At 47.6% G+C, this 144,179-nt stretch overlaps 1 long non-coding RNA gene across 1 annotated transcript; it reads right to left on the bottom strand.

Moving 5' to 3' along the window:
• Nucleotides 1-42,287: 42,287 nt before the first annotated feature.
• On the bottom strand, nt 42,288-135,266 carry LOC140393500 (uncharacterized). Its single transcript, XR_011935627.1, has 3 exons — nt 135,146-135,266; nt 75,325-75,373; nt 42,288-43,076 (listed from the first exon to the last, which is right to left on the bottom strand). It is a non-coding gene; the product is annotated as an uncharacterized lncRNA (long non-coding RNA).
• Nucleotides 135,267-144,179: the final 8,913 nt, after the last annotated feature.

The raw sequence follows: 144,179 nt of genomic DNA, 5'->3' as shown, positions 1-144,179 counted from the left end.
TGAAACGTGACGTGGCGATGAACTCGTAGGAGGCAGTGTTTCCATGCATCTGATGTCTAATTGTCTTTCAGGAAGTCGTTGTGGGCGGAGGCTTGGCGGGTTACAGCAGTGCATGTTGTAGCTGGTATTCACCGCTGCCACTGTGCATCTTTGGTGGAGAGAGTGAATGTTTAAGATGGTGAATAGGGGTGCCGATGAGGAGGGCTGCTTTGGTCTTCAGAATCTATGGGCGCGAGTCAGCGGACATAAACCAAATTCCGCTTTCGGGTGGGAATGGCGGGGTGATTCTCAGAGTCTGGAGCACTGGGATTCACCCCGCTATTCACCGGCACTTTGCCGGAAGCTTTGGGCCTCAGGGGGTTTCTCCGTGTCGAGGCCACACTTTGCTCTCTTTCTGCACTATTAAACTGAGTCCCCCCTCTTACAACCCCTCCTCCCCCCCCTCCCCCCATCCTGGCCCCTGCCAGACCTAACCTGGCATCCGGGCATCTTGGCACTGCCTTCCTGGCAACATGGCAGTGCCCCAGGCAGTGCCACCTGGGAAAGCTGGCAGTCCCTGGGTGGCGCTACCAGGGTGCCAGGCCGGCAATGCCAAGATGCCCGGGTGCTGGGGGAGTGCGAAGGCACCACCCTGCCGTATCCCTGGCCACCTGAGGGTCTCTAATGGCTCACGGGACCGGTGCCATCAAGCCAAGTTTGTGGAAAGCAATGTTAAATGGTGCCTGGTTGAGGCCTCGCCATCATGGCCATTGACTTCCGGGTGAAAACGATGCCCGAGTACTTAAATGCTGGGCATGATCCAGATCGCGCCACCCAGAGGGAGTCCGGTGACTCGTGATTGCCCAGGCATCTGGCATGGAGCCCGGTTTCACTGGATTCATCTGTTGCGCCCAACTTTGTGCCCGGATTGTGCCCGATATGTTGCCTATGTAAAAAACAAAATCTTTTACAAAATCTTGAGTTAGTCGGCTGATTTCTTGGAAGCTGCGCTATCCCTGAAATTAACAATTCCATTACCTTCCACGTTACCCAGTTGTTGTCAGTTGTGAAGAGGAAAGGGGCACGTACCACCCTCTGGTTTCAGTTCATTCCTTGCTTTCTGTATCACTCCAGAGATGGAGCGGGGAGCCAACGCACACACCATTAACAATGACAGCCGCTACTTACCAGCAGGCTTTGTCCTTGCATGCTAGGAACCTACGATATTTGTCAGTGTGCGTGAGAAATGAGTGCAGTTTAACAGTCCAGAGGGTCTGTCACATTTGCCAGCTCATTCTGACTGATGACACTAACTTGGTTTTGAAATGAAATGAAATGAAATGAAAATGGCTTATTGTCACAAGTAGGCTTCAAATGATGTTACTGTGAAAAGCCCCTAGTCGCCACATTCCGGCACCTGTTCGGGGAGGCTGGTACAGGAATTGAACCATGCTGCTGGCCTGCCTTGGTCTGCTTTCAAAGCCAGCGATTTAGCCCTGTGCTAAAGTTCTGTAAAAGGAACACCGCAAGATCATTTGATTGTGGTTGAATCTATTCCAATAACACACATGGCAAACAGTTGTTTTCGAACAACATTTTACAGACAAACTGAAAAGGCACACAGCAACAATATAAATTACTTTTCGGCCCACTGCTGTTTTCAAGCTTGATGAACCGTAATTTTACACAGGTTGAGATAAGTCACACTTTCTGACAAGGAGAAGGTATCCTAATGAGTTTCTTTCACATCCTTTTAATACATCTTTAAAAATACAACCTGTGTTGACTGATTCATTAAAAAAAAGGTGAGGTGTCGTTCAAACAGATTTTCAAATGTGGATCGGAAATGTTTTCTTTTGCTCGCCGCAGAAAAATGCCTCGAGGATGTACGTAAAACCCCGAAGGTAATCACCTTCCTGGTAAATGGAGTCGCAGAACAGCTGCTTCAGCCCACGGAACTCCACTTGATTTGAGAGAATCTGTTATTTTTCTGGTAGGGCTGTCAAACTGATCCGACACCAAGCTTGCCACTTGGCAGAGGGCGGATTTGACAAAAGCTAATTGGAGCCGATGGCTGGGTGTTCCACCGCTAAGTGCGGGAATCCCAGCCGGGTGGGGAATCCCGTGGGATTCGCGCCGGTCGGCAAACCGGTCGTGGGTCACCCTGTTCGACCCGCCGGCCCAGCCGGGCTTCCCCCTACCACTGATTCAGAGGGACCATACAAATACCTCATTGGAGCTATTTTACATGTCAATGGCAGTCAGGTCGTGCCATTCACCAGCCAGGTGGGATGCTCAACGCTGCCCCCGCCCGCCCCTCAGCTGAGAGTCCATCTGCCGTGAATTGGTGCAAGTATTGAGGAACGTGGACCAGACGACTTGCAGTCACATCTTTATTGTCACAAGTAGGCTTACATTAACACTGCAATGAAGTTACTGTGAAAGTACCCTCGTCGCCACATTTCGGCGCCTGTTCGGGTACACTGAGGGAGAATTCAGAATGTCCAATTCATCTAACAGCACGTCTTTCGAGATTTGTGGGAGGAAACCGGAGCACCCGGAGGAAACCCACGCAGACACGAGGAGAACGTGCAGACTCCGCACAGACAGTGACCCAAGCCGGGAATCGAACCTGGGACCCTGGCGCTGTGAAGCAACAGAGTTAACCACTGTGCTACCGTGCTGCCCATTGGCGGTGGTAAGGTGGTAAGTACCCTCCTAAAATTTGTCGCCAGTGTGCCAATGGGCTTCTTTACGGAAAGTGGGGGTCGGGGCAGTTTGTGCTGAGCGGGTGGGGCTCAGGCCAGGGACCTTCCCTGGGAAGGGGCTTCTTTAGCTTCTTTCCCCATCTGCAGCATTTAAACCCATTAAACAGTTAAGCGGTGTGTAAAAGGTAAAATTTTCCCATAATGAAGTACAAATCTACTCACCTGTATCCCTAAACCAGTCAAACAGTCACTCATCATCTCATAAATATACATCCCTAATAATAAAATGAAAGCGTTTGTATCTACATCCCTAAATTCTTTAAGAAGTCTGTCAGTATGCCAAGTTTAAAGGTCTGTGAGATGGACTGGGGAGGGCCGGACCTAGGAGAGACACCGCTCCCCGGGCAGAGGATAAATGCAGTGCAAGGCTCAGGGCCTTTACTCATCTTCCGGGAGTGGAGACAGCTGGTCATGCGAGGGACACCTCTACTGGACCAGAGGGCTGAGTTTGATAAACAATCAAGGAGTGACCCTTGATTCCCTTACTGATGGAATATATTGAATATATTCAAGAGGCGGCTAGAAATAGCACTTGTGGACAATGGGATCAAAGGTTATGGGGAGAAAGCAGGATTAGGCTATTGAGTTGGGTGATCAGCCATGATCGTGATGAAGCGCCTCTTATCCCAACTCTCTGTCTTCTATCAATTAGCCAATTCTCTATCCATGCCCATATACTACCCCCAACACCATGGGCTCTTATCCTATTAAGTAGCTTTTTGTATGGCACTTTATCGAATGCTTTTTGGAAATCCAAGTATATGACATCTACTGGCTCCCCTTCATCTATCCTGCTCATTATCACTTCAACAACTTCTAATAAATTTGTCAGGCATGATATCCCCTTCATGAAAACTTGATTATATTATGCATTTCCAAATGATCTGTTATTACAACCTTTATTATGGATTCTAACATTTTCCCCTGTGATAGGTGGGCAAATGGCCAATAGTTACTTGTTTTCTTGTCTCCCTCCTTTTTGAAAAAAGGTGTTACACTGGCAGTTTTCCAATCCACTGAGTCATTTCTAGAATTTAAGGATTTTTGGAAGATTACTACCAGGGCATCCACTATCTCTGTAGCTACTTCCTTTAATATCCTGGGATGCACCCCATCAGGTTCAGGGGTCTTTAGCCCCATGAGTTTCCCTAATACTTTTTCACTCTCGATTGTTATTGTAGGTATTCCTCCCCCAACTCCCCTCGCCACTGCAGAGAGTGATGGCATTATCTGAGGAGGTGCAGGAGAGGGCTATCTCCGAGGCATTGGTCGGCCTCATTCCCTGCTGCCTCTGACGGTGGTGCTAGGTGAAGCATTCAACTGTCCTGCGCCACACACACCCCATACCATAATGCTCAGGGAGTCAGGGTTTCAATGTCACCACAACAGATGGTGCAATTTGAATCCAATAAAAATCTGGAATTAAGAGTCTGATGATGAACATGAAATTATCAATTGTTGGAAAACCCCATCTGGCTCACCAATGTCCTTCAGGGAAGAAAATCTACTGTCCTTACCTGGCCTGACCTACAAGCGACTCCAGTCCCACCACAACGTGGCTGATTCTTACATTTCTTTTTCTTCATTCATTTATGAGACATGGGGCTGGGCCACCATTTATTGCCCATCCCTAATTTCCCTTGAGTGGGCATTTAAGAGTCAGCCACATTGCTGTGGGTTAGGGGTCACATGTACACCAGATTCCGTCAAGGGCATCAGTGAACCAGATGGGTTTTGACGACAATCGACATTGGTTTCATGGTCATCATTTGACTTTTAATTCCAAATTTTTATTGAATTCAAATTTCACCATCTGCAGTGGCGGGATCTGAACCTAGGTCCCCAGAACATTGATCGGGGTCTCTGGTTTACTAGCCCAGTGACAATACGACAATGCCACCGCTTCCCCCCTGGCAAGCCATTCAGTTCAGGGGCAATTCGGGGTGGGCAATAAATGCTGACCAACCAGTGACGCCCCATGTCTCACAAGTAGTGCTCTGGGAGTGAGGGTTTGAATTACAACAGATGTTGGAATTTGGGTTCAATAAAAATCTGGAATTAAGAGTCTGATGATCATGAAACTAAAGAAAATTGAAAATAGCAAATGAAAAACCTGTAGGAATGTGCTTCTCTCGCAAAACATAATTTACATAAATTTGAAGAGGGTTATGTTTAATTGCAAGTCCATTAAAGTTTTAAGCGAAATCAAGCTTCTTCACCACATTCTCAATTACTTGCCCTCTGCACAGAAATAACAACACTTTACCATTGTCTGTCAGCTGGAGTCATGAGAATAGTCTGATTCTGAGAGTTTAGCTGGTCTCACGCTCGAGTTGACAGTGACTACAAAAGCGGAATAAAACCAGCCTCTCTCAATGACGTCTAGTCCTTCAGACCTAACAACCAATAAATCTACGAGCACAGGACTTTCCAGTCAGTAGTTGTGCATCAGATAAATGTTGTGAAGAAGGTGGTGTCGGAACCACAAATCAATAACCTCAGAATTAAATATTGATTCTTCTGGAAGCCACTTTGCAGTGATTGGCTTCTTTTCACCCTTAAAACATGATCACTCGACAAGATTAATGCAACCCAGACAACTGTTTTCCCTTGTCTTACTCACAATTAAGGATAAAACAGGTCATTAACAAAAAGAGGCCTGTTTCAGTCATTAAAGTAATATATAGTGTGGTGTTGCAGGTCTGTTGGAATATATGTCGGGAGCTAGGATTCATTCCATGAACCACACTCATAAAGAGCAACAAATACAGTCAAACCCACCAAGGTGCAATTTTGACTGAATCAGTTTGGGGAAATTATTAAAATAATCTTTACCAAGCTTTTGCTTTCACAGTTTGGGCCTGATCTTCATTAACACTTGGTTTTACTGAGTGCTGGAACGTGGTAAGCCATTGTACTTACTATTGAACACCTTGACTCCTTGCTCCAACCTGTAATTGAAACCATTGCTTGGACTATCTGGAGGGATGTGTCACAGTTTAGCATCATAGAATTTACAGTGCAGAAGGAGGCCATTCGGCCCATCGAGTCGGCACCGGCTCTTGGAAAGAGCACCCTACCCAAGCCCACACCCCCACCCTATCCCCATAACCCAGTAAACCCACCCAACACTAAGGGCAATTTTGGACACTAAGGGCAATTTTTTGCGGCCAATCCACCTAACCTGCACATCTTTTGACTGTGGGAGGAAACCGGAACACCCGGAGGAAACCCACGCAGACACGGGGAGAACGTGCAGACTCCGCACAGACAGTGACCCAAGCCGGGAATCAAACCTGGGACCCTGGAGCTGTGAAGCAATTGTGCTAACCACTATGCTACCGTGCTGCCCTCACAGGTCAGGACGACATTGCTGAGATCGGGATTGAATTGATATTGACCTAATATCGTCACCTTTTCTATATCTGAACTGACCCAGATATGAAAATAAACTTGCGTGCATAATGATAAAGCTTACCCAAGGGAATTCAACTGTTGGAGTGGGCGGAGCTACAGAGTCGAGCGGTGAGTATTTAAACTAGCTGCTTCGCGGATTCGAGTCTTTGCGGCGGCAATTCAGCTGTTGAAGTGGGCGGGGCTACAGAGTCGAGCGGTGAGTATTTAAACTAGCTGCTTCGCGGATTTGAGTCTTTGCGGCGGCAATTCAGCTGTTGAAGTGGGCGGAGCTGCTTCGCTACTTAAGCAGCGGCCACAGGATCTTTGGGGATAAATTTGAAGAGTGACATCACAGCAAAGCAGTGACCTGATTGGCTGGTAAAGAAAGTGCTCCAATTAGCAGTAGGTGGGAGAAATTTAACTCTTTGTGTGTTGGTAAGTATTGTGATTGGTAAGTAAAATCTTTATTCCTTTCACTTATTCATTATTTGATATTATATTTGTAATCAGTTAAGGTAAAGTGTAAAAATGGCAGGAGATCCCAGAACCGTGTTATGCTCCTCGTGCTCAATGTGGGAGATCAGGGACGCGGCCGATGCCCCTGACTCCTTCATGTGCGGGAAGTGTGTCCAGCTGCAGCTCCTGTTAGACCGCATGACGGCTCTGGAGCTGCGGATGGACTCACTTTGGAGCATCCGCGATGCTGAGGAGGTCGTGGATAGCACGTTCAGTGAGTTGGTCACACCGCAGATTAGGATTGGTGAGGGAGACAGGGAATGGGTGACCAAAAGGCATAGAAAGAGCAGGAAGGCAGTGCAGGTGTCCCCTGCGGTCATCTCCCTCCAAAGCAGGTATACCGTTTTGGATACTGTTGGGGGAGATGACTCATCAGGGGAAGGCAGTAGTAACCAGGCTCATGGCACCGTGTCTGGCTCTGCTGCACAAGGGCGGGAAAAAGACTGGCAGGGCTATAGTCAAAGGGGATTCAATCGTAGGGGAATAGACAGGCGTTTCTGTGGTCAAAAACGAGACTCCCGGGTGCACGGGTCAGGGATGTCTCAGATCGGCTGCAGGATATCCTGAAGGGGGAGGGTGAACAGCCAGTTGTTGTGATGCATATAGGCACCAACGATATAGGTAAAAAACGGGATGAAGTCCCACAATCAGAATTTAGGGAGTTAGGAGATAAGTTAAAAAGTAGGACCTCAAAGGTAGTAATCTCAGGATTGCAACCAGTGCCACGAGACAGTCAGAGTAGAAATTCAAGAATAGTCAGAATGAATACGTGGCTTGAGAGATGGTGCAGGAGGGAGGGTTTCAGATTTTTGGGACATTAGAACCGGTTCTGGGGGCAGTGGGACCATTACAAATCAGGTGGTCTACACCTGGGCAGGACTGGAACCAATGTCCTAGGGGGTGCTTTTGCTAACACTGCTGGGGAGGTTTTCAACTAAAGTGGCAGGGGGGTAGGAACCAGATTAGGAAGTTAGAGGTCAGTAAAGAGGCAGCAACTAAAGCCAGTAAGGTACTAGATAATAAACCCATTGTGACTAAGGGGAAGAGTAGACAGGGAAGAAGGGAAGAGATGATGAAAGCAAAGGGACAGGTGGTCTGAGGTGCATTTGTTTTAATGCAAGAAGTGTAGTAGGTAAGGCAGATGAACTTACGGCTTGGATTAGTCCCTGGGAATATGATGTTATTGGTATTACTGAGACTTGGTTGAGGGAAGGGCAAGATTGGCAACTAAATATCCCAGGGTATAGATGCTTCAGGAGGGATAGAGAGGAAGGTAAAAGGGGTGGAGGAGTTGCATTACTGGTCAGAGATGATATCACAGCTGTGATTAAGGAGGGCACTATGGAGGATTCGAGCACTGAGGCAATATGGGGAGAGCTAAGAAATAGGAAGGTTGCCCTAACATTGTTGGGACTTTACTACAGGCCTCCCAAAAGCGAGCATGAAGTAGAGGTACAAATATGTAGATAGATTATAGAAAAATGTAGGAGCAATAGGGTGGACGTGATGGGAGATTTTAACTTCCCCAACATTGAATGGGACTCATGTAGTGTTGGAGGCGTAGATGGAGCAGAATTTGTAAGGAGCATCCAGGAGAGTTTTTTTTAGAGCAGCATGTAAATAGTCCAACTCGGGAAGGGGCCATAATGGATCTGGTATTGGGGAATGATCCCAGCCAAGTGGTTGGAGTTTCAGTCGGTGATTACTTTGGGAATAGCGATCACAATTCCGTAAGTTTTAGAATACTCATGGACAAAGACGAGAGTGGTGCTAAAGGAAGAGTGCTAAATTGGGGAAAGACCAAGTATAACAAAATTCGGCAGGAGCTAGGGAATGTGGATTGGGAGCAGCTGTTTAAAGGTAAATCCACATTTGAAATGCGGGAGTCTTATAAGGAAAGGTTGATTAGAGTGCAGGACAGACATGTCCCGGTGAAAATGAGTGATGGAAATGGATTAGGGAACCAGGGATGACGGGTGGAATTGTGAGACTAGCTAAGATGAAAAAGGAAGCATACATAAGATCAAGGCGACTTATTACTGATGAAGCTTTGGAGGAATATCGGGAAAGTAGGACAAATCTCAAACGCGCAATAAAGAGGGCTAAAAGGGGTCATGAAATATCTTTGGCTAACAGGGTTAAGGAAAATCCCAAAGCCTTTTATTCGTATATAAGAAGCAAGAGGGTAACTAGAGAAAGGATTGGCCCACTCAAAGACAAAAGAGGGAATTTATGCATGGAGTCAGAGGAAATGGGTGAGATTCTTAATGAGTACTTTGCATCGGTATTCACCAAGGAGAACATAGAACATAGAACAATACAGCGCAGTACAGGCCCTTCGGCCCACGATGTTGCACCAAAACAAAAGCCATCTAACCTACACTATGCCATTATCATCCATATGTTTATCCAATAAACTTTTAAATGCCCTCAATGTTGGCGAGTTCACTACTGTAGCAGTTAGGGCATTCCACGGCCTCACTACTCTTTGCGTAAAGAACCTACCTCTGACCTCTGTCCTATATCTATTACCCCTCAGTTTAAAGTTACGTCCCCTCGTGCCAGCCATTTCCATCCGCGGGAGAAGGCTCTCACTGTCCACCCTATCCAACCCCCTGATCATTTTGTATGCCTCTATTAAGTCTCCTCTTAACCTTCTTCTCTCCAACGAAAACAACCTCAAGTCCATCAGCCTTTCCTCATAAGATTTTCCCTCCATACCAGGCAACATCCTGGTAAATCTCCTCTGCACCCGCTCCAAAGCCTCCACGTCCTTCCTATAATGCGGTGACCAGAACTGTACGCAATACTCCAAATGCGGCCGTACCAGAGTTCTGTACAGCTGCAACATGACCTCCCGACTCCGGAACTCAATCCCTCTACCAATAAAGGCCAACACTCCATAGGCCTTCTTCACAACCCTATCAACCTGGGTGGCAACTTTCAGGGATCTATGTACATGGACACCTAGATCCCTCTGCTCATCCACACTTTCAAGAACTTTACCTTTAGCCAAATATTCCGCATTCCTGTTATTCCTTCCAAAGTGAATCACCTCACACTTCTCTACATTAAACTCCATTTGCCACCTCTCAGCCCAGCTCTGCAGCTTATCTATATCCCTCTGTAACCTGCTACATCCTTCCACACTATCGACAACACCACCGACTTTAGTATCGTCTGCAAATTTACTCACCCACCCTTCTGCGCCTTCCTCTAGGTCATTGATAAAAATGACAAACAGCAACAGCCCCAGAACAGATCCTTGTGGTACTCCACTTGTGACTGTACTCCATTCTGAACATTTCCCATCAACCACCACCCTCTGTCTTCTTTCAGCTAGCCAATTTCTGATCCACATCTCTAAATCACCCTCAATCCCCAGCCTCCGTATTTTCTGCAATAGCCTACCGTGGGGAACCTTATCAAACGCTTTGCTGAAATCCATATACACCACATCAACTGCTCTACCCTCATCTACCTGTTCAGTCACCTTCTCAAAGAACTCAATAAGGTTTGTGAGGCATGACCTACCCTTCACAAAGCCATGCTGACTATCCCTGATCATATTATTCCTATCTAGATGATTATAAATCTTGTCTCTTATAATCCCCTCCAAGACTTTACCCACTACAGACGTGAGGCTCACCGGTCTATAGTTGCAGGGGTTGTCTCTGCTCCCCTTTTTGAACAAAGGGACCACATTTGCTGTCCTCCAGTCCTCTGGCACTATTCCTGTAGCCAATGATGACATAAAAATCAAAGCCAAAGGTCCATCAATCTCTTCCCTGGCCTCCCAGAGAATCCTAGGATAAATCCCATCAGGTCCCGGGGACTTATCTATTTTCAGCCTGTCCAGAATTGCCAACACCTCTTCCCTACGTACCTCAATGCCATCTATTCTATTAGCCTGGGGCTCAGCATTCTCCTCCACAACATTATCTTTTTCCTGAGTGAATACTGACGAAAAATATTCATTTAGTATCTCGCCTATCTCTTCAGACTCCACACACAATTTCCCATCCCTGTCCTTGACTGGTCCTACTCTTTCCCCAGTCATTCGCTTATTCCTGACATACCTATAGAAAGCTTTTGGGTTTTCCTTGATCCTTCCTGCCAAATACTTCTCATGTCCCCTCCTTGCTCGTCTTAGCTCTCTCTTTAGATCCTTCCTCGCTACCTTGTAACTATCCATCGCCCCAACTGAAACTTCACACCTCATCTTCACATAGGCCTCCTTCTTCCTCTTAACAAGAGATTCCACTTCCTTGGTAAACCACGGTTCCCTCGCTCGACGCCTTCCTCCCTGCCTGACCGGTACATACTTATCAAGAACACGCAGTAGCTGATCCTTGAACAAGCCCCACTTATCCAGTGTGCCCAACACTTGCAGCCTACTTCTCCACCTTATCCCCCCCAAGTCACGTCTAATGGCATCATAATTGCCCTTCCCCCAGCTATAACTCTTGCCCTGCGGTGTATACTTATCCCTTTCCATCATTAACGTAAACGTCACCGAATTGTGGTCACTGTCCCCAAAGTGCTCTCCTACCTCCAAATCCAACACCTGGCCTGGTTCATTACCCAAAACCAAATCCAACGTGGCCTCGCCTCTTGTTGGCCTGTCAACATATTGTTTCAGGAAACTCTCCTGCGCACACTGTACAAAAACGACCCATCTATTGTACTCGAACTATATCTTTTCCAGTCAATATTTGGAAAGTTAAAGTCTCCCATAATAACTATCCTGTTACTTTCGCTCTTATCCAGAATCATCTTCGCCATCCTTTCCTCTACATCCCTAGAACTATTAGGAGGCCTATAAAAAACTCCCAACAGGGTGACCTCTCCTTTCCTGTTTCTAACTTCAGCCCACACTACCTCGGAAGAAGAGTCCCCATCTAGCATCCTCTCCGCCACCGTAATACTGCTCTTGACTAGCAGCGCCACACCTCCCCCTCTTTTGCCTCCTTCTCTGAGCTTACTAAAACACCTAAACCCCGGAACCTGCAACATCCATTCCTGTCCCTGCTCTATCCATGTCTCCGAAATGGCCACAACATCGAAGTCCCAGGTACCAACCCATGCTGCCAGTTCCCCTACCTTGTTTCGTATACTCCTGGCATTGAAGTAGATACACTTCAAACCACCTACCTGAACACTGGCCCCCTCCTGCGACGTCAAATCTGTGCTCCTGACCTCTATACTCTCATTCTCCCTTACCCTAAAACTACAATCCAGGTTCCCATGCCCCTGCTACATTAGTTTAAACCCCCCCCAAAGAGCACTAACAAATCTCCCCCCCCAGGATATTTGTGGAGAGGGACATGACGGATGTTGAGGTTAGGGATGGATGTTTAAATACCCTAGGTCAAGTCGGCATAAGGAAGGGGGAAGTTTTGGGTATTCTAAAAGGCATTAAGGTGGACAAGTCCCCAGGTCCGGATGGGATCTATCCCAGGTTACTGAGGGAAGCGAGGGCCGAAATAGCTGGGGCCTTAACAGATATCTTTGCAGCATCCTTGAGCACGGATGAGGTCCCGGAGGACTGGATAATTGCTAATGTTGTCCTTTTGTTTAAGAAGGGTAGCAGGGATAATCCAGGGATTTATAGACCTGTGAGCTTGACGTCAGTGGTCGGCAAACTGTTGGAGAAGATACTGAGGGATAGGATCTATTCACATTTAGAAGAAAATAGACTTTTCAGTGATAGGCAGCATGGTTTTGTGCAGGGTAGGTCATGTCTTACAAATCTAATAGAATTCTTTGAGGAAGTGACAAAGTTAATTGATGAGGGAAGGGCTGTAGATGTCATATATATGGACTTCAGTAAGGTGTTTGATAAAGTTTCCCATGGCAGGTTGATGGAAAAAGTGAAGTCGCATGGCGTTTAGGGTGTACTAGCTAGATGGATAAAGAACTGGCTGGGCAACAGGAGACAGAGAGTAGTGGTGGAAGGGAGTGTCTCAAAATGGAGAAGGGTGACTAGTGGTGTTCCACAGGGATCCGTGCTCGGACCACTGTTGTTTGTGATATACATAAATGATCTGGACAAAGGTATAGGTGGTCTGATTAGCAAGTTTTCAAATGATGTGTTCAATTCTGGTCGCCACACTACCAGAAGGATGTGGAGGCTTTAGAGAGGGTGCAGAAGAGATTTACCAGAATGTTGCCTGGTATGGAGGGCATTAGCTATGAGGAGCGGTGGAATAAACTCGGTTTGTTCTCACTGGAACGAAGGAGGTTGAGGGGTGACCTGATAGAGGTCTACAAAATTATGAGGGGCATAGACAGAGTGGATAGTCAGAGGTTTTTCCCCGGGGTAGAGGGGTCAATTACTAGGGGGCATAGGTTTAAGGTGCGAAGGACAATGTTTAGAGTAGATGTCCGAGGCAAGTTCTTTACGCAGAGGGTAGTGGGTGCCTGGAACTCGCTACCGGAGGAGGTGGTGGAAGCAGGGACGATAGTGCCATTTAAGGGGCATCTTGACAAATACATGAATAGGATGGGAATAGAGGGATACGGACCCAGGAAGTGTAGAAGATTGTAGTTTAGTCGGGCAGCATGGTCGGCACGGGCTTGGAGGGCCGAAGGGCCTGTTCCTGTGCTGTACATTTCTTTGTTTGTTCGTTGTTTGTTGATACTAAGATTGGTGGAGTTGCAGATAGCGAGTGGGACTGTCAGAGAATACAACAAAATATAGATAGATTGGAGAGTTGGGCAGAGAAATGGCAGATGGAGTTCAATCCAGACAAATGTGAGGTGATGCATTTTGGTCAATGGAAGAGTCCTGGGGAAAATTGATGTACAGAGAGATCTGGGAGATCAGGTCCTTTGTACCCTGAAGGTGGCAACGCAGGTCGATAGAGTGGTCAAGAAGGCATACAGCATGCTTGCCTTCATCGGACAGGGTATTGAGTACAAGAGTCGGCAGGTCATGTTACAGTTGTACAGGACTTTGGTTAGGCCACATCTGGAATACTGCGTGCAGTTCTGGTCGCCACATTACCAGAAGGATGTGGATGCTTTAGAGAGGGTGCAGAGGAAGTTCACCAGGATGTTGCCTGGTATGGAGGGTGCTAGCTATGAAGAAATGTTGTGTAGATTAGGATTGTTTTCGTTGGAAAGACAGAGGTTGAGGGGGGGACCTGATTGAAAATTATGAGAGGTATGGACAGGGTGGATAGCAACAAGCTTTTTCCAAGAGTGGGGTTGTCAATTACAAGGGGTCACGATTTCAAGGTGAGAGGGGGAAAGTTTAAGGGAGATGTGCGTGGAAAGTTTTTTACGCAGAGGGTGGTGGGTGCCTGGAACGCTTTGCCAGCGGAGGTGGTAGAGGCGGGCACGATAGCATCATTTAAGATGCATCTAGACAGACATATGAACGGGCGGGGAACAGAGGGAAGTAGATCCTTGGAAAATAGGCGACAGGTTTAGATAAAGGATCTGGATCGGCGCAGGCTGGGAGGGCCGAAGGGCCTGTTCCTGTGCTGTAGTTTTCTTTGTTCTTTGTTCTTGACAATTATTTTTTTCTGCTGGCGTCTGTCTGCCATTTTTCCTCAAATAAAGATTGCAAACAGGATGATATTCAGTCACCGAGAAGTCAGGAGTTTTCATCCACGAACCTTGCCGTCTCCAATTTACAGTCTGTATAAGGCTGTTCTCTTACTGCATTAACTGTGGCTCATTTTGACCAGAGGAGGATTAACAGCACGATGACCTATGGAAAGGTCTGTTACTATGGATTATATTTTTAGAAAAATAGCCATGGTTCTAACAGAAGGCAAATTGCGATCTCTGTTTGGAATAGGCTGAATACGCTGAAGATTGATATTCTGACAAGGTACCATTTTTAGCTCATTACTTGGGGGAAATTCTCACTGTACAGTCATGAACCCATTGCCTTTCCTTTCACACATGGTGCCGAGTACCAGTGGTGATCTAATCAGGCTTCAACTATGAATCACAGGCTTAAATATAATTGGTTCTATGATTCAGGCAAGGTTGCAGTTTTAAAATTATTTTTGGGATATGTGCATTGCTACCAAGACCCACATTTTTTTAATCATCCCTAATTTCCCTAGAGAACAGTACGAAGTCTTACAACACCAGGTTAAAGTCCAACAGGTTTGTTTCGAATCATTAGCTTTCGGAGTGCAGTGATTCGAAACAAACCTGTTGGACTTTGACCTGGTGTTGTAAGACTTCGTACTGTGCTCACCCCAGTCCAACGCCGGCACCTCCACATCTTCCCCAGAGAAGGTTGTGGTGAACAGTCTTCTTGAACTGCTGCATTCTATCTGGTGGACGTAGACCCATGGAGCCCGTAGAAAGGGGGTTCCAGGATTTTGACCTGAAGGAATAATGATATACTTCCAATCATGATGCTGTGTGGGGTTTGGAGTGGAATCTGAAGGTGGCAATGTTCCCATGCACCTGCCTCCCTTGACCTTCTGGGTGGTCAAGGTCGTGGGTTTGGAAGATGCATTCGAAGTCGGCTTGGTGAGTTTCGACAGTGCATGGTGTAGTTGGTATTCACTGTTACCACAATGCGCTGATGGTGGAGAGAGTGAATGCTTAAGGTGATACATAATGTGCCAATCAAGCACACTGCCTTTTCCGGGATTGTGTTGAGCTACTTGAATGTTACTGGAGACGCACTCATCTGGGCAAGTGGGGAGTACAGTATTTCATCACACTCCTGACTTGTGCCAAGTGGTGGACAGGCTTTGGGAAATGCTGGAAATCACGGTAGCACAGTGGTTAGCACTGTTGCTTCACGGCGCCGGATACCCGTGTTCGATTTCTGGCTTGGGTCACTGTCTGTACGGAGTCTATCCATGCCTGTGTGGGTTTCCTCTGGGTGCTCCGGTTTCCTCCCACAAATCCCCAAAGACGTGCTCATTAGGTGAATTGGACACTCTGAATTCTCCCTCTGTGTACTCGAACAGGCACCGAAATGTGGCGACAAGGGGATTTTCACAGTAACTTCATTGCAGCGTTAATGTAAGCCTATTCGTGACACTAATAAAGATGTTTATTCGTTGCATTGTGGCCATTGACTTTTGATGTGCCCAAGTAGCATTGAGCTACTTTATATGCAGGCATGCAACTCTCTTGCGACACTTGGGCACTGCTGGATCCACCAGGCACATGTTAGGCCTGACGACTATGCAGCTGGCTGAATCCTGCGGTAATCGGATGAGGGACTGAAGACCGGATCGGACTCTGCTGTAATGTTTCCCATGATGGCAATACTTTGCCAACACACAGGCTCACACATGATGAGTGGTTGCTCAATGTCCCAAAGGGCTTACCCAAGCTGGAATCAATGCTTCCTGCAGAGGTGGAACGGGATGGGAAAAGTGAAAAATGTAACTTTTAAACCAGGCTTGTTGATTTTCCTCTTACCCCGTTTCATTTTGCAGCTCCATGAAACCTTGTGAGCATTAATTTGTAAGATCACTGAACACAGCAGACGCCGGCTGGTGATGGGGCTGTATACCCTTTGTCAGAACTGAAGGGAGGGAGAATGTAAAGGCTACTCAGGGCAAAGACTTGTTGTAACCTCAGCTTTCACCTTCGTCTGCTAAGTTATATTTTATACTGTAAGGAAGAACTGTTTTCGCTGGGAGACTGAGGTCAGGAACCGATGGATGTAGATTTAAGACAAGGGGAATTTATTTTAACGCAGCAATTTATTATGATCTGCAATGCACTGTCTGAAAGGGTAATTGACGCAGCTTCAATAATATCTTTCAAAAGGAAATTAGGTAATTACATGAATGAAAGAAAATTGCAGGGTTGTGGGGAAAGAGGAGTCGGAGAAATTGGGTAGCTCGCTCAAAGCGCTGGCAAGTCCATAATGTGCCAAATGACCTCCTCCTGTGCCTAGAAGATTCTATGATTATATTTTGATGATATGTTCGATAGGGTGGGGTAACATTAATGACTGTAGTTCTCGAAACATCATGCTGAACATTTCAGAAATATGAGATTGCTCCGGAGGGACAGACTACCAATGAGCTTCTTGCGTGTAGCGGGAATCATCGAAAAACCTCATCACGGCAATTGTATCGAATTCCCCACAATCACCAATAGCTGCCCTTCAAAAATATAAAGGGACTGGGTTTTCATTTTGGGAATAGGCTGAGGAGTTCAGTAATGCACAGGAAAGCTGGGAGCTGGGAACAACTTGTCTGTAGATGGTTTTTTAAACACTGCCAACGTATGAGCATATTCAGGATTCGTGACCACTTCGTGGGAGCTGACACGGCGACATCTCGCAGGAGGGGATTGTTGTTAAAGGGACACGCCACACTTTTTCAGTTTGACGGTGTCAGGAGCTGGGGGCATAACAGAACGAATTGGCAGAATGGAGTTCAGACTGTGCCTTGTTGTGGCAATGCCCCTCTGGATGCGTTGCTGCTGGAGGGTTAAGGACCCACAGGGTTTCTCTACCTGACTCTCAGGAGAAGTGAAAACAAGGCTTGGCTGGAGGTTGCCCATGGATACAGCAGCAGGAGCGTGACACCACACTTGTGGATTAGTGACCGAAAAAGGGCTACAGAGGGGAGTACAGTGGCACTCTCAGATAGCTCCTGATCCCTGCGACCTGGGGCACATTCACTATGAGGTCAACAATTCATTCTATCTTGTTGCACAAAACCTGAACAGTTTTAATTCATGTCTTTGATCCTCCGCAGCGTCTTCAACTGTCCCACTGGAGGTCGTCCAGGAGGCCGACAAGATGGTTCAGAAGAGGTCACGCACTTTGAAGCTGTTCAGTCATAGGACTCGTGTGGATCAACAGTAATTCAGATATTCACACTTCAGGGGTCTATTAAGATGGGTGACTCACATAAAGTAAGTGAGCAGATGTGGATAGTGGTGGAGGGAGGAGAATGGAGAGTTTGCATTGGAGATTCTTATGAGCTCTGCCCAACAGATGCTGTACCTCAAGGGCTGTTGCCAGACTGGTACGTGTGGAGCAATGCACTGTCAGGCTATCCACCAAAATATACATGCTCACAGAGAGAGTGGAAGAGTCTGTCAGGCACAAGTAACACAATGGCACAGGTCTTTGTCCATGGAAAGAGAGCCACCTGAATGAAGCATCAAATGCAGCAGTGAGCATCCACCAGCAGAAAATCGGCAAACGCTTTGCAATTCAGGCAGCATCTGTGGTGAGAGAAACAGAGTTAGGTTTTCAAGTCAGAAACCTTTTGTCAGAATTCTATGCAAAAGTGTCTGCAGTCTCTCACCAAAGGCTTGCACACTCTGTATGCAACCGGTAATAGGACAAATGATATCCCAGTGTTTCCCACATGTGTTCTGCTCATTGGGATGTGTGGATGGACCATGAGATGGTGAAAGTAGGACATGGTGACTTGGCCCAAAGTGCTTCCACTTCTCACTGGCTGCCCCCTGTAATTCAGAGCTCCACATGCTTCCTTGTGTCCCCGTGGTTTAGCCTGCTCCTCCATGGGTGCAGGTGGAACGGTCTTTTCCCAGTCCCTCCTGAACACCAAATACCCAGAGGGTGTCAGTCAAAAGCAGTTCAGCAGCCAGAGCAGGCAAATGAGCTACCTTCCTCTACCTGGATTGGATTGGATTGGATTTGTTTATTGTCACGTGTACCGAGGTACAGTGAAAAGTATTTTTCTGCGAGCAGCTCAACAGATCATTAAGTACAGGGGAAGAAAAGGGAATAAAAGAAAATACATAATAGGGCAACACAAAATATACAATGTAACTACATAAGCACCGGCATCGGGTGAAGCAGACAGGGTGTAGTGTTAATGAGGTCAGTCCATAAGAGGGTCATTTAGGAGTCTGGTGACAGTGGGGACTTCGACCTCTGTCGAAGCCAAAGCGATGGAGCACAGACAAATGTTGCAAAGAAAGTGTAAAGGAGTAGATTGTTAAGTTTCTGGTTCATCTTGCAGTCATATAAATATTCTTTTTTTTGCCCATTTTGATTGCTGACTGACTGAATAGCCTTCTCACTTGTGATCAATGGTAATTCATGCTGAGCGAGACAGACCTGTGAAAGGGATGCTTCATTGTTTGCAGGACTTCATCATTGTGTTGGTCTCATAGCCGGGGGTTTGCGAAGACGACTGGAAGGCGGTTACCGGTTGGGTACACTGCTAAAACCTGAGCAAACCTTGCTGCAATGATCAGAGCAGGAAACAACTAGAGTGCGTCCTCGATGGGGTGTTCTTCGCTGAGACAAACAAAACGGCCAAGTCCATTGAATATTGGAGTCTGCACTGCAGGCACCAAGAATCACCCCACTAAACACGCCCGAAATTACCAAAGCCAATGGAAACTGTCCAGCAATAAAGCACCAACCTCTTCCGATGGGAAATTCTTGAGGATATCTGGGAAGGAACCCTCGGAAAGCCTCAGAGGGATGGAACAGATGAAGGCTGAGAGGACTATGTAATCATTAAACACTGAAGCTGTACCACCCCAGAACTGATTACAGTTCTGCTAGAGCAATGTGATTGCTCTTTACCTCCTGATGGCTTGTTTGACACATTGGGGGTGAAATTACACACGGGATTGAACAAAGATCTGATGGTGAGAGCTACCTTTGCCTTGCTGCCCTGATATGGACTTCCCCCTAGCTGTCCCTACTGGGACTACTGCTGACTGATGTCCAAAGATGTGCAGGTTCGGTGGATTGGCCCTGCTAAATTTCCCTTAGTGTCCAAAACGGGTTGGGTGGGGTTATGGGGATAGGGTGGGGGGGGTGAGCTTGAGTGGGGTGCTCTTTCCAAGGGCCGTTTTTGGACTCGATGGGCCTAATGGCCTCCTTCTGCACTGTAAATTCTGTAAATTCTATGACTGACTCTTTTCTGCTTATTTCACCACTGGAATGATGTCCTGCTCTCAGAGGTGGGCAGTCAACTAAGCTAATTATGGATCCAATTAGTTCTGATTTTGTGAGCATGCCGGTACTGTGCTGCCGGAGGAGCGGCCCTGCCATACGTGGAGGCCGCCAGATCCACTGAGTGGCCTACTTCAGGCTAGAGGGCTAACAGAGACGGGGACTCCATGCTTCAAAGAAGGGGCTGCTGCCATGAAAGGCCTAACTTGCAGCCCAACCATGTAACCAGAGTGGGTTTCCCCTCCAATTTGAGAAGTCTAACGACACCTGATGCCCCCGAGAGCTCCCCCATTTTGAGGCTGCCTCATTGTCTCTGGTCTGCCTCAGCAGTGCCTACCTCACTCAGCCGGGCTGCCGAGGCTTCAGAGCTGCTGGCCCTGTGATTGGTCTAGTAGAATTGAGAGCGAGCTCGCCTGCCCATTCTTAAAAGACAGCAAGTGCCGAGGCAGCCAATTAGGAGGATTGTGTCAACATTGCTGCTCAGTGCAGGGTCCGGGCCCTATTTCCGTGCCAACGTGAAGCCTGTGGTACAACCCAGTCCGCTGCACTTTGATAATGGTCATTTTATACTGCATGAGGTTTAAGGTGCGAGGGGCAAGGTTTAGAGTAGATGTACGAGGCAAGTTTTTTACGCAGATGGTAGTGGGTGCCTGGAACTCGCTACCGGAGGAGGTGGTGGAAGCAGGGACGATAGTGACATTTAAGGGGCATCTTGACAAATACATGAATAGGATGGGAATAGAGGGATACGGACCCAGGAAGTGTAGAAGATTGTAGTTTAGTCGGGCAGCATGGTCGGCACGGGCTTGGAGGGCCGAAGGGCCTGTTCCTGTGCAGTACATTTCTTTGTTCTTTTTGTTTGTTATGACTTTTCTCAAAAAATAAATAAATATCAAGTTCAAAAAATTAGAAACAGACAAATCCTAGTTTTGAATAAACCATCTGCACCACACAAACGAAGCCAAAGGAATGCCCGATCCCAGTAAATGCGGGGCATCAACAACCTTGGATACACAAAGCCGCATCTCCGCTGTGTTCTTGTTGTCACTTTGAGCTGTTACCATTGCATAACAAACTCTCCCTAACTCGAACAGAACAATTAGCGAAGATCAGCTTGGAGGCCTGGATTGTTCCTGTGTCATTAGGTGTCAATCACCACGAGGAGAACTGAGAGCCTCAAGTGTTGTTAATGAGGGTGGTTTTCCTCCAATTATTTCCACTTCCTACCCGTGTGAATGTGACTGCCATTCATCCTTTCGTCCAGCTTTGACACCCTCCTCGCCTGAGTTATTATCGCTGTCCATTCTTCCTTTCCTCCAACGTATCAAAATCATAGCTTATTGTGCAACATGTTTCCTTCCCTCTCAGTTCTTGCGATTTGCTTCTGTATTTACCAGTCTCAATCTTCCCCGGTCTTCATCTCAATTCTGCCGTCTCGACAACATATGCTCAGCACATGCTTCCGTTAACAAAATTGCACAGGCTTAATCAGCTCAGCAACAGTGCAGTTTAATTCATGCGGATACCTGGAAACAAGAATAATGTGATTAAAATTAACAGATCTTCACACTTCCACAGTCAACAATGCAATTACAGCTACTGGGTGCGTGACAATCCCTGAGGACTTTTCATTAAAATCTTCAGCTCTTGAGAAGGGATCCATTTGGAATATTTTGCTGGGAGTTGCGACAGAACAGTAAACAAAATAAGATCATATTTTCATATTTCTAAATTTTGTTTCTTCGAAATGGAACTTAAATTATTTACTTTTTATCGTATCAATATTTGAATCTGAGTATTGTGGCTAAAGTTTTGTCAAATCATTGGATCAATAAAGAGGCTGCAACAACTTTCATTCTTACTGGACCCTTTAACATGGAAATGTTACCGATAAATTCTTTATTTGGGTTTCAGAAGGAAAAACTTCCAATGTCAATAATGAAATATTTAATGTTTCAACAAACAATGAAAATGTAGACAGTGACAGTGAAAATGTCTCCATTACGCGGGTGGTGAAATATTCAGAGTATTAACAAACATTGAGGAAATGGATGCACATGTCGAATTTGATCCTGGGAATTTTGAAAGTGAGCCTGAGGGTCAGATTTTCCTGGAAATCGGTGAAGGCCGATGGCAGGTACAAAACCGGCATTAAAGCGGCCAACAGCAAGGGTGTCTTTCCCGCCATAACAGGCAGCACATTGAGAAATAAACTTCAAGGGTTGGGTCATGCGACATTTTGCTGGTGGGGCAGCAACTTAGAACTGTAGGGTGCCATTTATAAAGGCTGCTCCAGTGCACGCGATCAAACCAGTTAACCCCCACAGCACCCTACACGGGCATGCCCTTGGCACTGTCTGGGCACTAACCAAGCACCCGTATGGCACTGCCTGGACACCCCCAATGGCGCTGCCTGGGAACCCACCCTATTCTGCCAGGGCATCCACCCCGGCACGTTCCAGGCATTCCCTGGGCACCCCTTGGAGGTGCCCAGGAAGTGCTCACAAGGTGCCTGGACAGTGCCAGTGTGAGTGCCCTGGCAGAACCAGGGTGGGTTCTCCAGGAAGTGCCAGTAGGGATGCCCAGGCAGTGACATTGGGAGTTCTGGGCAGTGTTAATAAGGGGCATGAGCAATGCCTGGGCAGTGCTGGGGGTGCCTGGGCAGTATTAGACAGTAGCAAAGCATGAGCCTCTTCCCCCTGCGCACTGCGCTCACCTGTGCTCCCATGGGATGTGCTCGTAAGGCCCATGCCTTCAGAAATCAGTCGTGTTTCAGGCTGTTCTGCCGCCACACCATTTGTGGATAGATTTTGATGGGTTGACGATTCCGGTGTCTGGGCCTGATGATTATATGTCAAATTGTTATAATGATATTCCCGATGTTGAACATCTGGAAACGAACCCAGGAAGGGAGGGAAGGGGACAATTGTGCTTTTATGATGACGTAAGACACAACTTTGCACTTCTCAGGATACTTTCCACTCCCGTTGCCAAACCTGCCCAACACGAACAGGATTGGAAAATCCCTGTCTAAGGAGGTAATGAATAATCAGTAGAATTTGTTACAATTATGAAGATTGTTCTGTTTTGGAACTTTGTCTTTAATTTAAGGTAAAATGAAAAGGCTGATGTGTGCTGTTCTCAAGTCTGCCTGACAGCAAGGCTGGGTGGTTTAATTGTTAGAGATTAAAGACAGACCAGATTATTTTACTTGGTAGAAGAAGAAGAAAGTGCAAATTGTGTTAATATCGGATAGAATAAGGTCCTAAAAAGGTATTGAAAATATCAGGTTTTAAACAGCTGTGCATTAAATTGTTCATTTACCTCCAAAGTAAAAGAGTTGGGTTCTCGAGGATAGCTAATCTGCATCTCTACCAGGATACAATGCCCATGTGATTCACATTGCCAGGATACTGAGCTTTGAGATGGAAAGGGGACAGAGAAAGCCATTATAATATCAAGTTGCAGCCTTTCTTACAATATGACTGAATATCACAGACAGGTTTGTTTGGCAGGTTCTGAGAGAGCGAGAACTGCAAGAGGCCAAAGTCTTTGGGTTGGCAGATTGTACTCAGATTGGGAAGACTAAATTCGTGGGTAGGTAAAACAAAATTGGAAGGCCAGCTTGCATTGGAGGGTGGATCCCCAGCAATACTTTCCTCGTGAAAGACAGCTCTGGGTATAGAAGTTAGCAAGCTGACAAAGGAAAACAACGGAAGTAAACCCTCAGGGCCTACAAATAATTTTGGACAGATTTCGGGAGGATTGAACGTCTCTGTATGCCCGTGAAGCAATTTTTTTTTTTTGCGATGCCAAAAATGTCTGTTCTGTGGTTTAAAGTATAAGTTGCTTGTGTTTCGTTTAGGTGGCCTTAGTTATGTATTACAGTAAATGTATTAAAACACAAAATCTTATCATGCCATCTTTTAGTTATTAACTGCAAGTTAAATGTCTTTATTAGATTTATCATTTTCTATATTGAAAATTAAAGTTGAGCCAAGTAAAGTAAAGCAAATGAAAATAAATTCATTGTAAAAATAAATATTTTTTGTCAAACAATGTTTTTGAGTGTAATTAGGTAATATGAATTTAGCTACATGTTTCATATTTAGAATAAAGAAAATCCAAGCCTGCACCGACCATGCTGACCGTCTGAACTAAAAAACTCCACCCTTCTGGGGACCATGGGCGAGATTCTCCACTCCCGCGCCGGTTGGGAAAATCGCCTGGACCGCCATAATTTTCCGGGGACGCTGGTCCGACACCCTCCCGCGATTCTCCCAAGCGGCGGGAACGGCCCCGTCGAGTTCCACGGGCTGCAGGCCGGAGAATCGCCGGAGACGCCCAAAATGGCGATTCTCCGACACCCCCGCTATTCTCAGGCCCGGATGGGCCGAGCGGCCAGGCCAAAACGGCGGGTTCCCCCCCGGCGCCGTCCACACCTGGTCGCTGCCGTCGGGAACAGCGCGGGAATGCTGGGGGGGGCGGCCTGCGGGGGGGGGGGATCCTGCACCGGGGGGTACCTCAAATGTGGCATGGCCCGCGATCGGTGCCCACCGATCGTCGGGCCGTCCTCTCTGAAGGAGGACCTCCTTCCTTCCGCGGCCCCGCAAGATCCGTCCGCCACCTTCTTGCGGGGCGGACTCAGAGAGGACGGCAACCACGCATGCGTGGGTGATGCCGGTTATGCGGCGCCGGCCGCGTCATCTATGCGGCGCTGCCTTTACGCGGTGACAAGGCCTGGCGCGTGTTGATGACGCGGCCCCAGTCCTAGCCCATTGTCGGGGCCTGAATCGGTCGGGATCGGGGCCATTTCGCGCCGTCGTGAACCTCGACGCCGTTCACGACGGCGTGGGCACTTTGGCGCGGGAGTGGAGAATCCCGCCCCATATCCCTCTATTCCCATCCTATTCATATATTTGTCAAGACGCCCTTCAAAACTCACCATCATATCTACTTCCACCACCTCCCCCGGCAGCGAGTTCCAGGCTCCCACCACCGTCTGTGTAAAAGAAACTTGCCTCGTACATCTCCCTTAAACCTATGCCCATTAGCAATTCACTCCTCTACCCTGGGAAAAAGTTTCTGACTGTGGGAATTTAAAATGTATTCTTCCACGGGACTTAGCCGTTGTTGGAAAGCCCCAGCGTTCATTGCTCATCACTAATTTCCCTTAAGCTGCGTGGCTTGTTCGGCCATTTCCGAGGCCATTTAACAGACAACTGCACGAAGGCCAGACCAGCTCAGGATGGCAGATTTCCTTCTCTAAAGGACATTAGTCAACTTGATGGGTTTGTGTGACAATTGATAGTTTCGTCATCACCTTTACTGAGACTTGCTTTCAATTCCAGGTTTTATTAATTGAATTTAAATTCCACCGGCTGCCATGGTGGGGTTTGGAACTGTGCCCCAGAGCATGACACTGGGTCCCTGGATTGCTAGTCCAGTGACATTGCCAGGGCATCACCATCTCTCCCTAAAATAATTAAGGTTGTTACTTTCATTGTGTGAAAGGAAGTACCAAACTGTAAGAAGGTAACAGTTGAATGAAATCTGTTGGGTTTACGAGATGCTGTACAGCAACAAATTAAGCGGCACCGCGGCACAGTGGTTAGCACTGCTGCCTCACAGCTCCAGGGCGCCGAGTTCAATTCCGGCCTCGATGTCTTCGACGACTACCCCAGGATGCTAGGGTGGCTCTTGGTGGATAACAGGGTACCCGCTGAGGTCTGGCTGATGACACCAGTGCGGAGACTGGAGACTGAGGCACAAGCCCAATACAATGAGGCCCATGTTGCCACCTGTGCTGTCCCTGAGCGGTGCATGGGACTGCTCGAAATGCGGTTCCAATCCCTGAACCGCTCTGGTGGTGTACTGCAATATACTCCCCAGAGGGTCTTTTGCTTTGTGGTGGTCTGCTGTGCCCTCCACAACCTGACACAGCAGCGGGGTGAAATGCTGGTGGGGGAGGAGGGACTGCAGCCTTGTCTGAGGATGAGGAGCAGGAGCTGGAGCAGGCAGGGCCGGCTGGAACAGCTGGAGGATGGGGAAAGGTGGCAGCGAGTGTCCGGCATGCCCTGAGGGTGAGGGGGGCCCCTCTTCCTCCCTCTTCCCCCACCCATTCTCCGACACCCCCACCCCCCACTACCCTGCTCTACCCTCCCAGGGGGGCTGGGGGGGTGGGGGGGGGCTGTGGGGGGGGGGGTCGACCCCGGATCGCCTGGCCCCATACGATGGAGATCCTGTAGGAGAAGGGACATGTGGCCAGTGGGAGGACGTAATCCACGCGAAGGAGCAGTGGATCCTCACCTCTGTGGTGGAGACCAACCTCGCTGTCTCTCTCCTCGGCCAAACCACCGATCTCCAGGCTCCGCTCCTCAAAGGGGGTGAGGACTGATATCTGGCACTCTGCCCACCTGAGCCCTTTCACGCCTATTTTCGTCTATATTCTCCTGTGGGGACAGAGAGAGGGACAGGGAGAGGGCATAATGAGCTGTGTGCTTTGAGCATTGGGGGGGGGGGGGGGGGGCGGGGAGGTGGATATGGCAGAATGCAGGTGTGGGCACTACACCTGGACATGGAGGGGTTGTGCTGGTGGATGCCAGGGTATGCTGGGGCGTAAGCCTGGTAATCTGGTGTGGGGAGGGCGTGAGGTGCCACACGCTGACTTGCTGGTGAGAGCAGAGATCGGTGGGAGTGGGGGCAGGTGGGACGGAGGCCTGGGGGAGGCCGGTGTTCACTTACACTTGTGGCTCAGTGGAGGTTGTTGGTCTTCCTGCACTGTACAGCGGTCCTCCTGGTCACGCTACCCAAACTGACGGCTGCTGACACTGCCTCCCAAGCAGCTTTGGCAGCTCTGCAGCTGGTCCTCCGACCCCCTCGGGGGAACAGGATGTCCCATCTTGCCTCTATGGTATGCAGAGACCTGGCCAGATTGACATCTCCAAAGCGTGGTGCCGTGCTCATGTATTGGGAGGAGAGTTTAAAAGCAGCTCTCCCTTGTTAGCGGGGAGCTCCCAGGTGTGAGTCTCCTGAATCAGCTGACGTGATGGATAGTACGGTGTGTGAAGCTTGTAGGGGATCATTTTTGGCATTAAGTGCAATTAGATACGGGCTATAATATCATCGGCCTGGCCATCGGGGAAGACTCAGGAAGTCGTACCCGAAATGATATTTAGGACTTTCCCCATTAGATTGCGCCTGTAGTAAATAAATCTGAAGAGAAAATTTAGGCTTTCCCACATTATATTGAAACACATGGAATATCTTCAACATATGTTAATACAATTATTATTGGAACAGATGAACACTTCCAGCTATTCCAATGACTTTGAAGTTTTTCCAAACATCGAGTTAATTCCAGTTATTGTTTTTTACCCAAGTTACTCAAGTCAGTTAGCTTCCGAGGAGTTTGAAAGAGGCGTAACCATTCGTAACCTTAGAAAATCCATCTAACATATTGCAGCTTAAAGAAAAGCTTTAAATAGCTTTGTTCTGTTGTTGAAGATGGAGCAATACTTAGCAGTAGTGGCGCAAATTGCATTTTTAAAATTCTTATTCAATAAACTCCAGATTTACAAGTTATATCGTAAAACAAACAAAAAGAATCTGCATGTAATTCATCCAGATTTTATTCGCTAAGATGCTTGTACAGTTATTTTGGTAATAAATCTCTCCAGCGCCTGTGGCAATTTCTCTTCAACATAAACAAAATAGTTACTCAATGAGGCCGCTCGACACCACGCACATCTGCATTATATTACTGCACACTTCATTGAATCTCTATACAAAGCCATAAAACAAAATCTCATCCTAGTTAAATGACTTATTGCTATTGTACATTTTGTTTCGGGCCTAATTGATTTCTGATAATCAAATCACTGCATAATTAATTTGCAAATTACTGACCAAGGTCTCGAGCTGAATGGTACGTTTTCAGTAATAATAGCGATGGTTCACTCGATAATTATGTAAATAATGATTTAACAGAACATGGCAAAATGGTCCAGATTTCTGAACAACCTCCCTGCGGAATTTGGGGCGGGATTCTCTAATCTTGCCCCGTCGTGTTTGACTAATTCTGGCCCCTGCAGGGGGCCAGCACGGCACTGGAGCGGTTCACGCCACTCCAGCTGCTGATCCCAGCACGAACTGGGCGCCGCGGGATCCGCGCATGCGGAGTGGCCCCGGCGCCAACGCGCACATGCGCTGTGGCTTCCTGCAACGCACCGGCCCTGACGCCACATGGCGCAGGACTACAGGGGCCGGCACGGAGGAAATGAGGCCCCCAACCAGAGAGGCCGGCCTGCCGATTGGTGGGCCCCGATCACGGACCAGGCCACATCGGAGGACCCCACAGGGTCGGACCCCCCCCCCCCATCGGAGGACCCCACAGGGTCGGACCCGCCCCCCCTCCCCCCACAGGCCGCCCCCGACCCTTCCACGTCAGGTTCCAGCCGGATGAGAGCAGGTGTGAACGGCGGGGCTCGGCTTTTTCATGGCGGCCGCTCGGCCCATCTCGGGCCGAGAATTGGCGGGGGGGGGGCACGCAGAACGGCCTCCGACCGCCGCCGGGCCAACCACGCCTGCGCCAATGCCGCCGATTGTCCGCTCGGCGGAGAATCGTGTGCCAGCGCGGGGTGTCGTGGCGCGATTCGCGCTGGTCGGGGGGATTTTCCTGCCCGGCCCTGGGCTGAGAGTATCCTGCCCGAGATTCCCTCTCTCGTGGCGGTTTGGGGGTGGAGAAGGAATTTTGAGTGTGGAGAGGGTATTTATCAGCGGGAGGGTGACCTGGGTCACTGCTCAATCTTGGGCATTCGATATCTGTCATTCCAGCAGCAACCACCACCTTCCTCACGATGGTGCTGCACAAAAGCACTGACAGTCTCTGGTTGGCCGTCGGCTCTTGGTGGGTGGGATTTCCACCTCGGGGGTTCCTGATCCCAGAGATGGGCCGCCACTGGCCCTTTGAGTGCTGAGAAATGGTTGGTTTCAATGGGCCTTCCCGGAGGAGGCAACGTAGGCCTATCACTGACCCGCCAGCTAGCAGGCATGACCCACAATGCTCCGTGAAATCTCTCTCACGCCTGTGTGGGATGAGTTAGGTGGTGGATGATTAAGAAAATCAGAAAAAGGAGCAGGAGTAGTCATTTGGCCCTTCTGACCTATTCTGTCATTCAACTCAATCACGGCTGATCTTCTATCTTAATTTCACCGATACGCACTACCCAGACCTGTTGATTCCCTTACCAGCCAGGAATCTATCAATCTATATTGAGTATACAAGAATGACTGTGAATCTTCAGCACCTTGAGGCAGTGAATTCTAAGGTTCACAGCCATTTGAATGAAGAAATTTCTCTGCATTGCAGTCCTTAAAGAACAACACCTTAGTCTGAAGCCATGACCCCTACTTCTCGATTCCTCAGCCAGAAATGCTTCCACTAAAGATTCCCGGCGACAACCTAGCAAGCAAGCGATGGGCCAAGCTCCTGGTACAAAGAGCACCAGTCTATGGAAGGTTACCCTTTTGGGAGTGCGGAATTTCATTCTTAAAGCATTTTAAAGGAGCCTATCTATTTTGTCAGCAAATTATAATCGTATGTCTCTGATTTACTGATGGGACAGTGGAAGTAATGTACTGGAGGAAAATGTCCCACTTTCCTCCAGATAGATGTCAGGTGACTGGAATACTCTGCTATTTCTACTCCATTGGCACGTTTAGGCTAATGCTCTGCTAGCCAGCCCTCCATCTTGCCCTCTCTACCATCCAAATATTTGCTGTCTACATCCGAACTCACCACAAATCCCGTTCACTCACTATCTTTGCCGACCTACATTGACTCCTAGTTGAGCAACGTCCCGATTTTAAAATTCTCATCCTTGTTTTCGAAGGTCTCCATGGCGTCATCCTTCTGACCTTCCCCAGCCCAACAACCCTCTGTGATCCCTGCGCCTCTCCAATTCTGACCTTTCACACAGCTGTGATTTGCTTTACTCGACCATCGGCAGCTGTGGCCTGACTGGCTTAGGTGCCGAGCTCCGGAATTCCATCCCTAAACTGCTCTGCCTCTCTTCCACTTTCCCTTTCTTTGAAAATATTTCTCCCTATTTCACTCAACTTCAGGCCGCCTAGCTTGATATCTCCTTTTGTGGCGTGATGTCAAATTTTGTTTAGTAAAGCTCCTGTGAAGTATTTTGGAACATTGTGGTCGAAGTACTACTTAGATGCATATTGTCATTGCTGGATGCACTAACTATAGGAAAACAGCCTCAATGAAAATCGGCAGGATGGCTCTTACCCACCAAATGTTTTTCATCAGATATATTCTGGCACAATTTTCCTGACATGATTTTCTTGATGGTGTTTATTGCCATCTTCCCCTGTCCTTGTCGACTGAAGAAGTTGAATGCCAGAGGTGAGTGAGAGTGACTGCCTTTGACATCAAAGCAGCATTTGACTGAGTTTGGCATCAAGGAGCCCGAGCTAAACTGGAGTCAATGGGAATCAGGGAGAAAACTCTCCGCTGGTTGGAGTCGTACCCGGCACAAAGGAAGGTGGTTGTGGTGGATTGGAGGTCAATCATCTCAGCTCCAGGACATCACTGCCGGCGTTCCTCAGGGCAGTGTCCTCGGCCCAACCATCTTCAGCTGCTTCATCGATGACCTTCCTTCCATCATAAGATCAGAAGTGGGGTTGTTCGCTGATGTTCATCACCATTCACACATCACACAAAGATGGTGCATGGAGCTTTGGCTGAGTTGTATTCTAAGATGCTCTTTTTGTTTCACCATGTCTATAGTGTGCTCACTCATTGTTTAGCAGAGGTATCATGAACCAGCGCTAGTGTTTTCAAAGGCACCTTGCATTTTTCTTCCTGCGTCCAAAATGGGGGTGAGCTGGATTATGTTAAAATAAAGATGTTGTGCCTTTTGCATTTACCTATACCTATGATGATAATAAACAAGGTGTACATTGATGCTGTGACAGTCTAGTGATCAATAAATGCATCAATCAACCGCACCAATCAACCATGTGCAAGAGCAAGTGTACAGTTTGCATGCTCTGGAGATTGGGCTACATTCGGGAACAGTCAGAGGTCTGGGAGAGCAAAGGGGAGGGGGTGTTGCAGGGGCGCTCGGTGATTGGGGAGAGCTTGGGGCTGGGGTGACCCAAGGACTCTGTGCAAAGTTTTATGGGACAACTCTCGCTCATCGTGACCCTCAACGAATTTTATTACCTCGGTTTTTCTAAGCAGGTGTGCATGAAAGGATGGATTCTTCATAGCCCCGCGCTGGTAGCGGGTTTCCTGATCGGGCAGAGAGTGGAATGTCGGGCAATAAATGGGATTGGTGCTGGCGTTCCGATGCTCCAGTCTCCCGTTGCCAGTGAGCTATACGTCCCACACTGGCAAGAGGATGCAAATCACTGACTGCATCCATTTCCATCTGATTGACGGGCTGGAAGCCGTGTCTCCAAACCCCGTTATACACCGCCCCCCGCAGCGGGAAATTGTCCCGGTGGGATTTGGTACAGGTTTTCCCAAGTGTGGCCTGATGTGGTTGGCCCCACGGTGAGTCAAGAGGATCAAGTGTGTCAGTGAATAACTGAGATGCTCCCCAAAGTAATCGGAAGGCCAACCGACCCCTCACCCCCCCACTAACCAGACCCCTGTTGCTCTCTTTGGTTGGCTCTGAATATGGCGTCAATATGGTCGCTTTCCTTAATTATAATTATGTTTGCTCTAGAGTCGCCAGGTATCTCTCGATACCGCCACAAGGTTCAAACCGAATACTGATCAAAGACTCGATACACCAGTTAGTTAGTTCAAAGTCAATGCTTATTTATTTACACACACAGTTAAATATACTCATGCACGAAACTCTACAGACTAAACTAGCACTACTGCTAAAGCCTATACTTAGCTGCGGGCGCCCACTCAGTCAGAGGAACAATGGCCGCTGTTCGGTTCTGAGGCTGCTGGGGTCGAAGTGGTGAAGGGGAAACAGCTAAGGTCGTCCGTCTGGTAGCGAGCGTTGACCTTGGACTTGCTTGCTTCTGGCGCAGCTGGTGGACGGGTCTCTCCTCGGTGAGAGTCCGGGTCCAAGAGAGCGATTCTCTCTTGGGGGATCCTTCTTATACCCAAAGGGACTTCGCGCTCTTTTGGGCGGGCCTTGAACTTGGCCCCAATCAATTGGGCCGTTTCTTGATCATTCATATTGATCTCGTCCAATAAAGGGGTGGGTGCCCTGATGGCTGGGCGTGTCCTAGGTGACCGTTGGCCTGGTTTGTTCCGGTCTCCTCTGGCGCCAGGGTGTCTGCCTTAGTATTGGTTACTCAAATGTTATTCTTTTGTTCCCGGAGATGGGCCATTAGTATGCTAGTAGGCCTACAATTTTGGTCTTGTCTGGGAGCTGCGGCTCCAATATACAGACAAGCTCTGAACCTGCTTGTTTTCTCAGTATTGTCCATTTTCCCTGCAATCTTTGCAAAGTGTCCATTTTGTAATGGGAAAGTGCCCATCCCAGATGGCTACACCCCCCACCAGAGACAACCCTCAGAGACGCCTATCAAAGGCCCCAAAAGAGACCCCCAACAGTAACCTGATGAGGGTATCTGATGGGGGGATGGTCTAATGGGGGGGTGCTGGGGGGTCTGATTTGGAGGGTCTGATGGGAGGGTCTTGGGATTCTGGACACCCTCTTGCATGCATGCTGTGGGCGGGGGTGGGGGGGGGGGAAAGACCCATTATTCCCGTGGTGTGGGGAGGGAGGAGTTTCAGATATGATTTGTGGTGGAGAGGGGGGCCTGCCGCCCGATCTGGCACCGCGCCCATTAAATAGATTCCCTCCCGTCCCGGTCATCCGCAATATGCCAGGAGTGAATGGGCCAACTCCAGGCCATTCTTATTAGACACGTGAGGGAGGTTAAGATCAGGGCCTTCATGACATGTAAGAAGAATGGCAATTTGACTGAAGTTCAGTGGCGGAGGCCTTGAAGTTATCGTGCAGTGAGAGTCATTGGCTGCTTGAAAAATTTGGAGGAAATTACTGGCAGCTTGGGAGAGGTGTTGGAGGAAAGTTGGAAAGGAAAGATTACCAATTTAGGTAATGTATATAAATAGGATTCCCTATAAAGTTCATGAGTCACAGATTAATATAAAGGAAACCACCCCACCGTGCGTCTATTTGGAATGCTCCAATTGAAAACCAGTGGTTTAAAATAAAACTGTTGTGTGTGACGATAATGGAAGAACGATCCTGCAGGACGCTGATTCAATACATTCCCAACCCACAGATTCATTCTTATGTCTCATTTTTGAAGTCTTGTTATCGTTAGGTGACATGCTCACATTATTGCTGTGCTGCAGATAATGATACATATATAGCGACATTTTCCATCCATTGACTCTGATGATTCAGCCTAGGTAGTTGCTATCAGTAACTCATATCCTCATTACAATGAAGCAGTTAGCTAGCTCTCTCTGTTTACCATCACTCACCAGTTAACGTGCAAACGCACTGCTCGCACAACTTGCTGTAGAAGAGGAAAAATAATTGCCGTGTGTTTCTTGTGCAGAGGAATTGATAATTTTAATGTATTTGTAGTTAAAGGCCGACTTCCAGTACTTATTGTAAGGCTCATTAAACATGTTACTTGCAGCTAGAAATGCCTCCTTTAATTGAAACATTGGAATAACACTTTAAAAAAGTAATAATTTACCACCCACGGAGGACTTGCACTTTTGGGGGTCTCTCTTTGCAGAGGTCCCGCGTCACGCCCTGCCCCCTGGTGACATTGCAGGTCGCTCCCAATGACATTGAGCCCCACCCAGTGGCATCACGCCCCGCCCACAATGATGTCGGGCCCCACTCTGAATGGCGTCAATGCCATCCTCACCCCGCTCACACAGTGCAAGGCACAGAAACCCCAAATCGCGCCCTTGCTGCCCAGTCCAGTCCTCTCACTCTCAGCCCTGCTGCCTGGCTAGCCTCTGGCACTGGTCACATTGCGCTACTCCCGCTGGCCCCTGAACCCCCATGACACAAGGCTGGTGCTTGCCTGGCCTTCTTCGTACGTCCCGACTGCTGCCCTGCTCACCTCTCCGTTCTTGCTTGGGTGGCTGGGCCTCGAGCCTTGACCCGCGATGATGTAGCCATCTGGGATTCCAACTAGGTACAGAGAAACTCGCAAAACCTGGCGGGTAAAATGGATAAGCCAAGACTCAGAGCCTGAAATGCATATTCGTAAGCAAGAAGTCCAGACGGTATCGAAACTCCGTCCAATTAGCATTGTAATGGGGCCGATTAGCATTTGATGGCCCATCTTCACCAAAACAAAGGACTGGTACTCACGCAACCGGGACAGTCCCAGACATTTCGGCGCCACTCCCTGTCCAAGGGAAATGCAAACACAGGGTCAATGACCGCTTGGGACACGCCCAGCCATCCAGATCCCTGCCCACTTATTGGTTAAGGAATCAAACGGAGTGATCAGGAATCACCCAATTAGTAGGGCCCAAATCGAAGGACCGCCCAAAAGAGCGCGAAAACCTCCCGAGGATAAGAAGAAGAGTTCGCAATATGTTCGCTCTCTCTTGGTCCTGGTACCCCGGTCACGGCCATCACCAGTCGCAGCAACACCAGAAGCAAGAACAAGTTCAACGCTCGCTACCAGACGGATGAGCCCAGCTGAGCGGCAGTTACTCCTTCGGACTCGATAGATCCAGAATCGAACAGCTGCCACTGTTCTCTGACCTAAGCCGGGTGCCCGAAGTTAAATACAGGTTGCCTTAGTTGATAGGTGTAGTTAACTAGTAGTGTTTATGTTGCATGACAAATTGTGTGTAAATAAAGTACCCTTGACCTTGAACTAACTAACTGGTGTTTGGCTCTTTGATCGATAGCCGGTTGAAACTTGTGGTGGTATCATTCGATACCTGGCGACTCTAAGCATTCGGACATAGACAATATAGAAAGAAGGGCAAATTCACTGATTGCCCTAATTGGAACAGAGCCACAGAAAAGACAAAGTAAAAGAAAGCACAACAATGACCAAGTGTGCTCCTGCCTGGCTGGCTGCCTGGTTACTGCTGCTGGCTATCTGGCCTGGTGACCTCTGTCCTTTTGGATTGGTTGCCCACCCGCCCTCCTCAGCCCTTACCTGGAGGCCGAGCGTCGCCCCGCTGCTCCCCTCAATGGCATCGACAAGCATCTCCTCCTAACCTCGCTGAAGGATTCGCAGCAGCGGTGGACTTATACTTTTGGGGCACACAGAGTCACCACTCATTATGGGCCCCCCCCCAATGACTGGGGTCTCGCATTGCATGCTGTATGTTTCACTGTGAGTCACCTCTCAGCCACCAACAAAGCCATGAGACACCCAATTTTGAAAGCTATTTGCATTGAAAAGCTAGCTGCAAATCACACTACATCGAGAATACTATTCCTTATTTCTTGTTTTTTGAGCAATGAATGGACTAAATATTAAGCAGAAATAGTAAAATGTTAATTGGTTCAGTCATGGAGCTTTTAAAAAATTCATTCACGGGATGTGGCCATCCCTGGGTACACCAGCATTTATTGCCCATCCCTAATTGCCCTTGAGAAAGTGAGCCGCCTGGAGTTTTCAATGCAGTGTTGGGGTGCTCCCGAATCTGCTGCCTTTGAAACTGATGTCACCTTGGTGAGAGAGAGAGACAGGATAGGTGGGATGATGTGTGCGTACCACGCTGCCACCTTTACCCTGATGTTACGCACGGCTGCATGAAGCTGGTGTGGGCCCCATGCAGCTCTGTGAGGCCCATTCTCTCGCCGCGGCATCAATATCACCTTGTATTTTTTCTTTTAAACACCCCAAAGTGCTTCATAACAACGTAATCAGAAAAATATTGACCAAACCACAGAAAGAAATGTTTTTAAAATTGATTTACGGGATTTGGGCATCAGTGGTTAGGCCAGCATTTGTTGCCCATCCCTAGTTGCCCTTGAGAAGGTGGTGGTGAGCTACCTCCTTGAACCGCTGCGATCCATGAGGTGTAGGTATACCCGCTGTGCTGTTAGAGAGGGAATTCCAGGATTTGCCCCAGCGACAGTGAAGGAACGGAGATATATTTCCAAGTCAGGCTGGTGAGTGACTGAGAGGGGAACCTCCAGGCGGTGGTGTTACCATGGGCCTGCTGCCCTTGTCCTCTAGATGGTAGTGATCGTGGGTTTGGAAGGTGCTTCCTGAGGAGCCTCGGTGAGCTCCTGCAGTGCATCTTGCAGATAGTACACACGGCTGCCACTGTACGGTGGTGGAGGGATTGAATGCTTGTGGAAGGGGTGCCAATTAAGTGGGCTGCTTTGTCCTGGATGGTGTCAAGTTTCTTGAGTGTGTTGGCACTGCATTAACCCAGGTAAGTGGAGAGTATTCCATCACACTCCTGACTTGTGCCTTGCAGACAGGGGATAGGCTTTGGAGAGTCAGGAGGTGAGTTATTCACCACAGGCTCCCTAGCCTCTGACCTGCACTTGCAGCCACAGCATTTATATGGCTAGCCCAGTTCAGTTTCTGCTCCTTTATAAGCCCCAGGATGTTGATAGTGGCGGATTCAGCGTGAAAATGCCAATGAATGTCAAGGGCTGATTGTTAGATTCTCTCTTGTTGGAGATGGTCATTGTCTGGCACTTGTGTGGCACAGAGGTTACGTGCCAATTTTCAGCCGAAGTCAAGATATTGTCCAGGTCATGCTGCATTTGGGCATGGAGTGCTTTAGCATCTCGGGAGTCATGAACAGGGCTGAACATTGTGTAGTGATCTCTGTCGGTGCATGCACACAAGGGGTTAATGGGTAAATAGCAGCACCACATGATCACTTGAGGGCCGGACCAACAGGGGTATAAAACGCAGCCACACGGGGTCTCTCTCTCTCTCTCTCTCGTGGGTGCACTGTGAACAGGGTAACATCAGAATCACATAGATAGTTAGTGGAGTTACGTTTAGTTATTATTGTTAAATCTTGTTAACCAATTCCTAGTTCCCATGTTAAGGTAAAGAACTCACGCATTAATAGTTACAGTTACTCAATAAATCTTTGTTGTGACTGGACGAGTTTGTGTCTTCTTCAACAAGATTCAGAGGACCTCACCATCAACCAAGGATTGAGTAACACGTGTTATCGACCACGCAGGTAACACAACACATTGTGCAATAATCCCCACTTCTAACCATATGATGTAAGGAAGGTCACTAGTGAAGCAGCTGAAGATGGTTGGGCCCAGGACACTATCCTGAGGAAATCCTGCAATGATGTCCTGGAACTGAGATAATTGACCCCCAACAACCACAACCACCTTCCTTTTGCTAGTCAGGCTTTTCCCCTAATTCCCATTGCTTTATGGTGGCCAGGAAGGACAAGGGGAATAATGGATCGATCTCCCTTGGGCTTTGTGGAACATGAACTCTCCTATTAAGTGGGTGGGAGCTCACCCAAGGGGGAAATGGCATTGCTTTAACCCGGGCCAGTACGCCCACATTTGGGCTTGTGTGCTGAAAGCTGCAGCAATGGCCTTTTTCATTGCTTCAATAAAAGGGTATGGGACTGGAACAATAGCCTTGATGAGGCTGTTACACATTCACTGCAGTTTTGCTGGAGCTTCTTGATGCCATACTCGGAGCAGGGTTTTCTGTGCAACCTGTCGGGTGTTTCGCGCGAAGGATCGGAGCGCGAATGGGGAGAGGGTCAGGCTGTGAATGAGGGATTCCCCGCTGAGTGCAGCCCTCGCCACCAGGAAACCGGCAGCTGGGGTGCACCGTCGGCGAGACCAGAAGCTCCCGCCAGTGTGAACAGCCAGAAAATTCCGGCCTTGGCCAAATGCTGCCTTGATGACAAGGACAGGCACTCTCACCTCACCGCCGGCATTCAGCTCTTTTGTCCATGTTTGAACCAAGGCTGTAATGAGGTCAGGAGCTGAGTGACCCTGGCAAAACCCAAATTGAGCGTCCGTGAGCAGGTTATTGCTGAGTAAGTGCCGCTTGATAGCTCTGTTGATGACTCCTTCCATCACTTTGCTGATGACGGAGAGTAGACTGATGGGGCAGTAATTGGCCTGGTTGAATTTGTCCTGTTTCTTGTGTACAGGGCATACCTGAGTAATTGTCCACATTGCCGGTGTTGTAGCTGTACTGGAACAGCACAAGTCTTGACTACTATTTGCGGAATATTGTCAGGTCTCATAGCCTTTGCAGCATCCAGTGCCTTCAGCTGTTTCTTGACACAAATTACAGTGAATCGAAGTGGCTGAAGACTGGCAGGAGATTAGATCTGATCCGTTGGTTGTGGAATCACTTAGCTCTGTCTATTACTTGCTGCTTTTGCTGTTTGACACAGAAGTAATCCTGTGTTGAGCTTCACCGGGCTGTCACCTCATTTTATTTTATTCATTGGATGTAGGCGTCCCTGGCTGGGTCAGTATTTATTGTCCACCCTTAATTACCCTTCATCTGAATGGCTTGCCAGGCCAGAGTCTACAGTGAACCTGGAGTCACATATAGGCCAGGTAAGGATAACAGATTTCCTTCCCTAAAGGGCATTAATGAACCAGATGCATTTTTATAACGATGGTTTCATGGTCATCATTATCTGCCCTGGTGGGATTTGAACCCGGGCCGCCTAAGCATTACTCTGGGTCTCTGGATTACTCGCCCAGTGACAATCCCACAATGCCACCACCTCCCCCCAGACTTTAGGTTTGCCTGGTGTTACAATTTTTGTATTGCTTGCAATTTTTGATGAAATTAGTTGAATACCAAAGGTTGATAGTGGACATTTCTCCCTCTAACCCCCATTCTCCCTGTAACCCCCAAAATATCAAACCCAAAATGTAAGGAAATGAATAATTCAATGATTCAGCTGTCAGACAATCTTTAGTTGTAAAGTACTTTGAAATGAGTTACAATATATGTAGTAGGTTGACGGCCAATGCACGGTTTTTGGTCAGGAAGGGTGCTCGATGACTGCATATAAACTGGTAGTTATGTCGATTGTATTTTTTTCCAGCGCCCATTTTGGTATTTCAAATATGAAAGAAAGCAGATTAAAATATCAGCAAGGATTTGTTAATTAGGAAATATGGTGCAGTCAACATCAACACTTGAGTTAGTGAAAACAGAGGACGCCCCTGGCGACTTCTAAACCCTTTCTTCTTCCAAGTCATTCTCTTCTTTCCCTTAATTGGCCTCAGACCCAGTTGCTTACTCTCAAAGTCCACACGAAAACACTGGTCCCCAGTGACAGTGACACAAAATGTACAAAGCAGTGCTCGTCCGCTCTAACGCACAGCTTGACCTGAAACGTATGTACGTTGTGGTTGACCTCAGTAAAACATAGTGAGCTCGAGTGGTGCTGATCGGTTGTCCTTCTCCCAGTGAAGAGGTTGTTTGCAATTTGGAAGCCTAGCCCTCATTTAAATTTGTCCAAACAAGTATCCCCATATGCACTGAGTCTTCAAAATTGGTCTGAGATGTCCACCAGCAAGTTGAAATGCTGGGGAGGGGGTTATAATCATGGAGAATGGGAGTCCCAAGGTGGGGCAACCCAGATTTTCTTTGTATGCATGCCTCAGAGAAGCAGTCCAACACCTCCTGGTTCCATGGGAATAATTGGACATTTATCACTGGTGACCCTCTACATCTCCTCAATACATTGCAGTAACACTCCAATTTACAGTCCAACTGAGATGAACTAATTCAGGGATTGAAGCTGAGACTTTCTGGTTGACATGGCGCGGATCTAGAGGAGAGAATAAGAGAATGCTGCGTCATAGGAATAACCCAGTCCTATGCCAGTATTCCACACACTAGTTTAATCTCATTGTCAAGATGTTGCCATATCAACCAGTGGCAACTTCACTAAAAAGACTAAACTCCATTCCCCTGAAATATGTCGACACAATTTGAAGCAATCGGAGAGGACATTGTTAATCAGCAACCATCTGAAATAATGGCAAACATTCTTCAAGGTAAAGTAACTCGATAAATAGCGTTTACAAAGAAAGCACCAATAAAATCCAATTGTTATACACTTAATCCTGTGAAACCAAAGCTTGTTAATATTGAGCAATAAACTCACACCATTTTAATCACAACTTGGGGAGAGAACGCTAAACTGGAAGAAACGTAACAATGGTTTTGGCTGGAGTTCTCCGGTCATTGGGAATCTCTATTCCCGTTGACAAGCAGTGGGAGTGGAGAATCCGGCTGCTGGAAAATGGCGCACCACCGAGTAACACGCAGCTTAGACACTGGTGGTGGTGTCAGGTTCGCTGGAAGTGGGAGCCCATCAGCCCATCCATGTTTGAAATTTGCGTGCATGGCCTATGCTGAAAGAGGTAATTGCAGGTCGGCAGCAACAAGGTCCATCGTTGTATCCTGGCAGAGGCCATTAGAGGTACCAGTTTGTCCTCATGGAGGACCCCCAACAAAGGCTTGTGGTCAGTTATTATTGTGAAGCGTTGCCCATAGATTCACTGGTGAAATTTCTTGATGGCACAGATTACTATTTCCGCTTGGCATTGGAAAGAGTTCTGGAGGCAATAGGCCTCTCGGTGGCACCTTCCATTTTATGGGATAGGACTGCCCCCTATTCCATACGGTGATGCATCGCAAGTTACGATGATGAGTTTACCTGGGTCCGGGGGTGGCATGGTGGCACAGTGGTTAGCACTGCTGCCTGGGGCACTGAAGACCCAATTTTGATCCCGGCCCTAGGTCACTGTCCGTGGGGAGTTTGCACATTCTCCACGTGTCTGCGTGGGTTTCACCCCCACAGCCCAAAGATATGCAGGGTAGGTGGATTGGTCACGCTAAATTGACCCTTAATTGGAAAAAAATAGTTGGGTACTCTAAAAAAAAAAATTCTTTTTAATTTACCCGGACCAATAGACTCAATGACTGTAAGGTCTGCGTGACCTTCTGGGAGACCTGCTCCTGCGTTTCCTTTCTATGCCAATGCTGATGTTTTCTTCAGAGCAAGTAAAGTGGCGTCAACGTCTTTGCTAGTTTAGGGATAAAACGACCATAGTAGTTTACCATCCCCAAGAAGAACTTTAATTCTGCCTCGCTCTTCGGTGCCAGGACTTCACGGATGTGGGTGTAGGCCTTTTGAATCCACTTTGAACCCGAGGATAGTGACCCCCACTTGCTTGAAAAGTAATTTCTCAATTTGCTGCATCTCTAAATCTCCTCAGCTCCTCTTCTAGGCTTACTGGGCGCTCTTCTTGTGGTGGCCCTGTTACTGGAACATCAGCCAGGTAGACCACAACCTTAGGAATGCCCCGGAGCAGGTTCTCCAATGCACGTTGGAATATCGCTCGGCCGGGGAGATGCCAAACAGGCTTTTATGCGTGTTAATTGTCGCAAACATTCGGGAATCTTCCTCCAGTTTTAATTTCAAATAGCCATGGCTGAGGCCGGGTTTGAAACACATGAGGCCCCCAACTTCACATAAAGGTCTTCAATTTGTGGAATTGGGTGTTTGTCTACTTGGGCTGCCTGGTTTCTTGTAAACCTGTAATCCTCGCATATTTAAACTGAGTGATCCGGTTTTACTCACAGGGGCAATGGGGGCCTCGCATTTGGAAAACTGCGTGGTTTGATAATCAACCAATTCTTCCAGGCGTTTAAGTTGAGTTTCCACTTTTTGGTGTAAGGTGTAAGTGATTGGTCTGGCTCTGAACCTTTGATGTGGAATCAGGGTTGATGTAAATCTTGTCCTTTACTCCCTCTTTTTGACCCAGCTAATTCTGGAATACATCTTTATGTTTACATAAGGCTTCCTGGAAAACATTATCAAAAATCTTGAAGATTCCCAACCAGTTTAACTTTGATTTGGCGCAACCGACCCCGTCCCATGAGACTTGGCCGATCTCCCTCGACAATGACCATAGTTAGCGGGGCATCCTGTTGCTGATGTGACACTGGTGCCATGGTTCCCAAAATATTCAGCATCTCCATTGTTTCCGTCGCCAACTTGGACCTTGAGCTACTCAAGTTCAAAGACCGAACTCCTCCTCGAAGATATTTAAATGTTTGTTCGCCCACAACCATGGCTGACTCCCTGGTGTCAACCTCCATCTTTAGTGGTCTTCCATTTAGTGTGAAGATGATCCCAGTTGGGGCTGTTTTGCTCATTCTTGCCATGTTTAACCTGTGCTTTTGGTTCTTCATTTGAATTACTCTTCACTTTGTTCACTGGAGGCAGGTCTTATAGCTTTCTTTTTAAATTGCCACATTCTGATGGATGTGGCAACGTGCATGATTATGGCCTTCCTATTGCACCAAAAACAAATAAACTCTGTACAGCGACGCGGCCCCTGGGCATGCTCTCCCCTACATTGATAGTAGTTGTCCTGATTTCTGGGCTGATGACCCAATTTCTTTCCTGACCACTGACTTCGATCCTGTTCCTGGAACGGTGGCTGAACCTCCTCTGTCCCTGTCGACTTGGCTGCACACCTTGCAGCCGCAACATTCCACAGTTGGTGCACCTTGCTCTCTTGCACGCTTTGCAGCTCTGACTTGCCCCTCTCGATGCACTCGGTTGCCTGAGCGATCTCGATTGTCCTTTCCAGGTTAATCTCCGTTTCAGCCAGAAGCTTCTTTGCACACCTATGTTGTTAATACCGCTCCCTAGTCAGTGATGTGTTGGGTGTTCTGGATCTGTGGAACACATACAGGTCACCAACACTTGAAATAGTGCAACACTATTTTATTTAATCATTAGCTGTTTAACATAATCTGACTGTGGGTTAATACGATACGAGCTTTAACTAAAGACCTTTGCCTTGTCCTAACCAGTCGATGCACTCAGCACATGGTGAATGTCTGTGTTGCAGGCTGTGAGCTCTGTCCTCCTAGCTAGCTGCCTGCAACTCGAATGAGCGGGAACTCTGATGCCCCCTGTCTTTATAGTGCGTGTGCTCTAACCGGTGATTGGCTGCGGTGTTGCGTGTATTGATTGGTCCCACTGTGTGTCCATCAGTGTGTGTCTGCACCATGATATACTGGTGTATATTATGACATCCCCCCTTTTATAAAAAATGTACCTGTGTGGCAATAAATAGTGTGTGGTGAATGTCCCTGACTACGTGTGTGTGAAATATTTACAGGACTATGTACATGAGAACTAAGCTATTTACAAGGGAAGGTGCCTGGTGCAGAAAAACAGTATGTCACAAGAATAACGAGATGAACACTATATACAAACCACGTAAACGATTAAACGGAAGAACAGAACAAATCAGAAAGTTCATAAGTCCACAAAGTTCACAAATTAAGTCTCTGAGGTGGGCGACGAATTCTGATTGACCGCCTCAAGGGTGGGTCGGGAGCCGCCGGCTGAGGAGCGGCGGCGGCGGGCTGATGTTGTCCATGTTGCAGGATGACGGAATGCTGGCGGAAGGCAGATCACTTGCAGGTAGGTCTAAGAAGTGCTGATATCCCACCACTCCTGGTATCATGATGCGTTGGGTGTTCTGGATCTGTGGAACACAAACAGGTCACCAACACTTGAAATAGTGCAAGACTATTTTGTTGAATCATTAGCTGTTTAACATACTCTGGCTGTGGGTTAATACGATACTAGCTTTAATTAAAGACCTTTGCCTTGTCTTAACCAGTCGATGCAATCAACACATGGTTAATGTCTGTGTTGCAGGCTGTGAGCTCTGTCCTCCTAGCTAGCTGCAACTCGAATGAGCGGGAACTCTGATGCCCCCTGTCTTTATAGTGAGTGTGCTCTAACCGGTGATTGGCTGCGGTGTTGTGTGTGTTGATTGGTCCCACTGTGTGTCTATCAGTGTGTGTCTGCACCATGATATACTGGTGTATATTATGACAGTCAGTTTCACCAATTGGTCAAATGGCTTTGTCTCGGGAGCCTCCGGGGGATGTCAAATTCCTTATGAGGTTGTAAGTCTGGGGCCCACAAACCATTAATAGGATAATCTTCTGTTTATCCTCGCCCGTTAATTAATTTGCTGCTCAATATAATGGCTCCAGTCTTTGACTACCTGGTCGAATCATGGGCATTTTTCACTCACTGATTTATGATCTTATGATGCTTTTTGACTTCTCTTTTCATTTTGGAGGATTGTCCCATCCCACTTGAATTTTAAACGACTGTGGACTTGTGATCGACCCGGTTTACACCCATTGCCAATGTGGTGGTTCGAGGCAATGCCAGAGAGACTTCCAGTACAGCGAAACAATGGTTTATTGCTGACAAACTAGGCACAGAGTCACTAAACAGGTCTTCACTCTCTCTGGCTCTAGGGACCAGTCTGCCTGGGACCCCGCTCTATGGCCCCGCGCTTTTTCTCCAATTGGTCGGAGTTCATGCATTCCCACGCGATTGGCCCCGAGTCGGTCACGTGGACCTCGAGGGCTCGCCCCTTAAAGGGGCCACGCTACCACACGGTCATTGGTCATGGAACCCAGAAAGCTAACATACAGGTGCAGAAGGTAATAGGGAAGGAGAAAGGAATGCTGGCTTTATTTTCAAGGGGCTGGAGTATAAATATAAAGAGGTGTTGCTGAGGTCATATTGAGAATACAGGGTACAGCTTTGGCCCCTTATTTAAGGAAAGCTACATTATCATTGGAGACAGTGCAGAGGAGGTTTGTTAGGATGATCCTGAGTATGGAGAGACTGCCATATGAGGAAAGATTAAACAGGTTGGGTCTGTCCTCCTTAGCTATCGGAAGAATGAGAGGTGATTGAAACATATAAAATTCTTAGGGGATTTGACAGGGTAAATGTTGAGAGGATGTTTCCACTCATGGGAGAGTGTAGCAGCAGAGGGCACAGTCACAGAATAAGGGGGAGCTCATTTAAGATCAGGAAGAATTTCTACTCTCAGATGGTGAATGTTTGGAATTCTCTACCCCATTCTTTACACCATTATTAAATGGTGGAGCAGGCTTAAAGGACTGAATGGCCTACTCCGGATTCTATCTCTTATCATAGAATCCCTACAGTGCAGAATGCGCCAACCCTCCAAAAGAACACTCTACATAGGTCCACTCCCCCACCTACCCAGCCCTACCCCGCATCACCCTCTAATCTAACCCGCACATCCCTGGACACTGAGGGGCAATTGTAATGTGGCCAAGCCACCTAACCTGCACATCTTTGGAGGTGGGAGGAAACCGGAGCAGCCGGAGGAAACCCACGCAGACACGGGAGAAAGTGCAATCTCCACACAGTCACCCAAGACCGGGATTGACGTTGGTCCCTGGCGGAGTGAGGAGCAGTGCTAATCACCGTGCTACCGTGGTCTTAATATGTCAGGATTGTGGAGGTGGAAAGCAGGTTAACAAGTTTCATCAAGAAAGGGTAACAAGGCTGAGTTGGCCTTATTCTAACGCTTGAGAATTTGCTGAAGGAGAAGGTAACTTGAGGGATGTTGAATCAAAGGCTGAAGGTAAAAGAGAATCTCAGACAACTTATAATTGAAAATGGGAGAGTGTCACAGGCAACAGAAGAGGAAAGCGCAAGACCACGAGGTGAGGAGAAACGAGCAGAAACTTGCCCTTGGCCTGATCACTGATATGACTGACATAGGCAGCGGAATTCTCCATCGACGGGGTCCTCCGCTCCGCCAGCAGTGCACCCATGCCCGGGTTTCCCAACGGCGCGAGGTGGCCACAATGGGAAACCCCTTTGGCCGGCTGCGGGAACGGAGAATCCCACTTCTGCCGGGGACGCGCCACGACAGAAAACATGGCTGGTGAACCGGAGAGTCCTGCCCAGGATATTCTATTCTTTACTTTGCTTCAGATGACACTAATCAAGTCACTGAAGGAATGGCTAATACCAGAGGCAGGATTTTCCCCATGGGTTTCAGAACGGGAGTCAGAGGTTCGTGCTGGGAGCAGAATCTAGTGGAGTGTCTGGTTCTCAGCTGCAGGCTGGAGGGACCAGTGAGAGCACCTTGTCCTTCCTTTCAGGGCAGGCCCACCATACCTGATTCCATGAAGACACTGACAGGTTGGTGGTGGGCCTGCCCTGAGACCAAGGAGTCCGAAGGTTGAAGCCATGCCTGTTGAGAATGACTGGTCAAGCGGAGGTTGGCAGCCCCAGTGGAAAGGCAGGGCTGCTGCCAACTCAAGGCCCAGGATCACCCTTGGGTCCCAGGCCACATGTGAATGATGGCAGGAAAGGGGGTAACCGGATAAGAGTCAAGAGGGAGGGTGGTTGGCAATATATGCAGGAGGATGGCTGATGGAGGGCATCCCCTTCTGATGCCAGGTCCCCCGAGGAGGCCCGATTAGCCTTTGAACTCGGGTCTCCAGAGCCTGCAAGCAATTACACACATTCTGCCTCACCCCACATGGCAAGACCCGCGTCTTACTGGGTTAACACCAACAAAGGCAGGATGAAGCCCTGAGGTGGGCATTAATTACCAAGTTTAGTCCTTCCATCTGCACTCAGGTGGGAAAGCCTTCATAGAATCATGGAATTTACGGTGAAGAAGGAGGCCATTCAGCCCATCGAGTCTGCACCAGCCCTTGGAAAGAACACCTGACTTGAGCCCACACATCCACCCTATCCCCGAAACCCAGTAACCCCACCTAATCTTTTAGGACACTAAGGGCAATTTAGCATGGCCAATCCACCTAACCTGCACATTTTTGGACTGTGGGAGGAAACCGGAGCACCCGGAGGAAACTCACGCATTCACGGGGCGAACATGCAGACTCCGCACAGACAGTGACCCAGCGGGGAATCGAACCTGGGACCCTGGAGCTGTGAAGCAACTGTGATAACCACTGTGCTACCATGCTACCCATGGGCCTTTCCATCCTAGACTTAGTTGGCGTGCAGGCACAAAGGTGGCAGGAACCTCGCCAATTGAAATGAAATGAAATGAAAATCGCTTATTGTCACGAGTAGGCTTCAGTGAAGTTACTGTGAAAAGCCCCTAGTCGCCACATTCCGGCACCTGTTCGGGGAGGCTGGTACGGGAATTGAACCGTGCTGCTGGCCTGCCTTGGTCTGCTTTAAAAGCCAGCGATTTAGCCCAGTGTGCTAAACCAGCCACTGTTCCGTCCCCCAGTCCCCAATTACTGTTCCGTCTTCTGTGGGGAGCAGTCACCAATCTGTGACCGTCCCTGAATTAACCAACTTCTTGCCCCCCTGCTCGCATCCATTGGGCCTAGTAATTTGACCTTGGGAGTTAGTTCAAATTAGCAAACTCTCACCAATATTTAATGCAATCCTTTGCAAAGAAATCCAATTATGAATTATTTTAAAAGATTGTCAGAGTTACTGTACAGTGACTCTGCAAAATATTAAAATAATTTCTGCTGTTGTTTCATTAGTAAGGAGAAATGAATAACAATTCTGAGGTGCTCGACTATGAATGGATCAGAGCACACTTCAGATTGTTACCAGGAAGCCTCCCAAACATAGTCAACTAGAAGGTTCATATGAAATCTCATAAGGCTTTCTTCATGAATAATAAATGAAAGGCTGAAATATGACAATCTGAATTATGCAAAATCAACACGGAGATAAGCAGATTGGAAGAGCAGGTTAATTAAATGTGGCAGGTGTTCATTATAGTAATTGCAAAGTATGTTCAAATAAATAACCCTGATGGAATGGATTTATTAGTGAGGCTCCACAGTCAGTCGGGAAATTCCAATGAAATAGATAAAATCTAGTTGGTGTACAGTATTATTTAATTTCCAAGTAACCAATTAGTCAACAACCTACATGGCAGAAAGCCAATAGTGTCAGGAAGGTGGGCCTCCCACTAAACTACCAAATCGACAATTAGTGGGTCCAACGATTAGCTTGCTTCTTCGTTTGACTTTGATACCTTACCAGGAGGCAGGCTTATGTGGACAATAAATCTTTTTCTCGCACTGCAAGAGGTTGCATGTGACACAGCTTCGTAAAAAGCAGAACTCGATGACTGTACCCAAATCATCAGACAGATTTATATCAAGGAGACGCACCAAAATGAAAGAGGGAGAAAGAGAATTCTTCCCCCTTCCTGCACATTGCAATATTACAAGTACATCAGCTGCTTGCACTGGCTCGGAATTATATTTAGAAACCTAACTTGTTTTGTCCATATAAAGTCAGAAATTCCTGTTTATCTGACTTCATTCAGGTGACTGTTCCATTAAATAATTGCTCTCTTAAACATACAAATTAATCTGTACAAATCCATTGGTGTGGCACAGTTTTACAGGAGGAAGAAATGGCTAGCATGGATCTGAAGGCCTGCCACGGTCGCACAGTGGTTAGCACAGTTGTTTCACAGCGCCAAGGTCCCAGGTTCGATTCCCGGCTTGGGTCACTGTCTCTGCGGAGTCCCTGTTCTCCCTGTGTTTGCGTGGGTTTCCTTCGGGTGCTCCGGTTTCCTTCCACAAGTCCCGAAAGACGTGCTGTTAGGTGAATTGGACATTCTGAATTCTCCCTCAGTGTACCCGAACAGGTGCCGGAATGTGGCGACGAAGGGATTTTCACAGTAACTTCATTGCAGTGTTAATGTAGGCCTACTTGTGATACTAATAAAGATCACTATTATTATTATTATAATGGATTGGGATTTCTCTACACATCTCACAGCGCCAGGGTCCTGGGTTCAATTCCGGCCTCGGGTGACTGTGCGGTGTCTGCACGTTCTCCCCGTGTGTGCGTGGGTTTCCTCCGGGTGCTCCGGTTTCCTCCCACAGTCCAAAGATGTGCAGGTCAGGTGGATTGGCCATGTTAAATTTCCCCTTCATGTCCAAAAGGTTAGGTGGGGTTACTGGGTTAGGTGAGAGGATGGAAGCGTGGGCTTGGGTAGGGTGCTCTTTCCAAGGGCCGGTGCAGACTCGAAAGGCCGAATGGCCTCCTTCTGCACTGTAAATTCTATAGAACATAGAACATAGAAAATACAGCACAGAACAGGCCCTTCGGCCCACGATGTTGTGCCGAACCTTTGTCCTAGATTAATCATAGATTATCATTGAATTTACAGTGCTGAAGGAGGCCATTCGGCCCTTTGAGTCTGCACCGGCTCTTGGAAAGAGCACCCTACCCAAACTCAACACCTCCACCCAACACCAAGGGCAATTTGGACATTAAGGGCAATTTATCATTGGCCAATTCACCTAACCCGCACATCTTTGGATTGCGGGAGGAAACCGGAGCACCCGGAGGAAACCCACGCAGACACGGGGAGGACATGCAGACTCCGCACAGACAGTGACCCAAGCCGGAATCGAACCTGGGACCCTGGAGCTGTGAAGCAATTGTGCTATCCACAATGCTACCGTGCTGCCCTTGAGAACAAATAAATCTACACTATATCATTTAACCGTAATCCATGTACCTATCCAATAGCTGCTTGAAGGTCCCTAATGTTTCCGACTCAACTACTTCCACAGGCAGTGCATTCCATGCCCCCACTACTCTCTGGGTAAAGAACCTACCTCTGATATCCCTCCTATATCTTCCACCTTTCACCTTAAATTTTTTTCTTTTTTTTTCCGCCCCCCTGAGCCCCCACCCTCTCTTTCCAACAACGTTCACATGATTCGAATATGAAGTCTGTTTGCAAACACAACAAAGGCATTATGCAGGTGATGCGCCTTGTTTCATGATCTATTCATCCTATGTCAGTCCACTGTGCTGCCTTTATTTGAACCAAAGTCATAAACTGATTATTGGGTGGCAAGGGGTATGCCATCCGGATTTGGCTCTGGAATCCGATCAGGAATCCCAGCACTGCGATGACCTCCAATGAGTACCATGCTGCCATCAGATATGTAATTGAGCAGACATTTAGCATGCCCGAGTCAGGTTTCCGTTGCGTGGATCAGAGAGAAGGATTTTTGTTGCGCACCCCAAAGAGCATATCCAGATTTGTGATCATCTACTCCGCACTACATAATTTTGAGATCATGAGGACACAGCCCTTGGTAACACCTGGAAGGAGAGGGGGAGGAGGCTGAGGATGAGGAGAAGGAGGAGGAACAACGTTGACGCAATAACTAATGTGGCTGGACTAGTAATCCAGAGGCCCAGCCAATGCCTTTGGGACATGGGTTCAAATCCCAGCATGGTAGCTGATGGAGTTCAAATTGAATTAACACACCTGGGACTGGATTCTGCAATTTTGGGGCTATGTCCGGAGGATCTGTGGCGTTTTATGTGGGAAGAATCAGTGAGGCCCCAGCACCGATCCTCCAACTGGTGAGGGGCGAGCACCCGCGCCACATAAAACGCATGGCCATCCCGATATAAACGGCCAGAGAATTGCCGGGTCCATGGCCGCGCAAGCACGCGGCGACGACCTGCAGCGGTCGCGCCATACAAAATGACGGCGGCCGTACGCGGACCTGATCTGGTACATAGTGCCCCACTGGACACCCCTTGGCTACCCCTCACCAGTCCCCCCAGTCTTCACCGAAGCCCCCACCCTGGCCAGCAACATGGCTCCTGCCTGACTGTTGGCGGCGCTGGACACAGTCCGCCGCCGCCACGCCGGGTTCCCGACCTCTGAGACCACACGTCAACCGCATGTTCGGGAACTTGGCCCATTGGGGGAGGGCCTTCAAATAATGTCCTGAGGCTGTCCCAACTGCGTGTGGCGTTCTCCTCGATGACACTGTTTTGGAGGTGGTGGAGCGTGAGAAAACAGGCGCCTCACCTGATTCTATCGCAAAAAGGGATTCTCCGCCCAATCGCCGATTACGGAATTGTCGTCGGGGAACAGAGAATCCCACCCCTGGACTTTAAAGTTAGCCTCAGTAATGCCGACTGATGTTGTAAAAACCCTGCTCGTTCACTCATCCCCTTTAGGGAAATGAGGCACGATTAATTGGACAAAGACGATAGTTGAAACTAACTGAGGCTTTATTGCTGTCAGATGTGTGGCCTCCCACAGCAGCTGGCGAAATGGCTGCTGGCTGGAGGACACGCATATTTATACAGGCAGGGACTACCGGCGAACCTGCCATGATATCCACATCAGCATATCATGGTGCAATCACACACACACTGATGGACAGGTAGTTGGACTAACCAGCACACACATAACATCGCAGCCAATCACCAGTGAGAGCACACGCACTATAAAACAGGGAACACCACAGTTCCCGCTCATTCTACCAGGAGATAGCACAGAGCTCACAGCGTGCCACTCAGACATACACCATGTGCTGAGTGCCTCACCAAGATAGTGATAGGGCTGGGTCCACAGGTTAGCTGGTGAAGCACGAACCTCAGCCAGCAGTTAGTAGTTGTTATTGTTTAAGACAATAAAACAGAGTTGTACCATCTACAACCGTGTTGGATCATTTGTGCATCGGAACACCCAACACGACATGATACCAGTAGTGGAAGCTAACCAGCGACTGTGAGACCTACCTGCACCCTTTCAGAAATCCGCCATCCTGCTCCATGGAGAACATCAGCCCGCTGCAGCCGCTCCGAATCGCTGGAAATCTTGGCGTAAACTGGAAGCTGTTTAAACAGCGCTTCCAGCTCTTCCTAGAAGCCACAGACAGGGAGAAGGCATCGGACACCAGGAAGATCGCCCTCCTCCTCTCCACGGCGGGGCAACACGCCATCCACATCTATAACTCCCTGGCATTCGCGGAAGGCGAGGACAAGACAAAATACAAGACGGTGCTTCTAAAGTTCGAGGAACACTTCAGCGCGGAAGTTAATGAGAGCTTCGAGAGGTACCTCTTCCAGCAGCGCCTGCAGGGTAAGGATGAGCCTTTTCAATCTTATTTGACACACCTCCATATCCTCGCGCAGTCCTGCGGCTATGAGGCCACCTCCGACTCCATGATTCAGGATCAGATCGTTTTTGGGGTCACCTCGGACACCCTACGCCAGCAGCTCCTCAAAATAAAGCGCCTCACCCTAGCGACTGCCATCGAGACCTGCGTCCTCCATGAGAGCACGACCAGCCGGTACTCCCAAATCCAGGCGGCCGAATCGGCACGGCAGGGGTCCTACGAGGCGGAGCGGGTCCAGTCGATCAAGTTCCACCCGGCCCGCGGCCCGGATGAGGGCGGGCATTTCGCGCGCTTTCCGAGGCCACCCACGCTTGAGGCACTCAGCACCCACCCAAGAGGGGACGTCGACGCAGAGGGATGGGATGCGCAGTAGCGCTCTATGCAGGACCGCACCACGCATGCGTGGTGGCGCAACGAACGCCATGACGTCACGACGTGCGGCAACTGTGGCTCCACCCACTTAAAGCGGCAATGTCCGGCCAAAGCACGACAATGCCTCCGCTGTGGCAAGATGGGCCACTACGCTGCCTGCTGTCGAGCAGCTCAACCTGCCAACTCTCAACGCTTCCGCCAGCCTCGCAGGGATGTGCAGGCCATTCAGCCCCCATACACTGAGTCATATCCTGACAACATGCAGACCAGCGATACCGAAGACAGGGAACCCTTCCGCGTTGCGGTAATAAACAAGAACCGGATGTCCCCAAGTCGGTACCACCGGCCGCTGCCAGTGCACAGCATTGATCCGGGCGATGAGTGGTGTGCCACCCTAATGGTCAACCGATCACCAATCACATTTTGCTTGGACACTGGTGCCTCCGCCAATCTCCTCGCATGGTCAGCCTTCCAGACCTTGAGGGTTAAACCACCGATTCTGCCATCCCACTGTCAGCTGGTTGACTATAACGGAAACGTCATCCCGGCCACGGGGTCCTGCCAGCTCGAGGTTACACACAACTCACATACAGCCACATTGTCGTTTGAAATAGTTGGATCCTCGAAGGACTCTCTGTTAGGCGCACAGGCGTGCAAGATCCTCCACCTCGTTCAGCAGGTACACACTCTGTCTCCAGAAGGCACGTCCGATTTCCCGGATGCAGACTTTAGGGCGCAGCTCCACTCACTCCTCGCGCACAACCAGGAGGTTTTCGAGGGCATGGGCACACTGCCCTACACATACAGAATACGGTTCAAACTGGACGCCACCCCGGTCATTCACGCACCTCGTAGGGTCCCAGCACCACTCAAGGACCGCCTCAAGCAGCAGCTGCAGGACCTGCAGGACCAAGGAGTGCTTTCCCGGGTCACGGAGCCAACGCCATGGGTCAACTCCATGGTGTGCGTCAAGAAGCCCTCCGGCGAGCTCCGGATCTGCATCGACTCAAAAGATCTGAACAACAACATTATGAGGGAACACTACCCCATACCCAAACGAGAAGAAATCACGAGTGAAATAGCTCGGGCAAAAATATTCACCAAGATTGATGCCTCAAAGGGTTTTTGGCAGATTCAACTGGATCAGTCCAGCAGGAAGCTGTGCACTTTCAACACTCCTTTTGGCAGATACTGCTACAATAAGATGCCGTTTGGTATCATCTCGGCCTCCGAGGTGTTCTATCGCGTCATGGAACAGATGATGGAGGGCATCGAAGGGGGACGCGTCTATGTAGACGATATTATCATCTGGTCCACCACACCACAGGAGCACATCAGTCGTCTCTAGCGTGTCTTTGCACGGATATGGGATCAGGGCCTGCGCCTCAACCGAGCCAAGTGCTCTTTTGGCCAGACTGAGCTAATGTTTTGGGGGGCGCACATCTCCCGGTCAGGGGTGCGGCCAGATGCTGACAAAGTGGCAGCCATCGCAGCCATGCAGCAGCCGGCAGACAAGAAGGCAGTGCTGCACTTTCTCGGGATGGTCAACTTCCTGGGGAAGTTCATTCCTAACCTTGCTTCGCACACGACAGCTCTTCGCCACCTGGTCAAAAAGACAACGGAATTCCAGTGGCTGCCCGCACACCAGAGTGAATGGGAGGAGCTCAAGGTCAAACTCACCACCGCCCCGGTACTGGCGGTTTTCGATACCACTTGGGATACAAAGATCTCAACTGACGCCAGCCAGTCCGGCATTGGGGTGGTACTCCTGCAACGGTACGACACCACATCATGGGCCCCTGTCGCCTATACGTCGCGGGCCATGTCCCCCACAGAACAGCGCTATGCGCAGATTGAAAAGGAGTGCCTAGGCCTGTTGACCGGCATCGACAAATTCCACGATTATGTGTATGGTCTTCCGCAGTTCACAGTGGAGACCGACCATCGCCCCCTGGTCGGCATCATTCAGAAGGACCTCAACGATATTACACCTCGCCTCCAGCGCATTCTGCTCAAGCTCCGGAGGTACGACTTCCAACTTGTCTACACCCCGGGGAAGGACCTCATCATCGCAGATGCTCTGTCCAGGGCGGTGAATACACCGCCCGAATCGGAGGGGTTCGTTTGTCAGGTCGACGCACAAGTAGCCTTCACATCGGCCAATCTGCCGGCCACTGACGCACGTCTGGCCCACATTCGCCGTGAGACTGCGGCTGACCCCCTTCTACAGCGTGTAATGCGCCACATGACGGAAGGGTGGGTCAATGGGCAGTGCCCACAATTCTACAATGTCCGGGACGACTTGGCCGTCATTGATGGTGTCCTCTTGAAGTTGGACCGGATTGTGATCCCACACAGCATGCACCGGCTTGTCCTCGAACAACTGCACAAAGGCTGTCTCGGAGTAGAAAAGTGCAGGCGGAGGGCCCGAGAAGCGGTGTACTGGCCGGGCATCAGCGACGACATCGCCAACATGGTGCTCAACTGCCCCACCTGCCAAAGGTTTCAGCCAGCCCTGAGACACTTCAGCCCCATCAGTTGGTAACGTCCCCCTGGGCGAAGGTGGGCGTTGACCTCTTTCATGTGCTCGGCAGGGACTACATCATTCTGATTGACTATTTTTCAAATTATCCGGAGGTCATACGCCTGCACGACATGACATCATCAGCTGTCATCCGGGCATGCACAGAAACCTTTGCTCGCCATGGAATTCTGCTCACCGTCATGTCTGACAACGGGCCTTGCTTTGCGAGCCAAGAATGGTCTTCCTTTGCCACTTCATACAACTTCACGCATGTGACATCCAGACCCTTGCAACCCCAGTCAAATGGCAAGGCGGAATAGGGCGTCCACATGGTGAAACGGCTCCTCTGCAAGGCCGCTGATGCCGAATCTGACTTCTGTTTAGCCCTGCTGGCCTATCGCTTGGCCCCACTGTCCACGGGCCTCTCGCCAGCCCAGCTGTTGATGGGTCGCACCCTCTGGACCACTGTGCCGTCCATTCATGTTCCTGAACCCAACCATGGTTTAGCCGGTCCGGGGCCTTGATGTTCCTCTGGGAGCGACGCAGTGGTGTCGACGATGTTGGTGCTGACCTGGTCGATGGTGACTCCGGGTGTGTGCCGAAGTCCTCTTAATCATCGGGCGTGGGCGGGGGGGGGGGGGGGGGATGGATGGTCCTGGGGGGGGGTGCTGTTGGGTGCGACAGGAGAGGGGAGGGTGGCGCCGGGGGCGGAGGGGGTGTGGGGGTGGAACCTGCTGGTGCGAGGTCCCTGAGGGAGACAGTATCCTGGCGGCCGTTGGGGAACGCCACGTAGGCGTACTGGGGGTTTGCGTGGAGCAAGTGCACCCTCTCCACCATTGGGTCCGCCTTGTGGAGTCGGACGTGCTTACGGAGAAGCACGATTCCCGGAGCTGTGAGCCAAGTCGGGAGCGACGCCCCGGATGTGGACTTCCTGGGGAAGGCAAAAAGACGTTAATGGGGTGTATTGTTCGTGGCAGTGCAGAGTAATGAGCGAATGGACTGGAGTGCATCAGGGAGGACCTCCTGCCAACGGGAGGCCGGGAGGTTTCTGGACCGTAGGGCCAGCTGGACGGCCCTCCATACCGTCCCATTCTCCCTCTCTACCTGTCCGTTTCCCCGGGGGTTATAGCTTGTCGTTGTGCTGGAGGCGATACCCCTGCTAAGCAGGAACTGACGCAGCTCATCACTCATGAATGAGGATCCCCTGTCACTGTGGATGAAGGCGGGGAAACCGAACAGAGTGAAGATTATGTTGAGGGCTTTAATGACGGTGGCAGACGTCATGTCGGGGCATGGGATGGCAAAGGGGAATCTGGAGTATTCGTCGATGACACTGAAAAAATATGTGTGACAGTCGGTGGAGGGGAGGGGACCTTTGAAGTCCACGCTGAGGCGATCAAAGGGGCGGGAGGCCTTCACCAGGCCCGCGCGGTCCGGCCGGTAGAAGTGTGGCTTGCACTCTGCACAGACCTGGCAGGCCCTGGTGACTGTCCTTATTTCCTCGACGGAGTAGGGCAGATTTTGTGCCTTAATGAAGTGGTACAACCGAGTGACCCCTGGGTGACAAAGGCTGTCGTGCAGGGCCCTGAGTCGGTCTACCTGTGCGCTGTCACATGTACCTCGTGATAGGGCATCTGGAGGTTTGTTGAGTTTGCCGGGGCGATACTTAATCTCGTAATTATAGGTGGAGAGCTCGATTCTCCACCGCTAAATTTTAACATTTTTGATCTTGCCCCGCTGTGTGTTGTTGAACATGAAGGCTACCGACCGTTGGTCAGTGAGGAGAGTGAATCTCCTGCCGGCCAGGTAATGCCTCCAATGCCGCACAGCTTCAACGGTAGCTTGGGCCTCCTTTTCAACGGATGAGTGCCGAATTTCTGAGGCCTGAAGGGTGCGGGAGAAGAATGCCACGGGCCTGTCTGCCTGATTGAGGGTGGCGGCAAGGGCGACGTTTGATGCGTCGCTTTCTACTTGGAAGGGCAGCGTCTCATCTACAGTGTGCATTGTGCCTTGGCAATATCAGCTCTGATCTGGGCGAAGGCCTGTTGGGCTTTGGTCGTCAGGGGAAACTGGGTGGACTGTATGAGTGGGCGAGCCATGTCCGCATAGTTTGGGACCCACTGAGCGTAGTACGAAAAGAACCCCAGCAGAGTTTGAGGGCCTTGGGGGAGGGGGAGCTCCATGAGGGGGCGCATGCGGTCAGGATCGGGCCCCAGAACTCCGTTCTGGACCACATAGTCGAGGATGGCTAAGCGGTTCGTGCTGAACACGCACTTCTCCTTGTTGTAAGTGAGGTTTAGGAGAGTAGCGGTGTGGAGAAATTTAGCAAGGTTGGCGTTGTGGTCCTGCTGATCATGGCTGCAGATGGTGACGTTGTCTAGGTATGGAAAGGTCGCCCGCAACCCGTACCGGTCGACCATTCGGTCTCATCTCCCTTTGGAAGACCGAGACCCCCGTTTGTGACACCGAAGAGGACCCTAAGGAAGTGGTATAGGTGGCCATCTGCCTCGAAGGCGGTGTATGGACGGTCCGATTTACGGACGGGGAGCTGGTGTTGACGGATTTCAGGTCTACCGTTGAGAAGATCCGGTACTGCGCAATCCGGTTAACCATGTCAGATATGCGTGGGAGGGGGTACGCATTGAGCTGCGTGTACCGGTTGATGGTCTTGCTGTAGTCCATGACCATTCAGTGTTTCTCCCCAGTTTTAACTACTACCACTTGATTTCTCAGGGGCTGTTGCTGGCCTCGATGATGCCTTCCCGAAGCAGCTGCTGGACTTGGGATCTGATGAAGGTCTTGTCCTGGGTGCTGTACCATCTGCTCCTGGTGGGTTTGCAACCTGGAGTTAGATTGGCAAAGAGGGAAGGTGGGTCGACCTTTAGGGTCGCAAGGCCGCACACAGTAAGGCGTGGTAAGGGCCCGCCCAATTTCAGAGTTAGGCTTTGGAGGTTGCACTGGAAGTCCAAGCCGAGGATTAGTGCAGCGCAGAGCTTAGGGAGGACATAGAGGCGGAAGCCGCTGAATTCTACGCCCTGGACCGTGAGTGTGACCTTACAGTACCCCCGGATCGCTACACAATGGGATCCGGAGGCCAGGGAGATTTTTTGGTTGGCGGGGTGTATCGTGAGGGAGCAGCGCCTTACCGTATCCGGGTGTATGAAGCTTTCGGTGCTCCCGGAGTCCAGCAGGCAGGAGGTTACATGTCCATCGGCTTTCACGTTGGTGGATGCGTTGGTCAGGTTATGCGGACGAGGCTGGTCGTTTGACATAGAGGCGAATCTTGGTTGGTCGTCGGGTAATGGGGCGGCTGGTGAGCCCGGGTCCTGGAGCGCTGGTGGTGCCCATGTGCTGAGGGGTGGACAAGATGGCGGCGCCCGAAGACCTTGAGGGTTACAAAATAGCGGCGCCATGGAACGCACGTGTTGCGCGGAGGGGAAGATGGCGGCACCCACTGGCCGCACGTGGTCTGACGGGGAGGGAATGGCGGCACCCATTGTCCGTGACCAAGGGGGGTGGGAGAGATAGCTGCTCCTGAGCGGGCCTGGCACACTGCGGCGAAGTGGCCCTTCTTCCCGCAGGCTTTACAAAGGGCAGCGCGGGCTGGGCAGCATTGGCAGGGGGGCTTCTGTTGGCCGCAAAAATAGCATCGGGGGCCCCCGAGGTTCACTGGCTGGCGTGCAGCGCAGGCGTATTGGGTGGGCAGCGCCCCCGCTGGGGCGGCTGTCTGTGGTCTCCACGAAGCGTAGGGGGATGGGCCGTGTGGCTGGGGGTATGGGACTGGACGTTGCACAGGGCGACCGTCATGGAGAGTGCTAGCGTTTTAGTCTCTGCAAGATTGCGCGTGGCCCCTTCTAGGAGCCGCTGGTGTATGAGATTTGACCCAATTCCAGTCACAAAAGCGTCCAGCATTAGGAGGTCTCAGTGTTCCATGGCCGTAACGGCCTGACAGTTACAGTCCCGGACTAGTGGGATTAGGGCCCACCAGAAGTCTTCTATGGACTCACCAGGGAGTTGCGAGCGAGTGGCGAGTGCGTGCCTGGCGAAGAGCGTGTTCGTTTTCTGTGCGTAGTTGTCCTTGAGTCGAGTCCTGGCTTCGGCGTAGTTCAGCGCGTCCTGGATTAACGGAAAGACTTTGGAGCTCAACCTGGAATATAAAATCTGAATCTTCTGAGCCTCCGGAACAGGGGTTGGTGCCGTGTTGATATACGCTTCGAAGCAAGCTAGCCAGTGCTGGAAGTCCTTTCTGGCATCGCTTGAGTGCGGATCCAGCTGCAGGCAATCCGGTTTGATACAGAGGTCCATCCTCAGAAACTGATAGCAATAAATTGAGGCACGATCAATTGGACAAAAGACGATAGTTGAATCCAACTGAGGCTTTATTGCTATCAGATGTGTGGCCTCCCACAGCAGCTGGCGAAATGGCTGCTGGCTGGAGGACACGCATATTTATACAGGCAGAGACTACTGGCGAACCTGTAGTACAGGTCCTACCGTACATCACCTAATACAGGTGCAACAGTGGTTTACCACAGGAAATAAAATGGTGGCTTTATCTGGTCTGGCCTACAGGTGACTCCAGATTCACAGCAGTGTAGTTGATTGAAAAATGCCCTCTGAAATTGCCTAGTAAGCCACTCAGTTAAAGGACGATTAGGGATAGGCAACAAATGCTGACCCCAGCGACACCCACATCCCATGAAGGAGTGAGGGGTCAGGAGGTGCATTGAGTGACATGGCCCTGGCTGCAAATGCTTTAGAAAACGGTTCATCCAAGAGAGTTTTGCTTGAACCATCCCTCCCCTCCACAACACGGCAACACTCAGAGTTTTAGGTGTTTTGTGATGTGCTTATATTTTTGTGATTTGGCAAAGAGGTTGCTTTGATAGTCCATGACGATAAAGCATGGGACTGTTGTACAATGGGGATCTGGGTTACATTCACAGGAAATGGTGTTAAATTAGCTGCTCATGGCCAGCCCTACCAGAACCCAGCCATCTGCCTCTGCCTCCTTTGCCTCCTCGTCTCTTCCTCCCCCTTGTTGTGAGCTTGTGGTTAATATCTGCACGAGGAAGGTCTGTGCTCTCAGCATAGCCAGGCTGTGGAGGATGTGGTACAGCATCATGAACTGGAGCGCCCGCTCTTTGACAAACACTGGACGCCTCCTCCAGAGTGCTGGAGGAGTGGAACTGGTGCACCAGCCCAATTATCCGCTCAACGATGCTTCCCGTGGCAGCGTGCCTCTCAATGCGTGTCTGCTGGCTGCTTCTGGCCGGGTTGTGGTGGGGTGTCATCAGCTGTCTGTTAAGCAGATGGTCCTTGTTGTGGTATTATCAGCATTACAAGGGTTAATGTAGTACCGTGAATATCCAGTAGAGGGCGCTGAAGATACTACTATATAAAGCAGTGATGCTGGACCTCAGGGGAGGAATGTCTGCAGGAGAGAGCTAGTGAAGGTCGTAAGAGTGGTTAGTGTGAGAAGGTTAGATTATAATTTATACCAGTAGTTAGGTGAGTGTAGTTAAATGTTAGATGAGTGTAGTTGGAGTGTAGTTAGTTCTGTATTCTAAAGGACTAAGTGTCGAAACCCAGTTTAGTAGTGTGAATAAAATCATAGCTTTAGACATAGACATAGAACATACAGTGCAGAAGGAGGCCATTCGGCCCATCGAGTCTGCACAACCCACTTCAGCACTCACTTCTACCCTATCCCCGTAACCCAATAACCCCTCCAACCTTTTTGGGCACTAAAGGCAATTTATCATGGCCAATCCACCTAACCTGCACGTCTTTGGACTGTGGGAGGAAACCGGAGCACCCGGAGGAAACCCACGCAGACACGGGGAGAACGTGCAGACTCCGCACAGACAGTGACCCAGCGGGGAATCGAACCTAGAACCCTGGCGCTGTGAAGCAACGGTGCTAACCACTGTGCTACCCTCTTGCCCGTAGAAACTTTGTTCAAGTAAAAACTATACCTTGGTCTTTGTGGAACACCATGCCTGCCATCCTAAACAAGCAATACAAAGAATACCACACTTGTCAACCAGCAGCAGGTGTCTGCTTCAAGACGGAGAGGGAAAGATTGCTGGAGCAGCCGCTGATGCAGAATGAACACGTCATGGCTGCTACCTGGAGAATGGGCATTTACCAGCGTGAAGTACTGAAGCTATTCGCACGTCAACTGTACCTTTGGGTGAGTGGGAACCTTTGCCGTTGCAGAACACCTCAGCAGTGCCACACGTGTGCAGTTGCAGCACCCTGGGGCAGTCCATTATCTTGGTGAAGCCAAGATGTAGCAATGGACAGTGAACTGGGAGTTGCTAATTATGTTGGCTGTTGTAGCCTGGAAGGATCCTGAGCCGTAGAGTTTGAGAGACACCCTCACGGCCTCTGACAGTACTACCCTTGCATATAGGTCTAGTTTCAAATGATGGCAGAGTTCCGTGACACCTCCTTCGTGAATTGCAGATGACCACCACTTTATTCCAGGCCTATTTGGAGGGCTCCAGGATGCTGCCAAGTGGTCCTGGCCTCCAGCTGAGGGCTCATCTCCCTTTCCTTCTGCTCTCCCTGTGACGAGCTTGTCTCACATTTGTTGCCAATGCTTCACCTCGCCCTCATGCTTCAGCCCTAGGAGGACTGCAAGTAGGGGGCTCCCAAAGCTGGAAGCAAGTGCTGTGCCCACCCCTTGTAGTCACCCCTTCCCCATGTGTGGCACGGCTGCCTGCAAACCTCACCATCTGTACTGCCTCTAAATACGCACCATTTCCGCTATTCCAATAGAACCCGGGAGATGTTATTGGTAACTTACCTGGTAATTGTTGTTGATTCCTGAGCGCTGCAGGAGAGGCCTTTAGTGCGACTGAAGGCATGTTCAGCTGTGCCTGTCTCAGAGAAGGTCTTAGAGGCAAGGCCCAAAATGACAGGGCTGGAATCGAGTCCATATTAGGTATTGACTAACATCTTAATCTGCCTGCTCCGCAATACTGTATGCTGTGTTCTTTGTTTTTGTTCTCTCAGGATGGTCAAGGTTGTAGTGTTAACAAAGAACAGCAAGCGGTGTTTAACAAACAAAGTTAATTTATTCCACTACACTGAATTAGATTTGATCATGTTACTAAGGAATTAGTTAAGTAAAGATTACACTAAACATCTACAATACTAAACTATGCTATCAGTTAGGCTATCTCACACCTACTCTGTCTCTACTTCTCTTGCTCTCTCCCACTCTCTCCCAGAAGTTAAGGAGGCATGTGATATTTATATGGTTGCTCTACAGCACCATCTAGTGACTAGAGCTGTAATATTACATTAACCTTTTATGTACTCTACAATATCCATGTATTGTGGTACTTTGGTCGGAGACTTCTAACACCTATGCTAATAAGTTCATAAGATCTAGGAGCAGAATTAGTCTGCTCCGCCATTCACTCATGGCTGATCTCATCCTGGCCTTAACTCCACCGTCCTGCCCATTCTCCATAACCCTTCAACCCATTACCCTTCAACCCATTGCCAATTCAAAATCTGTCTAACCCCTGCGTAAATTTACTTGCTGTCCCAGCACCCACCGCACTCTGGGGTAGTGAATTCCACAGATTCACCACCCTTTGCGAGAAGTAGTTTCTCCTCAACTCTGATGCCCTGACTAGGATAACATTCTGTGCCAGCTTTACTGGAAGTGGGCAGAACGGTGAGGACTTCATTTGCTTCCAAAACAGCACCTGTACCATCAAAACTACTGGTGCCGAGGAGCTGATTTTTTTCAGCCAGAGTGTTTAAAAGCCTACAGATTGATTGGCGGTTCAAAGATTATACTGAAAGATCAGCATTTCTCCTGTGCTTCCTTCAAACAAATGAACGTACAGCTCCCTGGTATTATCTGCTTGTGAATGAGCGGAAAGCATTGTTCCCACAAGCCATGTGAAAGAAAGAAAACTTTTGAGGTTGTGAGAAATGTCTGGGTGAGTCTCCGGGAAGATGTAACCTTCCTTTGTTACGCTAAATGGGAACCCATTTATAACTGCACTTCAGCGTATCTCAAATATAATGAAACAAATTAAAGCTGGTAGGATACAAACATCCATTATACAAATTTAATAGACCACATTCGGCTCAGTCAACTAGTAAGAATGCATATTACAATCTCTTTGTTTATTGAGTATGGGAAAAAGGCCAGAAGACAAAGAAAGAATTAAATGCTCATATTTTTCTTGTTGAACATCATGTCAATGCTTGTTGTTATTTTTAGAACACAGGCTGGAAACCTGGGACCGTGAACCCAGCTCCCTGCACTTCATTTTGTAACCAGCAATTAATTTTCCTGTAAACTGCCTCTACTTGAGTAGTCCTGGTATCCCTGCATTTCCAAGCGGCCTGTTGGCCTACATGCCTTTGTGGAGCAGTGACGTCATGACCTCACTCCCTGCCAACACTACAGGAACATGAGACCAAATGGATTCCTCCACGAGAGAGCCATGATGTGGAGATGCCGGCGTTGGACTGGGGTGAGCACAGTAAGAAGTCTTACAACACCAGGTTAAAGTCCAACATGTTTGTTTCGATGCCACTAGCTTTCGAAGCACTGCTCCTTCCTCAGGTGAATGAAGAGGTATGTTCCAGAAACATATATAAAGACACATTCAAAGATGCAAGACAATGCTTTGAATGCGAGCATTTGCAGGTAATTAAGTCTTTGCAGATCCAGAGATGGGGTGACCCCAGGTTAAAGAGGTGTGAATTGTGTCAAGCCAGGACAGTTGGTAGGATTTCGCAGGCCAGATGGTGGGGGATGAATGTAATGCGACATGAATCCCAGGTCCCGGTTAAGGCCGCACTCATGTGTGCGGAACTTGGCCATAAGTTTCTGCTCGGTGATTCTGCGTTGTTGCGTGTCCTGAAGGCCGCCTTGGAGAATGCTTACCCGTAGATCAGAGGCTGAATGTCCTTGACTGCTGAAGTGTTCCCCGACTGGAAGGGAACATTCCTGCCTGGTGATTGTTGCGTGATGTCCGTTCATTCATTGCTGCAGCGTCTGCATGGTCTCACACGGCAGCACGGTAGCATAGTGGTTAGCATAATTACTTCACAGCTCCAGGGTCCCAGGTTCGATTCCGGCTTGGGTCATTGTCTGTGCGGAGTCTGCACGTTCTCCCCGTGTGTGCGTGGGTTTCCTCCAGGTGCTCCGGTTTCCTCCCACAGTCCAAAGATGTGCAGGTTAGGTGGATTGGCCATGCTAAATTGCCCTTAGTGTCCAAAATTGCCCTTAATGTTGGGTGGGGTTACTGGGTTATGGAGATAGGGTGGAGGTGTGGCTTGGGTAGAGTGCTCTTTCAAAGAGCCGGTGCAGACTCGATGGGCAGAATGGCCTCCTTCTGCACTGTAAATTCTATGAAAACAATGTACCACGCTTCGGGACATCCTTTCCTGCAGCGTGTGAGGTAGACAACGTTGGCCGAGTAGCACGAGTATGTACCGTGTACCTGGTGGGTGGTGTTCTCACGTGTAATGGTGGTATCCATGTCGATGATCTGGCACGTCTTGCAGAGATTACCATGACAGAGTTGTGTGGTGTCGTGGTCACTGTTCTGAAGGCTGGGTAGTTTGCTGCAAACAATGGTTTGTTTGAGGTTGCGCGGTTGTTTGAAGGCAAGTAGTGGGGGTGTGGGGATGACCTTGGCAAGATGTTCATCTTCGTCGATGACGTGTTGAAGGCTGCGAAGATGTCGTAGTTTCTCCGCTCCGGGAAAGTATTGGACGACGAAGGGTATTCTGTCAGTTGTGTCTTTGTTGCATCTTTGAATTTGTCTATATATATGTTTCTGGAACATACCTCTTCATTCACCTGCACGAGATAGAACAAAGAACAATACAGCACAGGAACAGACCCTTCGGCCCTCCCGGCCTGTAACCGCCATGACACCAACCTTGGCCAAAACCCTCAGCACTTCCTTGTGCCATATCCCTTTATACCCATCCTATCCATGTGTTTGTCACGATGCCTTTTGAACGCCGTTAATGTATCTGCTTCTACAACCTCCCCTGGCAACGCGTTCCAGGCACTCACCACCCTCTGTGTAAAAAAGCCTGCCTCGCACATCCCCTCTAAACTTTGCCCCACAGACCTTAAATCTAGGCCCCCTGGTGACTTAACCCTCCACCCTGGGAAAGAGTGCCTGCCCATCCGCTCTATCCATGCCCCTCATAATCTTGTAGACCTCTATCAGGTCAACTCTCAACCTCTGTCTTTCTAATAAAAGTAGTTGATCAAATTGCACCATGGGACCCCAAATTGACCCACCTTCGGCCTTACTTAAGATAGCAATGGCCTGAATGGCATGGAGCAGCAGGTGATCCACCACAACTAGGTCACTTACTCTAACCTGAGAGAGTGAACATTGGCTCCTGTATGTCCATTCACGACACAACCGCGATCAGCACATCAAACTGAATGCTGTACTATGTAGCCAACATAATAGAAAACAGGTTAGCAGGAGTCATGTTTAATCTGCTTCCTGGTCAAATCACTATGGGCCTCTGAGACACAAAGGAAACATCGAAACCGAGGAGACGATACAGGGGAAAGCCGCAAAACCCTCCATACCCTCTGAAAACGGAATCATGGGGAAAGGCTGCAAGAAATGGAAACATTTCAGCTTGACAGAAGCAAAAGGTGAGATGATCCAGCAAGTGAGAAAGAGCAGATCTGGGATCCCATTGCTGCACTCGTCCTCGCGTGTGGAGTAAAGGGCTAATGTTTATGTCAATAAGGTTAATGAATGTAGGTATGACATCAAGAGTCAGATAACCAAGAGAGCACGACACGGAGCAGAGTGTGTCCGGGAAACCAAATACTTAACATGAAGTCTTTGCAAATAGTTATTTATAAATAATTTCAATAAAAACTAGTAGTATACCAAACACCTCAAGTCACTGATGGCAAGACCCCATCCAGACATGGGACGGGATTCTCCGGGAATCGGCGGGACGGGCAGGAACAGTGCAGTGGAGTGGCGGGAACCACTCCGGTGTCGGGCCGCCCCAAAGGTGTGGAATCCTCCGCACCGTCGGGGCTAGGCCGGCGCCGGAGTGGTTTGCGCCCCACCGGCCGGTGTGGAAGGCCTTTGGCGCCGCGCCAGCCGGGGCCGAAGGGACTCCGCTGGCCGGTGCGGGTCCGCGCATGCGCAGGAGCATCAGCGGCTGCTGACGTCATCCCCGCGCATACGCAGGGAGGGGTTCACCTTCACGCCGGCCATCGCGGAGGCTTACACGGCCGGCGCGGAGGAATAGAGTGCCCCCACGGCACAGGCCCGCCCGCGGAACGGTGGGCCACGATCACGGGCCAGGCCACCGTGGTGGCACCCCCCGGGGCCAGATTGCCCCGCGCCCCCCCAGGACTCCGGAGCCCGCCCGCGCCGCCATGTCCCACCGTTAAGGTACCAACTCCAATTTACACCGGCAGGACCTCCATAGAACGGGCGGGACTTCGGCCCATCGCGGGCCGGATAATCACCGGGGGGGGGGGGGGTGGCCCGCCGACCAGTGCGGCGCAATTCCTGGCCCCGCCAAATCTCCGGCGCCGGAGAATTCGGCAGCCGGCGGGAGCGGGATTCACGCCGCCCCCCCGGCGATTCTCCGACCCGGCGGGGGGTCGGAGAATCCCGCCCCTTGTAACTGCCCAACATATGCATCATTAGAGGCCTTAGTTTAAGACACTGAGGGCACTGACTGGTGACCCATAGGTGAAGACCTTAGAACAGCTTGACTACGCAATGAAGAACAAAACCGAAACATGCCTTGGTATCACATTGGATCTCGTGCGGCGTTGCGAGCTGGGTAGATCCTTGGAGCGGGTATCCTGGCTTTTATCAGCCATGCTGTGCCACAGAGAGCTGCTTTTCGGGCGCAGCATGGTCATTGGACGCGCCTGTATCTAGTGGTGTGCAAGGCAGATTTTCATTTGTTTCCATAGCTAGCTTTTCCTGGAGCAGGTCTGTAACCAGAGGCTTCCAGCTTAATGGGCACCACTCTGCACCAGGCATGGCTATCCAGGAATCTCTCCAACTCTGACCGCCTGGCATTGCCGAGTTAGAAGATGTTATATATGTGGTTTATTGTAGTTGTGTGCAATGTCTCTTTAAAGAACCAAGTCACATGACATGTGTGACATCATTGGCTACTTTGAGGGCTTTTTCTTTTCGCCTGGTACCTACCTTTGTACAGTGAAGACCTATTTAATAACCTCTGTTAATGTTGGTTTCAACCCATATGCATCTGCAATCTATTTCTGCAGCACTGTTATTCTAAAGATACAGAAGGATTTGCAGGCTGCTACTCAACCTGCTTGGCCACATTGCGAACGCACCTTTCTTGGCTCTCAAGTGCTTGGTGGGACGTGAACAAAGAGCTTCTGGGCTCAGAGGAACCAGAGATGCTACTCACTGCACCACAATACCTCAAGATAAACAACCTCAAAAATAAATATTTTAACAGGGCAGCACGGTAGCATTGTGGATAGCACAATTGCTTCACAGCTCCAGGGTCCCAGGTTCGATTCCGGCTTGGGTCACTGTCTGTGCGGAGTCTGCACATCCTCCTCGTGTGTGCGTGGGTTTCCTCCGGGTGCTCCGGTTTCCTCCCACAGTCCAAAGATGTGCAGGTTAGGTGGATTGGCCATGATAAGTTGCCCTTAGTGTCCAAAATTGCCCTTAGTGTTGGGTGGGGTTATGGGGATAGGGTGGAGGTGTTGACCTTGGGTAGGGTGCTCTTTCTAAGAGCCGGTGCAGACTCGATGGGCCGAATGGCCTCCTTCTGCACTGTTAATTCTATGATAATCTATGAACATCTAAATATTCATACTTTTTCTCTTTAGATGATATCTTCTGCGTCTGATCTGCTGGGAACTTCAGCAGTGAGGTTACATGGTGGGGGTGGGTCATTTCTAGTGGGTCTCGCAAACTAAACTGTAAAAGGAGGCAGAGACAAATTCGAATTGACATCAGCAAGTTGCTGACACAAAGTCTTGCACATTAAATGTATGGACTTCTGAGAAGTGGAGCTGGAAATCCAAGAGTCATTCAACACTCAATCGCTTGCAACAATGGGCGATTGTGGGACACTCCTGCCTGAGCTAAAGTGGACTAAACTGCCTTAGTTATCAATAATAGGAAGAACATTATGGGGGCACATGACCAGATCCCCGATATGGGTGATGTGTTGGGTGCTCTGGATCCGTGGAACACATACAGGCCACCAACACTTAAAATAGTGCAACACTATTTTATTAAGCTAGAAACTGTTGAACATACTTTCACTGTGGGTTAACATGATGTTAGATTAAACTAAAGACCTATGCTTATCCTAACCAGTCTATGCACTCAGCACATGGTGAAGATCTGTGCTGTAAGCTGCCAGCTCTGTCCTTCTGAGAGGCTGCATCCCGAATGCGTGGGAAAACTGATGCCCTCTGTCTTTATAGTGAGTGTGTTCCATCTGGTGATTGGCTGCGATGTTGTGTGTGTTGATTGGTCTTGCTGTGTGTCCATCAGTATGTGTGTCTGCACCATGATATACTGGTGTATATTATGACAATGGGTTCCTGGTGGATGAAAATTCATACCAGGAGTAGAAATTGCCTTTATAAACCAGATGTCAAAAAAAAAGACACATTTTGTAAGTTTTGTCTTGCAAAGCTTAAATTCATCACAAATTGAAGCTTTAGGGAGAAAGGATTTCCTTTGCTTGCTGTGTTATTGACATTGTCATTGTCCTAAAGCTGTTACATTCAGGAAAACCAAAATGTAAAACACAAAGAAGGAAAACATCTCTTGCAGTGATGATAGTGCGACTGAAAGTTGCAAAGGTTCAAGGGGATCTGGAAAATATTCACAAAATCCCACGACTGTGGGGAAATACGGATTGCATTACAACTGGGCCAGACTATAAAATTGACTTGATGTCAAATGTGACCAGCAGTAATAAGGGCACCATCAGATCTAAGCAAAGCAGAAATGGTTCATCAATCAGTGCATGTAGGTTACAGCCAAGGGAGGCAAACTGCAGATCACAAAAACAATTTACTGAAGGTTCCTGCAGCTGATGATGAATGGATGCAGTAAGCTTGGGTGCTGGCTGCTGAAAGGAGTTTTAGTTTCTCATCCCGTTCCTACTGTAGGTGTCTCACTGATGGCGTGATGGCCACTGGAGACAATGCTACGGTATAAGAGCGATGCTCTCAATATGAGAGGCGCTTGCCGACCTTCTGATTTACTTGCTGCTTTTGACCTATAATCTTTGGTTTTGACAAAGACAAACAGTCAGCTCCAGTGACACACGGGGCTGCCCTTGACGGCCAAAAATCGTTCGGCCACCCCTTGCCCCACGACATCACTGCCCGTCATCTAATTCTTATGCAAAATACAGCGTGGTGACGTCATGTCAGTAATTGAACGCCACCGCCTCAGAAAAGTGAGCAGATGCTGAAATCCAAATCTCGCCAGCCATTGTGAAAAGAAAAGTTAACGAGCTGTTTAATAAGTTATTAATCTTGTTAAGGAGCCAGTTGACTGTAATTTTTCATTCCCCGCTCCATTTCTCGGTCGTCAGGTGGGAGAAGGTTTGGGAATGATTTACGTCGGGTGTGAGGAGGCGGCGTAAGGTTTGGATGGAAAGACCTGTCAACAGGACCATGGCTGCACGTCGCAGCAGAGTCCGCTGGTGAAGTTGGCAGTGTTCGGATGCCATTAGACTTGACGTATTCATTGTTTTTAGGCTTCCGTACCAAATAGGTAGGATGATGGGGACTTAAAATTGGCGGCCGTGAGTAACATCTGGTTGAATTCAATCAATTAAATTTCACTTCGTTGTCCAAATAGAGATTTATTTTGGACACATTGCTCGCTCATTCAAAAATTACACATAAATGAATAATAACAGTAGAAACTTACCCTATCACAGAGGTCTAAATTTAATTAAAATGTATTACAAACTATTCTGATGCATCAAAATAATTGATTAGTGAGCCCCATCATGATTGCCTATCCTTTTCTATTGCTGTTTAGCACAGGGCTAAATCGCTGGCTTTGAAAGCAGACCGAGGCAGGCCAGCAGCACGGTTCAATTCCCGAAACAGCCTCCCCGAACAGGCGCCGGAATGTGGTGACTAGGGGCTTTTCACAGTAACTTCATTTGAAGCCTACTTGTGACAATAAGCGATTTTCATTTCATTTCATTCATTTCATTTCATTTCATTAGCACTGTTGCTTCACAGCTCAGGGTTCCAGGTTCGATTCCCGGCTTGGGTCACTGTCGGTGCGGAGTCTGCACGTTCTTCTCTGCGTGGCTTTCCTCCGGGTGCTCCGGTTTCCTCCCACAAGTCCCCGAAAGACGTGCTGTTAGGTGAATTGGACATTCTGAATTCTCCCTCAGTGTACCCGAACAGGCGCTGGAGTGTGGCGACTAGGGGCTTTTCACAATAACTTCATTGCGTTATTAATGTAAGCCTACTTCTGACAATAAAGATTATTATTATTATATTATTAAACTACTGTTAAAAGTTCTCATTGAGAAGGGCACAAACGAGTTCAAGAAAAAATTTGTCCTGTATCTGAGGGTTCACAGGACAACCCCTCCCCCCGTCTGACCTCCAGGCCTAGATGGCTAATTGGGCCCACAGCCCCTCATCCCAAAGAGTGGCTGCTAATTGGCGACCTGATGCTTGATTCGCCGTGCTGAAACAGTGAAGGCAGGAGCAAGCAGCCCACACACTTCCTGCTTCCCCTCTCACGCCCCACCAGAAACCACAAAACCCAACCCATGGATATCGCCCCCCGTTTCTGATCTCATTCCTGCCAATTGTGGACAACATTTTTGATTTCCTGCTCCAGATGTTGTACCAGGTTTCATATGGTTCACAAGACATTCTGCACAAGGAGGGTCGTTTGAGAATTAGTTCGAAGAAAGCAAATGATATTCCCAGTGGGCATTTTTTAAATGGGGGCATAATAATCTGAATGGAACAAACTGTATCTCATTCGAAAGAGAAAATGCTGGAAAATCTCAGCAGGTCCGGCAGCATCTGTAGGGAGAGAAAAGAGCGAACGCTTCGAGTCCGATGACTCTTTGTCAAAGCTAACAGACAGAGAAAGTGGGAAATATTGATACTGCGGAGTGAGAATGAAAGATGAGTCATAGCCACAGAAACCCAGGGAAACCGGGTGCTAATGGCCCCAGAAACCGAGGAGAAAGAGTGTTAATGGCAGTCTCCAGAGAGGACAACAGATGTGAAAGGTCAAACAATGTATCTCATTATTGGGTATGCAATCTGTCCACTTTTGGATACCTAAAAATAAAATTAATTGAGAGAAATATTTTATGACAGATGCGATTTTCATTTCTGGTGTGTAGATATTATACCCAACGCAGCTGCAGTTATCAGCAGTGTTTGAAGTCGAAGTTACAATTCACCAAGACAACCTGGCGTGTTCCTGCGTGGTGCGCCCCCGCCAGCACCGGGATTCTCCATTCCCGCAGCTGGCCAATGGGGTTTCCCATTGTGGCCACCCCACCCCGTCGGGGAACCCGCGGGTGCGCTGCTGCGGACCAGACGATCCCGTCATCAGAGAATGCCTCAGCTTGTTTCTCCTTTGAAACTGCCTCTAACTTAGCCGCATCCCTCTGAAACACTTATTCAAGACTCAATTATTGCTTTTGACTCCCCATTGTTCAAAACATCAGTCTTGTCCAAATAGAGGTCTACAAAATTATGAGGGGCATAGACAGAATGGATGGTCAGAGACTTTTTCCCAGGGTAGAGAGGTCAATTACTAGGGGGCATAGGTTTAAGGTGCGAGGGGCAAGGTTTAGAGGAGATGTACGAGGCAAGATTTTCACACAGAGGGTAGTGGGTGCCTGGAACTCGCTGCCAGAGGAGGTGGTGGAAGCATGAACGATAGTGACATTTAAGGGGCATCGTGACAAATATATGAATAGGATGGGAATAGAAGGATACGGACACAGGAAGTGCAGAAGATTTTAGTTTAGATGGGCAACATGGTCGGCACAGGCTTGGAAGGCCGAAGGGCCTGTTCCTGTGCTGTACTTTTCTTTGTTGTTTGTTATGGTTGGTATCCTACCCCGCTTGTATATCACTCTATCCTCTGTTATGATCCAAACTGATGTTGATATTGGACAAGTATTGAGTCATTGTGCAGACACCGCACAGACATTCTCCCCGTGTCTGCGTGGGTTTCCTCCGGGTGCTCCGGTTTCCTCCCACAAGTCCCGAAAGACATGCTGTTAGGTGAATTGGACATTCTGAATTCTCCCTCTGTGTACCCGAACAGGCGCCGGAGTGTGGCAACCAGGGGCTTTTCACAGTAACTTCCTTGCAGTGTTAATGTAAGCCTACTTGTGACAGTAAAGGGCAGCACGGTAGCACAGTGGTTAGCACAGTTGCTTCACAGCTCCAGGCTCCCAGGATCGTTTCCCGGCTTGGGTCACTGTCTGTGGAGACTGCACATTCTCCCCGTGTCTGCGTGGGTTTCCTTCAGGTGCTCCGGTTTCCTCCCACAGTCCAAAGATATACGGGTTAGGTGGACTGGCTATGCTAAATTGCCTTTAGTGTCTAAAAAGGTTAATTGGGGTTACTGGTTAAGGGGGATGGGATGGAGGAGGTGTGTGCTTGAGTGGGGTGCTCTTTCCAAGGGCCGGTGCACAACCGATGGGCCGAATGGCCTCCTTCCGCACTGTAAATTCTATGATTCTTTGATTCTATGAATAAAGAGTATTATTATTATTATTAAGTCAGGTTCTAGAGTGAAACCTGGCTTGATGGATTTTAACTTATTTTTAGAAACTGTGGAGGAAATTTACTGAGCAAATTCACAGGAGCCTGCTGGTCAACTTTTAATACAAAGAATAAAATATTTATTAAAACAAGAAAGGTGATTTATATTACACCAGACACAAAGGTTGGAATGACCTCAATACAAAGATAAGAACATAGTTCAAATTCCCATTGTTGCGAAAACTCATAATATCTTTACAAACACATAAACCAGTGAAGAGTTACCATCAGCTTGATACAAAGACTTCTTGCTTGGGACTGGCACAGCTACAAATGATGCCTTTTCCAGTGAGTTCTGAGCATTCACTTGACACTTCTCACCTAGTTTGTATCTCTCCCCGAGACCCCCAAAAAACACACTTCAAATTCACTGTTTCTTCAGCTGCAGAGCAAAGAAATTAATTCCCAAAACGCAGTTTTCCAGTAGCACCTCTGTTAAGCTGATCACTTTGCTTAGTGTAACAACAGTTACCTGCTGCCCCAATAACTGTGTAGCTTTTCTTTTCAAAGAGCTTAAAATCCCTGTCATCTCTCTCTGACACAGTAAATAATCCCCAATGAATGACAGGTGTGACCAAAGCAGATCCCCTGGACTCTTTAAGAACTCACCTGGACATTTGTCACATTGTGAGCCAACCAATCTCACTGAAACCTAATCTTTCTCACGAGAATTTCCAAAATACATATTTGAAGATCTCGTCTTGGAGTTCATTCCCAAAAAAATGTATTCGGAGGGCCTTAACAATGGCTCACCTCATAGGATTTCAATCTCACTTCCAGAGATTTTTTTCCCTTAGATTTTCAAGTACATTCAAGCACAATTTCAGATCTTCAGCCGTGCCAAGCTCTGGCTTCAAAGGTATCTCTTAGCCGAAATGTCCTGCAGCTCAGAGTCACCCCTATCAACAGCCTTTTTGGATCTTCAAGGATTCTCTCAAGCCCACTTCAGGTCAGGTCTGTTATCCCAGCCAGAAGACACAAAGAAAAATATCAATTTCTATATCAACATGGCTATGCAGTAAAATTATTATTTTTATTTTACAAATGGACAAGTCTTTATCCTGAATGGCATGGCTCATACATGAGAAATTTATAGCTTTCAGAAACTCAGCAGGGCCTTGTTAACTTTAAGGAGATGCTCATGCCCACTGTGACTGCCGACATTCAAATTTCAACTAAATACACCAACACACTTTTCCATTTCTAAGGCAGAACTTTGGCCAAACGAGATTGGATATCTCCAAGGGACAAAAGTAATCTTGACTCCTCTCTTAAACACCTCAAGTTCCTGGACCCGGAAAAATACATCCTTTGCCCAACACCCAGGAAAAGATGTAGGAGATACGTCAGATGAAGCTGCTAGAACCTGTAATATTGCCACGTGGGACTGAACCCAGGCAGTCTACCAACTTACCATCAATTAGCTAGCAGCTGAAAGAACTCTGTCCAGGTAAATTGCCTGGCCATGATCTACACTGTGAACTTCTGGAACATTGGAACTTCTGTAATTGTGTCTTCAAGATTACTTCAGCTCTATATGTCTTCTCCCATTTTGGAATTACTCACTTCTAGAAATTCGGATCAGCCTGCAGCAATTAGCTTGCTTCCCTCTGAAGGTATACGCCATTGGACTGTCGATTCTGAACTCTGAACTCACGTCAAACCATAAGTCTTATTTTTACCATGGTCTTGCCGTGTACTCCATTCTTTTCCTACTTGAGGCAGTCCAGTGAATATTCACTAGGTTGATTATGTGTTAGGATACTGGACCAGACCCCAATACCAGGCGAGAAACTCCAACAATGTGCAAGATATAAAACTGTGAGGAAAGGATATTTCACCCCAGGACTGATGACTCCGACCAATAGGTATCTTTTATGTTAAAACAAACTTTAATTTCAACAAAGAATCAAACCAGAATCACAGAAATAGCTTTACAATTATCAGTTCAACATTTCTTAAACACAAGGAAAATCTTTAACTTATACCATACACCTTCACTTTAAATATTCCAACCAAGCAACCCCAATAAAGTTGAAATGCTACTTATGAATAAAGTTAACAGGTCTACTTCCTCATCAGTTCAGACCTCCAGAGAAAACCCCTTTCAAGGGCACATCTTGTCAGGCCTTATCAAACTCTTTTGCTCAACCAAACAGCATTCCCGTAACAGCCTCCCCGAACAGGCGCCAGAATGTGGCGACTAGGGGCTTTTCACAGTAACTTCATTGAAGCCTACTCGTGACAATAAGCGATTTTCATTTCATTTTTTCATTTCATTTGGCAAAACTGCAGACTACAGACAGACCTGGCTCCTCCCATTAACTACATCATCTGTATCCCACTAAGATGACCCATAACCTGCTCGACTAGGACTAAATACAATCTCTAAAATGATCTATACCACAGGGAATCTCTAACAATCGAAACAATGGGTTGGACTCTGCGCCCCACGATGGCGGCAGCGTGAATTGCGATTGGATGGAGGATCGGACATCCAGCTGAAATTGAGGTGCGTGCCGGGCACTGAACTGACCGCTCTGCTCCGGCCGCCAGCTGGCGGTGGAATCGAGGTTCACGCTTGTGCACCAGCAGGAGAATGCTGATGGGTGAAAATGGATCAGCAGGTCCGGTACCAGAGTCTCCAGGCCCTTGTGATTCTCTGGTCCTCCGGGTTGGGAAACAATTGGGTGCGGGTTACTACTAGCATTTACCAGCATGACTCTGATATGGGGGACCTTGGGGTAGGCCAATGGGTAATCCCTTAAAGGAGTTGCCTCCAAAGTCCACCCAAGGGCGATACTCTCCCCCCCAACACAATACACAACCTGCCCCCCACTCCGACCAAACCCCACCACCACAGCGACCCCCCCTAAAATGGGAGATACCCCCAGGGACCCCCTCAATAGGGAGACTCCCGTTAGGGACCGAAGAGATAGGGAAACCTCCTAATAGGGGGACCCCGATGAGACCACCTAACTAAAGAGACCCCGACAGAGACCCCCTAATGAGAGGGACCCCCCACAGGGACCCCCTAACTAAAGGAGCCCACCTCAGAGATGCCCTAACTAAAGGGACCCCCACAGAGACCTCCTAATGAAAGCGACCCCCCACAGGGACCCCCTATCAAAAGGAAGCCTCCCACTGACACCTCCAGAAGATGACCCCTGTCTGGAGGCTAGAGAGCCGTCCAGACAGGGGCAGTGAAAAAAACTACTGTTGTAACACTCACCTGGGCAACACCTGCTGGCTCAGGTAGAGGAAGTACCACTCATCCATTCCTGCAAAGAGAAAAGCAGTGACCTGTGTTTAAAACCCTCAGATCCTTCAGCTGCAAACTATTCCTTAATTTCTCCTGGTGGCCTTTGATTGACAGTTTCCACAAACACAGCTGCGAACCTTGCTTCATTCATCTTCCTTCATGGATGATTAATACTAAGTGCTGCAACCACATTGTTTCCAAGCATCAGCCACTTCAAGGAGGGTTAAGTGCATTCCAATTACTCCCTTCACGCTTGAGTGATTTTGAAATTAACAGCTAAGTGAACCCCTATTGGGAGGGCCTCCGCCAACTCCATATGGGAACCCGTGCTCCGTGAACCCCAAAGGGAAATCAATCAACGATCCCCCACGGTTTTCATGGGGGTTGTAACAGCCATCCATTGTAGCACCGGTCTGCTACTTGGTATGGCTGAAGGGCTGGAGTCATGGCCGTGTGACAGTGCTGGAGTGCGGTCTTGAGAATCCAGGAGGACAGAGTCTTGGGGGACAAGATTCAAAGCCCAGAAGGTGAATGGTCATTGAGGCTGTTCACATTGGAGTGACCTTTGGAGAGAATTACGAATCTTCACTTCCAAAGGGAGAGAGTGAAGATTTTCCATTGCGCATGAGTGATGATGGCATCGTAGGTTAGGTAAGCAGTCATTACCCATCCCTAATTGCCCTTGGGAAAGTTGTGGTGTGCTGCCTTCGAATCATAGAGTATATAGCCCGGAGGCAGGCCCTTCGGCCCAAACTGGTCCATGCCAACAAAAAATCCCATGGAATCCCATTTGCCTGCATTTGGCTCATATCCTTCTAAACCTTTCCTATCCATGTATCGTCCAAATGCCTTTTAAATGTTGTCAATGTCTTGTCTCAGCCACTTCCTCTGGCAGCTCATTCCACATACGTACCACCCTCTCTGTAATTAAGTTGCTCCTCGGGTTCCCATTAATTATTTCCTCTCTTAACTTAAACCTTTACCCTCTCGTTCTCAATTCCCCAACCCTGGGAAAAAGACATAGTGCATTTACCCTATCCATGCCTCTCATGATCTTATCCACCTCTATAAGATCACCCCTCAGTCTCCTACACGCCAAAGATAAAGGTCCCAGCCTGTCCAATCTCTCCTTATATCTCAGTCCCTTGAGTCCTGGCAACATCCTTGTAAATCTCTTCTGCACTCTCTCCAGTTTAATAACATCTTTCCTACAGCAAGGCAATCAAAACTGACCACAATACTCCAGGTGTGGCCTCAACAACATCCTGCATAATTGTAACATAACTTCCGAACTTCTATACTCAATGCCCTGACTTTGTGATTGCTGCAGTCCGTCTGTTGCAGAAAATTCACATTGCTGTTCAGAAAGCAGCTCCAGAATTTTAACTCAGCGACGATGGAAGACTGGATAGTTCCAAGTCAGTTCGGTGAGTGAATTGAAGGTGGTGGTTTTCCCATTCATCTGCTGCCCTTGGTCCTTCCAGATGGTAGAAGATGTGGGTTTAAAATGTGCAATTGGAGCAGCCTTGCCGAGTCTGGATGGGTTGCCGAGAAATCTCTGGGATTTACCTGGGTTGTATCTGTATTATTTGTGCAATGTGCTGTGTTCAACCACAGTTTGCCTGTTATTTCACATTTACATCATGTCCATTCTAAATGTTTAGAGTATAAGGTGGATATTGTCCGGAATTCTCCGGCCATTGGGAATCTCTATTCTTGCTGACAGCGCATCCCCACATTTCAGTTTCCTGGCAACGTGGGGTGTCTTCAATGGGAAATCCTATTGACAAACAGCAGAAACAAAGAGGGCGATTCTCCGAGCCCCGCGCCGGGCCGGGGAATTGCCGCAACTGCGCCACGACGCCCTGACGCCAGCGCGCGATTCTCCGGGGTGCGGACAATCGCTGGAATTTGCGCCGCGCGTTTGGCATGGCGCCGGCCGCGGGCCGCTGGAATCGGCGGGCCGCTGATTCTTCGGCCTGGATGGGCTGAGCAGCCACGCCGATACGACAGAGTCCCGCCGGCGCCGTTCACCCCTGGTCCCTGCTGGCGGGAACTCTGGGCGAACGGTCGGGGGGGGGGGGGGCGGCCCGTGGGGGGGGGGAGGGGGGCTCCTTCACGGTGGGGGGGGGGGCTCCGATGGGGTCTGGCCCGCGATCGGGGCACACTGATTGGTGGGCCGGCCTCTCCCCCCACCCGGGCCTACTTTCTGGCACGGCCGGCCCCTGAACACCGTGTTGAGTTGGGTCCGGTGCGCTAAATAAATCCCCCTCACATGCGCGGGTCGGCGCGGTGAAAGGAGGCTGGAGCGGCGTGAACCGTTCCAGCGCCGTGCTGGCCCCTTGTGGGGGACAGAATAGGTCGTACCAGGGCCCGGTTCGCGCTGTCGTGAAACGCGACGGCGTTCATGACGGCGCGAACACTTGGGCTCCACATTGGAGAAGACTCCAATAGACTCCAGAGACTCCCACCAACAGCGAATGGCACGCCACCCAGAAACACGCGGCTGGTGGACTGGAGAATCCAGCCCAATGTAAATTGTTTTACCTTTCTGACTTCATAAAGATTATTTTGTTTGTTCAAAAAATGTTGAATCTTGTGTAAGTATTCTCTTTGTACATACCTTGGATCTCAAACTTTTCTTCCTTTGAACATAAAATTACTTCTCCCCAACTGAAGCATATCAAATATTTGGGGGTCTGATCCAGGATCATTACAGTTCCAAAACATTTCAAAGTGACTGTTACAGAAAGTGCAATAAAATGCAACTTTGCCCCATATAGAATGTTCCACTCTGAGTTGTCTCAGTATTGCCATCAGACCTTTGAATGGACCTACCTCGTATTAAGTTGATCTTTTCTCTGCACCTTGCTATAACTGTAACATTACATTCTGCAGTCTCTCCCTTCCCTATGTACGGTATGCGTTGTTTGTACAGCATGCAAGAAACAATACTTTTCACTGTGTACTAATACATGTGACAATAATAAATCAAATCAAATCAAATCAGTTGCAATACTCTTGACATTCCATTTGCTAGATTCTCCGTTCCTGAGGCTAAGTGTTGACACACGCGCAAGATTCGTGGACTTTCACGACAGCATAGCTGGCTCCGAACCTGGACCAATTCAGCGACTGCGGAGGGGCTAGCACCGGCACCACGTGGAACACAATCGATTCCAATGAAATACGGTGCAGGATTCGTCGTGTCTGTGATTGATGCTCGGGAGGCTAACAAGCTGCAGCCGCACATTCACATTACACTCCCCACACTTACTCACCCCAGCCAACATAGATGGCCTTGTTTGTGCTGGGGCCAGATGGCACCTTGCGGGTGGCCTGGGGGACACCGATACGACATGTGGCTCTAAGAGCACAGTGGGCTGCCAGCGGCATGTGCAGCTGCGTGGCTGCCTTGCAGACTATGGCAATGGAGTTCCATGCCCGCCCACCCTGACCCCACAGCCCACCTCCTGCTTCTCCCCCTGGCCCTCGCAGAAGTTCCTTGGCCAGTGGTACAATTGTCAGCAAACTATGGCGATGTTGGACACTCCCACCATTATTTCAAGCTGTGCATTCCAAATCACACCAACTTGAGATGTAACAAAAAAATCTCCTCATCTCCCCTTGGATTTTTTGACATTTTAAATCAGTCTCGTCTCGTCCTCAACCTGACTGACTAAGGCTTACTATTGCGATGAATGCGATGAACTATATATATACGTAGTATTTTATATTTGGTGCAGTAATGCTTTTTAATACCTGAGTTCCGGCATGTATATCTGTTGCAATAATATTATTAAAGAATCTCGGTTAATGTTTCCTGACACTGGCTGCAGAAAGTGTAATTAAAATGTCATAAAAATGAGATCATCATTCATTCCAACCATGCATATTTTTTTAGGGCTAATGGAATTTGGCCTGTTGAAAGAAAGTTCCCTGGGTTTTAGATATATGAGGGGCTGTGGTTAGCCTCAGTAAGATGATTATAACCCAGTTAGTGGGATAGAGATTAAACAATTTATGGGAGGAGCTAGGTCTGTAGCAGGCAGTTTAGTTTTGTGTTGTGCTGGATTCTTTGAGCTGAAAAGCAGCCTTTGCAAAAGGCTGTCAGGTTAAGCAGTAGTCTGACACAGACATTTGAAGCCTTCCTTTTAACTTGTATGTGAGAGGTGGCTAGATGGGATAAACCAGAATGAGATCTGCCCTGCACGTTATCCTCACTGGGGTGTGTTCTGGCACTGCACTGCACTGGCCTCTTCCCACCTAATGGTTTTCTATCTCCACTCATTGAAAGTAGGAAAGGGAAATTTACTCGAGCTGGAGGAGAATTGATTACATTTCCTGCCATGCTTGAGGCTGGGATTATATCAGATGCCTGCTCTGAAATAGAAACATTGATTGTAATTGAGGTTGCAGACTTGGTCTGGAAATATTTCAGCCATTTCCTCAGATAGCTTCCACTGTGTGCTTTGCAGAAGAACTACAAAAAAAAATTAAATGGGCTTCATATCTTTGTTCACTGGGCCGTGGAGTTAGATCATTAATGGGGATATGAAGTATACTCTTTCCACCGGGAACAGGAAAATAGGAGAAGTTGAAGGAAAGAACAAAGAACAATTTGGCACAGGAACAGGCCCTTCGTCCCTCCAAGCCTGTACCGGCCATGATACCACCCTTGGCCAAAACCTTCAGCACTTCCTAGTGCCATATCCCTCTACACCCATCCTATCCATGTGTTTGTCGAGATGCCTTTTGAACGCTGTTAATGTAGCTGCTTCCACAACCTCTCCTAACAACGCGTTCCAGGCACTCACTACCCACTGCGTAAAAAACCTGCCTCGCACATCTCCTCTAAACTTTGCCCCACGGACCTTAAACCAATGCCCCCTGATGACTGGCCACTCCACCCTGGGAAAGAGTGTCTGCCCATCCACTCTATCCATGCCCCTCATCATTGTGTAACCCCACAACCTCTGTAGTTCTAATGAAAATGAATGAAAACAGTCCGAGTTTATTCAGCCTCTCCACACAGCTAACACCCTCCAGACCAGGCAACATCCTGATAAACCTCCTCTGCACCCTCTCAAAGCCGCCACATCCTACTGGAAGTGTGGTGAACAGAATTGTGCGCAATATTCCACGTGCGGCCTTACCAAGGTTCGATACAACTGCAGCATGACTTGCCAGTTTTTATACTCGATGCCCCATCCAATGAAGGCAAGCATTCCGTATCCTTTCTTGACTACCTTGTCCACTTGTGTTGCCACCTTCAAAGATCTGTGGACCTGTACGCCCAGATCTTTCTGACTTTCTATATTCCCAAGAGTTTTGCCATTTACGGTATATTTCCCCTCTGTGTTTGACCTACCAAAATGCATTACCTCATATTTGTCTGGATTAAACTCCATTTGCCATTTTTCTGCCCAAGTCTCCAACCTATCTATGTCCTGCTGTATCCTCTGACAATCCTCAACACTGTCTGCCACTCCACCAACCTTGGTGTCATCCGCGAACTTACTAATCAGACAGGCTATACTTTCCTCCAAATCGTTTATGTTATGAGAGGTGGCAAGGGTGTTTGCAAATTTAGCATTCACCAAAGGCCCGCAAAAATTTAATTGACAGGTGTGATGTTAACTTTAGTTCAATGGTTATTTTTGGTTGCTTTGGTCAAATATCTATCAGTCCAATACCTTCCATCCTACACCGCCACCCAGTGTCTTTGACACCAAACTGCACGCCGACTCTTGGGTCAAAGCAGAAAATCTGTGATGAGCTTTGTGCCTAATGCTACGTGACAGTGCTTTACTTAAATTCCAGTCGCAATCTCACTTCAAGTCATAACAAAAACTGCAGGTAAATGTCAGGACTTTGAAAATCGATTTCTTCGTTGAGCGAGCCGAGCATAGGAGTCGATAATGTTCGAACCCTCCAACAGTTTCATACAAGCAGTTACAACGGCAGCCCTGGGGCCAACATAAATGTCTGGATTATGCACCATTACTCTTTTATTGGTGGAACAGTCATGATGTGGTATGGCACTGATGGGCTGCACCCATCTTTGTATTATTGTGCACAGAATATAATAATAATAATAAACTTTTATTGTCACAGGTATGAAGTTACTGTGAAAAGCCCCGAGTTGCCACATTCCGATGCCTGTTCAGTAAGGCTGGTACGGGAATTGAACCCACTCTGCTGGCCTTGTTATGCATCACAAACCAGCTGTCTAGCCCATTGAGCTAAACCAGCCCTAATATTTATGGAGGCAGGTAACCTCAGCACAACCAAATGACATTCATGACTTTGGACTATACTTAACCCTGAAAATGTGCAGGTTTTCCAATCAGACTTTAGATAGAGCTGCAATGATCGGCCCTGCAAATTCCAATGTAGAGTATTGAATCATTGTCGGGGGCCAAATGGGATTTAATTTCCTTGCCAATTCTCATTGTTGCAAATTTGTTTCTTCTCTAAATATCTCGTTCAGTGGGATCCATCACTCTCTTAAGTGGTCTGGCTACCTGTTGTTTTTTTTGATGCAAATTGGCTTCAAGTTCCATAAATCTGCAAGTACAGTCGTGGGATTGGGGTGTGCAGTGGGATTGAAGTTGCATTGTGATCCAGACCAGACCTCCTCATTTTAACCATCTGTACTCTTTAAATCTCTCCGAAGACCGTGCAAATGGGATGAGGTGTTGTTCTGTTCAGTTCATAAAATGTTTCATTCCACCGGTGGCAAAGCATACAGAATACTGAGTATAATGAAAGGCACATGCTACAATATGTTATAAGGTGACAAGTTCAAAACCCATGCTGTTGATGTTCTTGGGGTTGGGCGGCACGGTGGCACAGTGGTCAGTGCTGCTGCCTCATACTGCTGAGGACCTGCGTTCAATCCCAGCCCTGGGTCACTGTCTGTATGGAGTTGGCCCATTCTCCCTGTGTCTGTGTGGGTCTCACCCCCCCCCCACACACACACCCCAAAGATGTGCAGGTTAGATGGATTGGCCATGCTAAAGTGCATCTTAATTAGAAAAATTTTAAAATAAATTCTTTGGGCTTTATGTGGTTTCCTGCTGTAACCCCAAAGAAGGCAATGGAGCCTGGGTTGCTGCGTACTTTGCCAAGCGTGGTATTATGAGGTAACTGACAGCAAAGTGGGGGATCCTGGGGCAGGGACACCCTCCGTTTGGTGCGGCCAGCGTACCAAATAAAATTCAACAAAACAGCCTCCACAAGGTACATGCGCAACCATCCCCTCCAGAGTGGGAATAGACCGAAGGCCTGGATCTTCCATGGAGCCACAATCCCCATTGGATCGTCACTCTGACCATATTTTCCTGTGCGCTGACACAGCTCAGCATCTCGGCTCGGGTCTGCCAAGCCCAACTTTTCTTGTAATATAGAGCCCATCAGATGCCTACCTCACAGCCTCAGGGGGAAGAGTGGACCCATCTCTTTTTCATAAAAAACAGATGTCCAAAGTCAAGTTTAAATGCCCAGTGTGGATGTTAGTAAATGGGTGAGTGGATGGATGAATGAGTGAACGAATGATTTGGCAGCGTGGTAGGGTGGTCAGAGTGTAAGTTAAGTGGTAAAGTGGGTAGGGTAGGCGAGGTAAGTAGGAGGCTGGAAGGTAGGTAGGGTGGCATGGGGGTAGGTAGGTCAGGGATAGTCAGGTCAGAAAGGGTAGTTGGGTAAGAGTCTAGTCAGGTCAGACTGGGGGGGGGGACAAACGGGTGGTGGGGGTTAGTCATGTCTGGTCAGGGAATAGCTGAGTCAGGCTGGGAGAGCTAGTTAGGTGTCGAGGATTAGGAGGTTGGGAGACACAGTTGGGTTGAATCAGGGGTGTTGGTCAAGGGTTGGGGGGTAATCAGGGGCTCAGGGACATGAGGAGAAGGTCAGGTGTCAGTATGAGTGATGGCGAGGGGGTGGGGAGGTGGGGGGGGGGGGGGGTCAGTTCTGTCGTCACCCAGCAGTTAAACTAGGACTTCCCCGGGTAACTATTCAGGTAAGTACTGTCTGAGGTCTCCAACTCAAACGCAGAGTTGTCCTGATGATCCAGAGACCAAAAGATCTCGGCCAATGTCTCTGCGGTGAAGGGCTAGGGGCATCGCAGATTAGCAGGACCCAGTAGAAGCTTTGCAGTTCACCCTGCACTTTAGAAAGCGCTGGTCGCTGAGGGCCGATCCTCAAATTGTTAGGAATTCATTCTGAGGAATTCCGACCCAATTCGGTCTAATGCCATGTGCAGTGAGACATTGCCGCCTGCTTCTGAGGGGGAGGGTGTTTGTCCTTTTGAAGTGGGTGGAATTTTAAATGAAAAGAATAATTGCTTTTGACAACATCCTTCAAATAATTGCTGAAACTAAGGCACCAAGCAGGAAGGTTTCCTAAGTGATCTGGTTGCAGGAAGAATAAGAATGTTCATTAATCACCAAGTGAATAAGTTCAGGAAGGCAGGGATCAGGTTTACTAACTCATTTGGCCCATCCAGCTTTCTTCATGAATTGCCAAGACATTGGACAGCAAGAAGGTCAGTTCAATGAAAGTGCAAATATGGAGTCTTTTTACAGAGGATTGGGCGGTATGTAACTGATTTAAATTATCCTGATTCTCTTTAATCAGCTGACAATTGCTCAGTCACCCAAGTGATATCAAACTGACAGGTCTGAAGTCATTTGTTTTCTGCCTCCCTTGCTTCTTAAGTAACAAAATTGCATTTACAATTCAACAATCCAAAGGCAGAATTCACAAATCTAGTGAGCTTTAGAAAATTAGGACTAATGAATCCGCAATTTCCTCATGCACTGTAGTGCCTGAAGCAGAAACATTCAGATTTGACTGTCTTGAGTTTTGTTTTTAATCCAAAATTATTTTACTTACATTAATTCCACAAAGATTGTCCCCTTGACTTATGTCATGGTTCCTTACTGCAAGTGGTTTGTGTTAATAAGATAGACTTTGGTATCTATTTTAGATTCAGCAACTTTTGTGAAAGACAGAATTGACACCAAAATATTTTTTTATCTTTCGTACAAGAATAGATTTTATTTAATGCAGTTTACCATATTTATTCGCTGGCCACAAAAATATGCCTTTGTTTTTCTTTCTTTGTCCTTTATTTCATTTGGAGGGTCTCATGATTAAAGTAAAACGTGGGGCAAAACTTGCATTCAGCCAGTGGAAACATGGTCCAAACTAAGACTCAAAAGCAAAGGGGTGAGTTCTCCACCGCCCAGCCTTGTGTTTCTTGGCGGCACACCCTCGTTGGCAGCAGAATTCTCCGTTCCCACCGCTGCCCAGTGGGATTTCCAATTGTAGCCACCCCACGCTGCCGGGAAACCTGCTGGCGGGGTTATGTTGCCGGCGGAACGTAGAATCAAAGTGTAAAGACACTAGGATTGCTGCTCATTGGGGGTTACATGCATCTACAGTGCAGACAGCTCATGGTATCATAGAATTTACAGTGCAGAAGGAGGCCATTCGGCCCATCGAGTCTGCACCGGCTCTTGGAAAGAGGACCCTACCCAAGGTCAGCACCTCCACCCTATCCCCAGAACCCAGCAACCCCACCCAACACTAAGGGCAATTTTGGACACTAAGGGCAATTTATCATGGCCAATCCACCTAACCTGCACATCTTTGGACTTTGGACTGTGGGAGGAAACCGGCGTACCCGGAGGAAACCCACGCACACACGGGGAGGATGTGCAGACTCCGCACAGACAGTGACCCAAGCGGGAATCGAACCTGGGACTCTGGAGCAGTGAAGCAATTGTGCTAACCACAATGCTACCGTGCTGCCCTGCCATATAATCTATGAGTTCAACTCATTGCTATTTTAATACAAGTAATGCACCTTCCAAAATATGCAGGTTTCACAGATAGTATTTGTGTATTTAGTTGTCGGTGATCAAAGCATTTGTATATGTGTGTGTGAGGTTACTTTATCTTCTGTGTGGTTTGTCCAAATTTAACAGATTCCAACAGCAGATTTTTTTTGTGAATTTAAAGGAAGGTTATTTATCAGCGCAAACTAGCCTCAGAGATTTTACACAATGTCTCACACCCTGTCGCACATAGAGCAAAAAGATGGATGTGGAAAAGAAAATCGATAAAATTACAAGTAATAACAATTTCAGTCTCTTTCATAGCAGGCTTGTAGTTTCTTAGATGATTCAAGCGTTGGTTGGAGTGGAGGTTTTGCAAAGGAAGGGATGTTGTGGGGTTCCTATGACAAGAAAATAAATCCAACCCTATTTGGTCAAAACTTTATTCTTATTGCTATATTTTTTAATGGAATTTCTGCTCAACCGAAAGGGGATGGCTGCTCCAAGTCACATGATGACAGGGTTGGCCCTTTGTTCCAGGAGCTAACACCAGGAGTTGCAAGCACAAATTAATTCCTCGCTCAATCTGTGGAATCTAACACCTCATTGTACAGACCCCTTGCACTCAACAAGTGCAAAGAAAGTGCAAATGAACTGATTGCCAAACCTGAACTATCACAAGAGAGAGAGAGAGATAGGGAGAGATCAAAACACATTATGAAAGAGATGTTAATAATCACCTCATTTCCCTCCCAAGGAGGAACAATGGAATCCTGGCCAAAAGCACAGAAATTGATTGTTAAGCTTCAATTGACCATTAATGTCACATATCACATGACCCAAGCCTCCAGTCTTTTGGACAGTTTTAACATTACACCTTTAGCCCCACAAGCACTTTTTTGATAAACATCAAACTGGCAAACCACCAAAAAGCAGACCTCCAGTCAGAATACCAGCATAATTCTCGAAGTGCATCTCTGTTGGACCATTTCTTACCACCACCTGCAAATCCAACCCATTCTCGGTGTACCTACTTCATCGTGTGGTTTCGGCACCAACTGTAAAGCAAATCTCTGACTCCGGTCTCCAACCAGCTGAACTCAAGCTCCTACATGAAAGAATTCTTCATTGGACTCTGACTCTGGGCTCTTGAAATCACAGGGGCTGGTTTAGCACACTGTGCTAAATAGCTGGCTTGTAATGCAGAACAAAGCAGCAGCGCGGGTTCAATTCCCGAACAGGTGCCGGAATGTGGCGACTAGGGGCTTTTCACAGTAACTTCATTGAAGCCTACTTGTGACAATAAGCTGTTATTATTATGAGCTGATATTAATTTCTGTTGTTCTTGTATTGTTACTGTCCGTAGTTGTAAAACTCTGTTTCCCCAAACCCCTTTTACTGTGTGGGTGTTTGAGTGTGTTTAGTGGAGCGAGAAGTTGCAGAAGGTTTCCCCCAGGTTCCAAATGTGAAATTAACCATTCTCCTGAGTTAATCATAACACAAATCTATTGTGGGTTATTAGTGAATTATGGGTGGGATTCTTTGGTCTCCAGGCCGTGTGTTTCTTGGTGGCCCGCGTTTCCCTGGTCGCAGAATTTCCTGCTCCTGCCACTGTCAATGGGAATTCTACCACATGCAGCCAGGTAACTCACAGGGGAGGGGGTGGGTGGGATTGTTGCCAGCGGAACCAGAGAATCCCGCCGTCAGCGAACCTCTGGAGAATTCCAACCCATATCCCACAAACCGAGGGTTTTGAAAAATAGGCTCCTGCATACTTTACAAATAATTTAAAGCACTCTCTGCTTACAGGCAGGTGGTCGGAGGAGATAAGCAGTTTGCCTGTCTCTCTCATGCCCCTTGCAGTTCTCAACAAGCTTCAAGGCTTCTTATAGTTGAATTGCCAGGAGGTCGACTCTCAGGTAAACTTGAAGTTAACAAAAGATACTTGTGAATTTCACAATTGGCTGTTGCCCATATTTTCTGCTTGAGTTTCAGGTCTGTCCGCAGCCGTTGTTGTCAAAGTTACGTGATACGAAGGCCAGCCACTGTCAAAGCTATTGTGCCCATTTTTTAAAAATACGTTTTTAAAATTCTGTGATATCTTCACGCTTGAACTGGTACGACACAGGTCAGAAAACGTTCAGCAACTGTCGGAGAATGAGGCAGCAAAGAATTTGTCAGCAAGGCGTCTTGATAAGTGGCAAGATCAGCCATCAGGCAGCTACCACAGAGTGTGACAGATGGTGTTTGAAAGGAGTCTGCAGGTAATACAGCTGCAGTGCTTTCTTTTAGCAAAGAGTTGAAGCAGAGGTGCATTGTTTACAATATATTGTGGCAACTAAGGTGTAGCTGCGGAAAAATCGGCAATTACTGAATCTTATTTATATACGATCATGCAAATGTGAGCACAATCTGTTTTGAACACAACTGGGATTGGCATACAACTGGGCTGCATACAAACAGCCTAATTTGTGCTGGGGAGATGAAAAAGATTACAGAAAATTTTGATATTCATGCATTGCAGGTGTTCACAATTAGATTCATCTATTAATTCTGTCTATCTGGAGTGCTCTGCTCGCACAGAAATTGCTGAACTGTGTTATTCTTAAACTGGAAGCAAATAGTAGGGTAAAGATTGTGGTCAGCCATTGCAAACTTTGCCCAGACTAGTTCTCCAAGGCAACATCTCACTCGTGATTTTCGTAAATCGATTGTGTGTATTTTAACTAAAGTACTGATAATATTATTCGGAACTGGACCTGCAGATCCTTGGGTGTTACATACGTCTACAGTGCAGCGAGCTGACCGCATGATGCAATGTGAGTTGAACTCATATATTTAATACAAGGAATGCACATTCCAAAATGCACAGGGTATGCAAGGAGCAATGCATTGTAGCCACAGCAATGCATTTACCTCATGGCTCATTTAGCATGGCAAGGACAAAACACCCGCGATTTAACCACAAAAAAGAGTCCCGTATTTTTGGGTGCGAATAGTGGGGTGTTTCTGACCCCGCTATCTACCGGGACTCTGATGGTTTCTTTTAGACTCGGTTGGGAATGTCCCGCGAGGCCGCACTTACTATTTTCCTGCACTGACCAGCTCAGCTTGCCTGTGAAGGAAGACACTGGCGGATTGGATCTCCAGGGCCCGATCCCTAGCATGGGCAACCTGGCACCTGGGCACCTTGGCACTGCCAGCCTGGAACCCTGGCTGTGCCCCTGGCAGCCTGGTAGTGCCACCTGGGGCACACTTGGCAGTACCAGGGTGGCACTGCCAGGGTGCCTGGGTGGCAATGCCAAGATGCCTGGGTGCAAGAAGGAGTACCAGGGAACCGCCATGCCCAGAGCTTGACCACCCGGAGGCCTCCAATGTCCTGGGAGACCTCGCAGGCACCGTTTCGCCGGTCCAAGTTTCTGAGGACCAGGCTAATTGGCGCCCTGGCGAGGTCTCGCAGACAAGGCCGTTAGTTCCCGGGCCTCGGGAGAAGCTTAGACATATTTACATGAGCCTAATGACTCCCTTAAATATGTTAATCTGGATCACGCCCAGTGAGGGCGAAATCCAGGTCGCGATAGATCTCACGACGCGGTCCGAGCTTTGCAAATCCCGCGAGAGATGTCTCTCATGTTGCGTACTCAGGGATTTATTTAAGTTTGTGCACATTGGTGACATGTCTCTTGCATTTCTTCTTGCATCTCCATACAGGAGGCAGCCACAAAAAACTGGGGAGTGCCACCCAACAATGATCCTAAAGTCCCTATGAGAAGAAGGCACTAAAGACTGAGTGGAGTAGAGGTTTGGGGTAGGGGTTCTGGGTGCCTCCTGTGAGCTAATAGCAGATATTAATTTCCGTACGAAAAACACATTCATTCAGTCAGTCGCGCACATACAGACAAATATTTCAACATTTGACTCAAACCTCACATCACAAGAACAGGCCATTCGGCCCAATTGATGCATGCTGTTGCTGAGGCTCTATGAGCCTTCTCCTACGTTACCTCAGTTAACCCTTTCAGCACATTCTTCCATTTCTTTCTCGTTCACATGTCTAACTGGCTTCCCTTTTCTTGAAGGGCTCAACAGGGTAGGCGCAGGAAGGCTGTTTCCCCCTGGATAAAAGCAAATTATTGCGGATGCTGGAATCTGAAACCAAAGAGAAAATGTCGGAAAATCTCAGCAGATCTGGCAGCATCTGGAGGGAGAGAAAAGAGCAAACGTTTCGAGTTCAGATGATCCTTTGTCAAAGGATGTTTCCCCGGTTGAGAGGCCCAGAACCAGGAGACACTGTCTCAGAATAAAAGGTCGGCATTCAGTGATGAAGGGGACTTTCTTCACTGAGATGTGCGGTGAATCTTTAGAACTCTCTACTCCAGTGGGCAGTGAAGGCTCAGTCCTTGAGTATACTCAGACCAGAGCCTGACAGATTTCTAGATATTAAAAATGCCAAGGCATGTGGAAAATAGCATTGAGATAGAATGGAGGAGCAGGCCCGAGGGCCAAATGGCCTTCTCCTTCTCCTATTTCCTATGTTCCTTTAAATGCATCTATTTCCTGCTGTTGTCATTAACAAAGTGACATAACGTTTCTTGCATGATTGATTTCAGGACGTAGTCTCCAATATCTATCTAATGTTGTGTGAGGAAAGAAATCTGCCATCCTTTCCATGGTCTGGCCGTTATGTGACTCCAGACCTACAGCAATGTAGTTGACTCTTAACTGTCCACTGAAATAGCCCATCAAATGACTCAATTGTATTCACCACCTGCTTAAGATCATTTAAGGATGATCGATAAATGCTGAACGGCCTTGTCAGCAACGCCCAGGCCCTCTGACTGAAGAGGAACATTCTTTTGAAGAGACCTTTGTAATCGGGCGCAGAGGAAGTAAAACTCAGTGTGATGAAATTTGACTTCAGTAGCATCACAAACCAGATAACCTGGACATCAACACCCAACTGCGAAGACCACAGGGGATTGTTGATTCATCTCCCCATGGGGTTCGTGGCGCATAAGTTCCCGTATTGAGTGGATGGAGGCTCTCCCAATGGGGACTCGCTAGAGACAGCTCAAAGACTGTGACCCACACCTGGACCGCCAGTTCCCGATGGTCCCAGGCTGGGACAAGAGCGTTGTACGCCATGGCTGTGTATTTATTTCTGTTGATAATTAAACCTGTGTTTTGCTTAGCCTGGCCTACGCTAGATTTATTACATTGGCAATGAGGAGCTAGAACGGGAGTCCGACCAGCCTTTAAATAACTCTGGTAAGAGAAAAAAAATGAGAGCCGTATGATGCAAACAGAGAAGACTGGGTCTAGTATACTGAGCGCATTCACTATTTCTTTCACGCCAACAGCATTAAAGGGACTGAGAAGCAGGAGGGAATTGTCCTGATGGCATGTGGAGCCCCAATGTTTAGCATCATAAGAAGCTTCACTTTCCCAATGGCCCCCAACTCCAAAACCTTTGACGAGCTCAAAGAATAAGTGTGAAATCACTCTGACCGAAAGCCGTCAAATATCCTCCAATGTTACCTTTTTAAACAGCTGGGAGAACCCCCAAGGGTAGCCTGTTACAGAATTCCTTACTAGGTTACGGGACTCGGCAGAGTACGGCTGGTTCCATACTCATTACTCGAGAAGGTGGAGACTGAGCTTGTGCGGCTGGAGAACCTCAGGATAATACGACCAGTGCAGTTCCCAGAGTGGGCAGCACCTGTTGTTCCCGTCCTCAAGCCCAGCCAGTCAGTATGCCTTTGCGGGGGATTATAAACTAACAGTCAACAGGGTTTCAAACCTGGACTGGTACCCCATGCCATACTTAAAGGATTTGTATGTCACATTAGCACGTGGCCAGACCTACACAGCGCTAGACATGAGCCACGCCTACCTCTAGCTCGAACTGGATGAACCGTTGCATCAATACATCACAATTAACATACATAAGGGCCTGTTCGGCACACAGGCCTGCCTTTTGGCGTCCTGTCAACATGTGCCATATTTCGGTGTTTCATGGAGAACATCCTCCAAGGTTTACCCAAGGTGCAGTATACCTCGACGACGTATTAAATACAAGTTACAGAACAGGATCATCTAGCAAACTTGGAGGAGGTCTTGAGGAGGTTTTCAAATGCAGGAGTATGCCTCAAACGAGAATAAAGTGTATTCTAGGCGAGTGAGGTAACCGACTAACATACTGGGTGGACAAGGATGGCCTACACCCTGTGGAAGATAAGGTCAGGGCCATTAAGGAAACACCTATCCCACGAAATTTGATGGAACTGAAATCCTTCCTGGGATTGATGAATTACGATGGGAAATTTGTCCAAAATTTGTCCTCTCTGCTGTCATCACTATATATGCTACTAAATAGGCATCGGAAGTGGTCATGGCAGGTACAACAAGATGGAACATTCACGATAGTAAAACGGCAACTACTGTCATTACGACTCCCAGAAGCAGCTAATACTGATTTGCAATGTCTCTCCTTTTGGCAATCGTCTTGCATGGAAAGACCCTTGCGATGCATCCAGGATTCTGGCGGATGCAGAGCTGCACTCCAACAAATTGAGAAGTAGGGCTTGGCGGTAATTATCAGTATAAAAATTCATTCTGGCTACATTTCATGACCACAAACCGTTGAAGGGTCTTTTCAAAGGGGAGAGGGCAATTCCTCCCATCGCTTCTGCCTGGAGCCAATCTCGGGCTTTGTTATTGGCAGCCTATGAATGCTCCCTCAAGCACTACGCTGGAGCGTCAATAGCCAATGCCTATAGTCACCTCCCTCTGTCCACAAGCCTGGTCCCTATGCCGATGTTGGAAGAGGTCACCAAGTCCTTCAACCTATAGAAACCTTGCCCGTATCTGTAAAACTGATTGAGGCTGGGACACAGAAAAACTCTAAATTATCCAAATTGAGACCCGTGACCCTCAATGACGAGATCCAAGATCACCCCTTTGACGCCATGAAGCCTTACCTTACAAAAAGAGAGGAACTGCATGTTGAGGATGGTATTGTCCTGTGAGGATCCTGGGTAGTCGCCAGCCCACCCAGGTTGGCGCCCAATCCTAGTGGAGCAGCATAACTGCCACTCTGAGGTTTCCAAAACAAGGATGCTTGTGAGGAGCTGGTGGCCCAGGCTCGTCACGGACATTAAAGATTTGGTAAAGCAATGCTTCTTATGCCAGGAGAACCTTTGATCTCCTTGCACCCATGGGAGTGACCAGGGAGATGATGACAATGGGTAAAGGTCGAGCTCGCTGGTTTGATTTTAGGTTCAATGGTTCCAATCATGATAGGTGTCCATTCTAATTGGATGGAAGTACACCGTATGGCTACAACTTCACACGCCACGATAGAGAAACTTCAGCAAAGCTGTGTATTCACGGCACACCGGAGATCCTAGTCTCCAATAATGGTACAGCCTTTACTAGCGGGGAACTCCCATTGTTCCTGTGATGTCATATCTCCTACGAAGACCATGGGGGAAATGTCGATTGATTTCCCCGTGGAGTTTGTGGAATATGGGTTTCCATATTGAGCGGACGGAGGCTTGCCCATTAGGGGTTCGCAAGTGGGAACTTAAATACTGTGACCGGGACCCGGGGCAGCAGTTCCTGGTGATCCCAGGCCGGGGCAAGAATGTTGTATGCCATGCCTGCAACTTTATTTCTGTTGAAATTTAAGCATTTGTCTTGCCGAGCCCGTCCTCCGCTGCAGTTATTACATTTCTGGTATGAAATTTAAATTTTGATAATCTGCAAAGGTAACTCCCTTGATTTTAAAACACAGTTTGGCAGCTCGAACGTCAGTCAAGTGTCAGAGACACATGGGAAAGCTCTTTCCCTTCAATGTCTGTAAGTGATTGGGATGAGTCCGAATGAAATTGGGACAACAGCACAGAATGGGGTGAGGGCATTTCCCGGTGCCAGATAAAGCAACCATCTGAAACACAATAAGCGGCGCAACTATACATATTGACACTCAAACCAGAAAGAAAATAAAGGAACTGGAGCTAAACCCTGGCAATACGGGTTAACAGTTCTTGTCTCATTTTTGTTTTCACTTGGAATGGGAGAAAAGCCAATAGGTGTTATTGTGCACAGCTTGCTCAAAGTTCATGACCAAGGCAGTGAGGCCACTGCCAAAGCTAACAGGATATTGGGTTGTATTAATAGAATCATTCAGTAAAATCAAAGGGCACCATTCTGTTATTATGCCGCTTCCTGGTTGGGCAGTGTGTACACTACTCCGCCAAGGTTTGCTGTCCTCACGTGGTGGAAGATACAAAGATATTCGAATAGGTTCAGACGAAAGTTACAAGAATGATCCCTCGCTTCAAGAACCTTAGTTATTCAGAAAGGCTGAGTCGATTTACTTTGGAACACCATGGACGCAGAGGGGACAAGATGGAGGGGCACATGAAAGGGCGGCTCTCATGTGTAGTGATGGATTATTTCAGTTTGACAGCTTGGAGTGGGATGCATATAGACGCGATATAATTAGAAATAGGCTCCATTATATAGCTCTAAATTTTATGTACATTTTATTGCAACTGCTCTAAAATGCAGGGTCGGTACTTTAACATTACTGTGTTTACTCTATCTCTTCTTGACCACCGACTGCTCACTTCTTTGGCTCTGCTTGCAGGAGAAAGCATGCAGTGCCCCGAACAATCTGGGGGGGGGGGGGGAGGGGGGGGGGGGGGGGGTCAATGGCGAGAGTTAAAGCGCCAATTTTAAAACTCTGCTATGAAATATCTGGTGAAGCTGAGATTATTCTTCTTTGAACAGAGCAGGTTAAGAGGAGGTTTTGTAGAGGTGTTCAAAGTCGGGAATGGTTTCAAAGACAAAATACTGCAGATGCTGTAAATCTGAAATTGAGACAGAAAACAGCTGGCGCGGAAATGACATCGCCGGGCGGTGCATGCGCGGGAGCGTCAGCGGCCGCTCACGGCATCCCCGCGCATGCGCTGTGGAGGGAGTCTCTTCCGCCTCCGCCATGGTGGAGACCGTGGCGAAGGCGGAAGGAAAAGATTGCCCCCACGGCACAGGCCCGCACGCGGATCGGTGGGCCCCGATTGCGGGCCAGGCCACCGTGGGGCCACCCCCCGGGGCCAGATTGCCCCGCGCCCCCCCCAGGACCCCGGAGCCCACCCACGCCGCCATGTCCCGCCGGTAAGAGAGGTGGCTTAATCCACGCCGGCAGGACAGGCATCCCAGCGGCGGGACTTCGGCCCATCCGGGCCGGAGAATCGCGGGGGGGGCCCCGCCAACCGGCGCGGCACGATTCCCGCCCCTGCCGAATATCCGGTGTCGGAGAATTCGGCAACCGGCGGGGGCAGGATTCACGCCAGCCCTCGGTGATTCTCCGACCCAGTGGGGGGGTCGGAGAATCTCGCCCAATGTTTCGAGTGGTTTACTCGGTTCCTCTCTACATATATGCTGTCAGTCCTGCTGGGTTTATCCAGCATTTTCTGTTTTTATTTTGTGAGTGGTTTTGATCGAGTAATTAAACGTTCTAGTTTTAGAGGGGTCTGTAACTATCTGTAACTATCTAGATTAGTGACCCATGTATCTCAAATAATAATAATAATCACTTATTGTCACAAGTAGGCTTCAATGAAGTTACTGTGAAAAGCCCCCAGTCGCCACATTCCGGGGCCTGTTCAGGGAGGCTGGTACAGGAATTGAAACCACGCTGCTGGCATTATTCTGTATTACAAGCCAGCTGTTTAGCTCACTGGCTAAATCAGCTGTAGAATTGTATAAAACTGCATGTCTCTAAGCTGTTTGCAACAGGCGAGGTACTGACCATACCCAACCAGCCTGCCCTTAAATACTCAAAACACAGTGCCCAATATTAGCTGTAATTCTGCGATTTAACAGCATTTGCTAAACAACCCTGACAACCAAATCAAGATTGTCAGTGTGGCTCACAGTTCGGCGCATGTGTACTGGAAGCTTCATATATTAATCACCCTGTTCGTTACAGAGAAAAAGAACATGCACACACTGCACTTCTTCTGACTGAACAAAATAGGAGACAGCCATTCTCTGGTTCCTTCCCCAGGGCAATGCCTTGATCAATCAGAGTCAACTCCCCTAATTTGAATTTAAACAAAGCTTGGCAGTTAACTATCAGTCATCAGTTAACTGGTGCATTCTTCATGGCAATGCCTCTACTGTTCGAAGTCCACCTGCTGGCCGGTGGGCTCTGAACAGCAGGTACATACTCATGCGACTTGGCCAATGTTGTCTACCTCATACGCTGCAGGAAAGGATGTCCCAAAGCGTGGTACATTGGCGAGACCATGCAGATGCTGCGACAACGGTTGAACGGACATCGCGCGACAATCACCAGGCAGGAATATTCCATTCCAGTCGGGGAACACTTCAGCAGTCAAGGACATTCAGCCTCTGATCTCCGGGTAAGCGTTCTCCAAGGCAGCCTTCAGGACGAGCGACAACGCAGAATCGGCGAGCAGAAACTTATAGCCAAGTTCCGCACACATGAGTACGGCCTCAACCGGGACCTTGGATTCATGTTGCATTACATTCCCCCCCCACCATCTGGCCTGGGCTTGCGAAATCCTACCAACTGTCCTGGCTTGAGCCAATTCATACCTCTTTAACCTGGGGTTACCCTTATCTCTGGATCTGTAAAGACTTAATTACCTGCAAATGCTCGCATTCAAAGCATTGTCTGGCATCTGTGAATCTGTCTATATATATGTTTCTGGAACATACCTCTTCATTCACCTGAGGAAGGAGCAGTGCTCCGAAAGCTAGTGATTCAAAACAAACCTGTTGGACTTTAACCTGGTGTTGTAAAACTTCTTACTGTGCTCACCCCAGTCCAACGCCGGCATCTCCACATCATCACTTTGAAAGGACTAAGAAGCATCTTGTTTTAGCCACTGCGCTGAACCTTTGATCACTAATCTGCCTCACAGCAGTCTTTAATATATCCGTTTCTCCCTCTCTCGATGGTTTCAAATTTCTCACAGGGCCTGTTGACTACAGTTGGTCACCTTTTTATATAAATTTCATCAAACTCTTCCTCTGGATTGTTTTGCTGTAGCTGGTTGCTCCGGCCTCTTTCTGCCAATGCTGTCTCTCTCTTGTTTTGTCATTCATGCTTGACTAGAGAGTACTTGCCTGGGAGTTTAAAGCATGCCACGTACATCAGCTATTCCCCAAGGTTCAAAAAGCCACATAAAAAGCTGCTCTGTATGATGGAGGGAACACTGGATGAGATTCAGTTGTGACTATTTTCTTTTTAAACAACAATCTTACTATTCCCTGCGTCTTTACTGATTGGATTGCCTTTCAACTGTGATGGATTAACATCATCAGCAATGCGACCCAATCTTAATCAAATGCGCCACAAGTACTTTGCTCACTCCTTAACCCACACACTTGGTGGATAAGGTTGCAAGTAAAGGACTGTGAGAAAACACAACCTTGCTCTGAAGCCAGAGAATCGTAGGATGGTCACAGCTTAGAAGGAGGAAAATTGGGCCCTGCTTCCCCCTGCTGGCTCTCTGCAGGAGCAACTCATCTAGTCCAACACCCCTACCCTATCCGGGTAACCCTGTACATCCTCTCTCTTCAGGTTTTGATCCAATTCCTCTTTGAAAGCTCCAGTTGTGTCCACCCCCATCACCTTCATAGGCAGTGCAATTCAGATCCGAAACACCTACTGCGTATAAACATTTTTCCTCATTCCGATATGTGTTATTTTACCAATCACCTAAAGATTGGCTAGCTCTGGTTTGTTGCCGATCTACCAATAGGCCATACCAATTTCCCAACGCCTGCAACGCCATGGTCCCCTGTGACCTTGAAAACCCTCAATCAAATCAAAGCGAGCCAATTATATGAAGGGTGAAAATACTGAAAGGTCAGGTTTACGGACAACATCATTTATAGCTCAAAGTGTGAGGGAGAACATGAACGTCCTTTAAAGGACGGCACAGGAGATTTGCTAACAAGGCCTGTGTGGTGACTCACACCTGGTGGGCGTGGAGAAACAAAAGGAAAAAATTTGATGAAAAGGGCCCGATAAAGGAAAGAAGGACAATTACCTTTTCTTAGAAGATACAAATGTCTGTGGATATCGTTGTGCCGGTCGATGAATCGGAGGTCAATAGGATTGCCAGCGAGACTTACAGCATTCACCAGCAGAGGCAAGGCTCAGGAATGGCACAAACAGGATGGAGCCACGTCTTCTCATAAAACAAATGGAGTTAAATAACCAGAATAGTGTGGGTAAAAGTTTACCCCAGTCAATTATAGCAATGTGGCCTCCCGGTGTGATTAATTGGGAAATTAACCAATCACTCTGACTCTGTTTGGAAAGTGTGGGGCACGATTCAGCCAAGTTTGGCACCCTGACAGTTCCAGCCGGCCCCCTGGCATTGGGTGGCACTGCCAGGGTGCTAAACTGGCATTACCAAGTTGTCCGGGTGCCAGGTTGCCCTTGCTCGGGATAGAGCCACGTAGTGGGAGGGCTCTCCCCTTGGAGGGCGGGTTTCAGGGGCTTCGACAAGGTTGGAGGGGATGAAGGGGGGGGTCCTGAAAGATATGGGAATATCGGGGCTGCCATTCAAAATGATGCCCACTCTACGAGCTGTCGTTCCTGCTGGCCAGATCAGCTAAGTGTGGCCTCGGCGGGGAGGAAATCTCCCAGGCGGAAAAACGTCAAGGACAGCCGGGTGATTCCCAGTGCTGCAGCCACTGAGGAACACCCCACCAAACACGCCCTAAAGCGGACTTTAACTTTATCCCATGGTGTCGCTGAATGCATCACTGGGCTGTATGCGTTCTCCCACCAGTCCAATTGAAATCAAAGGCCCTACACTTGACGGGGTAAGTTTGGCAAATGATGGGTGTCGTCTTGCGGAGGCAGGCTGGCACAACTTCAGTTGCTAAACCTGCGTTTTCCCACAGGGTCGAGAGGTTTTAATTTCACAGTCCTGGCTTCCATTCCTGTGCGGAGCACTCCCGGATAAACCCCCGGTACGGAGTCTGCAACTGTTTGGAGGAGCGTCCCGACCCTGGTGGGAGTGGGGACTGGCCTGTGTTTTGTGAGGGTTTGTTCTGAACTCTGGGTAGAGAGTACGATTGGGGGCCGGTAGGTAGCAGCACTGCTCTTGCTGGTCCTCCAGCAGTGCACTAAGGGCATTAACATTCCAATGTCGGAGAACCCAGCTCTCCTTAGAGGCATCGGGGCACTTCCCTCTCCATCCCCTCCACACATAAGGGGAACACTACCCATTCAATGGAGGATGGTTGCCGCGTTGCCAGAGCCCACTTGACGTTGCCCATATGACAGTCCCCCTGACAGTGCCCCCTGGCGCAGCCAGTGTGAAATGCACAGTCTTGACTGACAATCCCCAGGGCCTCCAGACATCTCCATACCCCTGGCGTGGTCATCGCGACTGCTTTTATATCAACATCTGTTTAAATTCATGGAAATCAGCTTCACGCTGAGTTCTCGCTGGGGCAAATGCTATTCTTGGCCACTCGTGAGATTTAGCGCCCATAACAGGGATGAGGCTGGTGGATCGCGCCCACTATGTACATGTTTTGCACTTGGATTATGGCTCTAAGCTCACATTGGGCAATCAGCGGAGTGCGCAGCTGCATAGCTACCTTGCAGGCCACGGCAATGGTGTTCCGTGCCCGTCCACCCTCACCCCACAGCCCCACCACCTGGCCACCGACCCCCCCCCGTCAGCCCCCCCTCCCCCGTCCCTCCCCCCCAACCCGCTACTCCCCCCAGTCCTGGCAGAAGCCCCCCCCGGTCACTTTCAAATCTTTCACATTCCAGATTATAGGGAACTTTGAATAGCAGTCTGCAACTTGGAGGTACCAGTCTTGCTTGTGTGTGAATGAATCAGCTTTCATACTATGACATGTCAGAAGCTATCAACTCCTCTCCCTGCTGTGTGTCTGTACTTCTGGCATGTACAACATGTCGACACTGGGCGGGATTTTCTCCGCCACCCACTGTTTGTTTTTCGTCAGCGGAGGTGGCCCGCCGGCGGAATCTTCTGCTCCCGCCGTTGTCAAAGGGATTTCCCGTTAAATGCACCCCTCGTCTCCGGGAAACCCGTTGTTGTGACCGGAGCATTCCGCTGGCATGAATAGCTGGTAAATTCCAGCCACCATATTTTGAATATCTTTGTTTGTCAATTCAGTACCAGCTGATCTGCTCTGAACTTACACTGCTCCATTCCCATTGCCATATGGCCTTCATCTACCTTCCTGAGTTATTTTGGGTTTGATTATTCTGGATCCGACTAGAACACAATCTTCCAATTAAGGGGCAATTTAGCGTGTCCTAACCTGCACATCTTTTTGGGTTGTGGGGGTTGAGACCCACACAAACAGGGAGAGAATGTGCAAACTCCACACGGACAGTGATCCCAGAGCCGTGATCGAACCCAGGTCCTCGGTGCCGTGAGGCAGCAGTGCTAGCCGCTGTGCGCCCCATAAACTGGCATTTTCGAGTTGCATTTTTAAATCTTGCCACAAAGTTATCAATAATTGCTGTCAGATGCGTTGAAATTTAGACTGATAGATCAATTTTGGCTGGGAATGGGTGCTGAATTTTTCAATAACTATGTGAAATGAAATGAAAATTGGTTATTGTCACAAGTAGGCTTCAAATAAAGTTACTGTGAAAAGCCCCTAGTCGCCACATTCCGGCGCCTGTTCAGGGAGGCTGGTACGGGAATTGAACCGTGCTGCTGGCCTGCCTTGGTCCGCTTTCAAATCCAGTGATTTAGCCCAGTGTGCTAAACCAGACCCGAAATCCCAGCTATTAAATTTAATGCTACATCTCCTGCCCGCGGAAGGATGTAGGTGACCCTGTCTTCATTGCTCATGCTTTTTGGGAAGCTATTGACCGTCAATTTGTGCTTTTGTTTAAACATCACAAATGCCACTATAACATCATCAGCTTGCGGGTTTATTGTGGCCTGACGCTGGGCATTCAGTGCTGTGCCCGTCCACCTTCCACCTTTTGTTTTTGCACCAATCACTCCGTTTCTCTTCCGCTACTAAATTGGGTCCATTTCCCAAATTGGCACAAATACTGGCAGACGCTTGCTACCACCATGAGTTCTTGTCTTCTGGTTCCCAGAGGCTGTTAATCATCACATTTTAAGCTTGTAAAGATCAGATATTCTTGGGTTTTCCAGGCAACCGGCCACCTTTCTCATGGCGGCAGACACAGCCCGTCATTGGCCAGCGGCGGGATTTTCTGGTCCCGCCATTGCCAATGGGATTTCCCATTGAATGCACCGCCCGCCGCTGGGAAACCCGCGATGGGGGTACACCGTCGGCGGGGCTGGAAGATCGCACCCACGTGAATGGCTCGAAAGTTCCGGTCTTTATGTTTCATTTGCTGTGCTGTTTGGTGCACTAGAAAGACCGGCCTGAACCGGGCCTGTTATACTTCGACTGAGTCTCCATCAATCAAGAAATATGGGCCCCTGGAACACTTGTACATAATGCTTAGATCCGAGATAATTAGATCCTGGAGTCTCCACTAATGTTTACAAATAATACAGCAATACAGCTTTCATTTATGAAACTGCGCCTCATTCTATTGACAGTGCAAATCCCCTCTCACCCCTAACAATGTCCACCCAGCTCCCTCAACCACCTGCGAGTTACTCCGCCTCCCTCACGCCCGACAGCGCTCTCCTGCCTCACTCCCCTGACAGTTTTCTCCTGCCTCCCTCACAAGTAGTCACTGTTCAGCTTTCCTCACTCTCATTGCATAAAAATGCTGAAGACGCCCAACCCCGCCGCCCCCAACTCCCCCCCCCCCAACTCTCCCCCCCCCCCCACCCCCACCAACACCCCTCAAACCCACTCTCAGATAATGCTGACTCTTCTGACACCAGCCAGACAGGAGCTATGGATTCTAGAATATGGGTTTGGAGAGGGGGTGCGGGAGGGTATGGGCACTGTCCAGTGGAGGACGGTGGGCGGTGAGCACTGTCTGTGGGTGTGAGCACGGATAGGGGGAAAAGGGTGAGCACTGTCCAGGAGGGGAGGAACTGAGCCATGCCAGGGGGAGGGTCAAGTAAATCTGTACAATAACCAAGGTAAGTATAGGGCAAGCAGCCCATGACTCTGTGGAGCAAAGGGCGGTACGGTGGCACAGTGGTTAGCACTGCTGCCTCACACTGCTGAGGACTCGTGTTTGATCCCTGGCCCGGGTCACTGTCCGTGTGGAGCTTGCACATTCTCCCCGTGTCTGCGTGGGTCTCACCCCCACAACCCAAAAAGATGTGCAGGGTAGGTGGATTGGCCGCGCTAAATTGCCCCTTAATTTATAACACCGAGCAATCTCCGCATGGTAAAAGTGGTAATTGTGTGTTTTAGCTTCACACCAAAGTACTTTCTTTTCTTTATTCGTAATTGGGATGTGGGCATTGCAGGAAAGGCCAGAATTTATTGCCCGTCCCTAATTGACCTTAAACTGAGTGGCCTTTTAAGAGTCAACCACATTGCTGTGGATCTGGAGTCACGTGTTGGCCAGACCGGGTAAGGACGGCAGATTTCCTTCCCTAAAGGATATCAGTGAACCAGATAGGTTTTACAACAATCGGCAATGGTTTCATGGTCATCATTGGGCTTTTCTTTAATTCCAGATTTGTTTTTATTGAATTCAAATTTCACCATCTGCCTTGGTGGGATTGGAACCCGGGTCTCTAGGCGTTACCCTGGGTGTCTGGATTACTAGTGGGGTGTTTGTACATCAGGACACCTGAGTGGTCCCGTGCGTATCGCTCAGTATACCCCCGGATCCTGACTATATGGAAGACGCAAGATCTGGACCTTTATATTTTACTGATTACTAATTCCGGTTACTGAGTTAAACTTTTAGTTAATTTAAGTTGTTTCAGTTCTTTAAACTTTTAATTGGCGAGGAAGCATAATGTTTTCTTCTCTGGTTTGTTCCAGAATGTGATGATTGAATTTGATTATTCCTTGCTAATTGTGAGATTGAAGTTAGTAAAACCCAATTAACAAGGCAGAATGAATGACTGATTATTTCACATGGCTAACGCAGCCAAATAAGAAAGAATGAAAGGCAGCTTCCATTTATTAATTTGTACATAAATACAGACATAACACTTATCAATAAGATGGGATGAGTTGGAGGAAGTTAAAAGGCAGTTACACAATTAGTGAGCTCCCATGATTTCATAACCAACACAAAAATACAATTTGAGTTTGTAGAAATTTGAGGAGTCTAAAGTGTTTGAGTTCCTCCCACGCATGTTTTGGTTCATACAATATTGTTTCTGTGGAAATTAAAAGTGACTCATCAGTCTAAAACTCCTGCAAGCTCCTTGTGCAAGGGAAAGTGCACCTTGAAATTATTCTTACATTAGTAAGCATAATTTATCAATCAAGGACAGAACTGGGAGATGTTACTGCATAGGAGCATTATTTTTTTTAGTTGGCAGCTCTGGGTATCATAAGGAATGAAAAGATTTGCAGCTTTATTTTATGTGGGGGGGCCAGGCTGTTCAACATCCTCCACTCCAGGAATTGGTCAGAGGCCGATGCCAGGAGAGGAAGACAACCTCACAGCCATAACCCCACCCCCCATCCCACCACGGGGGAGGTCCACTGGGTTGCAATAACTGGTGATCAAGGACTAACAGCAATAAAGGTTTGTTGATAATTCTGAGCAGTCCTTACTTGTGTCTACCCGTGCCCCGGGGGATCTCTCACATTCGCGACATGCGACCCCCCCTTTTGTACCCGCGTCATCCCAGCGTCCACAAGACCACTCGGACTACAGCACCCTCAAAAACTGAGTGGTGGTGACTGCAATCAGGCCCATGAAGAAGGCAGCCATGGCCTACAGACCCAAGTAAGTCAGGGGTTTTCGATGGAGAGAGGTTGGGCAGCACAACGAGTTGGGCAAGGACGGCGGCAGGACCCATTTTTCAGGCCAGACGAGGAGCAAAATGGGAGGGTAACATCTTTGGAGGGTTTCCCCAATGCACAAAGGGCACACCCTGAATGCTGTGCCTCCACATTTCTCAAAATGTTCCAAGAAGTGTTTGAAAAATATGACAAATCCCCTCCTGCCTGCCTGCCGATGCCAACGGGGGTGCGCAGTGTATTAAATGGGTTAATTGGCTTGTTAACAAGCTCAACTGGCCTCAAATTATTTATTCAAATGTGAAAAAGACTGGATAGATTGGGGTTATTTTCTTTGTAACAAAGAAGGCTGAGGGGCACAAAATTATGAGGGGAAATGATAGAGTGGACAGGATTAAATTGTTTCCCTTTGTGGAAACTTATAGAACCAGGGGACATAGATAAGTAGCAGAAGGTGTAGAGGGGACATGAGGAAGACTGTTTTTACGCAGAGGATGGTGGGAGTCTGGAATTTGCTGCCCAAGTTGGTGCTGGAGGCAGAGACCCTAAACACTTTTTTTCTTAATATTTCCAATTAAGGGGCAATTTGGCGTGGCCAATCCACCTACCCTGCACATCTTTGGGTTGTGGGGGCGAAACCCACGCAGACACGGGGAGAATGTGCAAACTCCACACGGACAGTGACCCAGGGCTGGGACCTAACCCGGATCCTCAGCGCCATGAGGCAGCAGTGCTAACCACCATGCTGCCCTACCCTAAACTCTTTTGAAAAGTACCTGGATCTGCATCTCAAGTGCTATAAGCTACAGGGCTATGGACTGGGTACCGGAAGGTGGGGTTAGAAAGGATGTCCTCGGGCTGGCATGGATAAGATGGGCCGAATGGCCTCCTTCTGTGCTGTAATTGTTCTATGGAAGACTGGCTGTAGATTTGGGAACCCGGCCACCAAGCATGTTGTGGGGGAGAGGTTAAAGGGTGAGGGGAGGGGAGAGGTAAAGGGTGAGTGGAAGGTGTTGGCCTTGACACCCCACATATTTTACCTGCCTCCAACCCCTGCTGAAAGCACAGGAGGCTGTAAAATCCAGCCCTTGGCGTGATATTTGACCTCGATAGTAGATTCCATCGACATTCTCATTGCTAACTCGATGGGCCAAATCGCCTCTTCCTGCACTATGGAGAAGGCACCATAAAGATCCACAGTCTTAATGATGGAGGAGCCCAGCAGATCAGCACAAAAGACAAGACTAAATATTTGCCGTCATCTTCAGCCAATAATGTTGTGGATGATCCAATCTCTTGAGGTGCCCAGCATCACACGGATCACTCTTCAGCCAATTTATTGACTCCATGTGATATCAAACTGAAAACAATGGTACTGCAAAGGTTTTTGGACCCGAAAACATGAATAAAGCTGAAGACTTGTGCTGTAGAATTAGCCCTGCTCCCAAGTAAGCGGTTCCAGTACAGCTATGGCTTCTACCCATCAATGTAGAAAGTTGTCCTGTTCTTGAATAACAGGCCAAATCCAATCTAGCCAATGACCACCCCGTCCGTCCACTGTCTATCAATCAAGAGTCACTTGCTCAGCAATAATGGGTGGGATTTACCGACCAGCCCACCGCGTGCTTTTCGACAGGAGAGGCATCCCGCCAGCGGGATTTTCTGGTCCCACCATTGCCAACGGGATTTCCCGTTGATTGCACCCCCTGTGCGCCATCGGTGGGACTGGAATAACCCCCCCCCCCAGGCGTGAAGAGTCCGTAAATCCCATTCCCTGATGCTCAGTTTGGGTTACGCTGGGGTCACTCAACTCCAGGCCCCATTACAGCCTCGCTGCAAACATGGGAAAAGAGTTCAGCCCAGGAGGGGAGGTGCGAATTACCGTCCTGAAACATCAAAGCATCGATGTGACATTAAGGAGCCTGAACAAACAATGAAAATCAAGAGGGAAACTCTCCATTGATCGCATCTTATAGACGTAAGATCTATGCAGCTCACATTGTCTAATTTATCCCCCATTTATACTTTTTAAGCCGGAACCAGTGTACTGAGAGTAAGGGGCCTTCAAGACCATGCTTAGCGAGAAACAAAGCTTCATTAGTATTGCTTTGATACTCTCAGCTCTACATGGGAATACATGATCTCACTGTGTCATAATGTATACAGTTTATGCACATGTTTCATGTCCAATGTCTGTTCCTCATTGCACTGGAGCATTTGTTTAGTCTGGTTTCCATAAAGAGAGAGGAATTAAAATGCTGTCATGTTATATTTTAGAAACTGTTGTAAAGGCGATGGATTCTTGGTTGTAATCTCTGGGCCAAACTAATCTTTAACAAGGTATTGGACAGCTAAAGGCACACTCTGGATTGTACGGGAACTGAGGGCTTCGTGGAGCAGTGACTAGTAACCCAAATCTTGAGAGAATGTCGAAAACACCAGGAACTGCGACAACGCAGGAGTGACTCTGATGTCTAACAATATCAGTGCTACTTCTCCCGTGGACCAAGCTTCCATCTTTATGTTTATTTTTCCAAAGTTGTTGCTGTGGGCGGCGCGGTAGCACAGTGGTTAGCACCGTTGCTTCACACGCCAGGGTCCCAGGTTTCATTCCCAGCTTGTCTGTGGGAGTCTGCACGTTCTCCCTGTCTCTGCGTGGGATTCCTCTGGGTGCTCCGGTTTCTTCCCACAATTCCCGAAAGACGTGCCGTTAGGTGAATTGGACATTCTGAATTCTCCCTCAGTGTACCCGAACAGGCGCGGAATGTGGCAACTTCATTGCAGCGTTAATGTAAGCCTACTTGTGACACTAATAAAGATTAATATTAATATTATTATTTCTGGACTCATACATTTCTCAGCCTCGTCTGACCCAGCCTGTGGGCTTGATCCAGTCCTGGCCGTGACCAGCTAGGTGTATTCCTTCCAACAAAATAGTGCCATTTTTCCCATCTGGAGGTCTACATCAATAACCCATGCAATTCTTTGCCCGCATTAATTAAAAATGCACCAGTTTAGCTGGGCTGTTACATTTGCAATTCAATGACATTATGTTCTAGTTATTATAAAATCCTTACACTCCAACTCATTGTGGAATACACCACAAGAAATATTCAGGTAACAATAAAGGAAGGAAAAGCACCTGTCTTGAACAATGACTCACTCCCAATAAATACCAAGGTTGGCAGAGGACCGTGAATAGGCCACTTCATCGTTAATTCTACAGCATAACAGTGCTTGATGAGAGGGAGATAAAACAAGCGTACAAAATGAAAGAGAAAATTATTAAAACAATGAAACTGCATACATTAGTCTAATTGCCTTCAAAGATAGACATAATTAATAAACATGCTTGGAAAATGAGGCTGCTCATTGAGTTATCCTTTTTGCAGATCCCTTTGCATTAGAATCCGTAGAGTCACGGGAAGATTGCACCCAACAGGGTGGGCCTCTTCCCTGAGGAACGGAGGGAGGTCTTTAAAAATGTGAAATGACTCAGATAGTGTAGGTGCAGCAAAAAGGTTTCACCTGTGAAAAGACACAAAGCTAGGCTTCAGAAATATAAAATAGTCATCAATAAGGAATTCAGGAGAAACTTCTCAACCAGGGAGTGGTTGGAATGAGGAACTTGGTATCACAAGTCACGGTTGAGGCGAAGGACACACGCTGTGTTCCCCCAACCGCTCGCCCCCCCACCTCATACTCATTCTCGCACAACCACCAATGGTGCAGTTGGAAATTTTGAGATGCAGGAGCTCTAAGAAAATAGTCATATAATTTTCAATATTCTAGTTCATTGTTTTCCTCTGTATTAATTATTTGAGTAAAACTGTGCTTTTTCAGTGAAAAACATTAGTGCCGGTTGGCATTTTATTTCAAACTATGAATCACTGAATCATTCATCTTTAGCACAGCTAAAAATTCATTATGCAACAGTTTAATTATGTAATTCGAAGCCTATTAAAAATATGAATTACAGAGATTTACTTACGCAGTGTGGAATGAAATTGTGTAAATAGAGTTCAGATAAAAATCGGCCATAATGGCAGAACACACTCAAAGGGATGAATGGCCTACACTTGTTTCTAACTGGGTATCATGTGTGGCACATACTTGGCACATGTGTGCAAGTATTCATGCATCACGCTCTTTCTCCAGTCCATTCAAAGTAGTGCAGATTTCAAAGAACAATCTGTCAGCTAAATTAATACCTCTCTGATTTTCAGCAGCATTTGAGGTTAATTTCGGTCAGGTCCAGCAACCTGATCAATCATCTGTGCCTCAAACCAAGCTCAGGCACTTATGCATTTACATTCAAAGAGTGAATGGATCAAGCATCTGTGTCTACCGCTGTATCATCCTCAATAGTGAAAATGAATACAAAACACATATGTTTACATTTCAGCCCGATCCTACTACTCAATCCTCAGCACCATACTAAATCTTTCAAAGGACCGCTGTTGGTTTTCGGGTCACCAACAAGGTTTATAAAGCTTTACCATGGCAATGCCATCTGATCAGTTGTTTTTTTCACAATGAATTTTTGGTGTTCAATCAGATACAGTTGCCATGTGAGTGTCCCTTTCAGAAAGGTTTTGTCTGACCACATGGCTTGCAGCACGGCTTCCGTGATGTCATTTGTGGGTGGAGCTGCTGTCAGGTGAGAAAAGGTTTTGTGTTTTGGTTTGTTGGTTTGGACTGCAGAAGAGAAACAGTGTTTCCCTGTTTTCTCTGTTTTTATTTCAACCTAGAGCATTAGTCTTAACATTCCCCAAGTTTGATCCTTCAAAAATACTCATTAGGTTGGGAATCCTAACAAGGTCACAGCTCTGGTGCTGAGATTCTGTAACAAAGCCCATTGTCTCAATTTGCATCTGCTTGCGATAACACTAAAGTATTTACATAGAATTTACAGTGCAGAAAGAGGCCATTCGGCCCATCGAGTCTGCACCGGCCCTTGGAAAGAGCACCCTACCCAAGCCCACACCACCACCCTATTCCCGTAGCCCAGTAACCCCACCCAACACTAAGGGAAATTTTGGACACTAAGGGCAATTTATCATGGCCAATCCACCTAACCTGCACATCTTTGGACTGTGGGAGGAAACCGGAGCACCCGGAGGAAACCCACGCACACACGGGGAGAACATGCAGACTCCGCTCAGACAGTGACCCAAGCCAGGAATCGAACCTGGGACGCTGGAGCTGTGAAGCAATTGTGCTAACCACTATGCTACCGTGCACATTAATCAAGAAAGGACATTAATCAAGAAGCGGAATATGTTGTTCTATCTGAGGGAATGCAGGTGTAAAGTGGACTGACTCAACCTCAATGCCAGGGTGACGAATGTGCTTCTCTCTCCCGGTGAGCAGGTGGAGCTTTCCTGAACGCCACATCCCACTGCGATGGTGGCTTCCCCTACAGCAGCCAAACCGCATCACAATACTAGGGGAACTGCCCCGAGTGGAGGCCACTGTCAGGATCGGCTCATTGTTGAAGGAGCCTGGATACACACACACACACACACTCACTCTCTCACACCCACACAGTCAGTGTTTTCCTACTGGAGATGGGGGGCGATTGGATTGGATTGGATTTGTTTATTGTCACTTGTACAGAGGTACAGTGAAAAGTATTTTTCTGCGAGCAGCTCAACAGATCATTAAGTACATGAGAAGAAAAGGGAATAAAAGAAAATACATAATAGGGCAACACAACACATACAATGTAACTACATAACACCGGCATCGGATGAAGCATACAGGATGTAGTGTCAATGAAATCAGTCCATAAGAGGGTCATTTAGGAGTCTGCTGACAGTGGGGAAGAAGCTGTTTTTGAGTCTGTTCGTGCATGTTCTCAGACTTCTGTATCTCCTGCCCGATGGAAGAATTGGAAGAGGTGGGGGAGATGAAGGAGGGGTGATGGGGTTGAAGGAGAAGGGGCGGAAGGGTGCAGGAAGAGGGAGGGATGGGATGAAGGTGGGGGGCATGGGTCAAGGAGAGGGTTGGGAGTGAAGGACGGGAGATGGAGCAATGAAGGAGGGGGGTTTGGGAGTGAAGGACAAGGTTGAGGTAGTTTTGGTTAAAGGCCTGCGATCTTGGCTCCCGCTGCCATGGGCTGAGGATTTACAGATACGCACCTCAAATTTCAGCACCGCCCACATGACATGCGTGCTCTCTGATTCGAATTTCCAATCACCACTGCATGGGGAGGATGGCAGATGCCATGGACACCCTGGTCCAGCAGGGCACCAGTTTCTTCTGGAGAAGGGGCTGTTTAGCACAGGGCTAAATCGCTGGCTTTGAAAGCAGACTAAGGCAGGCCAGCAGCACGGTTCAATTCCCGTATCAGCCTCCCCGAACAGGCGCCGGAATGTGGCGACTAGGGGCTTTTCACAGTAACTTCATTTGAAGCCTACTTGTGACCATAAGCGATTTTAATTTCAGATGCACGCTGACCTTCACTCCATCACTATTACCACGGATGAGTTCATGCCCTGGCAAACTGGAAGGGATACAGGCCACCTCGATGTCCCTCTAGGTGCTCCTTCCCTTCAAGGAGTCAGTCCAGAGTCTCGGGCACTCAAAGGAAGGAGGAGCAACAGATGGACATCCCTGGGCCATGCATTCAGAACTCTCAGATGTTGTCCACTCCTCTGAAACCCTTCAACCTCACCATCTGTCACTGCAGAGAGAGCAGCTGGTCTATTGGTGGAAAATAAAAGTATTCTGGGGCTCTCAGGGCCTTAGTTCTCCAGAGGACAGTCGCCAAAGTCATCAAAGGTAACAGTGCGGAGGGCTTCACTGTCTGCCGCCACCTTGGCTGCGGGTGTCAGGGCAGGACCTGGAAGGCATAGTGTGCCATGGAAAACCAAGTGGTCGCATTCATAGCATCTTGACACTGCAGAAGGGAGACATTCGGCCCATCGAGTCTGCACCGACCCTCTGAAAGAGCACTCCCTCCATAACAAGAACATCCTTCTTCAGATAAGGAGACCAAAACTACACACAATATTTCAGGCATGGTCTCACCAAGCCCCTATATAATTCATCAAGGCATCCCTGCTCCTGTACTCGAATCCGCTCGCTATGGAGGCCAACATACCATTTGCCTTCTTTACTGCCTGCTGCACCTGCATGCTTACCTTCAAAGAACAAAGAACAAAGAAAAGTACAGCACAGGAACAGGCCCTTCGGCCCTCCAAGCCCGTGCCGACCATGATGTCCGACTAAACTACAATGTTCCACACTTCCTGGGTCCGTATCCCTCTATTCCCATCCTATTCATGTATTTGTCAAGGTGCCCCTTAAATGTCACTATCGTCCCTGCTTCCACCACCTCCTCCGGTAGCGAGTTCCAGGCACCCACTACCCTCTGTGTAAAAAACTTGCCTCGTACATCTACTCTAAACCTTGCCCCTCTCACCTTAAACCTATGCCCCCTAGTAATTGACCCCTCTACCCTGGGGCAAAGCCTCTGACTATCCACTCTGTCTATGCCCCTCATAAGTTTGTAGACCTCTATCAGGTCGCCCCTCAACCTCCGTCGTTCCAGTGAGAACAAACTGAGTTTATTCAACCGCTCCTCATATCTAATGCCCTACATACCAGGCAACATTCTGGTAAATCTCTTCTGCACCCTCTCTAAAGCCTCTACATCCTTCTGGTAGTGTGACGACCAGAATTGAACACTATACTCCAAGTGTGGCCTAACTAAGGTTCTATACAGCTGCAACATGACTTGCCAATTCTTATACTCAATGCCCCGGCCAATGAAGGCAGCAAGCATGCCGTATGCCTTCTTGACTACCTTCTCCACCTGTGTTGCCCCTTTCAGTGACCTGTGGACCTGTACAGTGGTATACACCCAGATCTCATTACACATTCCGTCTCTCAATCTAAAGCCATTCAGATAATAATCTGCCTTCCTGTTTTTGCTACAAAAATGGGTAATTCCACATGGTCCTCACCTTCCCAAACACTCCAGCCCCATCCACATTGACTCTGCACTCCAGGGACTGTGTCTCCTTCTGGGTTCCCACCAATCACCCTCAATGCCCCTTCTAGTGCTGCAGACATACCCTCACCCTCCCATTTTACTGGCTCCCTCTGCCTCCTCTCTCACTCACCATTCAATCTTATCATGCCCACTCTCAGTTTGCTCCCCAGGAGGCACTCATTGACTCTACAAATCCCTCCCTTGAACATTCACCTAGACATTCTACCCCTTCCTTTCTCCAAACATATTCCTCCTTCAAGCTCCCTTGCCCCCTCCCAGCCTCACCCTCCCTCACTCATGCCTAAACCTGTGTGGAGAGCTCCCGCCTTCCAAGCGCTCCTTCCCAGTGGCGCCAAATGCATGAAGATCCACCCACCATGCGATGCACGTGTTACTCCAGAGGTTTGTTAGATGCAGGCATTCAGCATCACCTTCTCCTCGGACACCTGTGCTGTGAGCAAAGCTCTCAATATAAGTCCCGGCTCTGGCACACCACATTGGTTCAGACGTGTTCTGGCAGGCGCCTTTTCCCACTGGTATAACAGAGAATCGGGCGCGGAGGGGAGGGGTATTCTGGTCAGGCATTCATTTGCATCTCATTAGCTGGATGCAAATCAGTTTCACGCTAGCTTTCAACGGGATTCCCGATCAGCCAAGCAGAATATCCCGCTGTACATTCACGCTGGTGTGAAACTGATTCATGTCTCCTGTCGATCTCTCCCCATCAACACACCATTGACCCTGCCAGGGGGACCATGGGGGGACGGGGATTCCACCCTTTGTATGGGTTGGGCTTCACTCAGTAGCACACAAGCAAACCAAATTCAAAGGGTAGGATTTCCTGGTTCTCTGCGCCGATGGGATCTTTCAGTCCCACCAAAGGTGCCCCCCCCCCTGGTGCAGGGTCCCCAGTGGTGGGATGGGTGAGCCATACAAGGCGCCATATCCATCGGGGGGGGGTGGGGGGGGGGATCGGAAGACCTCGTAGGCGAGCCATCTCTTCACCGGAAAAAGCACTGCAGGGTGGAGAGCTTGAAAATTCCACCCAAAGCAATTTGAATAGCAAGCTGGACTGATGAGGGTAGATAACATATAAATATGAAGTGTAGGGTAATGGGGATGGGGAATGGAGGTAAACAATGGAAGTATTAACAAATGATTCTTGGTTATCATGGGAGTGCCCCTTTAAGAAATGTTTTTGTCTCATCACATGGCTTCAGTGATGTCATTGTGTGGGTGGAGCTGGGCTATGGCTCTGTGAGGTTTTACTTTCGCTTTGAGTTTAGACTGGTTTTGAACTGCATTGGTTGAAAGAAGTATTTCTCTATCTTCATTTTAAAAGCTGTTTCCAGACTGCTGGATAACTTAAAATAGATAATTGCTCTCTGGAAGGAATTCAAATCTGCTGCTTGAAAAGGGGAACAGAGTATCACTAACAAGTCTTATACCAGTAAGAGTGCTGTGTGCTGGGCCACTCCTTTGAAAGGAGGTTTTTGGTTTCACTTGGATTTTGTTATTGAATTGGAACAGTTAAGGGAGAATTCATTTGGGTTATACATAGATTAATGTAGCTGTGTGGGGTCTTGATGTTTGTAGTTGATAAACATTCTTACTGTGTGTATTTATACAAATGTTAACTAAATTCATAGAATAAAGCTTTATTTTTGCTGAAAAATATTTGAAAGGCAGGCACTTGTGGTCATCGTAACCAAAATCAATAAACAGTCAGAGGTCAGGGGAATTCCATAATATACATTGGTGTTTTCTAAACCCTGGCCCATAACAGAACACAAGACAGATCAGTGCGTATCGGTTGGAAGCCTCACTAAGGCCAGTTTGTAGCGGCAGTAAGTAAATCATTTGGATCTTCGTATATAAAGAGCACAAATGGCAGGATGTGATAATGAGTTTGTATAGACACTGCTACCAGCACATTTGGAACGCTGTGTCCTGTTCTGATCAGCAAAGACATTCGAGACAATGCAGAAAAAGCCAAGCAAACTGAATCCAATCTGCATTAGGAGGACAGATTTATGAGAATGGGGCTGCTCCTCTGGAGAGGAAACGGCTCAGATTGTTAATGCAGAGACAAGTTGAACCCCAGTTCCACGCTCTGGATTGCTACAATCTCCAGAACTAGGGGTCAAGCTTAGAGGAGGGAAAATAAGCAAGAGGTTCAGATTTACTTAACTCTGTAAAGCAGAGAAAGAGCTGACAATTAAATCTCATTTTAGAATTTCCAAGTGCTCTTGATATCCAACTTAGGCAAAAAGGGCCAGCAAATTGTTCACAGTGGAAATCCACATGAATGAGCGGTTCAGTTGATTTTGGTGGTGCTGTTTGACGAGGTGAAGATGACAGGCCACGGGCTGGGACTTTCCAGCCGTCAGTCTGGAGGGATGTTCCGATCCCACCGTTGTGGACGGAGAGATCTTAATGCAGAGCCTATGGTGGCAGCTGGAAAATTCACCCCCCCCCCCCCCGCAGTTGGGGAAGAATCTTTGTTCTGCGAGTGGCATCATGGGATCTTTCACACCCACTTGGTTAGGCAGTTAAGTGACACCACCCCATTGCCTCACCAGGAATCAGCCTGGATTATGGCTGGAATTTTACGGCTGTTCACGCACCCCCACCCACGCGTTTCCCGACGGTGAGGGGTGCATTTAATGGGAAACCCAGTTGGCAACGGCGGGTGTGGGGGGGTTGTGCTGGAAATCCTGTCCCCTTCTGTGCGTGGTGAACATGTGGAATGGACTGCCCAGGGAGACACTGTGTCATCTGAGAGTACCTTGAAGAAGTGGATGTTTAAGCAATGTACCTTTAAGAAAATAGTGATGTCAGAGAGTGGGTGGAGCTGAGCTCAGTTTGGCCATTTTGAGCTCACTTCTGCTTTTGGTTTCAGTTTGAGGAGAAAGCTGGGGATGTCTGTGTGTTTTGCTGAGAGCTGCAGGAAGAAAACACATAGCTGGCCTGTTGATGTCTGCAAATCCAAAGACTATAAATATATTGAATGTAACCTCATGTCTGTTTTGAAGATTTGTCAAGTCTTTTGGATGTGTAAAGGAACAGTTTGCAGGATTAGGTAGTGTTGTATTATTTTCGGGGTTATTTTTGAAGTAAGGGGTGTTAAGAGATCCAATGTTTATTTAAAAGGTTAATTTGAGTTCATGGAATAAACATTGATTTGTTTTAAAAACCACGTGTCCATAATTGTAATACAACACCTGGGGAACAAACCGTGTGCTTCAAAAGCAACAATCCATTAAAGGGTTGAACTCCTTGATACATTTTGGGATTCTTAAAACACCTCTCCCATAACAATTGGGGGCTTGAGGGGGATAAAAGTCTATCTATTGGATTGGCTTTTGTGAACTTAAAGACAGTGAAGGATTGTTGCTTTTCCGGTGTGGTATTTTAGTTTAAGTGGGGAGAGTGTTGTGAACAATGGCTCTTTCGGAGGTTCAGAAGTTTTTGAGAGTGGACATGGTAACACGTGATACCTAACGGACAGAGATTAAAAATAGACTGGTAGGTTTGGCAAAAGCATTGCAGTTAACACTGCCTAGCACAATACAAAAAGATGAGGTACTTAACGCGGTATCTGCGCATTTACGTTTGCCTGTGATACATTCCGACTCATTAGATATGGCAAAGCTCCAGTTGAAGATTAAGCAATTTGAACATGAAAAAGAATTAAAGCAACTTGAACATGAAAAAGAATTAAAGCGGCTTGAATATGCCATGAGAGTAAAAGAAAGAGATAGAGATAGAGAGGAAAAAGAAAAGGAGAGAGAAGCAAGAAATGACGAAAGAGATACAGAGGAAAGGGAAAAAGAGAGAGAGTTTGAACTTTGGAAAATGGTTCTGAAACATGAAAATCAGTTAAAAATGGCAGACGCAAAGGGACACGTACAGTGGAGGAGATGGATGAGGATAATGAGACAGAGCGTCATAGTCGAAGACCTGGTGTGGATCTATTTAAATATGTCCAAGCATTGCCAAGGTTTGACGAGAAGGAGGTAGAAGCCTTTTTCCTTTCATTTGAGAAGGTAGCTAAACAAATGCAATGGCCACAGGACATGTGGGTATTACTGATTCAAACAAAGCTGGTAGGTAGGGCTAGTGAAGTGTTTGCATCACTACCGGAGGAGGTATCTGGAACGTATGAGGAGGTGAAGAAATCCATCTTAAGTGCATATGAGCTAGTGCCTGAAGCTTACAGACAAAGGTTTAAAAATTTAAGGAAAGAATTTGGTCAAACATTCATGGAGTTTGAAAGGTTCAAACAGAGTAATTTTGATAGGTGGATAAGGGCTTTGATAATAGACCAAACGTATGAAGCTCTCAGAGAAATTATACTTTGGAGGAGTTGAAAAATTCAATGCCTGATGTAGTGAGAACTCATGTGGAAGAACAGAGAGTTAAAACTGCGAGATTAGCAGCAGAAATGGCAGATGATTATGAATTAGTTCATAAATCAATGATTGGTTTCTGACATCAGTTTTAGCCGGGGAGGGATAGAAACTGGGGACATGAGAAATACTCAAGTGGTAAAGGTAAAGGTGATCGGATGGGAGATAATAAAGAGGGTGTACCTCAGATTAAAAAATAAATCCAAGAGGGTGGAAAAAAAAGAAAAGTTTCAAATGTTTTCACTGTAATAAACTAGGCCATGTAAAGTCACAGTGTTGGTGGTTAAAGAAAAGCACTGGGAAGGCTGATGTGGTAAAACAGGATAAGACAGTGGGATTTGTTAGAGTGGTAAAGGAAAGCCCAAGGGAAGCGAAGGAGGTGCAAACGATTGTACAGCCTGTTCAAGAAGTAATTGTTAAGAAGTTGCCAGATGTCTTTAAATAATTTACTTGTGTGGGTAAAGTTTACTCATGTTATGAAATGAAATGAAATGAAAATGAAAAATGAAATGAAATGAATGAAATGAAATGAAAATCGCTTATTGTCACAAGTAGGCTTCAAATGAAGTTACTGTGAAAAGCCCCTAGTCGCCACATTCCGGCGCCTGTTCGGGGAGGCTGTTATGGGAAGGAGAGGAAAGGGAAAAAGAGAGAGAGTTTGAACTTTGGAAAATGGCTCTGAAACATGAAAATCAGTTAAAAATGGCAGACGCAAAGGGACACTACATTTGGAGGAGGAGTAGGTAAAGTAGTCACAATTTTAAGAGATACAGGGGCTAGTCAATCTTTAATGGGAAGAGATGAGGAATTATGTAGTTTGGGAAGAATGTTGCCAGAAAAGGTGGTGATATGTGGAATTCAGGGTGAGATGAGTAGCGTTCCATTACATAAGGTAAGGTTGGAAAGTCCAGTGAAGAGTGGTGAAGTGGTAGTAGGAGTAATAGATAAACTATCTTGTCCAGGAATACAGTGTATCTTGGGTAATGATATAGCTGGATTGCAGGTGGGAGTGATGCCTACTGTTGGTGATGAGCCAGTGGAGAATCAGACAACTGAAGGGTTGGAGGACGAATATCCTGGGATTTCTCCGGATTGTGTAGTAACAAGGTCGCAAAGTCACAGGTTAAGACAAGAGGAGAAATCAAAGAGTGAAGAGGAAGTTGAAGTGCAATTCTCAGAAACGATTTTTGATCAGATGGTTGAAAAAGAACAAGAACAGGTGGAGGATGAGGCGGATATTTTTAGTTCAGGAAAATTGGCGGAGTTACAACAGAAAGATGTAGAAATAAAACAGAGATATCAGAAAGCATATACGGAAGAGGAATCTGAGAGTATACCATTGTGTTATTACCGTAAAAGTGATGTCTTGATGAGAAAATGGAGACCTGTACATTTGCAGGAGGATGAAAAGTGGGCAGAAGTTCATCAAGTAGTATTGCCGGTAGGGGATAGAAAGGAGGTGTTGCGAGTTGCACATGAAGTACCAGTGGGAGGTCATTTGGGAATAAGGAAAACTCAAGCTAAAATCCAGAAACATTTTTATTGGCCTGGACTACATAAAGATGTAGTTAAATTTTGTCAATCATGTCACACATGTCAAGTGATAGAGAAACCTCAAGCAGTGATAAAACCAGCGCCCTTAATACCCATTCCAGCATTTGAGGAACCTTTCACGAGGGTCCTAATTGATTGTGTAGGACCGCTTCCTAAAACAAAAAGTGGGAATCAATATCTTTTGACTATAATGGATGCATCTACTAGGTTTCCAGAGGCCATTCCAGTACGTAATATTACAGCTAAAAGGATTGTGGAGGAGTTACTTAAATTCTTTACTAGATATGGACTACCCACAGAAATTCAATTGGATCAAGGATCGAATTTTACTTCAAAGTTATTCAAAGAAGTTATGGATAGCTTAGGAATGAAACAATTTAAATCAACTGCGTACCATCCAGAATCGCAGGGAGCATTAGAAAGGTGGCATCAGACATTAAAGGCAATGTTGAGGGCGTACTGCCAAGATTATCCAGAGGATGGAGATAAAGGAATCCCATTCGTATTGTTTGCAATTAGGGATGCACCTAATGAGTCTACCAAATTTAGTCCTTTTGAACTAATGTTTGGTCATGAAGTAAGAGGACCACTTAAATTGATTAAGGAAAAATTAGTGGGTGAGAAATCGGAAATTACACTATTGAATTACGTGTCAAATTTTAGGGAACGATTAAATAGAGCAGGTGAATTGTCTAGACAACATTTGAAAGTTGCGCAAAATGTGATGAAACGGGTATCGGACAACAAATCCTAAGTTTGTAGTTTTGCCAGTGGGGATAAAGGTTTAGTGTTGTTACCAGTGGTAGACGATCCTTTAAAAGCTAGGTTTGTGGACCTTATCAGATTGAAAGGAAATTAAGTGAGGTGAATTATGTGGTAAAAACACCAGATAGAAGGAAGACTCACCGAGTGTGTCATGTGAATATGCTTAAAAGGTACTTTGAAAGTGAAGGAGAGAAAAAGGAGGTTTTAATGATTCTAACTCAAAGTGATGAACCAAATCGAGATGACTGTGAATTTGACATACCTCAAATTAAATTGGAAAATGTGGATGTTCTTAAAAATTGGGATGAATTGTTAAGTTACCTTCCAGAGGAAAAACGAACTGACCTGAAAGAGTTCTTGATATCACATGGGCTAGTTTGTAGAGATGAATTGGGAAGTACTAAAATGGCTATACATGATGTAGATGTGGGAAATGCTGTTCCTAACAAACAACATCCATATAGACCTAACCCTTTAAAATTGGCACAGGTTAACAGAGAGATTGAGAGTATGCTTAAAAATGGCATAATTGAAGTGGGTTGCAGCCAATGGAGCTCACCCATAGTGATGGTACCTAAACCAGATGGTACCCAACGGTTGTGTGTGGACTACAGAAAGGTGAATGCAGTTACAAGAACGGACTCTTACCCTATCCCACGTTTGAAGGATTGCATTGAGAAAGTGGGACAATCTGCTTTTATTTCCAACTTCCAGACATGGAAAGAACATTTAGAACATTCATGGAGTTCTTCGATCGACTTCAGGCGGTGGGTTTGGTGATGAACCTAGCCGAAAGTGAATTTGGGGAAGCCCGAATCACTTTCCTTGAGGAGTTTCCGATATCCTCAAGATGAAGGGAAATAATGCGATCTCTTATCATGAATGGATTTGATCGAACCTTTGTGCAAAAGATTTGTAGCGTGGTTGCTCCACTGATGGAATTGCTGAAGAAACGTAAAAAATGTCAATGGACAGCGGACTTTCAACTGCCTGAAAGCTGTGATCACCAATGCTCCTGTATTGGAGAATTGCAAGGGGCTCTGTGGTCAGATTGAACTGAAGTATCTGATTCTAAAGAGAAATACCAAGGAGTAGAGGAATGGATGGATCATGCAGAGACTTTCTTGTTCAAAGAGACTGTCAATCGAGAAGGTTTTCGGTTGGAGGAAGAAGAACAGGAAACATGGACTATATTATTATGCCTGTCTGCGTGTGTTGTATTTTTTGGAAACGAAAAAGTACTTTTACTGTGTGCATTTCTTAATTGATGGTGCAAGGTTAAAAATGAAACCATCTTGAAGTTGATGGTTTATTTTTTTTTCTTGGGGGGAGGTGTCATGTGAGAGTACCTATAAGAAATGGATGTTTAAGCAATGTACCTTTAAGGAAATAGTGATGTCAGAGAGTGGGTGGAGCTGAGCTCAGTTCGGCCATTTTGAGCTCACTTCTGCTTTTGGTTTTAGTTTGAGGAGAAAGCTGGGAATGTCTGTGTGTTTTGCTGAGAACTGCAGGAAGAAAACACATAGCTGGCCTGTTGATGCCTGCAAATCCAAAGACTATAAATATATTGAATGTAACCTCATGTCTGTTTTGAAGATTTGTTAAGTCTTTTGGATGTGTATTATTTTCAGAGTTATCTTTGAAGTAAGGGGTGTTAAGAGATCCAGTGTTTATTTAAAGGGTTAATTTGAGTTCATGGAATAAACATTGTTTTGTTTTAAAAACCATGTGTCCATAATTGTAATACTACATCTGGGGGACAAGCCGTGTGCTTCAAAAGCAACAATCCATTAAATGGTTGAACTCCATGATACATTTTGGTATTCTGAAAACACCTCTCCCATAACAACTGGCAGATGACAATGTGAAGAAATCCAGGAGATAATGAGTAAGATATTTGAGGGAGGGGTTGCTTGAGGGGGATTATAAATTCATAAGACATAGGAGCAGAATTAGGCCATTCGGCCCAGCGAGCCTGCTCCGCCATTCTACCATGGCTAATATGTTCCTCATCTGCTACCTACAATGTTACAGGTCGAGAGCTCGATTGCGAAATCAACCAGAGCATCTCCCCCCCCCCCCCCCCCGAGAACACATGGCCCAGGAGTGGGAGTGGGCAATTTAGCCTCCCGAGCCTAACACCCTCAATGTGACCATGACTGATCCCATTAGTGGTTGAAGACCAGTGTGGCGGACTGCAGTGACTTTCCTGTGTCCCCAGTGATACAAATAAATAATGATCGCTTGGCGCTGAAACAATACAGCAGCAAGATTCAGTCCCACCAGGAGTGATGGGCGATCAAAGCGCACTCCTGCTAACATTGCATCGAAAATATATAATCCCTTCTGCTTTACTGAATAACGACAAAAAGCGAGGATTAAATCTTCTCAACGATATTCCTTTCTCAAATAAGGTCAACAGTGGAAGCCAGACATAAAATCAGTTTCCATGGCATTACAGTAAACAGTGTCAGGCACTGTATAAAAATATCTACGAAACGCCGTTGCAAACTGACTCTGTCCTCAATCATTTTGAGACAACAGACTAACTTTATTCAAAAATGGTGGCGCAAATAGATGAATGTCTAGAAGGAATGTCTTCAGACAAAAAAATAACCAGTAGCAGAGTAATCTGTTTTCTCCATTGTTTACATGTCTAGATATATACAATTATATCTGGTTTTGCTGTGGTAGAACATGACAAGTGGAATTTTGTTTGAACGAGAAATCTTTTTTATTGCCATTGAACATAAACTCATACTTTCTTCACAAGTTAGACACGTTATTGCATGTGTTTAATCTGCTCGGTGCAGTCACTAAAATTATACATTGCACCAGTGCGCATAATGAGGGAAAAAGAGCTAGATTTGAATTGTTGTTACAGATTGGGTATTCATACAGGCCTGAATTTTCACAACAGAGAGAGTCTCTGGGGATTCGAAATAGTGCCAATGGCCCACACCCATAGAATTTACAGTGCAGAAGGAGGCCATTCGGCCCATCGAGTCTGCACCGGCTCTTGGAAAGAGCACCCTACCCAAGGTCAATACCTCCCCCCTATCCCCATAACCCAGTAACCCCACCCAATACTAAGGGCAATTTTGGACACTAAGGGCAATTTATCATGGCCAATCCACCTAACCTGCACATCTTTGGACTGTGGGAGGAAACCGGAGCACCCGGACGAAACCCACGCAGACACGGGGAGGATGTGCAGACTCCGCACAGACAGTGACCCAAGCCGGAATCGAACCTGGGACCCTGGAGCTGTGAAGCAATTGTGCTAACCACTATGCTACCGTGCTGCACTTCTGACAGTTACCATCCCTAAATCCAGAACTAACCCCCCCCCACCCGGTCCCACACTCACGACCCCTAATTTTACTGGCGTTGGGGTGGGATGACAATGGGGCCGCTGCACTTTGCACATCAATGTTTCTCATGCTAAAGTGAAGCTGCCGTCAATTAGATCCTATTTTCAACAGTGGGATAGTCCAAAACTGACTTGTGCACATTAAACCTGTCAGAAGAAGTCTCAAGTTTGTGGAGTTCTTTGGAGAGGTAGAGTACCCTTTAGGGGAGTTAGGGTACCCATTTAGAAATGCCCAGGGACACCTTTGGGAGAGGTATGGTACCATTTCGGAGAGGTCAGGTGCCCTTCGGAATTGTCAAGTGTAGACATGGAATGTGTATAAAAAGCGGCTAAACTTATTGGACTTGTGAAGCTAATTGGAACTATCAAGAGGGAAAGTAACCTAACAAGGGAGCTGTCAAAGGAACTGTGAAAGCTCATTGGAACTGTCAAACTGTCAAGGAAATTAAATCTCCTGGCCTTTAAATGATCAGAAGTCTGTTGGTTAAAACAATCAGTACTAGCTATTTTAGTCTGCCTGTTGACAGAAGGCTGAGGATTGTTCTTAAAGGCTTTATGCTGCATGATTTATTTCACAACCTATCGTGATCACAGTAGTGCCTGTCAGTTCAGTTTGATTGACTGGTCCAAATGGTTATAAAGTCTTTGATGCGGGATTGTGGATACAAATGCTTGTTGTTATAAGAATTTAGTGATTGAAGAAATGTAGTGTTTGCTTTTTTTAATCAATGAGTGTTTTTTAAAAAATAGTGCTCATCCATACTTAGAACATAAATTTATTTTCTCTCAACAAGGGTCCTGAGGTCTGCCCATGGTGGATACTGGGTGAGTTGACATGGTAAGTGTAAGGGCAAAGGGGAGCAGTGGAGAGGTGTGGGTTGGCACAAAGTTGTTGGCATAGTACCATAAAGGGCCATGGAGGATGGGTGGAGGGGCATAGTTGTCATCGAGGATGAGAGATCATGGGGGTTGGTAGAAGTGCATAGTCTGGCATAGATGGTATGAGGGGCCATGGGGTAGACTGGGAGTTATTCGTTGGCATGGGTTGGAATAGCTGAAGCATGGGGAGTCTGTGGGGAGTGTGTGGGGAGTGTGTGAAGGAGTGGGGTCGAGAGCCATAACTTTGGTTTTATTTTTGCACCTGGTCAAAAGTGCTGGTTCACCTTCACACGGCCTGCCACCATGATGGCGCAAATCATCGTGAATGACTATGATTTAGTGGCCATTACTGAAACATGGTTAAAGGATGGTCACGACTGGGAGTTAAATATCCGAGGGTATCAAACTTTTCGGAAGGACAGAGTGGATGGTAATGGAGGTGGTGTAGCTCTGTTATTTAAGGATGACATCCGGACAACAGTAAGGGATGATATCGGTGCTATGGAGGATAAGGTTGAATCCATTTGGGTGGAAATCAGGAATAATAAGGCGAAAAAGTCACTGATAGGAGTAATCTATTGGCCACCAAATAGTAACATTATGGTGGGGCAGGCAATAAACAAAGAAATAACTGATGCATGTAGAAATGGTACAGCAGTTATCATGGGGGATTTTAATCTACATGTTGATTGGTTTAACCAGGTCGGTCAAGGCAGCCTTGAGGAGGAGTTTATAGAATGTATCCACGATAGTTTCCTAGAACAGTATGTAATGGAACCTACGAAGGAACAAGCGATCCTAGATCTGCTCCTGTGTAATGAGACAGGATTGATTCAGGATCTCATAGTTAGGGATCCTCTCGGAAGGGGCGATCACAATATGGTGGAATTTAAAATACAGATGGAGGGTGAGAAGGTAAAATCAAGCACTAGTGTTTTGTGCTTAAACAAAGGAGATTACAATGGGATGAGAGAAGAACTAGCTAAGGTAGACTGGGAGCAAAGACTTTATGGTGAAACAGTTGAGGAACAGTGGAGAACGTTCCAAGTGATTTTTCACAGTGCTCAGCAAAGGTTTATACCAACAAAAAGGAAGGACGGTAAAAAGAGGGAAAATCGACCGTGGATATCTAAGGAAATAAGGGAGAGTATCAAATTGAAGGAAAAAACATACAAAGTAGCAAAGATCAGTGGGAGACTAGAGGACTGGGAAATCTTTAGGGGGCAACAGAAAGCTACTAAAAAAGCTATAAAGAAGAGTAAGATAGATTATGAGAGTAAACTTGCTCAGAATATAAAAACAGATAGTAAAAGTTTCTACAAATACATAAAACAAAAAAGAGTGGCTAAGGTAAATATTGGTCCTTTAGAGGATGAGAAGGGGGATTTAATAATGGGAGATGAGGAAATGGCTGAGGAACTGAACAGGTTTTTTGGGTCGGTCTTCACAGTGGAAGACACAAATAACATGCCAGTGACTGATGGAAATGAGGCTGTGACAGGTGAGGACCTTGAGAGGATTGTTATCACCAAGGAGGTAGTGATGGGCAAGCTAATGGGGCTAAAGGTAGACAAGTCTCCTGGACCTGATGGAATGCATCCCAGAGTGCTAAAAGAGATGGCTAGGGAAATTGCAAATGCACTAGTGATAATTTACCAAAATTCACTAGACTCTGGGGTGGTCCCGGCGGATTGGAAATTAGCAAATGCGACACCACTGTTTAAAAAAGGAGGTAGGCAGAAAGCGGGTAATTATAGGCCAGTGAGCTTAACTTCAGTAGTAGGGAAGATGCTGGAATCTATCATCAAGGAAGAAATAGCGAGGCATCTGGATGGAAATTGTCCCATTGGGCAGACGCAGCATGATTTCCAGAAAGCCTTTGACAAGGTGCCACACAAAAGGTTGCTGCATAAGATAAAGATGCATGGCATTAAGGGGTAAGTAATAGCATGGATAGAGGATTGGTTAATTAATAGAAAGCAAAGAGTGGGGATTAATGGGTGTTTCTCTGGTTGGCAATCAGTAGCTAGTGGTGTCCCTCAGGGATCAGTGTTGGGCCCACAACTGTTCACAATTTACATAGATGATTTGGAGTTGGGGACCAAGGGCAATGTGTCCAAGTTTGCAGACGACACTAAGATAAGTGGTAAAGCAAAAAAGTGCAGAGGATACTGGAAGTCTGCAGAGGGATTTGGATAGGCTAAGTGAATGGGCTAGGGTCTGGCAGATGGAATACAATGTTGACAAATGTGAGGTTATCCATTTTGGTAGGAATAACAGCAAAAGGGATTATTATTTAAATGATAAAATATTAAAACATGCTGCTGTGCAGAGAGACCTGGGTGTGCTAGTGCATGAGTCGCAAAAAGTTGGTTTACAGGTGCAACAGGTGATTAAGAAGGCAAATGGAATGTTGTCCTTCATTGCTAGAGGGATGGAGTTTAAGACTAGGGAGGTTATGCTGCAATTGTATAAGGTGTTAGTGAGGCCACACCTGGAGTATTGTGCTCAGTTTTGGTCTCCTGACTTGAGAATGGACGTACTGGCACTGGAGGGTGTGCAGAGGAGATTCACTAGGTTAATCCCAGATCTGAAGGGGTTGGATTACGAGGAGAGGTTGAGTAGACTGGGACTGTACTCGTTGGAATTTAGAAGGATGAGGGGGGATCTTATAGAAACATATAAGATTATGAAGGGAATAGATAGGATAGATGCAGGCAGGTTGTTTCCACTGGCGGGTGAAAGCAGAACTAGGGGGCATAGCCTCAAAATAAGGGGAAGTAGATTTAGGACTGAGTTTAGGAGGAACTTCTTCACCCAAAGGGTTGTGTATCTATGGAATTCCTTGCCCAGTGAAGCAGTAGAGGCTCCTTCATTAAATGATTTTAAGATAAAGATAGATAGTTTTTTGAAGAATTAAGGGATTAAGGGTTATGGTGTTCAGGCCGGAAAGTGGAGCTGAGTCCACAAAAGATCAGCCATGATCTCATTGAATGGTGGAGCAGGCTCGAGGGGCCAGATGGCCTACTCATGCTCCTAGTTCTTATGTTCTTATGTTCATACCCGCCAGCCCCTGTGCTACCTCCAGACTATTCACAGGGGCGGAGGCCATCAACCTCTCCACCACCACCCCCCCCCACCCCCACTCCCCCCACCTCCACCCCACCCCACCCCCCTCAATGGCCACCCGGAATGAAAATCTGACGATATGGTGAATTTCCTCTCGAATCGGACTTGCAGAACCTGGAATTTTCTGCACTCTGTGCTCCCACCCCATGGAGTAAAGTTTCAAGCCACATTGAATGTGATTTCATACAGAATTAGTTTTGTCACATTTTGAGGCAGTCTTCACAATACTTGAATACAATTGTTGTCCATAATTATATGCCACATGAAGAGCATGTGATGTTGTATGGTATTCTTAAATGCACACCGTATGTACTGTTACCAGCATCATACGTACTGACACATTAGATTTATCATCCACAAGAAATGGTGTTTGAAGCTGACCCATGATTAAGCATAAAGCGTATAATCAGAACCAGAATTTTTTGTGGCTTGTCTGTGGGTTGAACCTGCGCCCCTCTCCTTATGAAGATTGGTTGGGATCACGGACTAAGGGAAATGTTCTTTAAGTTGAGTTCAGTCACACAGCAAGGAAGCGGATTATCTGCTGTCGATTATTTGAATCGTGCTAAACATACATAGTCTCAATCGAGTCTGGGGTTGTCACAATATTGCCACATACTGAAATATGCTGATATTTAAATCCCATGATAATTGCACCAGCTGCTCCTCCTCCCACAGTGATAATTATAATGCGTAATAATCATAATACTCTCGCTTTATAAAATCAACAAAAATTGTTTCAGATCTGAACGGGAAGGGCGGGATTCAGCGTTCGGTAATCTAAGTGCTCCCGCCAACAGAGCATCAGGACAGGAGGACCCCCAACGTGCCACTCCATGGCAATTGGAAAAACTGTATTGGAAATCGGCTGATCCGTGCCATTCTATGGTACGCCAGAGTCCACGCTGCAGCTGAGGGGGGGGTGAGCCCTAACCTCTCAGACATGCCCCGCACCTCTGAGATCGAGGGCCTTTTTTAAAGGGCGCTCCAACCTCAATTAGCAGCCGCACTTCCCCCCCTGCCCCGAATTGCAGCGCAGACAGGGCGAGCAAGAACTCCCCTTCAGCAGCCCCCCCTCCCTCCGCCAAGGGCACCCATTCAGCCATCCCCCTCAACCCCCATCTCATCACCCAGACTCCTCTTCAGCTCTCCCCCTAGGCCTCCCCTTCATTCCCCCCTTCAGGCCCCGCCCCTTGGTCATGCCAACCTGGCACCTTGCAGTCCGAGGGGTGATGAGGTGGTACATGTACTCCCAACAGGGTGCCGATGGGGGACCCTGCCTGGGAGGTGTGAGTCGGGGGGGTGGGGGGGGGGGGGGTGGCCTGGAGGGGTTCAGTTCGGGAGTCTTCCCTCAGATGGTGGTCCTTTGGGTGATCTCCCCATCTGCAGCCTTTAACCCCATCCATAATTCATTGAAAGTGTTCTTATCTGCAGTCATAAACCAATCGAACAGTCAGTCAGTGTGTCAAAGTTAAAGTTTTCCCATAATAAAGTGAAAATGTGCTCCTCTGTACCCGATACCATTTAAACAATTGCTCATTATCTCATAAATACACATCCTTAGTAAGAAAGTGTTCTTATCTGCCCCCCTAAACTCTTTGATTGTTTATTTTTATAGCTCTGAAGGGATCCATTAAGTCAGGATCGCAGCTGTTTCTCTCTCCGTGTATTTTCTATAAGCCTGCCTCTTTGTTTCTGAGGTAAGAGTAGCTGTGGGGGATGCCCCTTACTCTCTGTGAAACGCTCGAGAACAACAAGGCAGGTTGTTGGGGGGGGGGTGGGGGGGGGGGGGGGGGGGGGAGAGGCATCGGAGCTGGAGCTCCCATCCCCCAAAGGGGTCAAAGAGTCACCAGGTGGGATTCTTCGGCCTCCCCGCAGGCTGTTTCTCGGCCTGCCATTGGCTGGCGGGGGAATCTTCAGGTCCCGCTGCTACCAAAGGAATTTCCCATGGATTCCACCTCACGCTGCTGGGAACAGAGGGCAGGGGCGCAGCTTCGGGATGCCCAGAAGATCCTGCCAGCGCGAAGTGCTGGAACATCTCTCCCATCGAGCTTTACAGCACAGAATGAGGCCCTTCGTCCTTCTTGTCTGTGCTGGCCATCAAGCACCTATCTATTCTAATCCCATTTTCCAGCACCCGATCCAGAGCCTTGTATGCATTTCAAATGCTTATCTAAAAGCTCCTTCAATGTTGTGAGGGTTCCGGCCTCTACCACCCCTTCAGGCAGCGAGTTCCAGATTCCCACCCCCCTCTGAGTGAAAAAGACTTTCCTCCAATCCCCTCTAAATCCCCTGCCCCTTACCTTAAATCGTGCCCCTGGTTAGTGACCCCTCTACTGAGGGGAAAAGTTTCTTCCAACCTACCCCATCTCTATCCCTCATAATGTGGTACACCTCGATGAGTCCCCCCCCCCCAGCCTTCTCTGGTCTAAGGAAATCAACCCCGGCCTGAACAGCGTCTTTTCATAGCTGATATGCAACACCCCAGGCAAAATTCTGGTGAATCTCCTCTGCACCTTTTCTTGTACAATCACAGTCTTCCCACAGTGTGGTGAGCAGAACTGCACACAGTACTCCAGCTGTGGCCTAAGCAGTGTTTTATACGGCTGCATCATAACCTCCCTGCTCTTATAATCTGTGCCTCAGCTAATAAAGGCAAGTATCCCATTTGCTTTCTCAGCCGCCCTATCCATCTGTCCTGCTTCCTTCAGGGATGTTTGGGCAAGCACCCTAAGGTCCCTCTGGTCCTCTGTCCTTCTCAGCGTCCTATCATTCATTCCTGTGCCTTGTTAATCCTTCCAAAATGCATCACCTCACTCTTCTCAAGGTTAAATTCCATTTGCCCCTATTTTGCCACAGGTTTACCAGCCTTTCTATATCATCCTGCAATCTAAGGCTTTCTTCCTCACTATTTGCCGCACTACCAATCCTCGTGTCCTCTGTCATTGTGACACAAAAATAACTTGACCACCTCCCTCTGCCTCCTGCCCAATCCAATTTTAGATCCAACGTGCCAAATTTCTCTGGATCTCACGGGCTCTTATCAGGAAATCCAAAGCTGCCTTTGCAGCCTCAATCATACGAGCAGAGGGATTTACTCTTTATTCTGAATGGCTTTCCCCTTCAAAAACAATTGTTTATTTTTATGCTGTGTAGTGTTTTGAAATTGAAATGTGCACATTGTTCACTTGGATGACAATGGAAATTGGAAGCTTAGTCAATAGGAAAAAGGAAGCATATGTTAGGTCTAGACATCGAAAAACTGACAAAACCCTTGAGGAGTACAGTGAAGTAGGAAGGAACTTAAATGTGGAATTAGGAGGACTAAAAGGAGCTATGAAATGTCTTTAGCGAACAGAGTCAAGGAGGGTCCCAAGGCTTTATTATGCGTATATTAGGAGCAAAATGGTAGCAAGAGAAAGAGTAGGCCCATCTGTCATAATATACACCAGTATATCATGGTGCAGACACACACTGAAGGACACACAGCAAGACCAATCAACACACACAACACCGCAGCCAATCACCAGTTAGAGCACACGCACTATAAAGACAGTGGGCATCAGAGTTCCCGCTCATTTGAACTGCAGCTTCTTAGTAGGACAGAGCTCACAGCCTGCAGCACAGACATTCACCATGTGCTGAGTGCATCGACTGGTTAGGACAAGGAAAAGGTCTTTAGTTAAAGCTAGTATCGTGTTAACCCACAGTGAGAGTATGTTAAACTGTTAACTGGGTCTGATTTCTACCTCGCCTTGCTGGCCTATCGCTCCGCCCCACTGTCCACTGGCCTGTCGCCAGCCCAATTGCTCATGGGTCGTACCTTGAGGATGATGGTGCCGTCCATTCATGTCCCAGACCTCGACCACGTTCCGGTCCTTCGACGGATGCAGCTGTCTCGTGCACAGCACAAGTGGCTCATGACTCCTGTGCAGCTGATCTCCCTGCTCTGGCTCCAGATGACAATGTCCGCATCCATCTTCCGGATGGTGGCTGGTCTGCAACCGCTGTTGTCCTTCGGCAGGTGGCCCCCCGCTCGTTCCTGGTTCATCTACCGGATGGCTCCATTCTGCGCCGCAATCGACGCGCCCTTTGTTTCGTTCCACGCTCGCTACGTGATCCTCCACTGTCGCCTCCCCCTCCTGCTGACCCTGCCATGGACTATGCAGAGATCCCTATCACCCTGCATCCTCCTCACTCTGACGCAGTCTAGCCCGCTCCTCAGCCAGCGGATCCTGACCCACGAATGAGGCGGTCAACCAGAATTCCTCGCCCACCTCAGAGACTTAATTTGTGATCTTTGTGGACTTATAGACTTTATGAATTGTTCTGTTCTTCCGTTTGATCGTTTACATGGTTTGTATATAGTGTTCATCTTGTTATTCTTGTTGCATACTGCTTTTCTGTACCAGGCACCTTCCCATGTAAATAGCTTAGTTCTCATGTACATAGTCCTGTAAATATGTCTTTCACATACACGTATTTAGGGACATTCTCACCATACACTATTTATTACCACACATGTATATTCTTTTATAAAAGGAGGGATGTCATAATATACACCAGTATATCATGGTGCAGACACACACACACTTATGGACACAATGTGGGACCAATCAACACACACAACACAGCAGCCAATCACCAGTTAGAGCACACGCACTATAAAGACAGGGGGCATCAGAGTTCCCGCTCATTCGACCTGCAGTTTCCTAGGAGGACAGAGCTCACTGCCTGCAGCACAGACATTCACCATGTGCTGAGTGCATCGACTGGCCAGGACAAGGCAAAGGTCTTTAGTTAAAGCTAGTATCGTGTTAACCCACAGTGAGAGTATGTTAAACTGTTAATGACTCAATAAAATAGTGTTGCCCTATTTCAAGTGTTGGTGACCTGTATGTGTTCCACGGATCCAGAGCGCCCAACACAACACCATCCAAGGACAATGGAGGGAAGTTATGCGTGGTACCAAAGGAAGTGGGTAAAATCCTTAATGAGTACTTTGTATCGGTGTTCACCAGGGAGAAGGAAATGACGGATGTTGAGGTCAGGGATAGGTGTGTGAATGCTCTTGAGAACATCACTATATCAAAGAAGGAAGTGTTGAGTATCCTAAATTGCATTAAGGTAGACAAGTTCCTGGGCCGGATGGGATCTATCCCAGGTTACTGCGGGAGGCAAGGGGAGAAATAGCTGGGGTCTTAACAGATATCTTCACATCCTCTTCGGCCACAGGCGAAGCTCCAGAGGACTGGAAAATAGCTAATGTTGTCCCATTGTTTAAGAAAGGAAGCAGGGATAATCCAACAAATTATAGGCCGGTGAGCCTGATATCAGTGGTGGGGAAGCCTTTGGAAAAGATACTGAGGGACAGGATATATGCGCATTTGGAGGAAAATGGACTAGTTAGTGACAGGCAGCATGGTTTTGTACGTGGAAGGTCGTGTCTCACCAACTTGACTGAGTTTTTTGAAGAGGTGAATATGAAAATTGATAAGGGAAGGGCTGTGGGTGTAGTTTATATGGACCTTAGTACGGCGTTTAACAAGGTCCCCACATGGCAGACTGGTACAAAAACTAAAATCACATGGGATTCAGGGTGGGCTGGCTAGATGGATACAGAATCGACTTGATTATAGAAGACAGAAGATGTCTTTCAGAATGGAAATCTGAGCTAGTGGTGTTCCGCAGGGATCAGTGCTGGGACCTCTGTTGTTTGTAGTATACATAAATGATCTGGAGGAAAATATGGGTGGTCTGATTAGTAAGTTTGCGGATGACACGAAGGTTGGTGGAGTTCCTGATAGTGCCAAGGATTGTCAGAAGATACAACAGGATATAGATGTGTTGGAGACTTGGGCACAGAAATGGCAGATAGAGTTTAATCCAGACAAATGCGAGGTGATGCATTTTGGAGGATCAAATCTAGGTATGAATTATACTGTAAATGGCAGAACCTTTAGGAATATTAACATGCAGAGGGATCTGGGCGTGCAGGTCCACAGTTCCCTAAAAGTGGCAACATAGGTGACCAGGTGATTAAGAAGGCATACAGCATGCGTGCCTTCATCAGCCGGGACATTGAGTACAGGAGTTGGGGAATCACATTGCAGCTATATAAAACCTGGGTTAGGCCGCATTTGGAATCCTGTGTGCAGTTCTGGTCACCACATTATCAGAAGGATGTGGAAACTTCGGAAAGAGTGCAAAGAAAGTTCACCAGGATATTGCCTGGTTTTGAGGAGAGGTTGAATAAACTAGGATTGTTTTCACTGGAAAGATGGAGGCTGAGGGGAGACCTGATAGAGGACTACAAAATTATGAGAGGCACAGACAGGGTGGATATTCAGCATCTTTTTCCAAGGGTGGAAGTGTCAATTACAAGAGGGCACAGGTTTAAGGTGAGAGGGGAAAGTTTAAGGGAGATGTGCGGGGTAGGTTTTCCACACAGAGAGTGGTGGGTGCCCGGGACGCGCTGCCAGGGGATGTGGTGGAAGCCGGCACATTAGCAACATTAAAGAGGCATCTGGGAGGAAATAGAGGGATACAGGCTGAGTAAGGGCAGAAGGTTTTGTTTTTAGTTAGGGCAGCATGATCGGCACAGGTTTGGAGGGTCGAAGGGCCCGTTCCTGTGCTGTACTTTTCTTTGTTCTTTGAAGCTACCAAGTGAGGGAATCTGCAGACAGAAGCAGAGAGTATGGAGGAGCTTTTTTTTTAAATAAAGGGGACGGGATCCTTCGCCCCGGCTGCCGGCCAATGGGGTTTCCCATTGTGGCCACCCCCAGGCCATCGGGAAATGCGGAGGATCCCGCCGATGGAGAATCCCAGCAGGAGCATTGTTTGCTTGGGCAACTTTCAATTCTGAACTGTCTCAAGTTCCAGGAACTTCACGGCCTACCTGTTTCCCATATTTTGAGGTGCCCACTAAGTCTTATTCCTGTCTCAGTATCCACACCCCCGCCCCCCCCCCCCCCCCCCCCCCGCCCACCTTGATTTGGGGTCCCAAGGCTTGCTGTACTTTCCTGTCTATCGGGCCATGTGTTGAGAGATTGAACCAGAGTCCTTGAAGTATCTGCTGGGTGATGCTCAGACATTGGCCGAGGAAATGACTTTTGTTTTGTTGGGAACAGGAGGAGCAGGATTACTTCACCCAAACCCCACAAAACATTCCAGCCCACTGCTGACCCTCCTGATGCCCCGCCCCTTCAGAATTCTTCTCACATGGCTCAGGATTCACAGCGGCAAGGATGATGGACAGATACTTCATACACCCACCCATTAACCGCTTGTGGTTAATTAAAATTCTTCTGAAAGCATGGGCTGTCGGCTCCACCAGACTTCAGGTTAAAAAGACCTGCCGATTGCTGAAGAAAAATACAAAGGTTGAGGAAAGTAAAGAGCTTCATAATTTCCATTTTGTTTTGAAAGTACAATGGAAATTTATGCTGTTCTTTGTTAATACTGGCAGCATCAATGCAACAAGAAGTGTCATCACAGGCTTCATTTTTATAACAAGTCTTTCCACTGAGGTTGTCTGTGATTCTATTCATGTTGGTCGAGCAGCTCAGACTTTGATAATAAGATGAATTCCTCTGCCAGTTTCCATGGATTTGTAATGATGTTACACTGTTAATTGGTCGAGAGCAACATGGCTGTTTTCTGCTCGTACATCACAGTATTGTAAGCTGCAAAATAACAAGCGCACAGTAACACTCATTCACAATGGAATCACCTTGGTTTCCCACATCAGCAGGAAACACAGCCAAGCCACTTTTATGCAGCTGGTTCATGTCACATCTTGTTCTTCCCACTTTAATTTAGATAATAAGGACACTTTTAACAATACCCATCACTTATTTGCAATGCAGTCCGACAACCTTCACCCTAAGATACCCCCATCTCTGTCATGAGTCAAGAAATGTGGACCCAAAACGTCCCCCTAGCCTCCCACACAACCCCCCACCCCGGCCAACTCAAAACATTTCTAAACTCGGCAATTTGGAGAGACAGGTTCCTTCCTCCATGCCCTTTAGGGGCTGGTTTAGCACAGGGCTAAAGAGCTGGCTTTTAAAGCAGACCAAGGCAGGCCAGCATCACGGTTCAATTCCCGTACCAGCCTCCCCGAACAGGCACCGGAATGTGGCGACTAGGGGCTTTTCACAGCAACTTCATGTGAAGCCTACTTGTGACAATAAGCGATTTTTATTTCATTTCATTTCATTTAACCTGTACTTCAGAAATGCATCAGCACAATATTTTTGTCCTTGATCCTGGCTCACTCGGGTTCGTAACTGAGACTGCCAAATGATTGAAAATCCTCGGAGGTAAAAGGAACACTGCGAATGACAAAGATCCTAAAATAAAAAGAAGAAGCAGAAAACACACGGCTGATCTATCAATCTCCGTAAATAAAGAAAGTTTCCGTGGAAAAAAATGTCTCTGCCTGAAATGCGAGTACCTGCGGACATTCGATCATTTCTATAAATGTTAATTGTTGTTGACCTGTCATTTTTCCCTTTCAGATGTCAATGGCTTTGGATTTTGTCCCGTGGCTGAATAAACATTGCTCATTTATGGACCGTTTAGTGCTTTGGAGCAGTGGACAGCAAACACAAGTTTGAGACACAGCAGCTTCATTTTCTGCATCATCTTCATTTCCTGAGAACAAGGTACTTTCATCCTTTGGCTCTGGGGTTGGATCGAAACCCAAGTCCCAAGAGGTTTGTAGGGCCACACTCGAAGCCATTGATTTACAACATAATTAACTGCATTTCTTTAAAATAATAATAATAATAATCTTTATTATTGTCACAAGTAGGCTTACATTAACACTGCAATGAAGTTACTGTGAAAATCCCCTAGTCGCCACACTCCGGCGCCTGTTCGGGTACACTGAGGGAGAATTCAGAATGTCCAATTCACCTAACAGCGTGTCGTTTGGTGGGAGGAAACTGGTGCAGACACGGGGAGAACGTGCAGACTCTACACCGTCAGTGAGCCAAGCCGGGAATCGAACCTGGGACCACGCGCGATAGAAAAAGCACATTTTTGATATAATTAATTAGAACTTAACTTTGACTCCATTGAATGAGTTTGGAGATGGTGGTAATATGTTCACGTACTAATATATTATACCATGGGTTCAACGGAAAACAGGTTCTTGCAATGTGTCAGAGTAACACCATTGAAATGAAAAAATGAAAATCGCTTTTTGTCTCAAGTAGGCTTCAATGAAGTTACTGTGAAAAGCTCCTAGTCGCCACATTCCAGCGCCTGTTCGGGGAGACTGGTACAGAAATTGAACCGTGCTGCTGGCCTGCGTTGGTTTTGCTTTCAAAGCCAGCGATTTAGCCCTGTGCTAAACCAGCCCCTGAGGTTTGGCTGGTGTAATGTCACATATTACGCAATGACATCCTCAAAACATTTGATGGGCTTTTGTGGAGTTCACCATTGTCCCCTGTAAATAAACCCCTTGCACTATGATATACGAACTTGGCCTGTGCTACCCGTGTCTTTTTCTCTTTGTGACTACAGCAAAGAACATAACAAAAGAGAAATTGTCGACGAGGTCTGGCCAGTAAAAGAAAAGATAGAAAAACAACCTTCGACGATGATTTGGTGAACCAGAAGAAGGAATCGTCAGCGGAGATCCAGTCCCCTACCCCATCAGGAGTGAGGTTAGGAGAAATATCATCGACTTCCAAGGCGAAATCATTGTTGCGGCAAGTAATAAAAAACAAAACTCTCAAGTAAATATTTGGAGACCATACAGTGGGGCGTCGGCGAATCATCTGGTCGATCGCAACAGCCGCCAGTGCTAGTAAAAGGATTTGTTTTTTAAAGGCTGTCGGACAAATGTAAATTCCGGGGTTTACTTCAAATGGAGGATCAAAGTTTTCAGTACACTTACCGTTGTAGTAGCAGAGCTGCGGAGACGGCGCATGAGGCGCTGAAATGGCCATGGGAATGCGAACCCACGGGGGTGCTTACTCTGCAACCTACTGCCCAGGAACCGACAGCAAGGCACAGAGACAGCTAGTCTGCTTGTGCCCTCCGAATGTGTCTGCTTTAACAGAGAGAAAATGAATGGCAGGGAATTATAGAATATTATAGAATTTACAATGCAGAAGGAGGCCATTCGGCCCATCGAGTCTGCACCAGCTCTTGGAAAGAGCACCCTACCCAAGGTCAACACCTCCACCCTATCCCCATAACCCAGTAACCCCACCCCTAATGGCAATTTTGGACACTAAGGGCAATTTATCATGGCAATTCACCTAACCTGCACATCTTTGGACTGTGGGAGGAAACCGGAGCACCCGAAGGAAACCCACGCACACACGGGGAGGATGTGCAGACTCCGCACAGACAGTGACCCAAGCCGGAATCGAACCTGGGGCCCTGGAGCTGTGAAGCAATTGTGCTATTCACAATGCTACCGTGCTGCCCCACTGTGGAAGACACGGTGAAGGCTGAGTAGCACAGATCAGGGAGCTACGATCCAAAAATAATGCCATGGGCGCGTTTGACGAGAAGAAGGAGGAGACATGAAACTCATATGAGGAAAGTTTCTACTCATTCAATAAAACCAATCAGGCAGCAGCAAACCTGTCAACTGCCACCTTTCTCAGCTCAGCTGGGAGGAAAACATTCATGTTACTACAGAATTTAGTACATCCAGCTAAATCTGGAACAAGTCTTACGATGAGTTACTGACTGTCTTGCAAGACCATTGCTCTCCCTGTCCACTATTAATAGCTGAAAGATTCCGCTCTCACCGTCATGCACAGGAGGAAGGAGAAAATCTTTCAAAATTTGTTGCATCACTGCAAAAGCCAGCAATGTACTGAGAATTTGGCCAGATTTTGGATGATACGCTTCGCGATCGATTTGTTTGTGGACACAGGAAATTGATGACTGAGGTTGCATTAACCCTAAAATCTGATATAGAAATTGCAATGTCTATGGAACTTGCTGCAAAAGATGTTTTCCAAATTGTAGACGGAACTAAAGTCCATAAAATGGTATCTGTGGGAAGCAGATGCACCAAGAACCTAGCATGTCATCACTGCAATGAAGTGGAACATATGGCTGGAGATTGTGAGAGCAAGGGGAACAAATGCAAAAATTATGGTAAAGTTGGTCAAATAACCAAGGCATGTTGGGCATGTCAATCATCATCAACACAAAAGAAGTGTACCAAGAAAAATACTGCAAATTCTACAGGGCGAGTTTACCAGTTAAGTGATCAAACTGAAGAATCATTGAGTACCAAAGTGCCAGGACAGTTTAAGGAATTTAAGCTTGGTGTTCTAGCAGTACGAGGAGACCAACAAAATGTTAGTTCCATCGCAAATTAAGCGGGAACACTATTACGATGGAAGTGGATATGGGCCCTGCAGTATCACTTATATCTGAATCGATATACCGTCAGAATTTGAAATATCTAACACTGTAACCATCTGATGTGATCTTGAGAACATATAACAAGGAGGTTGTGCTGCTGAAGGGCTTCATCGTGTGGAGAAAGTGGAGTTATCTCCTCACATTGTTCAAGGAAACTTTCCAGCATTGTTTGGGAGATCTGGGTTAAGGAACAATAAGAAGTCTTACAACACCAGGTTCAAGTCCAACAGGTTTGTTTCAAATCACTAGCTTTCGGAGCACTGCTCCTTCCTCAGGTGAATGAAGAGGCAAGTTCCAGAAACATTTGGGTTTCCCACATCATGGGTTAAGGAAGATTAAGCTAAACTGGGCCATCATGAACCAACTTATTGATTCAACGAACGATCTTCAACCACTTCTGAAAAAGTATGCGAAGGTATTCGAGGAGTCACTAGGACCCACGATTGCAGTTGAAGTGAAACACAAGATAAAGATAGACAGAGTGCCTCAGTGTTTGAAAGCATGTACCGTACCTTATGTTATTCGACCTAAAGTGGAGGAAGAACTGGAGGGATTACTGAAGACAGGAGCCATTGAGCCTGTTACCGCAATCATGTGCAACTCCAATCATCCCAGTCTTAATGAAGGATGGTTCAGTGCAGACATGCAGGGATTTCAAAATGACTATCAACCCTGTATTATGTGCTGATCAGTGTCCTCCACTACTTATTGAAGATCTTTTTACAGGCCTCTCAGGTGACCAGACATTTAACCGAATTGAGTTCTTCCAAACCTATCTGCAAAGGGGTGGCATGGTGGCACTGCTTCCTCACATTGCCAGGAACCTGGCATGGCACGGTGGCACAGTGGTTAGCACTGCTTCCTCACAGCGCCAGGAACCTGGCATGGCACGGTGGCACAGTGGTTAGCACTGCTTCCTCACAGCACCAGGGACCCAGGGTGGCACGGTGGCACAGTGTTAGCACTGCTTCCTCACAGCGCCAGGAACCTGGCATGGCACGGTGGCACAGTGGTTAGCACTGCTTCCTCACAGCACCAGGGACCCAGGGTGGCACGGTGGCACAGTGTTAGCACTGCTTCCTCACAGCACCAGGGACCCAGGGTGGCACAGCGGCACAGTGTTAGCACTGCTTCCTCACAGCGCCAGTGACCCGGCGTGGCACAGCGGCACAGTGTTAGCACTGCTTCCTCACAGCACCAGGGACCCAGGGTGGCACGGTGGCACAGTGTTGGCACTGCTTCCTCACAGCGCCAGTGACCCGGCGTGGCACGGTGGCACAGTGTTAGCACCGCTTCCTCACAGCACCAGGGACCCGGCATGGCACGGTGGCACAGTGGTTAGCACTGCTTCCTCACAGTGCCAGGGACCCAGGGTGGCACGGTGGCACAGTGTTAGCACTGCTTCCTCACAGTGCCAGGGACCCAGGGTGGCACGGTGGCACAGTGTTAGCACTGCTTCCTCACAGCGCCAGGGACCCGGCGTGGCACGGTGGCACAGTGGTTAGCACTGCTTCCTCACAGCGCCAGGGACCCTGGTTCAATTATAACCTCGGATGACTGTTTGGGTGGATTTTATACATTCTCCCCGTGTCTGCGTGGGTTTCCTCTGGATGCTCCAGTTTCCTCTCACAGCCAAAAGATGTGCAGGTGAGGTTAATTGGTCAGACTAAATTGCCCCTAAGTGTCCAAAGGTCAGATGAGGTTGCAAGGATAGGGCAGGGGATTGGGCCTTGGTAGGGTGCTCTTTCAGAGGGTAGATGCCGACTCAATGGACCGAATGGCCTCCTTCTGCACTAAAGGGATTCTATGATCAATGAATTTACCGATTGAGTCTCCACCATTACTGACCATAGTTATACATAAGAATCTGTTTCACCATCAAAGGCTACCGTGCAGGGTAACATCAGAACCAGCGCTCTTCCAATGATCTATGGATCACATCTTGAGTGGGCAATCAGGTGTGCAATGCTACCTGGGCGACATTTTGATTACAGGTTTGAACGATGTGGAGTATGTAAGAACCTAAAAGCTTCGCTTGCAAGGCTGTCACTCAATAATCTCAGGGTCAAGAAAGGGAAGTGCAAATTTTTTAAATCTTCTATTCACTATCTTGGACATTTTAGTGACCAAGACGGTCTTCACAAAGAACCTAAGAAGATATTGAAGATCCTGGATGCTCCACGACGGCAGAACGTGACTCAGTTTCGGTCGTTTTGAGGATTATTAAATTACTGTGGGAAGTTTGTACCACACTTAGCAACCAGGCTGAAGCATTTACACATGTTTCTTCATAACAAGCAAGCTTGGCTCTGAATGAAAGATTGTGAGATGTTTATCAAAATGTCAAATCAATATTACAGGAATCAGAGTTATTGGTCTATTATATCCCAAAAGATAAGCTGAGCTTGCTTGTGAAATATCGCCCGATGGGGTTGGAGCAATTGCTCTATAATGCCTTCAGGCGATGATTGACCTACCGCATTCGCTTCCAGGACATTGACTTGCACTGAGTCCAACAACGCTCAACTTGAGAAAGAAGCTCTCAGCATTATTTTTGGTATTCGAAGGTTCCACATTATTTATTTGCCCATCAATTTACTCTGCTGACCAATATCAGTTTTTGGGTTGCATAAGGGGACCCCTTCGCTCGCTGCAAGTCGATCACAACATTGGGCGTTAATTTTATCGGCACGTGATTATATCGCCGAATATCGGAGGTCTGAACAGCACGCAAATGTGGACGCTTTGTCTGGACTGCCGCTACAAGATCAACAAGACCAAAAAGATAAGCACAAATCTGATGGTCATACCAACATCATATTCTATCTTCTCAAGTAGAAAATATTCTAGTAACATCTTCTCAGATGTGAAAAGGTGTGGGCAGCACGATAGCACAATGGTTAACACCATGGATTCACAGCGCCAGGGTCCCAGGTTCGATTCCTGGCTTGGGTCACTGTCTGTGCGGAGTCTGCACGTTCTCCCCATGTCTGCGTGGGTTTCCTCCGGGTGCTCCGGTTTTCACCCTCTCGTCCCGAAAGACGTGCTTGTTAGGTAATTTGGACATTCTGAATTCTCCCTCAATGTACCCGAACAGGCGCAGGAGTGTTGCGACTAGGGGCTTTTCACAGTAACTTCATTGCAGTGTAAGCCTCCTTGTGACAATAAAGATTATTATTATTAAATTAAAGTTACCCAAACTATTACGGTGATGGGGAAGGTGTTGGACACGATTCAAAAAGGCACTCAAACACAGGAGCACAGAAAGAACCCAGAACTTTATCTCACCATGCATCTTGAGTTGATAGTATAAAATGGGGTATTGTTGTGGTGTGATGATTGGAATATTTTGGGAATACTGACTCCTGAGCATTGGGCCAATTTAAGGGTTAAAAGCTTGGAGTTAGAATGTGTTTGTTTTAAAAGAGTTCTGTTCTGCAGGGCATGGGTGGTTTTAGTAGCAAGCAGGTGAAATTGACAGGGAATATGTTTTTCAGTCTAGGCAAATGACTGTGGTTTGACTGCGGAGGTCCCTGGGGAGTTAATGTGCTTTTGCAGCCTGCAGAGATAATATGCAAAAGTCTGAAGGGGTTTCCACCGGAGCCAAATCTGTTTTATAAAGCAAGTATTACTCTATGCCCTGCTAATTTTAAGATGGATTAAGAGCCGTATTGTCTTTTCTTGTTGTTTAATGGGAAATTGTATAGTTGCATTAAGGGGTGATTGTAAGCCTTTCTTTCTGCGAGTAAAGTTAAAAAGTTTAATATCGTAGTTACAATAAAGTTTGGTTTTGAAAATAATTCATGTAATCGGTCCTGGAGCCAATCATTCTTTCCGCTGTACCTGAACACAAAAATCAAGGCATGACAGTCCTGCGTTTTACTGAGTGAGTGCTGCACAGTCGGAATGCTGTCTTTTGGAGGATATGTGAATGCGAGCCCCCATCTTTCTAGCCTGGTGGACATCAGAGATTCCGAGATGAGCTGTTTTCTTATGCAGCAGTGAATACATGACAAAAGGGCTTCATTGGCTGTACAGCGCAGCAAGACAGCCAGTGATCATGAAAGATGCTACCTAAATGCAAGTCTTACTTTAAAGAATACCAACAGCAGACAACTCAAAGGCCGTTGTTGCAACGGGCCTCAGGAGACCAATTTGGGCTCCCACCTCAGCTGTTGATATGGCTCTGAGCCCAGTTGCTCCGTCGAGTTGGGCGGACATTGTCATGTCCAGCCCTGGCAGGTCCTATGCCAAACTTTAAACCTGACTTCTGTTGTGGATTGACTCACTCTGCTGTCTCAAAAGGGAACAAATGTAACATTTCAAATTGATGTGAATGAAAATAAATACACAGATTGTTATGTTCGGACAGAATCTTGGCTGGGGGATGGTTTTCCCGTGTGCCCTGAAGTGTTGGGTACTCTGAGACACAGACGAACCAACGCGGTTGCGATTGGTACAACGCAGTTTTATTTCTTTTAACTATTTATATAACAAACTTGGTACTCAGCACATGGTGACTGTCTGAGTGTCTGGCTTGGAGTTCCTTGCCCTGAGCCGTCTCCTGCTGGACTGCCCAGGAAGTGTCGTGTTCCTTGTTTTGTACTGTGTATGCTCTTGTCTGTGATTGGCTGTCGTGTTGTGTGTGCTAATTGGTCCGTTGATCTGTCCGTCACTATGTATGTGTGGATGTGCTGTGATGTTCACTTGAATATCATGACATGCCCTTCCAATCTCTGGAAGCCCAATCTTGCCTATTTTCCAGGCCCTGCCGGACAGCACGATGACACGGGGCACGCACCTCCAGGACCACATCTTCTAAGTGCTGGACAATATGGGGGAAGAAGCCGGTTTTGCAGCCAGATGGCCAGCATGTCGAAGGGGGAAAAAAAATTCCACCCTAATCCTCTCATGTTTCAAAATGGTGCAGTGGTCCTAATGGGTTAAAGCAGCTACTCGGAAAAATACTGCCACGAAGGAGGAAGAACGTATATATATAGCAGCAAATTTGCATATTTCTGGTGGAAAATTACTGCAAATTAATCAGAAGTACACATTTTGAGAAAAATCACAGTGTAAATAAACACATGCTTGTGGCTGAGGAATACTTTGAAATTAGTAATTTCCCTTCAGAATGATTTAAAGCTGTCTCCACTTTCCTACTGCATAAATTTGTGTCTTTCCCACTCCCCCCAACATATGCAATTTTTTTTCTAAAACATGGTTATATGAAGCAAACAGATATGACGAGCAGGAGCTATCACGGCCCAGTTGGCTATTTTTATTTTCACATTTTTATTCTCCAACCGACGCGCGGGTGAAATTTCCACTTGAGCTTTCCTTTTAAATAAACCTGGATTCCGATGATGTGATGGAATGAGTGAGGAATGAGAGACTGCGGCACAGCAAATTACCCTAGCGTTAGGTCTTCACGGATGGATTGTGGCGAGCAGAACAGGGGACTGTTTAATAAGTCAATCCACGGCCTGCTGCAGTAGACTCTGGCTGTAACTCGGCAACAGAGAGCTGACAGCCCTGGGATGTATGATAGATGCTCTCATTTACAACAGCTTCAACAATCAGAGAATGCTGCCCCATAAATAAAGGAAAATCTCCCTGCTGTGCAAGGCTTCAGCCTTCCTTTTAAGTTCGCAAGTTTGCCTGTTGAGGCAATGGATTTGAAAAAATTTGCATGACCGAAACATTCACATAAAGAGTATGGCATCCACCGTCGAAAATTTGGTGACCGATTTGGAAGCAGCGGTGCCTTGCCCAGAAGATAATTACATTTTAACTGTCCGAAACGCTTATGCCGTCCTCTCTAAGTGCCAGGAGAAAAGAAATTAAAGGACACAGCCGTTGTTTAGATCGATGTAGTGCATTTGTTTTTGTTTTTTAAAACAGCAGATGACAAAGTCTATGCTATTAAGCTAAAGTCGCCCTCTGCACAGAATCATTAAAAGGTGAAGAAATGGCATGGCAACCCACAAAATTGTCGCTGAAATTATTAAGTAAAACACATCAAGCTTGACCTAAATTACATTTCGCAGGCAGTGCCAGCTCTGGTGTATTAAAGGTTGCCATCAGTCAATGTCAAAACCACCACTCCAGTGCTTCAGATATCCATTTTCACACTGAGAGGATTTTAGCTTTAAGACAGACCCAGTCAACCGGAATGTGGGTGGAAAGTGAGACATAAAAGTTGGCATTAAAGAGGGAGAACCACAAAACTGGTAGAATTGGAAAACAAAATCTGTCAATCTAATATTTCTCCAGTGCTGTGTGGATACATCCGACACTCAGCTGGTGGAGTACAGCTACATCCCATAACACAAGCACAAGAACTGTGCACAATGGGGGCATTTCATTCATAACCAGTGATAACAGTACAGCTGGCAGATTTCCTGCTGCAAATACAAATACGCAGGCAGGAAGGTGTGTCCACTTTAATGCAAGGAGCATCCGGAATAAGGTAGGTGAACTTGGAGCGTGGATTGGTACTTGGGACTACGATGTTGTGGTCATTACGGAGACATGGTTATAACAGGGGCAGGAATGGTTGTTGGAAGTTCCGGGGTATGGATGTTTCAATAAGAGTAGGGAAGGTGGTAAAAGAGGTGGAGGAGTAGCATTGTTAATCAAGGATAGTTTAACGGCTGCAGAAAGGCAGTTCGAGGGGGATCTGCCTACTGAGGTAATATGGTCCGAAGTTAGAAATAGGAAAGGAGGGGTCACGTTGTTAGGAGTTTTCCATAGGCCCCCAAATAGTAATAGAGATGTGGAGGAAGAAATTGCAAAGCAGATTATGGATAGGTGTGGAGGTCTCAGGGTAGTTGTCATGGGTGACTTTAACTTTCCAAATATTGATTGGAACCTCTATCGGTCGAACAATTCGGATGGGGCAGTTTTTGTACAGTGTGTGCAGGAGGATTTCCTGACACAATATATGGATAGGCCAACAAGAGGTGGGGCAACATTGAATTTGGTACTGGGTAATGAACCGGGCCAAGTGTTAGATTTGTTTGTGGAGAGCACTTTGGAGATAGTGACCACAATTCTGTGTCTTTCACTATTGCAATGGAGAGGGATAGGGCCATATGGCAGGGTAAGGTTTATAATTGGGGGAGGGGTAATTATGATGCGATTAGGCAAGAATTAGGGAGCATAAGATGGGAACTGTCAGTAAAGGCACAAATGAAAAGTGGAGTTTGTTCAAGGAACAAATACTGCGTGTCCTTGATAGGTATGTCCCTGTCAGGCAGGGAGGAAATGGACGTGTGAGGGAACCATGGTTCACAAAAGAGGTTGAATGTCTTGTCAAGAGGAAAAAGGAAGCGTATGTAAGGATGAGAAAACAGGGTTCAGTTGGGTTGCATGAGGGTTACAAGGTAGCAAGGAATGAGCTAAAAAAAAGGGCTTAGGAGAGCTAGGAGGGGGCATGAGAAGTCCTTGGTGGGTCGGCTCAAGGAAAACCCCAAGGCTTTTTACTCTTATGTGAAAAATAAAAGAATGACCAGGGTGAGGTTAGGGCCGGTCAA

This window comes from Scyliorhinus torazame, chromosome 17 (assembly GCF_047496885.1).
Source record: "Scyliorhinus torazame isolate Kashiwa2021f chromosome 17, sScyTor2.1, whole genome shotgun sequence".
Lineage (NCBI taxonomy): Eukaryota > Metazoa > Chordata > Chondrichthyes > Carcharhiniformes > Scyliorhinidae > Scyliorhinus > Scyliorhinus torazame.
This window is presented reverse-complemented; position numbering and strand designations above follow the sequence as displayed.